The sequence below is a fragment of the Ambystoma mexicanum genome (genome assembly GCF_040938575.1).
Source record: "Ambystoma mexicanum isolate Mex_15411 chromosome 12 unlocalized genomic scaffold, UKY_AmexF1_1 Mex_chr12_unloc.2, whole genome shotgun sequence".
In the NCBI taxonomy this organism is placed as follows: domain Eukaryota; kingdom Metazoa; phylum Chordata; class Amphibia; order Caudata; family Ambystomatidae; genus Ambystoma; species Ambystoma mexicanum.
Window position 1 is genome coordinate 11,227,187 of NW_027182323.1, and position 140,631 is coordinate 11,367,817.

The following is a 140,631-nucleotide window of genomic DNA, read 5'->3' on the forward strand; positions in this document are numbered from 1 at the left end:
GAGCACAGGAAGGACTCACATTTCTTTTGCCTTGTTTGGCATTTTTCATGTGCTGGTATAATTTATTTATTAAACATCAATATAGTACCTTCATCCAAGGCGTTGCACGTATTACAAAAAGTACAAAAATAAGGTAAACCACAACCAAGGCATGAAACGAGAGACGTCTAATGCTTTCTTTAGCCCTTCATGTCTTTTTCAGCCTTGCTCTGCCATGTGATGTTCTGCTAAATGTGGATTCCAGATTTTGTGCGGTCCTCACCCACCTGGACCATGGACTTTGACTGCTCTCTGCACTACATGCTCAAATTCTACTTTTCATACAAAACAGGCACACTAGCAAAGCCGCCCATGCATGTCATTTGAACACCCCTCCCAACCAATATCAAACATCAGAACACTGCACCTCTGCAACCAACTTACATACCACAACCCATGGCAGAACATCCCTTGGCACCACAGGCATATAAAGCACCCCTTCATGCAAAAACACCTTCATGCTTTTGGCACAGAACACCTGGCAACCGATCCACACATAGAGTGCAGGATACTTCCAGTGTGCATGCGTCAACACAAAAGCAAAGCCATCTTGCATTTCCCTCTTCTCCTCACTAATGTAACCCATCCCTCTCTCTAAGATCCTGCGGAGCCCCTGGAGACCATGCAAATGGCGCTGGATCGGGTATAAAACCCAGTAACATACCATAACCTTGATTTATGGGATCTGGGTCATCTGCCCCCGCAGTAAAACTGCTCGGGCCCCCGTTTTGTCTGTTCATTGACAACGGGGGCCCAGCCCATTTTTGTCCACCTCCTCCATTGTTAAGTATGCAGGGGACACCCCCGCAATCCCTGAGGCTACAGATACCTAACATGGGGAGCAGGGGACACCTCCAAACCCTGCTCCTCATGTTCCGGTATTTTGGCACCCAAATTGTTGGAAAAAATTCGAACTAATGGTAGTGACCGAATTGGGTCAACTCTACCATGCGATCAATATTTTCGGAACAATTTGGGTAATACCTCTTTAAGTGCATTGTGGGATTTATAGTGAACTAGCAGTGACATACGCTCACCTTCCCACCCCAGCACGAAAGGCTTAAATATGTATTCCTCCATTCGTATCCGTAGGGGAACGCGATTGTTTATACCATTTACCTAAACTGGCTTATTTTCTTGCCTTATACGTTGATCAATAGCTGATCTTCCTTTCAAATGCAGCAGTTTAATTGTTTTGCACTTTAGTTCAGGTTTTTTTCTTTCCATTGAAAATATTGTTTCGACTACCCACGAATTTCTAAGTTTATTATTCCTGCATTTGTTGCCAGTTACAAACCCAGAGTTGTCTATATTTGTCCTGTTTTTGTTATAGGGTTCAGTGTTATACTATACAGTCTGCAGGTGGCGCTACTGAGTCCTTGAAAACAGCTTCTTTTATATTAGTCCTCCTATTTAGTCCAACCCATGCAAACCCAATCTCTTTATTATACGCTAATTAGGAATAGGTTAGCGCCAACAGCGTAGATAAGAGAATGGCGAGTTGTGCATGGCTACCAGAAGCGCTGCTAGTAAGGGTCCCTGCCCTCCTGCCCCTGCAAGTGGGACGTTGAGTGATTGTGTTAGTGAGATACCTGTATTCCCGTACAATATCCATGTTTTCTCTTCTAAATAATAAAATCTCAATCATGAAAGGAGTGATTCTGGATTTTCCAGATTTGCTCATGAAATTTCACTGATTGGACGCTTGGCTATGCTTTTCTGCAAAAAGGTGAAATCTTAAACTAGAATTACAGTAGATAACAAAAATATGCTACTGCATGTACTTCTCCTTCTTGAACAGAGTATATTGAGGGACTGGAAAGTACTGCTCACGTGGTTCCATGGTGTAATGGTTAGCACTCTGGACTCTGAATCCAGCGATCCGAGTTCAAATCTCGGTGGGACCTAGTTTTTTTTGAAAAAAAACATTTGACATAAAAATGTTATGTCGACTTAATGTTAACAGGACGTGTCTTGCTATTTTTACTTGCAAATGGTGGCAGAAGTGACTTGTGTGTTTGGAGACGGTACACATGGTACTTTCATAGTCTTTATTTAAACAGAGAAGGCGTTCCCAGGTTTCTGCAACAGAACTTCAATTTCTCTGCCTTTCATCTCTTAGTGTTCTCTCTGAGCAGCAGGTCAGCAAAGTATTCGGGAAACAGTTGCATAGCATCTAACATTCTGTGCTCATTAATCTTGCTTACTGTCCTAAATCTACGTCCTTGCTTACTGTCCTAAATGTAAGTTGATGACTCTCCCATGACCGCAGAATCCCTTTTTTCGGTGCATGTTTTATCGCCTGGAACTGACAGGGGACCCTCTATCTAATACCTCTTTTTTTTTAGATGTACTCTCTTTGTACCCCTAAAACAGTTCAATCACATTGAGCTGGTTATGTATCAAACTCCCACATAACCTATTTCCTCCTCTTATTTAATGTGAACCAGCAGACCTTGAGACTCGCCACTTCAAGGACTATATGTCTTCTCAGTCTTTCTTTCATATCCATGTATGTTGTTGTTGCTTTTACATGTTTTTCAGATTGACACCAATGGAATGTTATTACACGTTTAATTCACTGAAAAGGAAAACGGACAACTGGTTCAAGAAGTAAGAACCATTTGCTGAGTTTTCCCGCTCGTTACCGCGTGTGTCTTGGTTTTGCACGTGATGTGCATGAAAACATATGTGCCTATATAGTATGGTTATAAAATGTAATATGTTGTTTTGGCAGCATCTCTAGAAACCATCTTAACATAAATCATGTTTCCCTTATATCTCCCATCTGCATTTCTCTTTGAAAGTCTTGATTTATTTTTCACTTTCCGGCAAATCATTACTAAAACACGGAATCTGTATGTTCCTGCAATGGACATAGATCCCTGCCAGCTGCCTTGCCTGTGCCCAGGACGAGAAAAGGTGCTTTGCTTCCCCTCACAATGGGTGGATGCTGCCGCTGTCCTTGAACTGATCAATAAGCTCAAATCCACTGGCTCAGCTGTGGCCCTGGAACAGCTTTTCCTTCAATGCCTTTAAGAGGCTCATCTGATCAACCCCATCTTTTCCGCTGGTTTGTCCCCCATATGAACACGGCAGGCGTTACCTTCATGCTTATAAAGAAACCAACACTGGACCCCGCCATACTGGCCTCTTATAGACTTATCTCCAGCCTTCTTGTAATATCTAACATGGTTCTATGTGAAAATGTCTGCAGGTAAATGTAGTCAGCAAAAAGTCATTTTAATAAAGTTAGTCATTCAATAAAAACTATGCCAGGTCTGAAAATGTTGCCAGTAAATAAGGTCACCAAAACACCTATTTTTAAATACACAAAAGCACAAGGCTGCAACCCTAAATATGAACTCCATTCCTAAACCGTCCCCTAACTCGAATTACACCACTTATCCTACCCTAAATTCTCACAGAACAGGAACCCTTCAGCACACGAATGCACTTTATTTGCATATTAGCGAATGCAAAATAAAGAGCAAATCAACAGTGAACCTGTCTCCAATACAATCACCAGGTCGCCACAAATTACACAGCCCTAGCCCTGACCCAAACCCTTCCTGTAATACTAACCTTACCTTAATTGCAACTCTAACACTTACCCTAATGATTACTTTACCCTAACCACTAGGTTTAACCTAACTGCTATCCTACGCCAACACCACCAGCCCTTTCCATCCTCTGTATCCATTTCTTTAACACTTCCCCAAACCAATACCCAAACCCTTCAGCTGACACAGAATCTCGTCTAACCACTAACCAAACCTGAACATATTTACTCTAACCCTAACCCCTATCCTTCCCCTAACCCTAAACCAGGCAATAACAAGCCCACTAAATACTCTTTTACCTAACAATTACTGTAGCAACACTACCAATTTTGGCTACTTTTCAGCTGCGTTTTTGACTACTTTTTGCTTGGCATCGTTTTCACTGCAGAGGTATTTTCACCACGACATTTTCACAGACTATTTTTGATGGCTATATTTTGTCGGGATACCTGTAACATGATGTGCTGGTTCTGTTGGAGCGCTTGGTGGCAGAAAATATGGCTGACCACCACATCCTGCTTTATTATGACATGACATGCAATTTGCAAATTGGAAGTATGTCAGGATGATGCAAAGTAGGAGTATACTGATGCTGTGAAAAGTCGGCATTTAGAGCTATTTTTAACTGGGCATGAATTGCTTTTTGTAGAGCCAGTTCAACATCCAGATGCATACTGGTCGCTGCACTGATGCCTTGAAAGCATTTCCGGAAACCTTAGTGAAGACACAATTACCACATTTGCTAAGGTAACATTACCAGCTTGAACACTCGTGCACATGTTGTTATTACACCGGTGGTAAAACAAGCAGCATGTTGTCATTGTGCTGGGGCTACAATGAGCAAAACTGTTGTAATGACAAGGTTTATGCTAAGCACCAGCGTAATGACAAAAGATGTGTTGGAATTAGGGCGCTACAAAACCCTTCATGTGCATCTCTTAGCGCCAGGCCTAACGCCGCAATGTTTGTGTTCGTGTTTTGGGTGCTTCCAACGGTGCGGATGTTAACGTTTCAGCACTGCAAACATGCAGCCATATTGTGTAATTTCACTGTCACTACAACCAGACAAATACCTTCCCTGCTCCTGCACTAGAGCAGTGCAAATTGGATGAATCTCCCCCAATGCGTGCCAGCACACACAACCCTCTTCCGACCTGAAGCCATACAATGGGCTGACAGTATTTCCTAAGCATTTGCACACGAATGGTGTTGAGGAGCATCTCATGGTCTTCTCTGTAGCCGGCTTTAGTTTCCAAAATATGACATCTGGATTTCCAGATGCGTACATCATCAACTTTTCCTATAAAAGCAAAGATAATTTAAATGTACAAAACGTCCCCGACCACGAAGGGACTCGAACCCTCAATCTTCTGATTCGAAGTCAGACGCCTTATCCATTAGGCCACGCGGTCCACTGGTTGCAACATCTGTATACTTATATAAATAGCGTCCTCCATCACATTGCATATGCTATCTTGTCTGTCTATGAGGTTAGACCAGAGTCAATCCCCTCATTCTTTATGGAAGTGATATGTTGAACACATATTAAGATGAAGACCCATTTAAATATACAGCCCAGATCTAAAGTACAGGAACCAGTCTCTCACGCGTTTTACTTCTTTCTCTCTGTCTCGCTTCATCCCCGCCTGTCCCCAAATATTGTTCTCTCCTTTTCCGCCTGTATTCTCTCTATCCGTGGACTTCTGAGGCTGTGTCTTAATCGATGCAGCTCTCATGTTCATCTAATTAACTAAATAGATGAAGATGTGTCCTGGTCACCTGCATCACCACAAGCCACAGCGCCTTCCTTATGCACACTTATAAAAAAAAAAAGCAACACCAAAAACAACATACAGCCGCTTCCTAGATCCACAAGCTTATGAAAATGTGGGGGGTTGTGAGCTGGCAGAAGCAGCTTTAACGGAGTGACCATGCTAGGTCACAAGGGTCTGAGAGGAAGAGGAGGAGTAAGGGGAGAAAACATTAGTCAATAGACGGAGTTGAATGCAGACCCTTTAGGCCCAAATGCAACAACTGGCGACAAGCCATAAGTCCCACGCCGCGAGAGACGTCCACTGCACTCTGCAGTTCCTACGCGACTGCAGTCCGCAGTTCCACTTGACACTGACTGCAGTGGCGTCCCATGCCGGCATCCAGACTCCGAGGTCAGGATGGTCTGCGTTCCAACATTACTGTTCCGCTGTGATCCGCAACTCCGCTTGCCACCAGCACTGTGTGGCGTCCCGTGCCCTCATCCAGAGACCTAGGTCAGGAAGTCCACGTACACTATGAGGATGTACTCTGCTCAGCTGTTTCCTTTGACGCAACAGGCCCGGCTGCATTGCCATACCTGTATCCGCCACAGAGGGGTAAGAAAAGATGAGAACATTAAAGGATAAAGGCAACCGGTAAACAGAAGGTGTGGACCAGGAGGTATTTGCATCACCGGGAGGCCTGGAACAGCAGCAAGATGGACGAGCAGCCAGCTGAGCAGCAAGCAAGGCAGAGTTCAAGCGCAAGGGCCACTTTCCTTTGAAAACCCCCACCATTCCCATTGCAGCTCCAATTCGACAAAGGTCCCCGGTGGGCAGAATGGGTGCAAGATTTCACCGATTTCATAGGTGCTGCAGGGTAAGAAAAGTCTCTGGCCATATCTGGCATGATCACAAATGTGTTGGGCAATGAGATGAACGGTAAAATAAAGACCATACCGTAAGAAGAAAGAACACCGTATGACACCCGTGTGGGGGCACTGAACAAGAAATTAATCATCCAGCCCAACAGCGACTACAGAAATTAATACACTGCCGTTTGCGAGCTTTGCTGATGATGAGTCTACTAGGCTGAGGGTGATAGAAGGGTGTACATCGTCTACATTCTGGAAGCAGTTGCTGAAGCAGCCGCTGACCATTGACACAGTCATTGAGCTGGCCAGAGTGCATGAGAGGGTAGATCTGCAGACCACAGCCATTGAAACACAGAAAAAGAAGACAGAGAAAGATGAAACGGTGGCTGCTCTCATGACACCAAGAGGGCCGGTCAACCGGTTCATGGGAGGACCAGTTACCTCGAGGGGGCCTACTCGATATCCATACCAACAAACAGGCAGTCAGCTAGACCACAACGGATATGTTTCAGATGCGGATTCGCATTTCCGCACACCGGAACATGCCCAGCAATTTGTGAGGCATGCTCCAAATGTGGAAGAGAAGGACACTTTCACACCGTGTGCCAAGAAGGCAGACCTTTTCTGACAGCAAGGCCACCACAGACAACCATGTGGAGACCATCAATGAGGGCTTCCCAACAAACAACATGGAGGATACCACGGCCATACTCGCAGATGCCACAAAGAGTGATCAGAGCGATGGAACCGGTTCTGAAATTTGAGGTGGCGACATACAAAGAAATACCACACTAGTACGTGGATTATGCTGATCCATACGAGAATGAATTTAAAAGCCACTGAGATAATGTGGAAATGCTACAGGAGTTTTATATAGACTACACAGACGAATATTTTAATCTAATGCAAGGGGACCAGGAAGCCGAGGAAGGCCCAAGGGTGATGATTGACATGGGGCCTGCTACACATTGCTTCCTCATGGACATTGGAGCAACAGTGAGCATCATGGGAGAACACAAATTTCTCAAAATGGGTGCTAGGAAGATACTGCAAAAGAGAAAGATCCAGGCTCAATAGCCATCCGTGTGGGTTGCACACCTCAGTAACTACACATCCATTCGTCAATTTCAACTGACACTCGCACAACGAGGACGCTCGGCCAACGCCACGATACACGTGATAAGAAGCCCTATAGATGGGTGGTCCCTGCTCAGTTACAAAACGGTGAAATCAATAGGACTCATGTATATAAACTGCCAAGATACAGAAGTGGTAAGGTGCGGTATGGGGCCCCGACAGCTAACGCACAGTGTGGCAAGATTATCACACAGACCCATTTCTAAAGAACAAGTGCGATAAACAAATACCGACCCTCTTCAAGGGACTGGGAAAATAGAAATGGAGCGTCAACTAGCTCCACATCGATGAAAAGGTGCGCCCAGTACCCCAACAGCCCCGGAGGGTTTGGTTTCATTTGCAACAGGCAGTGTCTCAGGAGGTTCAACAGCTGTAGCAAAATGAAATCATTAAGAAGGCGGTAGGGCCCACACCATGGATTTCACCCCTAGTGGTGGTTCCCAAGGAAGGAAGGCGCATCAGGATATGCTTCGACATGAGCGTAGCCAACACAGCCATCCAAGGAGAACGCCGCCGCAGACCAAAAATAGAGATATGATCGTGCAGCTTAACAGAGCCACAACAGTTTACAAGCTTGATCTATCTCAAGGATATCACCAGCTGGGACTGCATCCCTCATCCCATGTGATCATCACATATGCGACACATAGTGGCCTTTTTAGATATATATGCCTTAATTTCGGCATCTCTTCGGCAGCAGAGATGTTTCAGGAAGCCATCAGGTAAGTACTGTTATCGATAAAGTCCGATTTTAATTACAGCGATGACATTTTGGTATACAAAACCTCACAGAATGAACACGATCAGGCACTTATGGTATGTGAAGCATTGCAAACGCCAGGCCTCACTCTAAATTTTGACAAATGCAACATAAAGAAAAAGAAGCTGCGATTCTATGGACACGCCTTTTCAGACGAGGGAACGAAGCCAGGCCCAGACAAGGTACGCACCATAACTGACCTAGTGGCACCCACAACGGTATCAGAGGTGAGGTCGACCCGTGGGTCCTTTTCAAGGCTATGTAGTATGGTCCAAAGCCCCCTATGGGGTCCTTAGTGGTATACTGCGATTGGTCCTGTGATTACAGCTGGGCTCTTGAGGGGCCCTAATTATTCGTTGTGCGCGGCGTTATTGCGTCCTGCTCTGTGTCGGCTGCCCTCATTTGGGACATAAGAGTCCACAATGTACCTATACAATAAGAAAACTTTTTCCAAAAAAGTCAACACAATAAGACAAAATAAAACAAAAACCTTTTGCACCGAGCCCAAAACATGAGAAAACTGCGTAGAAAATCTATTTCTTTTTTCAAAAACAAATGCGAGGTATCCTGGGGGGCAGGATGACAGTTTTGAAAGCTGGTTGCGATTGGGGTCATTTACCCTTGGGCTGTCGATCCTCCCCCTCCTCTGAGCCTAGGAGGCTTAATAGCTATTAGGCATTACTTTGGCCCATTAGATGCATCTTTCATCCCAATTCAGAGGATATTTAGTTTAACAAATAGATGCTAGTCCTTAGAGTTGTGAACCATCTAAAGGCTGGGCTGAGCAATAAAGTGTTTGTCTACGTCATAGGGATATATTGATTGTGTGTGGGCAGGCTTGTGTCCTCTGCCAGTGTATGTTTCCTTCTGTTGTAACATTAATGAGTGTTTGCTGGTAGATGGTCTGCTCTACAAGATGAGAACGTTTACAAGATCTTGCTGAAGGCCCCCTTTCCAATTGGTGCCCCAGACTAAATGTCAGTTTAGTGCTGCCTTATGCCTGCAACCTCCTCAATGTGCGAGTGCTTAAGCAATCCCAAGCAAAGGGCTGGGGCCACCCCTGCTCGCATCCATATGGGTGCACTTCACAGCACTTACAACTCTTTGAGAAGAAGTGCTGGATCATTTATCAAAATGCAGCACTTTATAAAGGATGGCAACCAAAACAACAATCTCTTGGCTAAGAAGCAAGTGTCCAGTCCTTTGGGCCACCTGGGCTGGTTAAGATTCCTTTCATATACTTTCTATGCTACTCTTCCATCACAGCCACCCCTCCTCTGATTGCCCGAGAAAGGCAAGCGTTGCTATGACAAAGTGTCAGAAGAGGCCACTGAGCACAGCCCCTGAGCAAGTTAGGCTGAGAGCTAAATTGGCTCACAGCCTGCCAACCAACTTAGTCAGGAAAGTGAAATGTTTGCCCAGGGCATTCATATTTCACGCCGAACTTTAATTGAACCCGAGGTTTGTGTCTCCCATAACCCATAGCACTTCTTTTATGGCAATGCGTGGAGTGTCTCCCTTACTCCTTCCCTTCATCTCCCAATTCCAAGATCCCTGTTGCACATGGGATACAATGTATCTATTTGAGAGGGAGAGCAAAAGAGAGGGAGAGACACGGTTTGACAGTAGCAAAGTGAGAAAGTGAAATGGAAGCTCTCTGCAGACGCCAGTGGTAGGAGCACAGGAAGGACTCACATTTCTTTTGCCTTGTTTGGCATTTTTCATGTGCTGGTATAATTTATTTATTAAACATCAATATAGTACCTTCATCCAAGGCGTTGCACGTATTACAAAAAGTACAAAAATAAGGTAAACCACAACCAAGGCATGAAACGAGAGACGTCTAATGCTTTCTTTAGCCCTTCATGTCTTTTTCAGCCTTGCTCTGCCATGTGATGTTCTGCTAAATGTGGATTCCAGATTTTGTGCGGTCCTCACCCACCTGGACCATGGACTTTGACTGCTCTCTGCACTACATGCTCAAATTCTACTTTTCATACAAAACAGGCACACCAGCAAAGCCGCCCATGCATGTCATTTGAACACCCCTCCCAACCAATATCAAACATCAGAACACTGCACCTCTGCAACCAACTTACATACCACAACCCATGGCAGAACATCCCTTGGCACCACAGGCATATAAAGCACCCCTTCATGCAAAAACACCTTCATGCTTTTGGCACAGAACACCTGGCAACCGATCCACACATAGAGTGCAGGATACTTCCAGTGTGCATGCGTCAACACAAAAGCAAAGCCATCTTGCATTTCCCTCTTCTCCTCACTAATGTAACCCATCCCTCTCTCTAAGATCCTGCGGAGCCCCTGGAGACCATGCAAATGGCGCTGGATCGGGTATAAAACCCAGTAACATACCATAACCTTGATTTATGGGATCTGGGTCATCTGCCCCCGCAGTAAAACTGCTCGGGCCCCCGTTTTGTCTGTTCATTGACAACGGGGGCCCAGCCCATTTTTGTCCACCTCCTCCATTGTTAAGTATGCAGGGGACACCCCCGCAATCCCTGAGGCTACAGATACCTAACATGGGGAGCAGGGGACACCTCCAAACCCTGCTCCTCATGTTCCGGTATTTTGGCACCCAAATTGTTGGAAAAAATTCGAACTAATGGTAGTGACCGAATTGGGTCAACTCTACCATGCGATCAATATTTTCGGAACAATTTGGGTAATACCTCTTTAAGTGCATTGTGGGATTTATAGTGAACTAGCAGTGACATACGCTCACCTTCCCACCCCAGCACGAAAGGCTTAAATATGTATTCCTCCATTCGTATCCGTAGGGGAACGCGATTGTTTATACCATTTACCTAAACTGGCTTATTTTCTTGCCTTATACGTTGATCAATAGCTGATCTTCCTTTCAAATGCAGCAGTTTAATTGTTTTGCACTTTAGTTCAGGTTTTTTTCTTTCCATTGAAAATATTGTTTCGACTACCCACGAATTTCTAAGTTTATTATTCCTGCATTTGTTGCCAGTTACAAACCCAGAGTTGTCTATATTTGTCCTGTTTTTGTTATAGGGTTCAGTGTTATACTATACAGTCTGCAGGTGGCGCTACTGAGTCCTTGAAAACAGCTTCTTTTATATTAGTCCTCCTATTTAGTCCAACCCATGCAAACCCAATCTCTTTATTATACGCTAATTAGGAATAGGTTAGCGCCAACAGCGTAGATAAGAGAATGGCGAGTTGTGCATGGCTACCAGAAGCGCTGCTAGTAAGGGTCCCTGCCCTCCTGCCCCTGCAAGTGGGACGTTGAGTGATTGTCTTAGTGAGATACCTGTATTCCCGTACAATATCCATGTTTTCTCTTCTAAATAATAAAATCTCAATCATGAAAGGAGTCATTCTGGATTTTCCAGATTTGCTCATGAAATTTCACTGATTGGACGCTTGGCTATGCTTTTCTGCAAAAAGGTGAAATCTTAAACTAGAATTACAGTAGATAACAAAAATATGCTACTGCATGTACTTCTCCTTCTTGAACAGAGTATATTGAGGGACTGGAAAGTACTGCTCACGTGGTTCCATGGTGTAATGGTTAGCACTCTGGACTCTGAATCCAGCGATCCGAGTTCAAATCTCGGTGGGACCTAGTTTTTTTTGAAAAAAAACATTTGACATAAAAATGTTATGTCGACTTAATGTTAACAGGACGTGTCTTGCTATTTTTACTTGCAAATGGTGGCAGAAGTGACTTGTGTGTTTGGAGACGGTACACATGGTACTTTCATAGTCTTTATTTAAACAGAGAAGGCGTTCCCAGGTTTCTGCAACAGAACTTCAATTTCTCTGCCTTTCATCTCTTAGTGTTCTCTCTGAGCAGCAGGTCAGCAAAGTATTCGGGAAACAGTTGCATAGCATCTAACATTCTGTGCTCATTAATCTTGCTTACTGTCCTAAATCTACGTCCTTGCTTACTGTCCTAAATGTAAGTTGATGACTCTCCCATGACCGCAGAATCCCTTTTTTCGGTGCATGTTTTATCGCCTGGAACTGACAGGGGACCCTCTATCTAATACCTCTTTTTTTTTAGATGTACTCTCTTTGTACCCCTAAAACAGTTCAATCACATTGAGCTGGTTATGTATCAAACTCCCACATAACCTATTTCCTCCTCTTATTTAATGTGAACCAGCAGACCTTGAGACTCGCCACTTCAAGGACTATATGTCTTCTCAGTCTTTCTTTCATATCCATGTATGTTGTTGTTGCTTTTACATGTTTTTCAGATTGACACCAATGGAATGTTATTACACGTTTAATTCACTGAAAAGGAAAACGGACAACTGGTTCAAGAAGTAAGAACCATTTGCTGAGTTTTCCCGCTCGTTACCGCGTGTGTCTTGGTTTTGCACGTGATGTGCATGAAAACATATGTGCCTATATAGTATGGTTATAAAATGTAATATGTTGTTTTGGCAGCATCTCTAGAAACCATCTTAACATAAATCATGTTTCCCTTATATCTCCCATCTGCATTTCTCTTTGAAAGTCTTGATTTATTTTTCACTTTCCGGCAAATCATTACTAAAACACGGAATCTGTATGTTCCTGCAATGGACATAGATCCCTGCCAGCTGCCTTGCCTGTGCCCAGGACGAGAAAAGGTGCTTTGCTTCCCCTCACAATGGGTGGATGCTGCCGCTGTCCTTGAACTGATCAATAAGCTCAAATCCACTGGCTCAGCTGTGGCCCTGGAACAGCTTTTCCTTCAATGCCTTTAAGAGGCTCATCTGATCAACCCCATCTTTTCCGCTGGTTTGTCCCCCATATGAACACGGCAGGCGTTACCTTCATGCTTATAAAGAAACCAACACTGGACCCCGCCATACTGGCCTCTTATAGACTTATCTCCAGCCTTCTTGTAATATCTAACATGGTTCTATGTGAAAATGTCTGCAGGTAAATGTAGTCAGCAAAAAGTCATTTTAATAAAGTTAGTCATTCAATAAAAACTATGCCAGGTCTGAAAATGTTGCCAGTAAATAAGGTCACCAAAACACCTATTTTTAAATACACAAAAGCACAAGGCTGCAACCCTAAATATGAACTCCATTCCTAAACCGTCCCCTAACTCGAATTACACCACTTATCCTACCCTAAATTCTCACAGAACAGGAACCCTTCAGCACACGAATGCACTTTATTTGCATATTAGCGAATGCAAAATAAAGAGCAAATCAACAGTGAACCTGTCTCCAATACAATCACCAGGTCGCCACAAATTACACAGCCCTAGCCCTGACCCAAACCCTTCCTGTAATACTAACCTTACCTTAATTGCAACTCTAACACTTACCCTAATGATTACTTTACCCTAACCACTAGGTTTAACCTAACTGCTATCCTACGCCAACACCACCAGCCCTTTCCATCCTCTGTATCCATTTCTTTAACACTTCCCCAAACCAATACCCAAACCCTTCAGCTGACACAGAATCTCGTCTAACCACTAACCAAACCTGAACATATTTACTCTAACCCTAACCCCTATCCTTCCCCTAACCCTAAACCAGGCAATAACAAGCCCACTAAATACTCTTTTACCTAACAATTACTGTAGCAACACTACCAATTTTGGCTACTTTTCAGCTGCGTTTTTGACTACTTTTTGCTTGGCATCGTTTTCACTGCAGAGGTATTTTCACCACGACATTTTCACAGACTATTTTTGATGGTTATATTTTGTCGGGATACCTGTAACATGATGTGCTGGTTCTGTTGGAGCGCTTGGTGGCAGAAAATATGGCTGACCACCACATCCTGCTTTATTATGACATGACATGCAATTTGCAAATTGGAAGTATGTCAGGATGATGCAAAGTAGGAGTATACTGATGCTGTGAAAAGTCGGCATTTAGAGCTATTTTTAACTGGGCATGAATTGCTTTTTGTAGAGCCAGTTCAACATCCAGATGCATACTGGTCGCTGCACTGATGCCTTGAAAGCATTTCCGGAAACCTTAGTGAAGACACAATTACCACATTTGCTAAGGTAACATTACCAGCTTGAACACTCGTGCACATGTTGTTATTACACCGGTGGTAAAACAAGCAGCATGTTGTCATTGTGCTGGGGCTACAATGAGCAAAACTGTTGTAATGACAAGGTTTATGCTAAGCACCAGCGTAATGACAAAAGATGTGTTGGAATTAGGGCGCTACAAAACCCTTCATGTGCATCTCTTAGCGCCAGGCCTAACGCCGCAATGTTTGTGTTCGTGTTTTGGGTGCTTCCAACGGTGCGGATGTTAACGTTTCAGCACTGCAAACATGCAGCCATATTGTGTAATTTCACTGTCACTACAACCAGACAAATACCTTCCCTGCTCCTGCACTAGAGCAGTGCAAATTGGATGAATCTCCCCCAATGCGTGCCAGCACACACAACCCTCTTCCGACCTGAAGCCATACAATGGGCTGACAGTATTTCCTAAGCATTTGCACACGAATGGTGTTGAGGAGCATCTCATGGTCTTCTCTGTAGCCGGCTTTAGTTTCCAAAATATGACATCTGGATTTCCAGATGCGTACATCATCAACTTTTCCTATAAAAGCAAAGATAATTTAAATGTACAAAACGTCCCCGACCACGAAGGGACTCGAACCCTCAATCTTCTGATTCGAAGTCAGACGCCTTATCCATTAGGCCACGCGGTCCACTGGTTGCAACATCTGTATACTTATATAAATAGCGTCCTCCATCACATTGCATATGCTATCTTGTCTGTCTATGAGGTTAGACCAGAGTCAATCCCCTCATTCTTTATGGAAGTGATATGTTGAACACATATTAAGATGAAGACCCATTTAAATATACAGCCCAGATCTAAAGTACAGGAACCAGTCTCTCACGCGTTTTACTTCTTTCTCTCTGTCTCGCTTCATCCCCGCCTGTCCCCAAATATTGTTCTCTCCTTTTCCGCCTGTATTCTCTCTATCCGTGGACTTCTGAGGCTGTGTCTTAATCGATGCAGCTCTCATGTTCATCTAATTAACTAAATAGATGAAGATGTGTCCTGGTCACCTGCATCACCACAAGCCACAGCGCCTTCCTTATGCACACTTATAAAAAAAAAAAGCAACACCAAAAACAACATACAGCCGCTTCCTAGATCCACAAGCTTATGAAAATGTGGGGGGTTGTGAGCTGGCAGAAGCAGCTTTAACGGAGTGACCATGCTAGGTCACAAGGGTCTGAGAGGAAGAGGAGGAGTAAGGGGAGAAAACATTAGTCAATAGACGGAGTTGAATGCAGACCCTTTAGGCCCAAATGCAACAACTGGCGACAAGCCATAAGTCCCACGCCGCGAGAGACGTCCACTGCACTCTGCAGTTCCTACGCGACTGCAGTCCGCAGTTCCACTTGACACTGACTGCAGTGGCGTCCCATGCCGGCATCCAGACTCCGAGGTCAGGATGGTCTGCGTTCCAACATTACTGTTCCGCTGTGATCCGCAACTCCGCTTGCCACCAGCACTGTGTGGCGTCCCGTGCCCTCATCCAGAGACCTAGGTCAGGAAGTCCACGTACACTATGAGGATGTACTCTGCTCAGCTGTTTCCTTTGACGCAACAGGCCCGGCTGCATTGCCATACCTGTATCCGCCACAGAGGGGTAAGAAAAGATGAGAACATTAAAGGATAAAGGCAACCGGTAAACAGAAGGTGTGGACCAGGAGGTATTTGCATCACCGGGAGGCCTGGAACAGCAGCAAGATGGACGAGCAGCCAGCTGAGCAGCAAGCAAGGCAGAGTTCAAGCGCAAGGGCCACTTTCCTTTGAAAACCCCCACCATTCCCATTGCAGCTCCAATTCGACAAAGGTCCCCGGTGGGCAGAATGGGTGCAAGATTTCACCGATTTCATAGGTGCTGCAGGGTAAGAAAAGTCTCTGGCCATATCTGGCATGATCACAAATGTGTTGGGCAATGAGATGAACGGTAAAATAAAGACCATACCGTAAGAAGAAAGAACACCGTATGACACCCGTGTGGGGGCACTGAACAAGAAATTAATCATCCAGCCCAACAGCGACTACAGAAATTAATACACTGCCGTTTGCGAGCTTTGCTGATGATGAGTCTACTAGGCTGAGGGTGATAGAAGGGTGTACATCGTCTACATTCTGGAAGCAGTTGCTGAAGCAGCCGCTGACCATTGACACAGTCATTGAGCTGGCCAGAGTGCATGAGAGGGTAGATCTGCAGACCACAGCCATTGAAACACAGAAAAAGAAGACAGAGAAAGATGAAACGGTGGCTGCTCTCATGACACCAAGAGGGCCGGTCAACCGGTTCATGGGAGGACCAGTTACCTCGAGGGGGCCTACTCGATATCCATACCAACAAACAGGCAGTCAGCTAGACCACAACGGATATGTTTCAGATGCGGATTCGCATTTCCGCACACCGGAACATGCCCAGCAATTTGTGAGGCATGCTCCAAATGTGGAAGAGAAGGACACTTTCACACCGTGTGCCAAGAAGGCAGACCTTTTCTGACAGCAAGGCCACCACAGACAACCATGTGGAGACCATCAATGAGGGCTTCCCAACAAACAACATGGAGGATACCACGGCCATACTCGCAGATGCCACAAAGAGTGATCAGAGCGATGGAACCGGTTCTGAAATTTGAGGTGGCGACATACAAAGAAATACCACACTAGTACGTGGATTATGCTGATCCATACGAGAATGAATTTAAAAGCCACTGAGATAATGTGGAAATGCTACAGGAGTTTTATATAGACTACACAGACGAATATTTTAATCTAATGCAAGGGGACCAGGAAGCCGAGGAAGGCCCAAGGGTGATGATTGACATGGGGCCTGCTACACATTGCTTCCTCATGGACATTGGAGCAACAGTGAGCATCATGGGAGAACACAAATTTCTCAAAATGGGTGCTAGGAAGATACTGCAAAAGAGAAAGATCCAGGCTCAATAGCCATCCGTGTGGGTTGCACACCTCAGTAACTACACATCCATTCGTCAATTTCAACTGACACTCGCACAACGAGGACGCTCGGCCAACGCCACGATACACGTGATAAGAAGCCCTATAGATGGGTGGTCCCTGCTCAGTTACAAAACGGTGAAATCAATAGGACTCATGTATATAAACTGCCAAGATACAGAAGTGGTAAGGTGCGGTATGGGGCCCCGACAGCTAACGCACAGTGTGGCAAGATTATCACACAGACCCATTTCTAAAGAACAAGTGCGATAAACAAATACCGACCCTCTTCAAGGGACTGGGAAAATAGAAATGGAGCGTCAACTAGCTCCACATCGATGAAAAGGTGCGCCCAGTACCCCAACAGCCCCGGAGGGTTTGGTTTCATTTGCAACAGGCAGTGTCTCAGGAGGTTCAACAGCTGTAGCAAAATGAAATCATTAAGAAGGCGGTAGGGCCCACACCATGGATTTCACCCCTAGTGGTGGTTCCCAAGGAAGGAAGGCGCATCAGGATATGCTTCGACATGAGCGTAGCCAACACAGCCATCCAAGGAGAACGCCGCCGCAGACCAAAAATAGAGATATGATCGTGCAGCTTAACAGAGCCACAACAGTTTACAAGCTTGATCTATCTCAAGGATATCACCAGCTGGGACTGCATCCCTCATCCCATGTGATCATCACATATGCGACACATAGTGGCCTTTTTAGATATATATGCCTTAATTTCGGCATCTCTTCGGCAGCAGAGATGTTTCAGGAAGCCATCAGGTAAGTACTGTTATCGATAAAGTCCGATTTTAATTACAGCGATGACATTTTGGTATACAAAACCTGACAGAATGAACACGATCAGGCACTTATGGTATGTGAAGCATTGCAAACGCCAGGCCTCACTCTAAATTTTGACAAATGCAACATAAAGAAAAAGAAGCTGCGATTCTATGGACACGCCTTTTCAGACGAGGGAACGAAGCCAGGCCCAGACAAGGTACGCACCATAACTGACCTAGTGGCACCCACAACGGTATCAGAGGTGAGGTCGACCCGTGGGTCCTTTTCAAGGCTATGTAGTATGGTCCAAAGCCCCCTATGGGGTCCTTAGTGGTATACTGCGATTGGTCCTGTGATTACAGCTGGGCTCTTGAGGGGCCCTAATTATTCGTTGTGCGCGGCGTTATTGCGTCCTGCTCTGTGTCGGCTGCCCTCATTTGGGACATAAGAGTCCACAATGTACCTATACAATAAGAAAACTTTTTCCAAAAAAGTCAACACAATAAGACAAAATAAAACAAAAACCTTTTGCACCGAGCCCAAAACATGAGAAAACTGCGTAGAAAATCTATTTCTTTTTTCAAAAACAAATGCGAGGTATCCTGGGGGGCAGGATGACAGTTTTGAAAGCTGGTTGCGATTGGGGTCATTTACCCTTGGGCTGTCGATCCTCCCCCTCCTCTGAGCCTAGGAGGCTTAATAGCTATTAGGCATTACTTTGGCCCATTAGATGCATCTTTCATCCCAATTCAGAGGATATTTAGTTTAACAAATAGATGCTAGTCCTTAGAGTTGTGAACCATCTAAAGGCTGGGCTGAGCAATAAAGTGTTTGTCTACGTCATAGGGATATATTGATTGTGTGTGGGCAGGCTTGTGTCCTCTGCCAGTGTATGTTTCCTTCTGTTGTAACATTAATGAGTGTTTGCTGGTAGATGGTCTGCTCTACAAGATGAGAACGTTTACAAGATCTTGCTGAAGGCCCCCTTTCCAATTGGTGCCCCAGACTAAATGTCAGTTTAGTGCTGCCTTATGCCTGCAACCTCCTCAATGTGCGAGTGCTTAAGCAATCCCAAGCAAAGGGCTGGGGCCACCCCTGCTCGCATCCATATGGGTGCACTTCACAGCACTTACAACTCTTTGAGAAGAAGTGCTGGATCATTTATCAAAATGCAGCACTTTATAAAGGATGGCAACCAAAACAACAATCTCTTGGCTAAGAAGCAAGTGTCCAGTCCTTTGGGCCACCTGGGCTGGTTAAGATTCCTTTCATATACTTTCTATGCTACTCTTCCATCACAGCCACCCCTCCTCTGTTTGCCCGAGAAAGGCAAGCGTTGCTATGACAAAGTGTCAGAAGAGGCCACTGAGCACAGCCCCTGAGCAAGTTAGGCTGAGAGCTAAATTGGCTCACAGCCTGCCAACCAACTTAGTCAGGAAAGTGAAATGTTTGCCCAGGGCATTCATATTTCACGCCGAACTTTAATTGAACCCGAGGTTTGTGTCTCCCATAACCCATAGCACTTCTTTTATGGCAATGCGTGGAGTGTCTCCCTTACTCCTTCCCTTCATCTCCCAATTCCAAGATCCCTGTTGCACATGGGATACAATGTATCTATTTGAGAGGGAGAGCAAAAGAGAGGGAGAGACACGGTTTGACAGTAGCAAAGTGAGAAAGTGAAATGGAAGCTCTCTGCAGACGCCAGTGGTAGGAGCACAGGAAGGACTCACATTTCTTTTGCCTTGTTTGGCATTTTTCATGTGCTGGTATAATTTATTTATTAAACATCAATATAGTACCTTCATCCAAGGCGTTGCACGTATTACAAAAAGTACAAAAATAAGGTAAACCACAACCAAGGCATGAAACGAGAGACGTCTAATGCTTTCTTTAGCCCTTCATGTCTTTTTCAGCCTTGCTCTGCCATGTGATGTTCTGCTAAATGTGGATTCCAGATTTTGTGCGGTCCTCACCCACCTGGACCATGGACTTTGACTGCTCTCTGCACTACATGCTCAAATTCTACTTTTCATACAAAACAGGCACACCAGCAAAGCCGCCCATGCATGTCATTTGAACACCCCTCCCAACCAATATCAAACATCAGAACACTGCACCTCTGCAACCAACTTACATACCACAACCCATGGCAGAACATCCCTTGGCACCACAGGCATATAAAGCACCCCTTCATGCAAAAACACCTTCATGCTTTTGGCACAGAACACCTGGCAACCGATCCACACATAGAGTGCAGGATACTTCCAGTGTGCATGCGTCAACACAAAAGCAAAGCCATCTTGCATTTCCCTCTTCTCCTCACTAATGTAACCCATCCCTCTCTCTAAGATCCTGCGGAGCCCCTGGAGACCATGCAAATGGCGCTGGATCGGGTATAAAACCCAGTAACATACCATAACCTTGATTTATGGGATCTGGGTCATCTGCCCCCGCAGTAAAACTGCTCGGGCCCCCGTTTTGTCTGTTCATTGACAACGGGGGCCCAGCCCATTTTTGTCCACCTCCTCCATTGTTAAGTATGCAGGGGACACCCCCGCAATCCCTGAGGCTACAGATACCTAACATGGGGAGCAGGGGACACCTCCAAACCCTGCTCCTCATGTTCCGGTATTTTGGCACCCAAATTGTTGGAAAAAATTCGAACTAATGGTAGTGACCGAATTGGGTCAACTCTACCATGCGATCAATATTTTCGGAACAATTTGGGTAATACCTCTTTAAGTGCATTGTGGGATTTATAGTGAACTAGCAGTGACATACGCTCACCTTCCCACCCCAGCACGAAAGGCTTAAATATGTATTCCTCCATTCGTATCCGTAGGGGAACGCGATTGTTTATACCATTTACCTAAACTGGCTTATTTTCTTGCCTTATACGTTGATCAATAGCTGATCTTCCTTTCAAATGCAGCAGTTTAATTGTTTTGCACTTTAGTTCAGGTTTTTTTCTTTCCATTGAAAATATTGTTTCGACTACCCACGAATTTCTAAGTTTATTATTCCTGCATTTGTTGCCAGTTACAAACCCAGAGTTGTCTATATTTGTCCTGTTTTTGTTATAGGGTTCAGTGTTATACTATACAGTCTGCAGGTGGCGCTACTGAGTCCTTGAAAACAGCTTCTTTTATATTAGTCCTCCTATTTAGTCCAACCCATGCAAACCCAATCTCTTTATTATACGCTAATTAGGAATAGGTTAGCGCCAACAGCGTAGATAAGAGAATGGCGAGTTGTGCATGGCTACCAGAAGCGCTGCTAGTAAGGGTCCCTGCCCTCCTGCCCCTGCAAGTGGGACGTTGAGTGATTGTGTTAGTGAGATACCTGTATTCCCGTACAATATCCATGTTTTCTCTTCTAAATAATAAAATCTCAATCATGAAAGGAGTCATTCTGGATTTTCCAGATTTGCTCATGAAATTTCACTGATTGGACGCTTGGCTATGCTTTTCTGCAAAAAGGTGAAATCTTAAACTAGAATTACAGTAGATAACAAAAATATGCTACTGCATGTACTTCTCCTTCTTGAACAGAGTATATTGAGGGACTGGAAAGTACTGCTCACGTGGTTCCATGGTGTAATGGTTAGCACTCTGGACTCTGAATCCAGCGATCCGAGTTCAAATCTCGGTGGGACCTAGTTTTTTTTGAAAAAAAACATTTGACATAAAAATGTTATGTCGACTTAATGTTAACAGGACGTGTCTTGCTATTTTTACTTGCAAATGGTGGCAGAAGTGACTTGTGTGTTTGGAGACGGTACACATGGTACTTTCATAGTCTTTATTTAAACAGAGAAGGCGTTCCCAGGTTTCTGCAACAGAACTTCAATTTCTCTGCCTTTCATCTCTTAGTGTTCTCTCTGAGCAGCAGGTCAGCAAAGTATTCGGGAAACAGTTGCATAGCATCTAACATTCTGTGCTCATTAATCTTGCTTACTGTCCTAAATCTACGTCCTTGCTTACTGTCCTAAATGTAAGTTGATGACTCTCCCATGACCGCAGAATCCCTTTTTTCGGTGCATGTTTTATCGCCTGGAACTGACAGGGGACCCTCTATCTAATACCTCTTTTTTTTTAGATGTACTCTCTTTGTACCCCTAAAACAGTTCAATCACATTGAGCTGGTTATGTATCAAACTCCCACATAACCTATTTCCTCCTCTTATTTAATGTGAACCAGCAGACCTTGAGACTCGCCACTTCAAGGACTATATGTCTTCTCAGTCTTTCTTTCATATCCATGTATGTTGTTGTTGCTTTTACATGTTTTTCAGATTGACACCAATGGAATGTTATTACACGTTTAATTCACTGAAAAGGAAAACGGACAACTGGTTCAAGAAGTAAGAACCATTTGCTGAGTTTTCCCGCTCGTTACCGCGTGTGTCTTGGTTTTGCACGTGATGTGCATGAAAACATATGTGCCTATATAGTATGGTTATAAAATGTAATATGTTGTTTTGGCAGCATCTCTAGAAACCATCTTAACATAAATCATGTTTCCCTTATATCTCCCATCTGCATTTCTCTTTGAAAGTCTTGATTTATTTTTCACTTTCCGGCAAATCATTACTAAAACACGGAATCTGTATGTTCCTGCAATGGACATAGATCCCTGCCAGCTGCCTTGCCTGTGCCCAGGACGAGAAAAGGTGCTTTGCTTCCCCTCACAATGGGTGGATGCTGCCGCTGTCCTTGAACTGATCAATAAGCTCAAATCCACTGGCTCAGCTGTGGCCCTGGAACAGCTTTTCCTTCAATGCCTTTAAGAGGCTCATCTGATCAACCCCATCTTTTCCGCTGGTTTGTCCCCCATATGAACACGGCAGGCGTTACCTTCATGCTTATAAAGAAACCAACACTGGACCCCGCCATACTGGCCTCTTATAGACTTATCTCCAGCCTTCTTGTAATATCTAACATGGTTCTATGTGAAAATGTCTGCAGGTAAATGTAGTCAGCAAAAAGTCATTTTAATAAAGTTAGTCATTCAATAAAAACTATGCCAGGTCTGAAAATGTTGCCAGTAAATAAGGTCACCAAAACACCTATTTTTAAATACACAAAAGCACAAGGCTGCAACCCTAAATATGAACTCCATTCCTAAACCGTCCCCTAACTCGAATTACACCACTTATCCTACCCTAAATTCTCACAGAACAGGAACCCTTCAGCACACGAATGCACTTTATTTGCATATTAGCGAATGCAAAATAAAGAGCAAATCAACAGTGAACCTGTCTCCAATACAATCACCAGGTCGCCACAAATTACACAGCCCTAGCCCTGACCCAAACCCTTCCTGTAATACTAACCTTACCTTAATTGCAACTCTAACACTTACCCTAATGATTACTTTACCCTAACCACTAGGTTTAACCTAACTGCTATCCTACGCCAACACCACCAGCCCTTTCCATCCTCTGTATCCATTTCCTTAACACTTCCCCAAACCAATACCCAAACCCTTCAGCTGACACAGAATCTCGTCTAACCACTAACCAAACCTGAACATATTTACTCTAACCCTAACCCCTATCCTTCCCCTAACCCTAAACCAGGCAATAACAAGCCCACTAAATACTCTTTTACCTAACAATTACTGTAGCAACACTACCAATTTTGGCTACTTTTCAGCTGCGTTTTTGACTACTTTTTGCTTGGCATCGTTTTCACTGCAGAGGTATTTTCACCACGACATTTTCACAGACTATTTTTGATGGCTATATTTTGTCGGGATACCTGTAACATGATGTGCTGGTTCTGTTGGAGCGCTTGGTGGCAGAAAATATGGCTGACCACCACATCCTGCTTTATTATGACATGACATGCAATTTGCAAATTGGAAGTATGTCAGGATGATGCAAAGTAGGAGTATACTGATGCTGTGAAAAGTCGGCATTTAGAGCTATTTTTAACTGGGCATGAATTGCTTTTTGTAGAGCCAGTTCAACATCCAGATGCATACTGGTCGCTGCACTGATGCCTTGAAAGCATTTCCGGAAACCTTAGTGAAGACACAATTACCACATTTGCTAAGGTAACATTACCAGCTTGAACACTCGTGCACATGTTGTTATTACACCGGTGGTAAAACAAGCAGCATGTTGTCATTGTGCTGGGGCTACAATGAGCAAAACTGTTGTAATGACAAGGTTTATGCTAAGCACCAGCGTAATGACAAAAGATGTGTTGGAATTAGGGCGCTACAAAACCCTTCATGTGCATCTCTTAGCTCCAGGCCTAACGCCGCAATGTTTGTGTTCGTGTTTTGGGTGCTTCCAACGGTGCGGATGTTAACGTTTCAGCACTGCAAACATGCAGCCATATTGTGTAATTTCACTGTCACTACAACCAGACAAATACCTTCCCTGCTCCTGCACTAGAGCAGTGCAAATTGGATGAATCTCCCCCAATGCGTGCCAGCACACACAACCCTCTTCCGACCTGAAGCCATACAATGGGCTGACAGTATTTCCTAAGCATTTGCACACGAATGGTGTTGAGGAGCATCTCATGGTCTTCTCTGTAGCCGGCTTTAGTTTCCAAAATATGACATCTGGATTTCCAGATGCGGACATCATCAACTTTTCCTATAAAAGCAAAGATAATTTAAATGTACAAAACGTCCCCGACCACGAAGGGACTCGAACCCTCAATCTTCTGATTCGAAGTCAGACGCCTTATCCATTAGGCCACGCGGTCCACTGGTTGCAACATCTGTATACTTATATAAATAGCGTCCTCCATCACATTGCATGTGCTATCTTGTCTGTCTATGAGGTTAGACCAGAGTCAATCCCCTCATTCTTTATGGAAGTGATATGTTGAACACATATTAAGATGAAGACCCATTTAAATATACAGCCCAGATCTAAAGTACAGGAACCAGTCTCTCACGCGTTTTACTTCTTTCTCTCTGTCTCGCTTCATCCCCGCCTGTCCCCAAATATTGTTCTCTCCTTTTCCGCCTGTATTCTCTCTATCCGTGGACTTCTGAGGCTGTGTCTTAATCGATGCAGCTCTCATGTTCATCTAATTAACTAAATAGATGAAAATGTGTCCTGGTCACCTGCATCACCACAAGCCACAGCGCCTTCCTTATGCACACTTATAAAAAAAAAAAGCAACACCAAAAACAACATACAGCCGCTTCCTAGATCCACAAGCTTATGAAAATGTGGGGGGTTGTGAGCTGGCAGAAGCAGCTTTAACGGAGTGACCATGCTAGGTCACAAGGGCCTGAGAGGAAGAGGAGGAGTAAGGGGAGAAAACATTAGTCAATAGACGGAGTTGAATGCAGACCCTTTAGGCCCAAATGCAACAACTGGCGACAAGCCATAAGTCCCACGCCGCGAGAGACGTCCACTGCACTCTGCAGTTCCTACGCGACTGCAGTCCGCAGTTCCACTTGACACTGACTGCAGTGGCGTCCCATGCCGGCATCCAGACTCCGAGGTCAGGATGGTCTGCGTTCCAACATTACTGTTCCGCTGTGATCCGCAACTCCGCTTGCCACCAGCACTGTGTGGCGTCCCGTGCCCTCATCCAGAGACCTAGGTCAGGAAGTCCACGTACACTCTGAGGATGTACTCTGCTCAGCTGTTTCCTTTGACGCAACAGGCCCGGCTGCATTGCCATACCTGTATCCGCCACAGAGGGGTAAGAAAAGATGAGAACATTAAAGGATAAAGGCAACCGGTAAACAGAAGGTGTGGACCAGGAGGTATTTGCATCACCGGGAGGCCTGGAACAGCAGCAAGATGGACGAGCAGCCAGCTGAGCAGCAAGCAAGGCAGAGTTCAAGCGCAAGGGCCACTTTCCTTTGAAAACCCCCACCATTCCCATTGCAGCTCCAATTCGACAAAGGTCCCCGGTGGGCAGAATGGGTGCAAGATTTCACCGATTTCATAGGTGCTGCGGGGTAAGAAAAGTCTCTGGCCATATCTGGCATGATCACAAATGTGTTGGGCAATGAGATGAACGGTAAAATAAAGACCATACCGTAAGAAGAAAGAACACCGTATGACACCCGTGTGGGGGCACTGAACAAGAAATTAATCATCCAGCCCAACAGCGACTACAGAAATTAATACACTGCCGTTTGCGAGCTTTGCTGATGATGAGTCTACTAGGCTGAGGGTGATAGAAGGGTGTACATCGTCTACATTCTGGAAGCAGTTGCTGAAGCAGCCGCTGACCATTGACACAGTCATTGAGCTGGCCAGAGTGCATGAGAGGGTAGATCTGCAGACCACAGCCATTGAAACACAGAAAAAGAAGACAGAGAAAGATGAAACGGTGGCTGCTCTCATGACACCAAGAGGGCCGGTCAACCGGTTCATGGGAGGACCAGTTACCTCGAGGGGGCCTACTCGATATCCATACCAACAAACAGGCAGTCAGCTATACCACAACGGATATGTTTCAGATGCGGATTCGCATTTCCGCACACCGGAACATGCCCAGCAATTTGTGAGGCATGCTCCAAATGTGGAAGAGAAGGACACTTTCACACCGTGTGCCAAGAAGGCAGACCTTTTCTGACAGCAAGGCCACCACAGACAACCATGTGGAGACCATCAATGAGGGCTTCCCAACAAACAACATGGAGGATACCACGGCCATACTCGCAGATGCCACAAAGAGTGATCAGAGCGATGGAACCGGTTCTGAAATTTGAGGTGGCGACATACAAAGAAATACCACACTAGTACGTGGATTATGCTGATCCATACGAGAATGAATTTAAAAGCCACTGAGATAATGTGGAAATGCTACAGGAGTTTTATATAGACTACACAGACGAATATTTTAATCTAATGCAAGGGGACCAGGAAGCCGAGGAAGGCCCAAGGGTGATGATTGACATGGGGCCTGCTACACATTGCTTCCTCATGGACATTGGAGCAACAGTGAGCATCATGGGAGAACACAAATTTCTCAAAATGGGTGCTAGGAAGATACTGCAAAAGAGAAAGATCCAGGCTCAATAGCCATCCGTGTGGGTTGCACACCTCAGTAACTACACATCCATTCGTCAATTTCAACTGACACTCGCACAACGAGGACGCTCGGCCAACGCCACGATACACGTGATAAGAAGCCCTATAGATGGGTGGTCCCTGCTCAGTTACAAAACGGTGAAATCAATAGGACTCATGTATATAAACTGCCAAGATACAGAAGTGGTAAGGTGCGGTATGGGGCCCCGACAGCTAACGCACAGTGTGGCAAGATTATCACACAGACCCATTTCTAAAGAACAAGTGCGATAAACAAATACCGACCCTCTTCAAGGGACTGGGAAAATAGAAATGGAGCGTCAACTAGCTCCACATCGATGAAAAGGTGCGCCCAGTACCCCAACAGCCCCGGAGGGTTTGGTTTCATTTGCAACAGGCAGTGTCTCAGGAGGTTCAACAGCTGTAGCAAAATGAAATCATTAAGAAGGCGGTAGGGCCCACACCATGGATTTCACCCCTAGTGGTGGTTCCCAAGGAAGGAAGGCGCATCAGGATATGCTTCGACATGAGCGTAGCCAACACAGCCATCCAAGGAGAACGCCGCCGCAGACCAAAAATAGAGATATGATCGTGCAGCTTAACAGAGCCACAACAGTTTACAAGCTTGATCTATCTCAAGGATATCACCAGCTGGGACTGCATCCCTCATCCCATGTGATCATCACATATGCGACACATAGTGGCCTTTTTAGATATATATGCCTTAATTTCGGCATCTCTTCGGCAGCAGAGATGTTTCAGGAAGCCATCAGGTAAGTACTGTTATCGATAAAGACCGATTTTAATTACAGCGATGACATTTTGGTATACAAAACCTGACAGAATGAACACGATCAGGCACTTATGGTATGTGAAGCATTGCAAACGCCAGGCCTCACTCTAAATTTTGACAAATGCAACATAAAGAAAAAGAAGCTGCGATTCTATGGACACGCCTTTTCAGACGAGGGAACGAAGCCAGGCCCAGACAAGGTACGCACCATAACTGACCTAGTGGCACCCACAACGGTATCAGAGGTGAGGTCGACCCGTGGGTCCTTTTCAAGGCTATGTAGTATGGTCCAAAGCCCCCTATGGGGTCCTTAGTGGTATACTGCGATTGGTCCTGTGATTACAGCTGGGCTCTTGAGGGGCCCTAATTATTCGTTGTGCGCGGCGTTATTGCGTCCTGCTCTGTGTCGGCTGCCCTCATTTGGGACATAAGAGTCCACAATGTACCTATACAATAAGAAAACTTTTTCCAAAAAAGTCAACACAATAAGACAAAATAAAACAAAAACCTTTTGCACCGAGCCCAAAACATGAGAAAACTGCGTAGAAAATCTATTTCTTTTTTCAAAAACAAATGCGAGGTATCCTGGGGGGCAGGATGACAGTTTTGAAAGCTGGTTGCGATTGGGGTCATTTACCCTTGGGCTGTCGATCCTCCCCCTCCTCTGAGCCTAGGAGGCTTAATAGCTATTAGGCATTACTTTGGCCCATTAGATGCATCTTTCATCCCAATTCAGAGGATATTTAGTTTAACAAATAGATGCTAGTCCTTAGAGTTGTGAACCATCTAAAGGCTGGGCTGAGCAATAAAGTGTTTGTCTACGTCATAGGGATATATTGATTGTGTGTGGGCAGGCTTGTGTCCTCTGCCAGTGTATGTTTCCTTCTGTTGTAACATTAATGAGTGTTTGCTGGTAGATGGTCTGCTCTACAAGATGAGAACGTTTACAAGATCTTGCTGAAGGCCCCCTTTCCAATTGGTGCCCCAGACTAAATGTCAGTTTAGTGCTGCCTTATGCCTGCAACCTCCTCAATGTGCGAGTGCTTAAGCAATCCCAAGCAAAGGGCTGGGGCCACCCCTGCTCGCATCCATATGGGTGCACTTCACAGCACTTACAACTCTTTGAGAAGAAGTGCTGGATCATTTATCAAAATGCTGCACTTTATAAAGGATGGCAACCAAAACAACAATCTCTTGGCTAAGAAGCAAGTGTCCAGTCCTTTGGGCCACCTGGGCTGGTTAAGATTCCTTTCATATACTTTCTATGCTACTCTTCCATCACAGCCACCCCTCCTCTGATTGCCCGAGAAAGGCAAGCGTTGCTATGACAAAGTGTCAGAAGAGGCCACTGAGCACAGCCCCTGAGCAAGTTAGGCTGAGAGCTAAATTGGCTCACAGCCTGCCAACCAACTTAGTCAGGAAAGTGAAATGTTTGCCCAGGGCATTCATATTTCACGCCGAACTTTAATTGAACCCGAGGTTTGTGTCTCCCATAACCCATAGCACTTCTTTTATGGCAATGCGTGGAGTGTCTCCCTTACTCCTTCCCTTCATCTCCCAATTCCAAGATCCCTGTTGCACATGGGATACAATGTATCTATTTGAGAGGGAGAGCAAAAGAGAGGGAGAGACACGGTTTGACAGTAGCAAAGTGAGAAAGTGAAATGGAAGCTCTCTGCAGACGCCAGTGGTAGGAGCACAGGAAGGACTCACATTTCTTTTGCCTTGTTTGGCATTTTTCATGTGCTGGTATAATTTATTTATTAAACATCAATATAGTACCTTCATCCAAGGCGTTGCACGTATTACAAAAAGTACAAAAATAAGGTAAACCACAACCAAGGCATGAAACGAGAGACGTCTAATGCTTTCTTTAGCCCTTCATGTCTTTTTCAGCCTTGCTCTGCCATGTGATGTTCTGCTAAATGTGGATTCCAGATTTTGTGCGGTCCTCACCCACCTGGACCATGGACTTTGACTGCTCTCTGCACTACATGCTCAAATTCTACTTTTCATACAAAACAGGCACACCAGCAAAGCCGCCCATGCATGTCATTTGAACACCCCTCCCAACCAATATCAAACATCAGAACACTGCACCTCTGCAACCAACTTACATACCACAACCCATGGCAGAACATCCCTTGGCACCACAGGCATATAAAGCACCCCTTCATGCAAAAACACCTTCATGCTTTTGGCACAGAACACCTGGCAACCGATCCACACATAGAGTGCAGGATACTTCCAGTGTGCATGCGTCAACACAAAAGCAAAGCCATCTTGCATTTCCCTCTTCTCCTCACTAATGTAACCCATCCCTCTCTCTAAGATCCTGCGGAGCCCCTGGAGACCATGCAAATGGCGCTGGATCGGGTATAAAACCCAGTAACATACCATAACCTTGATTTATGGGATCTGGGTCATCTGCCCCCGCAGTAAAACTGCTCGGGCCCCCGTTTTGTCTGTTCATTGACAACGGGGGCCCAGCCCATTTTTGTCCACCTCCTCCATTGTTAAGTATGCAGGGGACACCCCCGCAATCCCTGAGGCTACAGATACCTAACATGGGGAGCAGGGGACACCTCCAAACCCTGCTCCTCATGTTCCGGTATTTTGGCACCCAAATTGTTGGAAAAAATTCGAACTAATGGTAGTGACCGAATTGGGTCAACTCTACCATGCGATCAATATTTTCGGAACAATTTGGGTAATACCTCTTTAAGTGCATTGTGGGATTTATAGTGAACTAGCAGTGACATACGCTCACCTTCCCACCCCAGCACGAAAGGCTTAAATATGTATTCCTCCATTCGTATCCGTAGGGGAACGCGATTGTTTATACCATTTACCTAAACTGGCTTATTTTCTTGCCTTATACGTTGATCAATAGCTGATCTTCCTTTCAAATGCAGCAGTTTAATTGTTTTGCACTTTAGTTCAGGTTTTTTTCTTTCCATTGAAAATATTGTTTCGACTACCCACGAATTTCTAAGTTTATTATTCCTGCATTTGTTGCCAGTTACAAACCCAGAGTTGTCTATATTTGTCCTGTTTTTGTTATAGGGTTCAGTGTTATACTATACAGTCTGCAGGTGGCGCTACTGAGTCCTTGAAAACAGCTTCTTTTATATTAGTCCTCCTATTTAGTCCAACCCATGCAAACCCAATCTCTTTATTATACGCTAATTAGGAATAGGTTAGCGCCAACAGCGTAGATAAGAGAATGGCGAGTTGTGCATGGCTACCAGAAGCGCTGCTAGTAAGGGTCCCTGCCCTCCTGCCCCTGCAAGTGGGACGTTGAGTGATTGTGTTAGTGAGATACCTGTATTCCCGTACAATATCCATGTTTTCTCTTCTAAATAATAAAATCTCAATCATGAAAGGAGTCATTCTGGATTTTCCAGATTTGCTCATGAAATTTCACTGATTGGACGCTTGGCTATGCTTTTCTGCAAAAAGGTGAAATCTTAAACTAGAATTACAGTAGATAACAAAAATATGCTACTGCATGTACTTCTCCTTCTTGAACAGAGTATATTGAGGGACTGGAAAGTACTGCTCACGTGGTTCCATGGTGTAATGGTTAGCACTCTGGACTCTGAATCCAGCGATCCGAGTTCAAATCTCGGTGGGACCTAGTTTTTTTTGAAAAAAAACATTTGACATAAAAATGTTATGTCGACTTAATGTTAACAGGACGTGTCTTGCTATTTTTACTTGCAAATGGTGGCAGAAGTGACTTGTGTGTTTGGAGACGGTACACATGGTACTTTCATAGTCTTTATTTAAACAGAGAAGGCGTTCCCAGGTTTCTGCAACAGAACTTCAATTTCTCTGCCTTTCATCTCTTAGTGTTCTCTCTGAGCAGCAGGTCAGCAAAGTATTCGGGAAACAGTTGCATAGCATCTAACATTCTGTGCTCATTAATCTTGCTTACTGTCCTAAATCTACGTCCTTGCTTACTGTCCTAAATGTAAGTTGATGACTCTCCCATGACCGCAGAATCCCTTTTTTCGGTGCATGTTTTATCGCCTGGAACTGACAGGGGACCCTCTATCTAATACCTCTTTTTTTTTAGATGTACTCTCTTTGTACCCCTAAAACAGTTCAATCACATTGAGCTGGTTATGTATCAAACTCCCACATAACCTATTTCCTCCTCTTATTTAATGTGAACCAGCAGACCTTGAGACTCGCCACTTCAAGGACTATATGTCTTCTCAGTCTTTCTTTCATATCCATGTATGTTGTTGTTGCTTTTACATGTTTTTCAGATTGACACCAATGGAATGTTATTACACGTTTAATTCACTGAAAAGGAAAACGGACAACTGGTTCAAGAAGTAAGAACCATTTGCTGAGTTTTCCCGCTCGTTACCGCGTGTGTCTTGGTTTTGCACGTGATGTGCATGAAAACATATGTGCCTATATAGTATGGTTATAAAATGTAATATGTTGTTTTGGCAGCATCTCTAGAAACCATCTTAACATAAATCATGTTTCCCTTATATCTCCCATCTGCATTTCTCTTTGAAAGTCTTGATTTATTTTTCACTTTCCGGCAAATCATTACTAAAACACGGAATCTGTATGTTCCTGCAATGGACATAGATCCCTGCCAGCTGCCTTGCCTGTGCCCAGGACGAGAAAAGGTGCTTTGCTTCCCCTCACAATGGGTGGATGCTGCCGCTGTCCTTGAACTGATCAATAAGCTCAAATCCACTGGCTCAGCTGTGGCCCTGGAACAGCTTTTCCTTCAATGCCTTTAAGAGGCTCATCTGATCAACCCCATCTTTTCCGCTGGTTTGTCCCCCATATGAACACGGCAGGCGTTACCTTCATGCTTATAAAGAAACCAACACTGGACCCCGCCATACTGGCCTCTTATAGACTTATCTCCAGCCTTCTTGTAATATCTAACATGGTTCTATGTGAAAATGTCTGCAGGTAAATGTAGTCAGCAAAAAGTCATTTTAATAAAGTTAGTCATTCAATAAAAACTATGCCAGGTCTGAAAATGTTGCCAGTAAATAAGGTCACCAAAACACCTATTTTTAAATACACAAAAGCACAAGGCTGCAACCCTAAATATGAACTCCATTCCTAAACCGTCCCCTAACTCGAATTACACCACTTATCCTACCCTAAATTCTCACAGAACAGGAACCCTTCAGCACACGAATGCACTTTATTTGCATATTAGCGAATGCAAAATAAAGAGCAAATCAACAGTGAACCTGTCTCCAATACAATCACCAGGTCGCCACAAATTACACAGCCCTAGCCCTGACCCAAACCCTTCCTGTAATACTAACCTTACCTTAATTGCAACTCTAACACTTACCCTAATGATTACTTTACCCTAACCACTAGGTTTAACCTAACTGCTATCCTACGCCAACACCACCAGCCCTTTCCATCCTCTGTATCCATTTCTTTAACACTTCCCCAAACCAATACCCAAACCCTTCAGCTGACACAGAATCTCGTCTAACCACTAACCAAACCTGAACATATTTACTCTAACCCTAACCCCTATCCTTCCCCTAACCCTAAACCAGGCAATAACAAGCCCACTAAATACTCTTTTACCTAACAATTACTGTAGCAACACTACCAATTTTGGCTACTTTTCAGCTGCGTTTTTGACTACTTTTTGCTTGGCATCGTTTTCACTGCAGAGGTATTTTCACCACGACATTTTCACAGACTATTTTTGATGGCTATATTTTGTCGGGATACCTGTAACATGATGTGCTGGTTCTGTTGGAGCGCTTGGTGGCAGAAAATATGGCTGACCACCACATCCTGCTTTATTATGACATGACATGCAATTTGCAAATTGGAAGTATGTCAGGATGATGCAAAGTAGGAGTATACTGATGCTGTGAAAAGTCGGCATTTAGAGCTATTTTTAACTGGGCATGAATTGCTTTTTGTAGAGCCAGTTCAACATCCAGATGCATACTGGTCGCTGCACTGATGCCTTGAAAGCATTTCCGGAAACCTTAGTGAAGACACAATTACCACATTTGCTAAGGTAACATTACCAGCTTGAACACTCGTGCACATGTTGTTATTACACCGGTGGTAAAACAAGCAGCATGTTGTCATTGTGCTGGGGCTACAATGAGCAAAACTGTTGTAATGACAAGGTTTATGCTAAGCACCAGCGTAATGACAAAAGATGTGTTGGAATTAGGGCGCTACAAAACCCTTCATGTGCATCTCTTAGCGCCAGGCCTAACGCCGCAATGTTTGTGTTCGTGTTTTGGGTGCTTCCAACGGTGCGGATGTTAACGTTTCAGCACTGCAAACATGCAGCCATATTGTGTAATTTCACTGTCACTACAACCAGACAAATACCTTCCCTGCTCCTGCACTAGAGCAGTGCAAATTGGATGAATCTCCCCCAATGCGTGCCAGCACACACAACCCTCTTCCGACCTGAAGCCATACAATGGGCTGACAGTATTTCCTAAGCATTTGCACACGAATGGTGTTGAGGAGCATCTCATGGTCTTCTCTGTAGCCGGCTTTAGTTTCCAAAATATGACATCTGGATTTCCAGATGCGTACATCATCAACTTTTCCTATAAAAGCAAAGATAATTTAAATGTACAAAACGTCCCCGACCACGAAGGGACTCAAACCCTCAATCTTCTGATTCGAAGTCAGACGCCTTATCCATTAGGCCACGCGGTCCACTGGTTGCAACATCTGTATACTTATATAAATAGCGTCCTCCATCACATTGCATATGCTATCTTGTCTGTCTATGAGGTTAGACCAGAGTCAATCCCCTCATTCTTTATGGAAGTGATATGTTGAACACATATTAAGATGAAGACCCATTTACATATACAGCCCAGATCTAAAGTACAGGAACCAGTCTCTCACGCGTTTTACTTCTTTCTCTCTGTCTCGCTTCATCCCCGCCTGTCCCCAAATATTGTTCTCTCCTTTTCCGCCTGTATTCTCTCTATCCGTGGACTTCTGAGGCTGTGTCTTAATCGATGCAGCTCTCATGTTCATCTAATTAACTAAATAGATGAAGATGTGTCCTGGTCACCTGCATCACCACAAGCCACAGCGCCTTCCTTATGCACACTTATAAAAAAAAAAAGCAACACCAAAAACAACATACAGCCGCTTCCTAGATCCACAAGCTTATGAAAATGTGGGGGGTTGTGAGCTGGCAGAAGCAGCTTTAACGGAGTGACCATGCTAGGTCACAAGGGTCTGAGAGGAAGAGGAGGAGTAAGGGGAGAAAACATTAGTCAATAGACGGAGTTGAATGCAGACCCTTTAGGCCCAAATGCAACAACTGGCGACAAGCCATAAGTCCCACGCCGCGAGAGACGTCCACTGCACTCTGCAGTTCCTACGCGACTGCAGTCCGCAGTTCCACTTGACACTGACTGCAGTGGCGTCCCATGCCGGCATCCAGACTCCGAGGTCAGGATGGTCTGCGTTCCAACATTACTGTTCCGCTGTGATCCGCAACTCCGCTTGCCACCAGCACTGTGTGGCGTCCCGTGCCCTCATCCAGAGACCTAGGTCAGGAAGTCCACGTACACTATGAGGATGTACTCTGCTCAGCTGTTTCCTTTGACGCAACAGGCCCGGCTGCATTGCCATACCTGTATCCGCCACAGAGGGGTAAGAAAAGATGAGAACATTAAAGGATAAAGGCAACCGGTAAACAGAAGGTGTGGACCAGGAGGTATTTGCATCACCGGGAGGCCTGGAACAGCAGCAAGATGGACGAGCAGCCAGCTGAGCAGCAAGCAAGGCAGAGTTCAAGCGCAAGGGCCACTTTCCTTTGAAAACCCCCACCATTCCCATTGCAGCTCCAATTCGACAAAGGTCCCCGGTGGGCAGAATGGGTGCAAGATTTCACCGATTTCATAGGTGCTGCAGGGTAAGAAAAGTCTCTGGCCATATCTGGCATGATCACAAATGTGTTGGGCAATGAGATGAACGGTAAAATAAAGACCATACCGTAAGAAGAAAGAACACCGTATGACACCCGTGTGGGGGCACTGAACAAGAAATTAATCATCCAGCCCAACAGCGACTACAGAAATTAATACACTGCCGTTTGCGAGCTTTGCTGATGATGAGTCTACTAGGCTGAGGGTGATAGAAGGGTGTACATCGTCTACATTCTGGAAGCAGTTGCTGAAGCAGCCGCTGACCATTGACACAGTCATTGAGCTGGCCAGAGTGCATGAGAGGGTAGATCTGCAGACCACAGCCATTGAAACACAGAAAAAGAAGACAGAGAAAGATGAAACGGTGGCTGCTCTCATGACACCAAGAGGGCCGGTCAACCGGTTCATGGGAGGACCAGTTACCTCGAGGGGGCCTACTCGATATCCATACCAACAAACAGGCAGTCAGCTAGACCACAACGGATATGTTTCAGATGCGGATTCGCATTTCCGCACACCGGAACATGCCCAGCAATTTGTGAGGCATGCTCCAAATGTGGAAGAGAAGGACACTTTCACACCGTGTGCCAAGAAGGCAGACCTTTTCTGACAGCAAGGCCACCACAGACAACCATGTGGAGACCATCAATGAGGGCTTCCCAACAAACAACATGGAGGATACCACGGCCATACTCGCAGATGCCACAAAGAGTGATCAGAGCGATGGAACCGGTTCTGAAATTTGAGGTGGCGACATACAAAGAAATACCACACTAGTACGTGGATTATGCTGATCCATACGAGAATGAATTTAAAAGCCACTGAGATAATGTGGAAATGCTACAGGAGTTTTATATAGACTACACAGACGAATATTTTAATCTAATGCAAGGGGACCAGGAAGCCGAGGAAGGCCCAAGGGTGATGATTGACATGGGGCCTGCTACACATTGCTTCCTCATGGACATTGGAGCAACAGTGAGCATCATGGGAGAACACAAATTTCTCAAAATGGGTGCTAGGAAGATACTGCAAAAGAGAAAGATCCAGGCTCAATAGCCATCCGTGTGGGTTGCACACCTCAGTAACTACACATCCATTCGTCAATTTCAACTGACACTCGCACAACGAGGACGCTCGGCCAACGCCACGATACACGTGATAAGAAGCCCTATAGATGGGTGGTCCCTGCTCAGTTACAAAACGGTGAAATCAATAGGACTCATGTATATAAACTGCCAAGATACAGAAGTGGTAAGGTGCGGTATGGGGCCCCGACAGCTAACGCACAGTGTGGCAAGATTATCACACAGACCCATTTCTAAAGAACAAGTGCGATAAACAAATACCGACCCTCTTCAAGGGACTGGGAAAATAGAAATGGAGCGTCAACTAGCTCCACATCGATGAAAAGGTGCGCCCAGTACCCCAACAGCCCCGGAGGGTTTGGTTTCATTTGCAACAGGCAGTGTCTCAGGAGGTTCAACAGCTGTAGCAAAATGAAATCATTAAGAAGGCGGTAGGGCCCACACCATGGATTTCACCCCTAGTGGTGGTTCCCAAGGAAGGAAGCGCATCAGGATATGCTTCGACATGAGCGTAGCCAACACAGCCATCCAAGGAGAACGCCGCCGCAGACCAAAAATAGAGATATGATCGTGCAGCTTAACAGAGCCACAACAGTTTACAAGCTTGATCTATCTCAAGGATATCACCAGCTGGGACTGCATCCCTCATCCCATGTGATCATCACATATGCGACACATAGTGGCCTTTTTAGATATATATGCCTTAATTTCGGCATCTCTTCGGCAGCAGAGATGTTTCAGGAAGCCATCAGGTAAGTACTGTTATCGATAAAGACCGATTTTAATTACAGCAATGACATTTTGGTATACAAAACCTCACAGAATGAACACGATCAGGCACTTATGGTATGTGAAGCATTGCAAACGCCAGGCCTCACTCTAAATTTTGACAAATGCAACATAAAGAAAAAGAAGCTGCGATTCTATGGACACGCCTTTTCAGACGAGGGAACGAAGCCAGGCCCAGACAAGGTACGCACCATAACTGACCTAGTGGCACCCACAACGGTATCAGAGGTGAGGTCGACCCGTGGGTCCTTTTCAAGGCTATGTAGTATGGTCCAAAGCCCCCTATGGGGTCCTTAGTGGTATACTGCGATTGGTCCTGTGATTACAGCTGGGCTCTTGAGGGGCCCTAATTATTCGTTGTGCGCGGCGTTATTGCGTCCTGCTCTGTGTCGGCTGCCCTCATTTGGGACATAAGAGTCCACAATGTACCTATACAATAAGAAAACTTTTTCCAAAAAAGTCAACACAATAAGACAAAATAAAACAAAAACCTTTTGCACCGAGCCCAAAACATGAGAAAACTGCGTAGAAAATCTATTTCTTTTTTCAAAAACAAATGCGAGGTATCCTGGGGGGCAGGATGACAGTTTTGAAAGCTGGTTGCGATTGGGGTCATTTACCCTTGGGCTGTCGATCCTCCCCCTCCTCTGAGCCTAGGAGGCTTAATAGCTATTAGGCATTACTTTGGCCCATTAGATGCATCTTTCATCCCAATTCAGAGGATATTTAGTTTAACAAATAGATGCTAGTCCTTAGAGTTGTGAACCATCTAAAGGCTGGGCTGAGCAATAAAGTGTTTGTCTACGTCATAGGGATATATTGATTGTGTGTGGGCAGGCTTGTGTCCTCTGCCAGTGTATGTTTCCTTCTGTTGTAACATTAATGAGTGTTTGCTGGTAGATGGTCTGCTCTACAAGATGAGAACGTTTACAAGATCTTGCTGAAGGCCCCCTTTCCAATTGGTGCCCCAGACTAAATGTCAGTTTAGTGCTGCCTTATGCCTGCAACCTCCTCAATGTGCGAGTGCTTAAGCAATCCCAAGCAAAGGGCTGGGGCCACCCCTGCTCGCATCCATATGGGTGCACTTCACAGCACTTACAACTCTTTGAGAAGAAGTGCTGGATCATTTATCAAAATGCAGCACTTTATAAAGGATGGCAACCAAAACAACAATCTCTTGGCTAAGAAGCAAGTGTCCAGTCCTTTGGGCCACCTGGGCTGGTTAAGATTCCTTTCATATACTTTCTATGCTACTCTTCCATCACAGCCACCCCTCCTCTGATTGCCCGAGAAAGGCAAGCGTTGCTATGACAAAGTGTCAGAAGAGGCCACTGAGCACAGCCCCTGAGCAAGTTAGGCTGAGAGCTAAATTGGCTTACAGCCTGCCAACCAACTTAGTCAGGAAAGTGAAATGTTTGCCCAGGGCATTCATATTTCACGCCGAACTTTAATTGAACCCGAGGTTTGTGTCTCCCATAACCCATAGCACTTCTTTTATGGCAATGCGTGGAGTGTCTCCCTTACTCCTTCCCTTCATCTCCCAATTCCAAGATCCCTGTTGCACATGGGATACAATGTATCTATTTGAGAGGGAGAGCAAAAGAGAGGGAGAGACACGGTTTGACAGTAGCAAAGTGAGAAAGTGAAATGGAAGCTCTCTGCAGACGCCAGTGGTAGGAGCACAGGAAGGACTCACATTTCTTTTGCCTTGTTTGGCATTTTTCATGTGCGGTATAATTTATTTATTAAACATCAATATAGTACCTTCATCCAAGGCGTTGCACGTATTACAAAAAGTACAAAAATAAGGTAAACCACAACCAAGGCATGAAACGAGAGACGTCTAATGCTTTCTTTAGCCCTTCATGTCTTTTTCAGCCTTGCTCTGCCATGTGATGTTCTGCTAAATGTGGATTCCAGATTTTGTGCGGTCCTCACCCACCTGGACCATGGACTTTGACTGCTCTCTGCACTACATGCTCAAATTCTACTTTTCATACAAAACAGGCACACCAGCAAAGCCGCCCATGCATGTCATTTGAACACCCCTCCCAACCAATATCAAACATCAGAACACTGCACCTCTGCAACCAACTTACATACCACAACCCATGGCAGAACATCCCTTGGCACCACAGGCATATAAAGCACCCCTTCATGCAAAAACACCTTCATGCTTTTGGCACAGAACACCTGGCAACCGATCCACACATAGAGTGCAGGATACTTCCAGTGTGCATGCGTCAACACAAAAGCAAAGCCATCTTGCATTTCCCTCTTCTCCTCACTAATGTAACCCATCCCTCTCTCTAAGATCCTGCGGAGCCCCTGGAGACCATGCAAATGGCGCTGGATCGGGTATAAAACCCAGTAACATACCATAACCTTGATTTATGGGATCTGGGTCATCTGCCCCCGCAGTAAAACTGCTCGGGCCCCCGTTTTGTCTGTTCATTGACAACGGGGGCCCAGCCCATTTTTGTCCACCTCCTCCATTGTTAAGTATGCAGGGGACACCCCCGCAATCCCTGAGGCTACAGATACCTAACATGGGGCGCAGGGGACACCTCCAAACCCTGCTCCTCATGTTCCGGTATTTTGGCACCCAAATTGTTGGAAAAAATTCGAACTAATGGTAGTGACCGAATTGGGTCAACTCTACCATGCGATCAATATTTTCGGAACAATTTGGGTAATACCTCTTTAAGTGCATTGTGGGATTTATAGTGAACTAGCAGTGACATACGCTCACCTTCCCACCCCAGCACGAAAGGCTTAAATATGTATTCCTCCATTCGTATCCGTAGGGGAACGCGATTGTTTATACCATTTACCTAAACTGGCTTATTTTCTTGCCTTATACGTTGATCAATAGCTGATCTTCCTTTCAAATGCAGCAGTTTAATTGTTTTGCACTTTAGTTCAGGTTTTTTTCTTTCCATTGAAAATATTGTTTCGACTACCCACGAATTTCTAAGTTTATTATTCCTGCATTTGTTGCCAGTTACAAACCCAGAGTTGTCTATATTTGTCCTGTTTTTGTTATAGGGTTCAGTGTTATACTATACAGTCTGCAGGTGGCGCTACTGAGTCCTTGAAAACAGCTTCTTTTATATTAGTCCTCCTATTTAGTCCAACCCATGCAAACCCAATCTCTTTATTATACGCTAATTAGGAATAGGTTAGCGCCAACAGCGTAGATAAGAGAATGGCGAGTTGTGCATGGCTACCAGAAGCGCTGCTAGTAAGGGTCCCTGCCCTCCTGCCCCTGCAAGTGGGACGTTGAGTGATTGTGTTAGTGAGATACCTGTATTCCCGTACAATATCCATGTTTTCTCTTCTAAATAATAAAATCTCAATCATGAAAGGAGTCATTCTGGATTTTCCAGATTTGCTCATGAAATTTCACTGATTGGACGCTTGGCTATGCTTTTCTGCAAAAAGGTGAAATCTTAAACTAGAATTACAGTAGATAACAAAAATATGCTACTGCATGTACTTCTCCTTCTTGAACAGAGTATATTGAGGGACTGGAAAGTACTGCTCACGTGGTTCCATGGTGTAATGGTTAGCACTCTGGACTCTGAATCCAGCGATCCGAGTTCAAATCTCGGTGGGACCTAGTTTTTTTTGAAAAAAAACATTTGACATAAAAATGTTATGTCGACTTAATGTTAACAGGACGTGTCTTGCTATTTTTACTTGCAAATGGTGGCAGAAGTGACTTGTGTGTTTGGAGACGGTACACATGGTACTTTCATAGTCTTTATTTAAACAGAGAAGGCGTTCCCAGGTTTCTGCAACAGAACTTCAATTTCTCTGCCTTTCATCTCTTAGTGTTCTCTCTGAGCAGCAGGTCAGCAAAGTATTCGGGAAACAGTTGCATAGCATCTAACATTCTGTGCTCATTAATCTTGCTTACTGTCCTAAATCTACGTCCTTGCTTACTGTCCTAAATGTAAGTTGATGACTCTCCCATGACCGCAGAATCCCTTTTTTCGGTGCATGTTTTATCGCCTGGAACTGACAGGGGACCCTCTATCTAATACCTCTTTTTTTTTAGATGTACTCTCTTTGTACCCCTAAAACAGTTCAATCACATTGAGCTGGTTATGTATCAAACTCCCACATAACCTATTTCCTCCTCTTATTTAATGTGAACCAGCAGACCTTGAGACTCGCCACTTCAAGGACTATATGTCTTCTCAGTCTTTCTTTCATATCCATGTATGTTGTTGTTGCTTTTACATGTTTTTCAGATTGACACCAATGGAATGTTATTACACGTTTAATTCACTGAAAAGGAAAACGGACAACTGGTTCAAGAAGTAAGAACCATTTGCTGAGTTTTCCCGCTCGTTACCGCGTGTGTCTTGGTTTTGCACGTGATGTGCATGAAAACATATGTGCCTATATAGTATGGTTATAAAATGTAATATGTTGTTTTGGCAGCATCTCTAGAAACCATCTTAACATAAATCATGTTTCCCTTATATCTCCCATCTGCATTTCTCTTTGAAAGTCTTGATTTATTTTTCACTTTCCGGCAAATCATTACTAAAACACGGAATCTGTATGTTCCTGCAATGGACATAGATCCCTGCCAGCTGCCTTGCCTGTGCCCAGGACGAGAAAAGGTGCTTTGCTTCCCCTCACAATGGGTGGATGCTGCCGCTGTCCTTGAACTGATCAATAAGCTCAAATCCACTGGCTCAGCTGTGGCCCTGGAACAGCTTTTCCTTCAATGCCTTTAAGAGGCTCATCTGATCAACCCCATCTTTTCCGCTGGTTTGTCCCCCATATGAACACGGCAGGCGTTACCTTCATGCTTATAAAGAAACCAACACTGGACCCCGCCATACTGGCCTCTTATAGACTTATCTCCAGCCTTCTTGTAATATCTAACATGGTTCTATGTGAAAATGTCTGCAGGTAAATGTAGTCAGCAAAAAGTCATTTTAATAAAGTTAGTCATTCAATAAAAACTATGCCAGGTCTGAAAATGTTGCCAGTAAATAAGGTCACCAAAACACCTATTTTTAAATACACAAAAGCACAAGGCTGCAACCCTAAATATGAACTCCATTCCTAAACCGTCCCCTAACTCGAATTACACCACTTATCCTACCCTAAATTCTCACAGAACAGGAACCCTTCAGCACACGAATGCACTTTATTTGCATATTAGCGAATGCAAAATAAAGAGCAAATCAACAGTGAACCTGTCTCCAATACAATCACCAGGTCGCCACAAATTACACAGCCCTAGCCCTGACCCAAACCCTTCCTGTAATACTAACCTTACCTTAATTGCAACTCTAACACTTACCCTAATGATTACTTTACCCTAACCACTAGGTTTAACCTAACTGCTATCCTACGCCAACACCACCAGCCCTTTCCATCCTCTGTATCCATTTCTTTAACACTTCCCCAAACCAATACCCAAACCCTTCAGCTGACACAGAATCTCGTCTAACCACTAACCAAACCTGAACATATTTACTCTAACCCTAACCCCTATCCTTCCCCTAACCCTAAACCAGGCAATAACAAGCCCACTAAATACTCTTTTACCTAACAATTACTGTAGCAACACTACCAATTTTGGCTACTTTTCAGCTGCGTTTTTGACTACTTTTTGCTTGGCATCGTTTTCACTGCAGAGGTATTTTCACCACGACATTTTCACAGACTATTTTTGATGGCTATATTTTGTCGGGATACCTGTAACATGATGTGCTGGTTCTGTTGGAGCGCTTGGTGGCAGAAAATATGGCTGACCACCACATCCTGCTTTATTATGACATGACATGCAATTTGCAAATTGGAAGTATGTCAGGATGATGCAAAGTAGGAGTATACTGATGCTGTGAAAAGTCGGCATTTAGAGCTATTTTTAACTGGGCATGAATTGCTTTTTGTAGAGCCAGTTCAACATCCAGATGCATACTGGTCGCTGCACTGATGCCTTGAAAGCATTTCCGGAAACCTTAGTGAAGACACAATTACCACATTTGCTAAGGTAACATTACCAGCTTGAACACTCGTGCACATGTTGTTATTACACCGGTGGTAAAACAAGCAGCATGTTGTCATTGTGCTGGGGCTACAATGAGCAAAACTGTTGTAATGACAAGGTTTATGCTAAGCACCAGCGTAATGACAAAAGATGTGTTGGAATTAGGGCGCTACAAAACCCTTCATGTGCATCTCTTAGCGCCAGGCCTAACGCCGCAATGTTTGTGTTCGTGTTTTGGGTGCTTCCAACGGTGCGGATGTTAACGTTTCAGCACTGCAAACATGCAGCCATATTGTGTAATTTCACTGTCACTACAACCAGACAAATACCTTCCCTGCTCCTGCACTAGAGCAGTGCAAATTGGATGAATCTCCCCCAATGCGTGCCAGCACACACAACCCTCTTCCGACCTGAAGCCATACAATGGGCTGACAGTATTTCCTAAGCATTTGCACACGAATGGTGTTGAGGAGCATCTCATGGTCTTCTCTGTAGCCGGCTTTAGTTTCCAAAATATGACATCTGGATTTCCAGATGCGTACATCATCAACTTTTCCTATAAAAGCAAAGATAATTTAAATGTACAAAACGTCCCCGACCACGAAGGGACTCGAACCCTCAATCTTCTGATTCGAAGTCAGACGCCTTATCCATTAGGCCATGCGGTCCACTGGTTGCAACATCTGTATACTTATATAAATAGCGTCCTCCATCACATTGCACATGCTATCTTGTCTGTCTATGAGGTTAGACCAGAGTCAATCCCCTCATTCTTTATGGAAGTGATATGTTGAACACATATTAAGATGAAGACCCATTTAAATATACAGCCCAGATCTAAAGTACAGGAACCAGTCTCTCACGCGTTTTACTTCTTTCTCTCTGTCTCGCTTCATCCCCGCCTGTCCCCAAATATTGTTCTCTCCTTTTCCGCCTGTATTCTCTCTATCCGTGGACTTCTGAGGCTGTGTCTTAATCGATGCAGCTCTCATGTTCATCTAATTAACTAAATAGATGAAGATGTGTCCTGGTCACCTGCATCACCACAAGCCACAGCGCCTTCCTTATGCACACTTATAAAAAAAAAAAGCAACACCAAAAACAACATACAGCCGCTTCCTAGATCCACAAGCTTATGAAAATGTGGGGGGTTGTGAGCTGGCAGAAGCAGCTTTAACGGAGTGACCATGCTAGGTCACAAGGGTCTGAGAGGAAGAGGAGGAGTAAGGGGAGAAAACATTAGTCAATAGACGGAGTTGAATGCAGACCCTTTAGGCCCAAATGCAACAACTGGCGACAAGCCATAAGTCCCACGCCGCGAGAGACGTCCACTGCACTCTGCAGTTCCTACGCGACTGCAGTCCGCAGTTCCACTTGACACTGACTGCAGTGGCGTCCCATGCCGGCATCCAGACTCCGAGGTCAGGATGGTCTGCGTTCCAACATTACTGTTCCGCTGTGATCCGCAACTCCGCTTGCCACCAGCACTGTGTGGCGTCCCGTGCCCTCATCCAGAGACCTAGGTCAGGAAGTCCACGTACACTATGAGGATGTACTCTGCTCAGCTGTTTCCTTTGACGCAACAGGCCCGGCTGCATTGCCATACCTGTATCCGCCACAGAGGGGTAAGAAAAGATGAGAACATTAAAGGATAAAGGCAACCGGTAAACAGAAGGTGTGGACCAGGAGATATTTGCATCACCGGGAGGCCTGGAACAGCAGCAAGATGGACGAGCAGCCAGCTGAGCAGCAAGCAAGGCAGAGTTCAAGCGCAAGGGCCACTTTCCTTTGAAAACCCCCACCATTCCCATTGCAGCTCCAATTCGACAAAGGTCCCCGGTGGGCAGAATGGGTGCAAGATTTCACCGATTTCATAGGTGCTGCAGGGTAAGAAAAGTCTCTGGCCATATCTGGCATGATCACAAATGTGTTGGGCAATGAGATGAACGGTAAAATAAAGACCATACCGTAAGAAGAAAGAACACCGTATGACACCCGTGTGGGGGCACTGAACAAGAAATTAATCATCCAGCCCAACAGCGACTACAGAAATTAATACACTGCCGTTTGCGAGCTTTGCTGATGATGAGTCTACTAGGCTGAGGGTGATAGAAGGGTGTACATCGTCTACATTCTGGAAGCAGTTGCTGAAGCAGCCGCTGACCATTGACACAGTCATTGAGCTGGCCAGAGTGCATGAGAGGGTAGATCTGCAGACCACAGCCATTGAAACACAGAAAAAGAAGACAGAGAAAGATGAAACGGTGGCTGCTCTCATGACACCAAGAGGGCCGGTCAACCGGTTCATGGGAGGACCAGTTACCTCGAGGGGGCCTACTCGATATCCATACCAACAAACAGGCAGTCAGCTAGACCACAACGGATATGTTTCAGATGCGGATTCGCATTTCCGCACACCGGAACATGCCCAGCAATTTGTGAGGCATGCTCCAAATGTGGAAGAGAAGGACACTTTCACACCGTGTGCCAAGAAGGCAGACCTTTTCTGACAGCAAGGCCACCACAGACAACCATGTGGAGACCATCAATGAGGGCTTCCCAACAAACAACATGGAGGATACCACGGCCATACTCGCAGATGCCACAAAGAGTGATCAGAGCGATGGAACCGGTTCTGAAATTTGAGGTGGCGACATACAAAGAAATACCACACTAGTACGTGGATTATGCTGATCCATACGAGAATGAATTTAAAAGCCACTGAGATAATGTGGAAATGCTACAGGAGTTTTATATAGACTACACAGACGAATATTTTAATCTAATGCAAGGGGACCAGGAAGCCGAGGAAGGCCCAAGGGTGATGATTGACATGGGGCCTGCTACACATTGCTTCCTCATGGACATTGGAGCAACAGTGAGCATCATGGGAGAACACAAATTTCTCAAAATGGGTGCTAGGAAGATACTGCAAAAGAGAAAGATCCAGGCTCAATAGCCATCCGTGTGGGTTGCACACCTCAGTAACTACACATCCATTCGTCAATTTCAACTGACACTCGCACAACGAGGACGCTCGGCCAACGCCACGATACACGTGATAAGAAGCCCTATAGATGGGTGGTCCCTGCTCAGTTACAAAACGGTGAAATCAATAGGACTCATGTATATAAACTGCCAAGATACAGAAGTGGTAAGGTGCGGTATGGGGCCCCGACAGCTAACGCACAGTGTGGCAAGATTATCACACAGACCCATTTCTAAAGAACAAGTGCGATAAACAAATACCGACCCTCTTCAAGGGACTGGGAAAATAGAAATGGAGCGTCAACTAGCTCCACATCGATGAAAAGGTGCGCCCAGTACCCCAACAGCCCCGGAGGGTTTGGTTTCATTTGCAACAGGCAGTGTCTCAGGAGGTTCAACAGCTGTAGCAAAATGAAATCATTAAGAAGGCGGTAGGGCCCACACCATGGATTTCACCCCTAGTGGTGGTTCCCAAGGAAGGAAGGCGCATCAGGATATGCTTCGACATGAGCGTAGCCAACACAGCCATCCAAGGAGAACGCCGCCGCAGACCAAAAATAGAGATATGATCGTGCAGCTTAACAGAGCCACAACAGTTTACAAGCTTGATCTATCTCAAGGATATCACCAGCTGGGACTGCATCCCTCATCCCATGTGATCATCACATATGCGACACATAGTGGCCTTTTTAGATATATATGCCTTAATTTCGGCATCTCTTCGGCAGCAGAGATGTTTCAGGAAGCCATCAGGTAAGTACTGTTATCGATAAAGACCGATTTTAATTACAGCGATGACATTTTGGTATACAAAACCTCACAGAATGAACACGATCAGGCACTTATGGTATGTGAAGCATTGCAAACGCCAGGCCTCACTCTAAATTTTGACAAATGCAACATAAAGAAAAAGAAGCTGCGATTCTATGGACACGCCTTTTCAGACGAGGGAACGAAGCCAGGCCCAGACAAGGTACGCACCATAACTGACCTAGTGGCACCCACAACGGTATCAGAGGTGAGGTCGACCCGTGGGTCCTTTTCAAGGCTATGTAGTATGGTCCAAAGCCCCCTATGGGGTCCTTAGTGGTATACTGCGATTGGTCCTGTGATTACAGCTGGGCTCTTGAGGGGCCCTAATTATTCGTTGTGCGCGGCGTTATTGCGTCCTGCTCTGTGTCGGCTGCCCTCATTTGGGACATAAGAGTCCACAATGTACCTATACAATAAGAAAACTTTTTCCAAAAAAGTCAACACAATAAGACAAAATAAAACAAAAACCTTTTGCACCGAGCCCAAAACATGAGAAAACTGCGTAGAAAATCTATTTCTTTTTTCAAAAACAAATGCGAGGTATCCTGGGGGGCAGGATGACAGTTTTGAAAGCTGGTTGCGATTGGGGTCATTTACCCTTGGGCTGTCGATCCTCCCCCTCCTCTGAGCCTAGGAGGCTTAATAGCTATTAGGCATTACTTTGGCCCATTAGATGCATCTTTCATCCCAATTCAGAGGATATTTAGTTTAACAAATAGATGCTAGTCCTTAGAGTTGTGAACCATCTAAAGGCTGGGCTGAGCAATAAAGTGTTTGTCTACGTCATAGGGATATATTGATTGTGTGTGGGCAGGCTTGTGTCCTCTGCCAGTGTATGTTTCCTTCTGTTGTAACATTAATGAGTGTTTGCTGGTAGATGGTCTGCTCTACAAGATGAGAACGTTTACAAGATCTTGCTGAAGGCCCCCTTTCCAATTGGTGCCCCAGACTAAATGTCAGTTTAGTGCTGCCTTATGCCTGCAACCTCCTCAATGTGCGAGTGCTTAAGCAATCCCAAGCAAAGGGCTGGGGCCACCCCTGCTCGCATCCATATGGGTGCACTTCACAGCACTTACAACTCTTTGAGAAGAAGTGCTGGATCATTTATCAAAATGCAGCACTTTATAAAGGATGGCAACCAAAACAACAATCTCTTGGCTAAGAAGCAAGTGTCCAGTCCTTTGGGCCACCTGGGCTGGTTAAGATTCCTTTCATATACTTTCTATGCTACTCTTCCATCACAGCCACCCCTCCTCTGATTGCCCGAGAAAGGCAAGCGTTGCTATGACAAAGTGTCAGAAGAGGCCACTGAGCACAGCCCCTGAGCAAGTTAGGCTGAGAGCTAAATTGGCTCACAGCCTGCCAACCAACTTAGTCAGGAAAGTGAAATGTTTGCCCAGGGCATTCATATTTCACGCCGAACTTTAATTGAACCCGAGGTTTGTGTCTCCCATAACCCATAGCACTTCTTTTATGGCAATGCGTGGAGTGTCTCCCTTACTCCTTCCCTTCATCTCCCAATTCCAAGATCCCTGTTGCACATGGGATACAATGTATCTATTTGAGAGGGAGAGCAAAAGAGAGGGAGAGACACGGTTTGACAGTAGCAAAGTGAGAAAGTGAAATGGAAGCTCTCTGCAGACGCCAGTGGTAGGAGCACAGGAAGGACTCACATTTCTTTTGCCTTGTTTGGCATTTTTCATGTGCTGGTATAATTTATTTATTAAACATCAATATAGTACCTTCATCCAAGGCGTTGCACGTATTACAAAAAGTACAAAAATAAGGTAAACCACAACCAAGGCATGAAACGAGAGACGTCTAATGCTTTCTTTAGCCCTTCATGTCTTTTTCAGCCTTGCTCTGCCATGTGATGTTCTGCTAAATGTGGATTCCAGATTTTGTGCGGTCCTCACCCACCTGGACCATGGACTTTGACTGCTCTCTGCACTACATGCTCAAATTCTACTTTTCATACAAAACAGGCACACCAGCAAAGCCGCCCATGCATGTCATTTGAACACCCCTCCCAACCAATATCAAACATCAGAACACTGCACCTCTGCAACCAACTTACATACCACAACCCATGGCAGAACATCCCTTGGCACCACAGGCATATAAAGCACCCCTTCATGCAAAAACACCTTCATGCTTTTGGCACAGAACACCTGGCAACCGATCCACACATAGAGTGCAGGATACTTCCAGTGTGCATGCGTCAACACAAAAGCAAAGCCATCTTGCATTTCCCTCTTCTCCTCACTAATGTAACCCATCCCTCTCTCTAAGATCCTGCGGAGCCCCTGGAGACCATGCAAATGGCGCTGGATCGGGTATAAAACCCAGTAACATACCATAACCTTGATTTATGGGATCTGGGTCATCTGCCCCCGCAGTAAAACTGCTCGGGCCCCCGTTTTGTCTGTTCATTGACAACGGGGGCCCAGCCCATTTTTGTCCACCTCCTCCATTGTTAAGTATGCAGGGGACACCCCCGCAATCCCTGAGGCTACAGATACCTAACATGGGGAGCAGGGGACACCTCCAAACCCTGCTCCTCATGTTCCGGTATTTTGGCACCCAAATTGTTGGAAAAAATTCGAACTAATGGTAGTGACCGAATTGGGTCAACTCTACCATGCGATCAATATTTTCGGAACAATTTGGGTAATACCTCTTTAAGTGCATTGTGGGATTTATAGTGAACTAGCAGTGACATACGCTCACCTTCCCACCCCAGCACGAAAGGCTTAAATATGTATTCCTCCATTCGTATCCGTAGGGGAACGCGATTGTTTATACCATTTACCTAAACTGGCTTATTTTCTTGCCTTATACGTTGATCAATAGCTGATCTTCCTTTCAAATGCAGCAGTTTAATTGTTTTGCACTTTAGTTCAGGTTTTTTTCTTTCCATTGAAAATATTGTTTCGACTACCCACGAATTTCTAAGTTTATTATTCCTGCATTTGTTGCCAGTTACAAACCCAGAGTTGTCTATATTTGTCCTGTTTTTGTTATAGGGTTCAGTGTTATACTATACAGTCTGCAGGTGGCGCTACTGAGTCCTTGAAAACAGCTTCTTTTATATTAGTCCTCCTATTTAGTCCAACCCATGCAAACCCAATCTCTTTATTATACGCTAATTAGGAATAGGTTAGCGCCAACAGCGTAGATAAGAGAATGACGAGTTGTGCATGGCTACCAGAAGCGCTGCTAGTAAGGGTCCCTGCCCTCCTGCCCCTGCAAGTGGGACGTTGAGTGATTGTGTTAGTGAGATACCTGTATTCCCGTACAATATCCATGTTTTCTCTTCTAAATAATAAAATCTCAATCATGAAAGGAGTCATTCTGGATTTTCCAGATTTGCTCATGAAATTTCACTGATTGGACGCTTGGCTATGCTTTTCTGCAAAAAGGTGAAATCTTAAACTAGAATTACAGTAGATAACAAAAATATGCTACTGCATGTACTTCTCCTTCTTGAACAGAGTATATTGAGGGACTGGAAAGTACTGCTCACGTGGTTCCATGGTGTAATGGTTAGCACTCTGGACTCTGAATCCAGCGATCCGAGTTCAAATCTCGGTGGGACCTAGTTTTTTTTGAAAAAAAACATTTGACATAAAAATGTTATGTCGACTTAATGTTAACAGGACGTGTCTTGCTATTTTTACTTGCAAATGGTGGCAGAAGTGACTTGTGTGTTTGGAGACGGTACACATGGTACTTTCATAGTCTTTATTTAAACAGAGAAGGCGTTCCCAGGTTTCTGCAACAGAACTTCAATTTCTCTGCCTTTCATCTCTTAGTGTTCTCTCTGAGCAGCAGGTCAGCAAAGTATTCGGGAAACAGTTGCATAGCATCTAACATTCTGTGCTCATTAATCTTGCTTACTGTCCTAAATCTACGTCCTTGCTTACTGTCCTAAATGTAAGTTGATGACTCTCCCATGACCGCAGAATCCCTTTTTTCGGTGCATGTTTTATCGCCTGGAACTGACAGGGGACCCTCTATCTAATACCTCTTTTTTTTTAGATGTACTCTCTTTGTACCCCTAAAACAGTTCAATCACATTGAGCTGGTTATGTATCAAACTCCCACATAACCTATTTCCTCCTCTTATTTAATGTGAACCAGCAGACCTTGAGACTCGCCACTTCAAGGACTATATGTCTTCTCAGTCTTTCTTTCATATCCATGTATGTTGTTGTTGCTTTTACATGTTTTTCAGATTGACACCAATGGAATGTTATTACACGTTTAATTCACTGAAAAGGAAAACGGACAACTGGTTCAAGAAGTAAGAACCATTTGCTGAGTTTTCCCGCTCGTTACCGCGTGTGTCTTGGTTTTGCACGTGATGTGCATGAAAACATATGTGCCTATATAGTATGGTTATAAAATGTAATATGTTGTTTTGGCAGCATCTCTAGAAACCATCTTAACATAAATCATGTTTCCCTTATATCTCCCATCTGCATTTCTCTTTGAAAGTCTTGATTTATTTTTCACTTTCCGGCAAATCATTACTAAAACACGGAATCTGTATGTTCCTGCAATGGACATAGATCCCTGCCAGCTGCCTTGCCTGTGCCCAGGACGAGAAAAGGTGCTTTGCTTCCCCTCACAATGGGTGGATGCTGCCGCTGTCCTTGAACTGATCAATAAGCTCAAATCCACTGGCTCAGCTGTGGCCCTGGAACAGCTTTTCCTTCAATGCCTTTAAGAGGCTCATCTGATCAACCCCATCTTTTCCGCTGGTTTGTCCCCCATATGAACACGGCAGGCGTTACCTTCATGCTTATAAAGAAACCAACACTGGACCCCGCCATACTGGCCTCTTATAGACTTATCTCCAGCCTTCTTGTAATATCTAACATGGTTCTATGTGAAAATGTCTGCAGGTAAATGTAGTCAGCAAAAAGTCATTTTAATAAAGTTAGTCATTCAATAAAAACTATGCCAGGTCTGAAAATGTTGCCAGTAAATAAGGTCACCAAAACACCTATTTTTAAATACACAAAAGCACAAGGCTGCAACCCTAAATATGAACTCCATTCCTAAACCGTCCCCTAACTCGAATTACACCACTTATCCTACCCTAAATTCTCACAGAACAGGAACCCTTCAGCACACGAATGCACTTTATTTGCATATTAGCGAATGCAAAATAAAGAGCAAATCAACAGTGAACCTGTCTCCAATACAATCACCAGGTCGCCACAAATTACACAGCACTAGCCCTGACCCGAACCCTTCCTGTAATACTAACCTTACCTTAATTGCAACTCTAACACTTACCCTAATGATTACTTTACCCTAACCACTAGGTTTAACCTAACTGCTATCCTACGCCAACACCACCAGCCCTTTCCATCCTCTGTATCCATTTCTTTAACACTTCCCCAAACCAATACCCAAACCCTTCAGCTGACACAGAATCTCGTCTAACCACTAACCAAACCTGAACATATTTACTCTAACCCTAACCCCTATCCTTCCCCTAACCCGAAACCAGGCAATAACAAGCCCACTAAATACTCTTTTACCTAACAATTACTGTAGCAACACTACCAATTTTGGCTACTTTTCAGCTGCGTTTTTGACTACTTTTTGCTTGGCATCGTTTTCACTGCAGAGGTATTTTCACCACGACATTTTCACAGACTATTTTTGATGGCTATATTTTGTCGGGATACCTGTAACATGATGTGCTGGTTCTGTTGGAGCGCTTGGTGGCAGAAAATATGGCTGACCACCACATCCTGCTTTATTATGACATGACATGCAATTTGCAAATTGGAAGTATGTCAGGATGATGCAAAGTAGGAGTATACTGATGCTGTGAAAAGTCGGCATTTAGAGCTATTTTTAACTGGGCATGAATTGCTTTTTGTAGAGCCAGTTCAACATCCAGATGCATACTGGTCGCTGCACTGATGCCTTGAAAGCATTTCCGGAAACCTTAGTGAAGACACAATTACCACATTTGCTAAGGTAACATTACCAGCTTGAACACTCGTGCACATGTTGTTATTACACCGGTGGTAAAACAAGCAGCATGTTGTCATTGTGCTGGGGCTACAATGAGCAAAACTGTTGTAATGACAAGGTTTATGCTAAGCACCAGCGTAATGACAAAAGATGTGTTGGAATTAGGGCGCTACAAAACCCTTCATGTGCATCTCTTAGCGCCAGGCCTAACGCCGCAATGTTTGTGTTCGTGTTTTGGGTGCTTCCAACGGTGCGGATGTTAACGTTTCAGCACTGCAAACATGCAGCCATATTGTGTAATTTCACTGTCACTACAACCAGACAAATACCTTCCCTGCTCCTGCACTAGAGCAGTGCAAATTGGATGAATCTCCCCCAATGCGTGCCAGCACACACAACCCTCTTCCGACCTGAAGCCATACAATGGGCTGACAGTATTTCCTAAGCATTTGCACACGAATGGTGTTGAGGAGCATCTCATGGTCTTCTCTGTAGCCGGCTTTAGTTTCCAAAATATGACATCTGGATTTCCAGATGCGTACATCATCAACTTTTCCTATAAAAGCAAAGATAATTTAAATGTACAAAACGTCCCCGACCACGAAGGGACTCGAACCCTCAATCTTCTGATTCGAAGTCAGACGCCTTATCCATTAGGCCACGCGGTCCACTGGTTGCAACATCTGTATACTTATATAAATAGCGTCCTCCATCACATTGCATATGCTATCTTGTCTGTCTATGAGGTTAGACCAGAGTCAATCCCCTCATTCTTTATGGAAGTGATATGTTGAACACATATTAAGATGAAGACCCATTTAAATATACAGCCCAGATCTAAAGTACAGGAACCAGTCTCTCACGCGTTTTACTTCTTTCTCTCTGTCTCGCTTCATCCCCGCCTGTCCCCAAATATTGTTCTCTCCTTTTCCGCCTGTATTCTCTCTATCCGTGGACTTCTGAGGCTGTGTCTTAATCGATGCAGCTCTCATGTTCATCTAATTAACTAAATAGATGAAAATGTGTCCTGGTCACCTGCATCACCACAAGCCACAGCGCCTTCCTTATGCACACTTATAAAAAAAAAAAGCAACACCAAAAACAACATACAGCCGCTTCCTAGATCCACAAGCTTATGAAAATGTGGGGGGTTGTGAGCTGGCAGAAGCAGCTTTAACGGAGTGACCATGCTAGGTCACAAGGGCCTGAGAGGAAGAGGAGGAGTAAGGGGAGAAAACATTAGTCAATAGACGGAGTTGAATGCAGACCCTTTAGGCCCAAATGCAACAACTGGCGACAAGCCATAAGTCCCACGCCGCGAGAGACGTCCACTGCACTCTGCAGTTCCTACGCGACTGCAGTCCGCAGTTCCACTTGACACTGACTGCAGTGGCGTCCCATGCCGGCATCCAGACTCCGAGGTCAGGATGGTCTGCGTTCCAACATTACTGTTCCGCTGTGATCCGCAACTCTGCTTGCCACCAGCACTGTGTGGCGTCCCGTGCCCTCATCCAGAGACCTAGGTCAGGAAGTCCACGTACACTCTGAGGATGTACTCTGCTCAGCTGTTTCCTTTGACGCAACAGGCCCGGCTGCATTGCCATACCTGTATCCGCCACAGAGGGGTAAGAAAAGATGAGAACATTAAAGGATAAAGGCAACCGGTAAACAGAAGGTGTGGACCAGGAGGTATTTGCATCACCGGGAGGCCTGGAACAGCAGCAAGATGGACGAGCAGCCAGCTGAGCAGCAAGCAAGGCAGAGTTCAAGCGCAAGGGCCACTTTCCTTTGAAAACCCCCACCATTCCCATTGCAGCTCCAATTCGACAAAGGTCCCCGGTGGGCAGAATGGGTGCAAGATTTCACCGATTTCATAGGTGCTGCGGGGTAAGAAAAGTCTCTGGCCATATCTGGCATGATCACAAATGTGTTGGGCAATGAGATGAACGGTAAAATAAAGACCATACCGTAAGAAGAAAGAACACCGTATGACACCCGTGTGGGGGCACTGAACAAGAAATTAATCATCCAGCCCAACAGCGACTACAGAAATTAATACACTGCCGTTTGCGAGCTTTGCTGATGATGAGTCTACTAGGCTGAGGGTGATAGAAGGGTGTACATCGTCTACATTCTGGAAGCAGTTGCTGAAGCAGCCGCTGACCATTGACACAGTCATTGAGCTGGCCAGAGTGCATGAGAGGGTAGATCTGCAGACCACAGCCATTGAAACACAGAAAAAGAAGACAGAGAAAGATGAAACGGTGGCTGCTCTCATGACACCAAGAGGGCCGGTCAACCGGTTCATGGGAGGACCAGTTACCTCGAGGGGGCCTACTCGATATCCATACCAACAAACAGGCAGTCAGCTATACCACAACGGATATGTTTCAGATGCGGATTCGCATTTCCGCACACCGGAACATGCCCAGCAATTTGTGAGGCATGCTCCAAATGTGGAAGAGAAGGACACTTTCACACCGTGTGCCAAGAAGGCAGACCTTTTCTGACAGCAAGGCCACCACAGACAACCATGTGGAGACCATCAATGAGGGCTTCCCAACAAACAACATGGAGGATACCACGGCCATACTCGCAGATGCCACAAAGAGTGATCAGAGCGATGGAACCGGTTCTGAAATTTGAGGTGGCGACATACAAAGAAATACCACACTAGTACGTGGATTATGCTGATCCATACGAGAATGAATTTAAAAGCCACTGAGATAATGTGGAAATGCTACAGGAGTTTTATATAGACTACACAGACGAATATTTTAATCTAATGTAAGGGGACCAGGAAGCCGAGGAAGGCCCAAGGGTGATGATTGACATGGGGCCTGCTACACATTGCTTCCTCATGGACATTGGAGCAACAGTGAGCATCATGGGAGAACACAAATTTCTCAAAATGGGTGCTAGGAAGATACTGCAAAAGAGAAAGATCCAGGCTCAATAGCCATCCGTGTGGGTTGCACACCTCAGTAACTACACATCCATTCGTCAATTTCAACTGACACTCGCACAACGAGGACGCTCGGCCAACGCCACGATACACGTGATAAGAAGCCCTATAGATGGGTGGTCCCTGCTCAGTTACAAAACGGTGAAATCAATAGGACTCATGTATATAAACTGCCAAGATACAGAAGTGGTAAGGTGCGGTATGGGGCCCCGACAGCTAACGCACAGTGTGGCAAGATTATCACACAGACCCATTTCTAAAGAACAAGTGCGATAAACAAATACCGACCCTCTTCAAGGGACTGGGAAAATAGAAATGGAGCGTCAACTAGCTCCACATCGATGAAAAGGTGCGCCCAGTACCCCAACAGCCCCGGAGGGTTTGGTTTCATTTGCAACAGGCAGTGTCTCAGGAGGTTCAACAGCTGTAGCAAAATGAAATCATTAAGAAGGCGGTAGGGCCCACACCATGGATTTCACCCCTAGTGGTGGTTCCCAAGGAAGGAAGGCGCATCAGGATATGCTTCGACATGAGCGTAGCCAACACAGCCATCCAAGGAGAACGCCGCCGCAGACCAAAAATAGAGATATGATCGTGCAGCTTAACAGAGCCACAACAGTTTACAAGCTTGATCTATCTCAAGGATATCACCAGCTGGGACTGCATCCCTCATCCCATGTGATCATCACATATGCGACACATAGTGGCCTTTTTAGATATATATGCCTTAATTTCGGCATCTCTTCGGCAGCAGAGATGTTTCAGGAAGCCATCAGGTAAGTACTGTTATCGATAAAGACCGATTTTAATTACAGCGATGACATTTTGGTATACAAAACCTCACAGAATGAACACGATCAGGCACTTATGGTATGTGAAGCATTGCAAACGCCAGGCCTCACTCTAAATTTTGACAAATGCAACATAAAGAAAAAGAAGCTGCGATTCTATGGACACGCCTTTTCAGACGAGGGAACGAAGCCAGGCCCAGACAAGGTACGCACCATAACTGACCTAGTGGCACCCACAACGGTATCAGAGGTGAGGTCGACCCGTGGGTCCTTTTCAAGGCTATGTAGTATGGTCCAAAGCCCCCTATGGGGTCCTTAGTGGTATACTGCGATTGGTCCTGTGATTACAGCTGGGCTCTTGAGGGGCCCTAATTATTCGTTGTGCGCGGCGTTATTGCGTCCTGCTCTGTGTCGGCTGCCCTCATTTGGGACATAAGAGTCCACAATGTACCTATACAATAAGAAAACTTTTTCCAAAAAAGTCAACACAATAAGACAAAATAAAACAAAAACCTTTTGCACCGAGCCCAAAACATGAGAAAACTGCGTAGAAAATCTATTTCTTTTTTCAAAAACAAATGCGAGGTATCCTGGGGGGCAGGATGACAGTTTTGAAAGCTGGTTGCGATTGGGGTCATTTACCCTTGGGCTGTCGATCCTCCCCCTCCTCTGAGCCTAGGAGGCTTAATAGCTATTAGGCATTACTTTGGCCCATTAGATGCATCTTTCATCCCAATTCAGAGGATATTTAGTTTAACAAATAGATGCTAGTCCTTAGAGTTGTGAACCATCTAAAGGCTGGGCTGAGCAATAAAGTGTTTGTCTACGTCATAGGGATATATTGATTGTGTGTGGGCAGGCTTGTGTCCTCTGCCAGTGTATGTTTCCTTCTGTTGTAACATTAATGAGTGTTTGCTGGTAGATGGTCTGCTCTACAAGATGAGAACGTTTACAAGATCTTGCTGAAGGCCCCCTTTCCAATTGGTGCCCCAGACTAAATGTCAGTTTAGTGCTGCCTTATGCCTGCAACCTCCTCAATGTGCGAGTGCTTAAGCAATCCCAAGCAAAGGGCTGGGGCCACCCCTGCTCGCATCCATATGGGTGCACTTCACAGCACTTACAACTCTTTGAGAAGAAGTGCTGGATCATTTATCAAAATGCAGCACTTTATAAAGGATGGCAACCAAAACAACAATCTCTTGGCTAAGAAGCAAGTGTCCAGTCCTTTGGGCCACCTGGGCTGGTTAAGATTCCTTTCATATACTTTCTATGCTACTCTTCCATCACAGCCACCCCTCCTCTGATTGCCTGAGAAAGGCAAGCGTTGCTATGACAAAGTGTCAGAAGAGGCCACTGAGCACAGCCCCTGAGCAAGTTAGGCTGAGAGCTAAATTGGCTCACAGCCTGCCAACCAACTTAGTCAGGAAAGTGAAATGTTTGCCCAGGGCATTCATATTTCACGCCGAACTTTAATTGAACCCGAGGTTTGTGTCTCCCATAACCCATAGCACTTCTTTTATGGCAATGCGTGGAGTGTCTCCCTTACTCCTTCCCTTCATCTCCCAATTCCAAGATCCCTGTTGCACATGGGATACAATGTATCTATTTGAGAGGGAGAGCAAAAGAGAGGGAGAGACACGGTTTGACAGTAGCAAAGTGAGAAAGTGAAATGGAAGCTCTCTGCAGACGCCAGTGGTAGGAGCACAGGAAGGACTCACATTTCTTTTGCCTTGTTTGGCATTTTTCATGTGCTGGTATAATTTATTTATTAAACATCAATATAGTACCTTCATCCAAGGCGTTGCACGTATTACAAAAAGTACAAAAATAAGGTAAACCACAACCAAGGCATGAAACGAGAGACGTCTAATGCTTTCTTTAACCCTTCATGTCTTTTTCAGCCTTGCTCTGCCATGTGATGTTCTGCTAAATGTGGATTCCAGATTTTGTGCGGTCCTCACCCACCTGGACCATGGACTTTGACTGCTCTCTGCACTACATGCTCAAATTCTACTTTTCATACAAAACAGGCACACCAGCAAAGCCGCCCATGCATGTCATTTGAACACCCCTCCCAACCAATATCAAACATCAGAACACTGCACCTCTGCAACCAATTTACATACCACAACCCATGGCAGAACATCCCTTGGCACCACAGGCATATAAAGCACCCCTTCATGCAAAAACACCTTCATGCTTTTGGCACAGAACACCTGGCAACCGATCCACACATAGAGTGCAGGATACTTCCAGTGTGCATGCGTCAACACAAAAGCAAAGCCATCTTGCATTTCCCTCTTCTCCTCACTAATGTAACCCATCCCTCTCTCTAAGATCCTGCGGAGCCCCTGGAGACCATGCAAATGGCGCTGGATCGGGTATAAAACCCAGTAACATACCATAACCTTGATTTATGGGATCTGGGTCATCTGCCCCCGCAGTAAAACTGCTCGGGCCCCCGTTTTGTCTGTTCATTGACAACGGGGGCCCAGCCCATTTTTGTCCACCTCCTCCATTGTTAAGTATGCAGGGGACACCCCCGCAATCCCTGAGGCTACAGATACCTAACATGGGGAGCAGGGGACACCTCCAAACCCTGCTCCTCATGTTCCGGTATTTTGGCACCCAAATTGTTGGAAAAAATTCGAACTAATGGTAGTGACCGAATTGGGTCAACTCTACCATGCGATCAATATTTTCGGAACAATTTGGGTAATACCTTTTTAAGTGCATTGTGGGATTTATAGTGAACTAGCAGTGACATACGCTCACCTTCCCACCCCAGCACGAAAGGCTTAAATATGTATTCCTCCATTCGTATCCGTAGGGGAACGCGATTGTTTATACCATTTACCTAAACTGGCTTATTTTCTTGCCTTATACGTTGATCAATAGCTGATCTTCCTTTCAAATGCAGCAGTTTAATTGTTTTGCACTTTAGTTCAGGTTTTTTTCTTTCCATTGAAAATATTGTTTCGACTACCCACGAATTTCTAAGTTTATTATTCCTGCATTTGTTGCCAGTTACAAACCCAGAGTTGTCTATATTTGTCCTGTTTTTGTTATAGGGTTCAGTGTTATACTATACAGTCTGCAGGTGGCGCTACTGAGTCCTTGAAAACAGCTTCTTCGAAGGGATTGTGTCCTCCGACGTATTCCTTATCTTAGATAGAAATCCTTCAGCTTTGCTGGCCTCGGAAAATTTTTTCGCCAGAGGGCGCTGCGCGTCGATGATCGCCGAGTCGATGACCCTCGACGGCCTCCGTGCCGACGTCGACGTCATCCTGCCTATAAAGGCCGCGCGCAGCGTCCGTTGTTCAGTTCCGTTTTTCCGCGCTTCGTTGTGCCTCGGAACACCGTTGCTCAGTTCTCGTCAAGATAACGTATATAATAACTACTATTTACCTCGATATCGATGGCATCCTCCTCCGACCCGACGACCCCTCGGTCCGGTTTCAAAAAGTGCCGAGACTGCGGGAAGAAAATGTCGTTGACGGACCCTCACAGGGTCTGTTTGTGGTGTCTGGGAATCACGCACCAGAGTTCGGAGTGTGAGGAATGCCTTTCCATGACGGCGAAAGCCTTGAAGGAGCGTAGGGGGAAGCTCGAGAGAGGTAGGTCAACTTTAACTTCCTCGAAAGCTTCTTCGGTAGAGTCGAGACGTTCGTCTCCTCACCATAAAAAACACTCTCGATCTAGATCACGAAGTGGCTCCCACCACTCGTCGACATCGAGACACTCGAAGAAGAGACGTAGGAGATCCCCTTCGTCATCTTCGTCGAGTTCTCCTGAGAGAGTTCATTGCCCCACAAAACGCAGCTCGCAAGCTGAGTGGGAGGAATTCAGGAAAAAGATGCTAAGCGTCTTCGAGAAAGCGGCCTCGTCCCCCTCGAAGACAGCTGAGGGTGATACCCCGGGTAAAAAACCCAAAAAATCTAAACGCCGCGAGTCGCAGTACCCGGCGGAAAAGTCAACCCGAAAGCGCCTCGAGCCATCGGGAGATAAAGCATCATCGACGCCATCGTCGAAAACTCCTTCGAAACAGAGGTCGGCGCCATCGACGCCGTTGTCGAAGGATTCATCGGCGCATCAGTCGATCGAGTCGACGCCGACGTCGACGCCGATATCGACGCCGGTGAAGGAAAGAACCACGGCTACTCCACAGCCAACGGTTAGACAAAAGACCTCCGACTCGACGCCGAGAACGTCGACGTCGTTCTCGAGCAGGACTCCGATCCTTTCGAGTTCTTCGAGGCCTAGTACACATTTCTCGACGCTTTTCACGGCGCCTTCGAGTACTTTCACGTCGGTGTCGACGACATCGACGTTTTCAAGGCCTGTGATGATGGCTCCTTCTGCATTGGAAATGGGGTTTATACCATTCCAAAAACCAATGTATCCCCCTTTAACCTCGATTTTTGAGGAAAGGGAGGATTCAGACCAAGATATTGATTTACAGAGGACCACATCACCAGAGCCAGAGACTTTCGCCTCTGAGGAAGGAAGATTAAAAAATCTTCAGGATGCACTTCAGGAAGCTAGTGGCTTGGACACTTCTCCTGAAGCAGAATTTATCAAACCAGACCCAGGAGAACATGCGGAGACTCCATATAGAGCTCTGATGTCTAGAATCATAGAATTTATGGGTTGGTCTGCACCTTCTCCTGCCTTTCAGCAGGATGACCTCACTGACATACTGGACAAGGGCCCACAGGAGGATCCTGTGGTTCCATTTCACTCTGCTCTACAGAGAAGGATTTTGACAAACTGGGAAACGCCAGAAATTATCCCGGCAGTAAATAAAAAACTGTCAACAAAATACAGGGTGGCTAGTTCTGACCCTGAATATTTGTCAAAACACCCTACTCCTGAGAGCTTGGTTGTACAGGCTGCAACCTCATCAGGCAGCACATCTGCATACCCCACTGCTCCGCAGGATAGGGATGACAAAAAGTATGATGCCATGGCTAAGAAGGTTTTTTCTGCCTGTAGCATGGCGTTAAAGTCTATTAACGCGACCTGTACGCTCGCTAGGTTCAGCCACACCCTTTGGGAGTGCGCTTCATCAGCGGCTGACTGCCTCCAAGAAGGAGAGGAAAGGGACGCATTTTTAAACATCATCAGGGATGGTAAAGATGCGATGTGCGAGACCCTACAAACTGGCCTAGATTCTGCTGACAGTATCAGCAGGGCCATGGCGGCAAGTACCACAATCCGCAGGCATGCGTGGTTGAGGAAGTCTGGTTTTGCCTCTGACGTGCAGACCAGGCTTTTGAATATGCCCTTTGACGGTTCTACCCTCTTTGGAAAGAAGGCGGATGACAGTTTGGAGAAACTGCAAACGTCCAAGGCAGCAGCCAAGTCATTGGGAGCTGCTATCCGTCAGAATACCTTTCGTCCTTCGGGATCATCGTGGAGAGGACGGTCCTTTCGTTACTATTCCTCATATGGAAGGGGCAGGGGACGACCGGCTCAAAGAGGCCAAGGAAGATTTACCCGTGGTGGACGGGGTAGGGGAAAGAAAGCCGCACCCGCAGGAGCAGGAGCCACTTTACCTTCGGCAACTGCATCAGCCGCTTCAAAACCACTCTGAGGTCTCCCCTCACAGAACACCAGTAGGGGGCAGGTTAACTCACCATCTGACGGAATGGCAGGCTATTACGTCAGATGCTTGGGCTCTGGAGACAGTGGCCCAAGGTTACTGCCTGCCCTTCCTACATATCCCTCAGAGTCATCCACCGGGGAACAACCCTTTGAAGCTTCCAGATCCGCTCCTCTTGCAGGAGGTTTTAGACCTGCTAGAGAAAGGTGCCATAGAACTGGTACCTGTAGCGGAAAGGAACAAGGGTTGGTACTCCCCCTACTTCATAATACCGAAGAAGGACGGAGGACTGAGACCCATCTTAGACTTACGGGAATTGAACAAATTCCTCCGAAAGGACAAGTTCAAGATGGTGACTCTCTCTCAGATCCTTCAGGCCCTCCAGCTTCAGGACTGGTTGGTATCTCTAGACCTCCAGGACGCTTATTTCCATGTGCCGATCCATCCCAGGCACAGGAGATACCTGAGGTTCGCAATTGGCAGCTCTCATTATCAATTTCGAGTTCTGCCATTTGGGCTAACCTCCGCCCCGAGGGTCTTTACCAAGCTAATGTCGGTTGTGGCTGCAAGTCTAAGGAGGGAAGGGATTCATGTCTACCCTTACCTAGACGATTGGTTGATCAGAGCTGTATCTTCGGAACAGGCTCAGAGACAACTAGATTATGTTTGCCACTTCCTTCACAAGCTGGGCTTCTCCCTCAATTTAAAGAAGTCACAGATGATACCATCACAGAGACTCCAATTCATTGGAGCAGTCCTGGACACTTCCCTGGGAAAAGCCTTGCCACCAGAGGTGAGGGCTCGAGATATTCTGCAGATGGTCATCAGATTTCAGAATGCCCAATATCTCCCAGCCTACGACTTTCTGAGGTTGCTAGGCCTCATGGCATCCTGCATATTCCTCGTGCCGGAGGCTCGCCTGAGAATGAGATCCCTCCAGTGGGCACTGAGAACTCAGTGGTCACAGTTCTCAGGAAGGATGACAGATCTCCTTCGGATCCCGGTCAAAGTAGCCCGAGACCTTCAGTGGTGGGCCTGTCGGGAGAACATCCTGAAAGGAGAAATGTTTTGGCAACCATGGCCGGAGATAACAGTAGTCACGGATGCCTCACTCACGGGGTGGGGAGCTCACGCCAACGACTTGACCATCAGCGGTCGTTGGTCTCCATCGGAGTCCAGACTACATATCAACCTGTTGGAGCTGAGAGCCATCAGACTAGCGCTGAAGGCTTTTCTGCCGTCTGTACGGGGAAGAAACGTCCTAATAATGACGGACAATACAGTGGCCATGCACTACCTCAACAAAAGAGGAGGCGTAGGCTCACTACCACTGTGCAGAGAGGCGATGCAGCTCTGGTTTTGGGCAATTCAGGAAGGAATCTCTCTATCGGCAATTCACCTAGCCGGAGAGAAGAACTTGACAGCGGACGCTCTGAGCAGGCAGAGCACAGTCTCTCACGAGTGGGAGATAGCTCAGGAAGTCCTTCAAGAGATCTTCGCCCTTTGGGGAACCCCTCAAGTGGATCTGTTCGCCACCAGTATCAACAGGAAGTGCGACAGATTTTGCTCAAGGGAATTTCCCCCGAGAGGAGCTCTAGGAGATGCGTTCGTAGTGGACTGGGAGTTCCCACTTCTGTACGCGTTCCCTCCGGTCCCTGTCATTCCTCAAATGATCAGGAGGTTGAGAAGGTTTCGGAAGACCATGATCCTAATTGCCCCGGATTGGGCCAGGAGAACGTGGTACCCGGACCTTCTAGACATGTCCATCTGCCCTCCAATTCGACTGCCATACAGAGAGGATCTTCTCTCGCAGAAGGAAGGTCAGGTTCTCCATCCAGCCATCAAGACCCTCAACCTTCACGCTTGGTGTCTGAAAGGTTGAGGTACAAGGATTGGGACCTTCCGGATGATGTTATGGAGGTGTTGCTTTCGGCCAGAAGGCCGGCAACTAAAACTCTATACCGCTGCCGTTGGAACAAATTTTGCAGCTGGTGCAGAGAAAAGAATATTGAACCCTTTTCTTGTGGTACACCTATGGTGTTGTCATTCTTACTTTACCTGGCTAATTCAGGCCTACAGGTTGGCACAATTAAGGGCTATCTCGCAGCGCTATCAATCTTTAAGCGCACTGCAGAGGAGCCTTCATACTTCAAAATTCCATTGGTAATACAATACCTAAAAGGATTAACTAATGTTTATCCCCCGAAACCTTTTCAAGTTCCCTTATGGGATTTAAACCTAATTTTAAACTTCCTAAAGGGTGCCCCTTTTGAACCACTACACTCTTGTTCATTGAAGCTTCTCACCCTCAAAACTGTTTTGCTAATAGCATTGACATCTGCTAGAAGGGTTAGCGAGTTGCAAGCCTTATCGTGTAAACCTCCACATACAATCTTTTACAAGGACAAAGTTGTTCTTCAGGTGAAGCCTAACTTCCTCCCGAAGGTAGTCTCGGAGTTTCACATCCCTCAGAAGATTATATTACCTTCTTTCTACCCTCCTCCTCATCCGGGGAAGGAGGAAGAGAGACTGCACAGGCTGGACCCTAAGCGAGCCTTGAGCTTCTATATCAGCAGATTGGCTAAGATCAGACAAGCAGACCAACTCTTTGTAGGTTATGCAGGACATAAGTTGGGCCTTCCAATAACAAAACAAACCATCTCCAGATGGATTATTTTAGCCATTCTGGAGTGCTACAAATTGGCAGGAAAGGAGCCTCCTCAAAATCTAAGGGCTCATTCTACCAGGGGTATCGCAACATCCTCAGCCCTTCAAAGAGGGGTGCCAATTCGAGATATATGTGCGGCTGCCACATGGTCGTCCGCACATACATTTACCAAATTCTATAGCCTGGATTCCTCCTCTAGTCAAGAAACTAGATTCGGCAAGGCTGTGTTACACTCTGTCCATTCTGGAAGGGTAACATAACTTTTATTACTCCCGCCTCCAGTCACAATACCACTGCTATGGGAGTCTATCTAAGATAAGGAATACGTCGGAGGACACAATCCCTTCGAAGAACTAGTTACTCTTACCTTGTAACGTTCTTTCGATGGGATGTTCCTCCGACGTATTCCTTATCGACCCTCCCATCCATCCCCGCAGTATGACTTCCTGTGGGTTTGCAGCCTATGCTCCTTCAAGGTGATTAGTCTAATCCAAAAACATTACTGGGGACTACAAAACGGAACTGAGCAACGGACGCTGCGCGCGGCCTTTATAGGCAGGATGACGTCGACGTCGGCACGGAGGCCGTCGAGGGTCATCGACTCGGCGATCATCGACGCGCAGCGCCCTCTGGCGAAAAAATTTTCCGAGGCCAGCAAAGCTGAAGGATTTCTATCTAAGATAAGGAATACGTCGGAGGAACATCCCATCGAAAGAACGTTACAAGGTAAGAGTAACTAGTTCTTTTATATTAGTCCTCCTATTTAGTCCAACCCATGCAAACCCAATCTCTTTATTATACGCTAATTAGGAATAGGTTAGCGCCAACAGCGTAGATAAGAGAATGGCGAGTTGTGCATGGCTACCAGAAGCGCTGCTAGTAAGGGTCCCTGCCCTCCTGCCCCTGCAAGTGGGACGTTGAGTGATTGTGTTAGTGAGATACCTGTATTCATGTACAATATCCATGTTTTCTCTTCTAAATAATAAAATCTCAATCATGAAAGGAGTCATTCTGGATTTTCCAGATTTGCTCATGAAATTTCACTGATTGGACGCTTGGCTATGCTTTTCTGCAAAAAGGTGAAATCTTAAACTAGAATTACAGTAGATAACAAAAATATGCTACTGCATGTACTTCTCCTTCTTGAACAGAGTATATTGAGGGACTGGAAAGTACTGTTCACGTGGTTCCATGGTGTAATGGTTAGCACTCTGGACTCTGAATCCAGCGATCCGAGTTCAAATCTCGGTGGGACCTAGTTTTTTTGAAAAAAAACATTTAACATAAAAATGTTATGTCGATTTAATGTTAACAGGACGTGTCTTGCTATTTTTACTTGCAAATGGTGGCAGAAGTGACTTGTGTGTTTGGAGACGGTACACATGGTACTTTCATAGTCTTTATTTAAACAGAGAAGGCGTTCCCAGGTTTCTGCAACAGAACTTCAATTTCTCTGCCTTTCATCTCTTAGTGTTCTCTCTGAGCAGCAGGTCAGCAAAGTATTCGGGAAACAGTTGCATAGCATCTAACATTCTGTGCTCATTAATCTTGCTTACTGTCCTAAATCTACGTCCTTGCTTACTGTCCTAAATGTAAGTTGATGACTCTCCCATGACCGCAGAATCCCTTTTTTCGGTGCATGTTTTATCGCCTGGAACTGACAGGGGACCCTCTATCTAATACCTCTTTTTTTTTAGATGTACTCTCTTTGTACCCCTAAAACAGTTCAATCACATTGAGCTGGTTATGTATCAAACTCCCACATAACCTATTTCCTCCTCTTATTTAATGTGAACCAGCAGACCTTGAGACTCGCCACTTCAAGGACTATATGTCTTCTCAGTCTTTCTTTCATATCCATGTATGTTGTTGTTGCTTTTACATGTTTTTCAGATTGACACCAATGGAATGTTATTACACGTTTAATTCACTGAAAAGGAAAACGGACAACTGGTTCAAGAAGTAAGAACCATTTGCTGAGTTTTCCCGCTCGTTACTGCGTGTGTCTTGGTTTTGCACGTGATGTGCATGAAAACATATGTGCCTATATAGTATGGTTATAAAATGTAATATGTTGTTTTGGCAGCATCTCTAGAAACCATCTTAACATAAATCATGTTTCCCTTATATCTCCCATCTGCATTTCTCTTTGAAAGTCTTGATTTATTTTTCACTTTCCGGCAAATCATTACTAAAACAAGGAATCTGTATGTTCTTGCAATGGACATAGATCCCTGCCAGCTGCCTTGCCTGTGCCCAGGACGAGAAAAGGTGCTTTGCTTCCCCTCACAATGGGTGGATGCTGCCGCTGTCCTTGAACTGATCAATAAGCTCAAATCCACTGGCTCAGCTGTGGCCCTGGAACAGCTTTTCCTTCAATGCCTTTAAGAGGCTCATCTGATCAACCCCATCTTTTCCGCTGGTTTGTCCCCCATATGAACACGGCAGGCGTTACCTTCATGCTTATAAAGAAACCAACACTGGACCCCGCCATACTGGCCTCTTATAGACTTATCTCCAGCCTTCTTGTAATATCTAACATGGTTCTATGTGAAAATGTCTGCAGGTAAATGTAGTCAGCAAAAAGTCATTTTAATAAAGTTAGTCATTCAATAAAAACTATGCCAGGTCTGAAAATGTTGCCAGTAAATAAGGTCACCAAAACACCTATTTTTAAATACACAAAAGCACAAGGCTGCAACCCTAAATATGAACTCCATTCCTAAACCGTCCCCTAACTCGAATTACACCACTTATCCTACCCTAAATTCTCACAGAACAGGAACCCTTCAGCACACGAATGCACTTTATTTGCATATTAGCGAATGCAAAATAAAGAGCAAATCAACAGTGAACCTGTCTCCAATACAATCACCAGGTCGCCACAAATTACACAGCCCTAGCCCTGACCCAAACCCTTCCTGTAATACTAACCTTACCTTAATTGCAACTCTAACACTTACCCTAATGATTACTTTACCCTAACCACTAGGTTTAACCTAACTGCTATCCTACGCCAACACCACCAGCCCTTTCCATCCTCTGTATCCATTTCTTTAACACTTCCCCAAACCAATACCCAAACCCTTCAGCTGACACAGAATCTCGTCTAACCACTAACCAAACCTGAACATATTTACTCTAACCCTAACCCCTATCCTTCCCCTAACCCTAAACCAGGCAATAACAAGCCCACTAAATACTCTTTTACCTAACAATTACTGTAGCAACACTACCAATTTTGGCTACTTTTCAGCTGCGTTTTTGACTACTTTTTGCTTGGCATCGTTTTCACTGCAGAGGTATTTTCACCACGACATTTTCACAGACTATTTTTGATGGCTATATTTTGTCGGGATACCTGTAACATGATGTGCTGGTTCTGTTGGAGCGCTTGGTGGCAGAAAATATGGCTGACCACCACATCCTGCTTTATTATGACATGACATGCAATTTGCAAATTGGAAGTATGTCAGGATGATGCAAAGTAGGAGTATACTGATGCTGTGAAAAGTCGGCATTTAGAGCTATTTTTAACTGGGCATGAATTGCTTTTTGTAGAGCCAGTTCAACATCCAGATGCATACTGGTCGCTGCACTGATGCCTTGAAAGCATTTCCGGAAACCTTAGTGAAGACACAATTACCACATTTGCTAAGGTAACATTACCAGCTTGAACACTCGTGCACATGTTGTTATTACACCGGTGGTAAAACAAGCAGCATGTTGTCATTGTGCTGGGGCTACAATGAGCAAAACTGTTGTAATGACAAGGTTTATGCTAAGCACCAGCGTAATGACAAAAGATGTGTTGGAATTAGGGCGCTACAAAACCCTTCATGTGCATCTCTTAGCGCCAGGCCTAACGCCGCAATGTTTGTGTTCGTGTTTTGGGTGCTTCCAACGGTGCGGATGTTAACGTTTCAGCACTGCAAACATGCAGCCATATTGTGTAATTTCACTGTCACTACAACCAGACAAATACCTTCCCTGCTCCTGCACTAGAGCAGTGCAAATTGGATGAATCTCCCCCAATGCGTGCCAGCACACACAACCCTCTTCCGACCTGAAGCCATACAATGGGCTGACAGTATTTCCTAAGCATTTGCACACGAATGGTGTTGAGGAGCATCTCATGGTCTTCTCTGTAGCCGGCTTTAGTTTCCAAAATATGACATCTGGATTTCCAGATGCGTACATCATCAACTTTTCCTATAAAAGCAAAGATAATTTAAATGTACAAAACGTCCCCGACCACGAAGGGACTCGAACCCTCAATCTTCTGATTCGAAGTCAGACGCCTTATCCATTAGGCCATGCGGTCCACTGGTTGCAACATCTGTATACTTATATAAATAGCGTCCTCCATCACATTGCATATGCTATCTTGTCTGTCTATGAGGTTAGACCAGAGTCAATCCCCTCATTCTTTATGGAAGTGATATGTTGAACACATATTAAGATGAAGACCCATTTAAATATACAGCCCAGATCTAAAGTACAGGAACCAGTCTCTCACGCGTTTTACTTCTTTCTCTCTGTCTCGCTTCATCCCCGCCTGTCCCCAAATATTGTTCTCTCCTTTTCCGCCTGTATTCTCTCTATCCGTGGACTTCTGAGGCTGTGTCTTAATCGATGCAGCTCTCATGTTCATCTAATTAACTAAATAGATGAAGATGTGTCCTGGTCACCTGCATCACCACAAGCCACAGCGCCTTCCTTATGCACACTTATAAAAAAAAAAAGCAACACCAAAAACAACATACAGCCGCTTCCTAGATCCACAAGCTTATGAAAATGTGGGGGGTTGTGAGCTGGCAGAAGCAGCTTTAACGGAGTGACCATGCTAGGTCACAAGGGTCTGAGAGGAAGAGGAGGAGTAAGGGGAGAAAACATTAGTCAATAGACGGAGTTGAATGCAGACCCTTTAGGCCCAAATGCAACAACTGGCGACAAGCCATAAGTCCCACGCCGCGAGAGACGTCCACTGCACTCTGCAGTTCCTACGCGACTGCAGTCCGCAGTTCCACTTGACACTGACTGCAGTGGCGTCCCATGCCGGCATCCAGACTCCGAGGTCAGGATGGTCTGCGTTCCAACATTACTGTTCCGCTGTGATCCGCAACTCCGCTTGCCACCAGCACTGTGTGGCGTCCCGTGCCCTCATCCAGAGACCTAGGTCAGGAAGTCCACGTACACTATGAGGATGTACTCTGCTCAGCTGTTTCCTTTGACGCAACAGGCCCGGCTGCATTGCCATACCTGTATCCGCCACAGAGGGGTAAGAAAAGATGAGAACATTAAAGGATAAAGGCAACCGGTAAACAGAAGGTGTGGACCAGGAGATATTTGCATCACCGGGAGGCCTGGAACAGCAGCAAGATGGACGAGCAGCCAGCTGAGCAGCAAGCAAGGCAGAGTTCAAGCGCAAGGGCCACTTTCCTTTGAAAACCCCCACCATTCCCATTGCAGCTCCAATTCGACAAAGGTCCCCGGTGGGCAGAATGGGTGCAAGATTTCACCGATTTCATAGGTGCTGCAGGGTAAGAAAAGTCTCTGGCCATATCTGGCATGATCACAAATGTGTTGGGCAATGAGATGAACGGTAAAATAAAGACCATACCGTAAGAAGAAAGAACACCGTATGACACCCGTGTGGGGGCACTGAACAAGAAATTAATCATCCAGCCCAACAGCGACTACAGAAATTAATACACTGCCGTTTGCGAGCTTTGCTGATGATGAGTCTACTAGGCTGAGGGTGATAGAAGGGTGTACATCGTCTACATTCTGGAAGCAGTTGCTGAAGCAGCCGCTGACCATTGACACAGTCATTGAGCTGGCCAGAGTGCATGAGAGGGTAGATCTGCAGACCACAGCCATTGAAACACAGAAAAAGAAGACAGAGAAAGATGAAACGGTGGCTGCTCTCATGACACCAAGAGGGCCGGTCAACCGGTTCATGGGAGGACCAGTTACCTCGAGGGGGCCTACTCGATATCCATACCAACAAACAGGCAGTCAGCTAGACCACAACGGATATGTTTCAGATGCGGATTCGCATTTCCGCACACCGGAACATGCCCAGCAATTTGTGAGGCATGCTCCAAATGTGGAAGAGAAGGACACTTTCACACCGTGTGCCAAGAAGGCAGACCTTTTCTGACAGCAAGGCCACCACAGACAACCATGTGGAGACCATCAATGAGGGCTTCCCAACAAACAACATGGAGGATACCACGGCCATACTCGCAGATGCCACAAAGAGTGATCAGAGCGATGGAACCGGTTCTGAAATTTGAGGTGGCGACATACAAAGAAATACCACACTAGTACGTGGATTATGCTGATCCATACGAGAATGAATTTAAAAGCCACTGAGATAATGTGGAAATGCTACAGGAGTTTTATATAGACTACACAGACGAATATTTTAATCTAATGCAAGGGGACCAGGAAGCCGAGGAAGGCCCAAGGGTGATGATTGACATGGGGCCTGCTACACATTGCTTCCTCATGGACATTGGAGCAACAGTGAGCATCATGGGAGAACACAAATTTCTCAAAATGGGTGCTAGGAAGATACTGCAAAAGAGAAAGATCCAGGCTCAATAGCCATCCGTGTGGGTTGCACACCTCAGTAACTACACATCCATTCGTCAATTTCAACTGACACTCGCACAACGAGGACGCTCGGCCAACGCCACGATACACGTGATAAGAAGCCCTATAGATGGGTGGTCCCTGCTCAGTTACAAAACGGTGAAATCAATAGGACTCATGTATATAAACTGCCAAGATACAGAAGTGGTAAGGTGCGGTATGGGGCCCCGACAGCTAACGCACAGTGTGGCAAGATTATCACACAGACCCATTTCTAAAGAACAAGTGCGATAAACAAATACCGACCCTCTTCAAGGGACTGGGAAAATAGAAATGGAGCGTCAACTAGCTCCACATCGATGAAAAGGTGCGCCCAGTACCCCAACAGCCCCGGAGGGTTTGGTTTCATTTGCAACAGGCAGTGTCTCAGGAGGTTCAACAGCTGTAGCAAAATGAAATCATTAAGAAGGCGGTAGGGCCCACACCATGGATTTCACCCCTAGTGGTGGTTCCCAAGGAAGGAAGGCGCATCAGGATATGCTTCGACATGAGCGTAGCCAACACAGCCATCCAAGGAGAACGCCGCCGCAGACCAAAAATAGAGATATGATCGTGCAGCTTAACAGAGCCACAACAGTTTACAAGCTTGATCTATCTCAAGGATATCACCAGCTGGGACTGCATCCCTCATCCCATGTGATCATCACATATGCGACACATAGTGGCCTTTTTAGATATATATGCCTTAATTTCGGCATCTCTTCGGCAGCAGAGATGTTTCAGGAAGCCATCAGGTAAGTACTGTTATCGATAAAGACCGATTTTAATTACAGCGATGACATTTTGGTATACAAAACCTCACAGAATGAACACGATCAGGCACTTATGGTATGTGAAGCATTGCAAACGCCAGGCCTCACTCTAAATTTTGACAAATGCAACATAAAGAAAAAGAAGCTGCGATTCTATGGACACGCCTTTTCAGACGAGGGAACGAAGCCAGGCCCAGACAAGGTACGCACCATAACTGACCTAGTGGCACCCACAACGGTATCAGAGGTGAGGTCGACCCGTGGGTCCTTTTCAAGGCTATGTAGTATGGTCCAAAGCCCCCTATGGGGTCCTTAGTGGTATACTGCGATTGGTCCTGTGATTACAGCTGGGCTCTTGAGGGGCCCTAATTATTCGTTGTGCGCGGCGTTATTGCGTCCTGCTCTGTGTCGGCTGCCCTCATTTGGGACATAAGAGTCCACAATGTACCTATACAATAAGAAAACTTTTTCCAAAAAAGTCAACACAATAAGACAAAATAAAACAAAAACCTTTTGCACCGAGCCCAAAACATGAGAAAACTGCGTAGAAAATCTATTTCTTTTTTCAAAAACAAATGCGAGGTATCCTGGGGGGCAGGATGACAGTTTTGAAAGCTGGTTGCGATTGGGGTCATTTACCCTTGGGCTGTCGATCCTCCCCCTCCTCTGAGCCTAGGAGGCTTAATAGCTATTAGGCATTACTTTGGCCCATTAGATGCATCTTTCATCCCAATTCAGAGGATATTTAGTTTAACAAATAGATGCTAGTCCTTAGAGTTGTGAACCATCTAAAGGCTGGGCTGAGCAATAAAGTGTTTGTCTACGTCATAGGGATATATTGATTGTGTGTGGGCAGGCTTGTGTCCTCTGCCAGTGTATGTTTCCTTCTGTTGTAACATTAATGAGTGTTTGCTGGTAGATGGTCTGCTCTACAAGATGAGAACGTTTACAAGATCTTGCTGAAGGCCCCCTTTCCAATTGGTGCCCCAGACTAAATGTCAGTTTAGTGCTGCCTTATGCCTGCAACCTCCTCAATGTGCGAGTGCTTAAGCAATCCCAAGCAAAGGGCTGGGGCCACCCCTGCTCGCATCCATATGGGTGCACTTCACAGCACTTACAACTCTTTGAGAAGAAGTGCTGGATCATTTATCAAAATGCAGCACTTTATAAAGGATGGCAACCAAAACAACAATCTCTTGGCTAAGAAGCAAGTGTCCAGTCCTTTGGGCCACCTGGGCTGGTTAAGATTCCTTTCATATACTTTCTATGCTACTCTTCCATCACAGCCACCCCTCCTCTGATTGCCCGAGAAAGGCAAGCGTTGCTATGACAAAGTGTCAGAAGAGGCCACTGAGCACAGCCCCTGAGCAAGTTAGGCTGAGAGCTAAATTGGCTCACAGCCTGCCAACCAACTTAGTCAGGAAAGTGAAATGTTTGCCCAGGGCATTCATATTTCACGCCGAACTTTAATTGAACCCGAGGTTTGTGTCTCCCATAACCCATAGCACTTCTTTTATGGCAATGCGTGGAGTGTCTCCCTTACTCCTTCCCTTCATCTCCCAATTCCAAGATCCCTGTTGCACATGGGATACAATGTATCTATTTGAGAGGGAGAGCAAAAGAGAGGGAGAGACACGGTTTGACAGTAGCAAAGTGAGAAAGTGAAATGGAAGCTCTCTGCAGACGCCAGTGGTAGGAGCACAGGAAGGACTCACATTTCTTTTGCCTTGTTTGGCATTTTTCATGTGCTGGTATAATTTATTTATTAAACATCAATATAGTACCTTCATCCAAGGCGTTGCACGTATTACAAAAAGTACAAAAATAAGGTAAACCACAACCAAGGCATGAAACGAGAGACGTCTAATGCTTTCTTTAGCCCTTCATGTCTTTTTCAGCCTTGCTCTGCCATGTGATGTTCTGCTAAATGTGGATTCCAGATTTTGTGCGGTCCTCACCCACCTGGACCATGGACTTTGACTGCTCTCTGCACTACATGCTCAAATTCTACTTTTCATACAAAACAGGCACACCAGCAAAGCCGCCCATGCATGTCATTTGAACACCCCTCCCAACCAATATCAAACATCAGAACACTGCACCTCTGCAACCAACTTACATACCACAACCCATGGCAGAACATCCCTTGGCACCACAGGCATATAAAGCACCCCTTCATGCAAAAACACCTTCATGCTTTTGGCACAGAACACCTGGCAACCGATCCACACATAGAGTGCAGGATACTTCCAGTGTGCATGCGTCAACACAAAAGCAAAGCCATCTTGCATTTCCCTCTTCTCCTCACTAATGTAACCCATCCCTCTCTCTAAGATCCTGCGGAGCCCCTGGAGACCATGCAAATGGCGCTGGATCGGGTATAAAACCCAGTAACATACCATAACCTTGATTTATGGGATCTGGGTCATCTGCCCCCGCAGTAAAACTGCTCGGGCCCCCGTTTTGTCTGTTCATTGACAACGGGGGCCCAGCCCATTTTTGTCCACCTCCTCCATTGTTAAGTATGCAGGGGACACCCCCGCAATCCCTGAGGCTACAGATACCTAACATGGGGAGCAGGGGACACCTCCAAACCCTGCTCCTCATGTTCCGGTATTTTGGCACCCAAATTGTTGGAAAAAATTCGAACTAATGGTAGTGACCGAATTGGGTCAACTCTACCATGCGATCAATATTTTCGGAACAATTTGGGTAATACCTCTTTAAGTGCATTGTGGGATTTATAGTGAACTAGCAGTGACATACGCTCACCTTCCCACCCCAGCACGAAAGGCTTAAATATGTATTCCTCCATTCGTATCCGTAGGGGAACGCGATTGTTTATACCATTTACCTAAACTGGCTTATTTTCTTGCCTTATACGTTGATCAATAGCTGATCTTCATTTCAAATGCAGCAGTTTAATTGTTTTGCACTTTAGTTCAGGTTTTTTTCTTTCCATTGAAAATATTGTTTCGACTACCCACGAATTTCTAAGTTTATTATTCCTGCATTTGTTGCCAGTTACAAACCCAGAGTTGTCTATATTTGTCCTGTTTTTGTTATAGGGTTCAGTGTTATACTATACAGTCTGCAGGTGGCGCTACTGAGTCCTTGAAAACAGCTTCTTTTATATTAGTCCTCCTATTTAGTCCAACCCATGCAAACCCAATCTCTTTATTATACGCTAATTAGGAATAGGTTAGCGCCAACAGCGTAGATAAGAGAATGGCGAGTTGTGCATGGCTACCAGAAGCGCTGCTAGTAAGGGTCCCTGCCCTCCTGCCCCTGCAAGTGGGACGTTGAGTGATTGTGTTAGTGAGATACCTGTATTCATGTACAATATCCATGTTTTCTCTTCTAAATAATAAAATCTCAATCATGAAAGGAGTCATTCTGGATTTTCCAGATTTGCTCATGAAATTTCACTGATTGGACGCTTGGCTATGCTTTTCTGCAAAAAGGTGAAATCTTAAACTAGAATTACAGTAGATAACAAAAATATGCTACTGCATGTACTTCTCCTTCTTGAACAGAGTATATTGAGGGACTGGAAAGTACTGTTCACGTGGTTCCATGGTGTAATGGTTAGCACTCTGGACTCTGAATCCAGCGATCCGAGTTCAAATCTCGGTGGGACCTAGTTTTTTTGAAAAAAAACATTTAACATAAAAATGTTATGTCGATTTAATGTTAACAGGACGTGTCTTGCTATTTTTACTTGCAAATGGTGGCAGAAGTGACTTGTGTGTTTGGAGACGGTACACATGGTACTTTCATAGTCTTTATTTAAACAGAGAAGGCGTTCCCAGGTTTCTGCAACAGAACTTCAATTTCTCTGCCTTTCATCTCTTAGTGTTCTCTCTGAGCAGCAGGTCAGCAAAGTATTCGGGAAACAGTTGCATAGCATCTAACATTCTGTGCTCATTAATCTTGCTTACTGTCCTAAATCTACGTCCTTGCTTACTGTCCTAAATGTAAGTTGATGACTCTCCCATGACCGCAGAATCCCTTTTTTCGGTGCATGTTTTATCGCCTGGAACTGACAGGGGACCCTCTATCTAATACCTCTTTTTTTTTAGATGTACTCTCTTTGTACCCCTAAAACAGTTCAATCACATTGAGCTGGTTATGTATCAAACTCCCACATAACCTATTTCCTCCTCTTATTTAATGTGAACCAGCAGACCTTGAGACTCGCCACTTCAAGGACTATATGTCTTCTCAGTCTTTCTTTCATATCCATGTATGTTGTTGTTGCTTTTACATGTTTTTCAGATTGACACCAATGGAATGTTATTACACGTTTAATTCACTGAAAAGGAAAACGGACAACTGGTTCAAGAAGTAAGAACCATTTGCTGAGTTTTCCCGCTCGTTACTGCGTGTGTCTTGGTTTTGCACGTGATGTGCATGAAAACATATGTGCCTATATAGTATGGTTATAAAATGTAATATGTTGTTTTGGCAGCATCTCTAGAAACCATCTTAACATAAATCATGTTTCCCTTATATCTCCCATCTGCATTTCTCTTTGAAAGTCTTGATTTATTTTTCACTTTCCGGCAAATCATTACTAAAACAAGGAATCTGTATGTTCTTGCAATGGACATAGATCCCTGCCAGCTGCCTTGCCTGTGCCCAGGACGAGAAAAGGTGCTTTGCTTCCCCTCACAATGGGTGGATGCTGCCGCTGTCCTTGAACTGATCAATAAGCTCAAATCCACTGGCTCAGCTGTGGCCCTGGAACAGCTTTTCCTTCAATGCCTTTAAGAGGCTCATCTGATCAACCCCATCTTTTCCGCTGGTTTGTCCCCCATATGAACACGGCAGGCGTTACCTTCATGCTTATAAAGAAACCAACACTGGACCCCGCCATACTGGCCTCTTATAGACTTATCTCCAGCCTTCTTGTAATATCTAACATGGTTCTATGTGAAAATGTCTGCAGGTAAATGTAGTCAGCAAAAAGTCATTTTAATAAAGTTAGTCATTCAATAAAAACTATGCCAGGTCTGAAAATGTTGCCAGTAAATAAGGTCACCAAAACACCTATTTTTAAATACACAAAAGCACAAGGCTGCAACCCTAAATATGAACTCCATTCCTAAACCGTCCCCTAACTCGAATTACACCACTTATCCTACCCTAAATTCTCACAGAACAGGAACCCTTCAGCACACGAATGCACTTTATTTGCATATTAGCGAATGCAAAATAAAGAGCAAATCAACAGTGAACCTGTCTCCAATACAATCACCAGGTCGCCACAAATTACACAGCCCTAGCCCTGACCCAAACCCTTCCTGTAATACTAACCTTACCTTAATTGCAACTCTAACACTTACCCTAATGATTACTTTACCCTAACCACTAGGTTTAACCTAACTGCTATCCTACGCCAACACCACCAGCCCTTTCCATCCTCTGTATCCATTTCTTTAACACTTCCCCAAACCAATACCCAAACCCTTCAGCTGACACAGAATCTCGTCTAACCACTAACCAAACCTGAACATATTTACTCTAACCCTAACCCCTATCCTTCCCCTAACCCTAAACCAGGCAATAACAAGCCCACTAAATACTCTTTTACCTAACAATTACTGTAGCAACACTATCAATTTTGGCTACTTTTCAGCTGCGTTTTTGACTACTTTTTGCTTGGCATCGTTTTCACTGCAGAGGTATTTTCACCACGACATTTTCACAGACTATTTTTGATGGCTATATTTTGTCGGGATACCTGTAACATGATGTGCTGGTTCTGTTGGAGCGCTTGGTGGCAGAAAATATGGCTGACCACCACATCCTGCTTTATTATGACATGACATGCAATTTGCAAATTGGAAGTATGTCAGGATGATGCAAAGTAGGAGTATACTGATGCTGTGAAAAGTCGGCATTTAGAGCTATTTTTAACTGGGCATGAATTGCTTTTTGTAGAGCCAGTTCAACATCCAGATGCATACTGGTCGCTGCACTGATGCCTTGAAAGCATTTCCGGAAACCTTAGTGAAGACACAATTACCACATTTGCTAAGGTAACATTACCAGCTTGAACACTCGTGCACATGTTGTTATTACACCGGTGGTAAAACAAGCAGCATGTTGTCATTGTGCTGGGGCTACAATGAGCAAAACTGTTGTAATGACAAGGTTTATGCTAAGCACCAGCGTAATGACAAAAGATGTGTTGGAATTAGGGCGCTACAAAACCCTTCATGTGCATCTCTTAGCGCCAGGCCTAACGCCGCAATGTTTGTGTTCGTGTTTTGGGTGCTTCCAACGGTGCGGATGTTAACGTTTCAGCACTGCAAACATGCAGCCATATTGTGTAATTTCACTGTCACTACAACCAGACAAATACCTTCCCTGCTCCTGCACTAGAGCAGTGCAAATTGGATGAATCTCCCCCAATGCGTGCCAGCACACACAACCCTCTTCCGACCTGAAGCCATACAATGGGCTGACAGTATTTCCTAAGCATTTGCACACGAATGGTGTTGAGGAGCATCTCATGGTCTTCTCTGTAGCCGGCTTTAGTTTCCAAAATATGACATCTGGATTTCCAGATGCGTACATCATCAACTTTTCCTATAAAAGCAAAGATAATTTAAATGTACAAAACGTCCCCGACCACGAAGGGACTCGAACCCTCAATCTTCTGATTCGAAGTCAGACGCCTTATCCATTAGGCCATGCGGTCCACTGGTTGCAACATCTGTATACTTATATAAATAGCGTCCTCCATCACATTGCATATGCTATCTTGTCTGTCTATGAGGTTAGACCAGAGTCAATCCCCTCATTCTTTATGGAAGTGATATGTTGAACACATATTAAGATGAAGACCCATTTAAATATACAGCCCAGATCTAAAGTACAGGAACCAGTCTCTCACGCGTTTTACTTCTTTCTCTCTGTCTCGCTTCATCCCCGCCTGTCCCCAAATATTGTTCTCTCCTTTTCCGCCTGTATTCTCTCTATCCGTGGACTTCTGAGGCTGTGTCTTAATCGATGCAGCTCTCATGTTCATCTAATTAACTAAATAGATGAAGATGTGTCCTGGTCACCTGCATCACCACAAGCCACAGCGCCTTCCTTATGCACACTTATAAAAAAAAAAAGCAACACCAAAAACAACATACAGCCGCTTCCTAGATCCACAAGCTTATGAAAATGTGGGGGGTTGTGAGCTGGCAGAAGCAGCTTTAACGGAGTGACCATGCTAGGTCACAAGGGTCTGAGAGGAAGAGGAGGAGTAAGGGGAGAAAACATTAGTCAATAGACGGAGTTGAATGCAGACCCTTTAGGCCCAAATGCAACAACTGGCGACAAGCCATAAGTCCCACGCCGCGAGAGACGTCCACTGCACTCTGCAGTTCCTACGCGACTGCAGTCCGCAGTTCCACTTGACACTGACTGCAGTGGCGTCCCATGCCGGCATCCAGACTCCGAGGTCAGGATGGTCTGCGTTCCAACATTACTGTTCCGCTGTGATCCGCAACTCCGCTTGCCACCAGCACTGTGTGGCGTCCCGTGCCCTCATCCAGAGACCTAGGTCAGGAAGTCCACGTACACTATGAGGATGTACTCTGCTCAGCTGTTTCCTTTGACGCAACAGGCCCGGCTGCATTGCCATACCTGTATCCGCCACAGAGGGGTAAGAAAAGATGAGAACATTAAAGGATAAAGGCAACCGGTAAACAGAAGGTGTGGACCAGGAGATATTTGCATCACCGGGAGGCCTGGAACAGCAGCAAGATGGACGAGCAGCCAGCTGAGCAGCAAGCAAGGCAGAGTTCAAGCGCAAGGGCCACTTTCCTTTGAAAACCCCCACCATTCCCATTGCAGCTCCAATTCGACAAAGGTCCCCGGTGGGCAGAATGGGTGCAAGATTTCACCGATTTCATAGGTGCTGCAGGGTAAGAAAAGTCTCTGGCCATATCTGGCATGATCACAAATGTGTTGGGCAATGAGATGAACGGTAAAATAAAGACCATACCGTAAGAAGAAAGAACACCGTATGACACCCGTGTGGGGGCACTGAACAAGAAATTAATCATCCAGCCCAACAGCGACTACAGAAATTAATACACTGCCGTTTGCGAGCTTTGCTGATGATGAGTCTACTAGGCTGAGGGTGATAGAAGGGTGTACATCGTCTACATTCTGGAAGCAGTTGCTGAAGCAGCCGCTGACCATTGACACAGTCATTGAGCTGGCCAGAGTGCATGAGAGGGTAGATCTGCAGACCACAGCCATTGAAACACAGAAAAAGAAGACAGAGAAAGATGAAACGGTGGCTGCTCTCATGACACCAAGAGGGCCGGTCAACCGGTTCATGGGAGGACCAGTTACCTCGAGGGGGCCTACTCGATATCCATACCAACAAACAGGCAGTCAGCTAGACCACAACGGATATGTTTCAGATGCGGATTCGCATTTCCGCACACCGGAACATGCCCAGCAATTTGTGAGGCATGCTCCAAATGTGGAAGAGAAGGACACTTTCACACCGTGTGCCAAGAAGGCAGACCTTTTCTGACAGCAAGGCCACCACAGACAACCATGTGGAGACCATCAATGAGGGCTTCCCAACAAACAACATGGAGGATACCACGGCCATACTCGCAGATGCCACAAAGAGTGATCAGAGCGATGGAACCGGTTCTGAAATTTGAGGTGGCGACATACAAAGAAATACCACACTAGTACGTGGATTATGCTGATCCATACGAGAATGAATTTAAAAGCCACTGAGATAATGTGGAAATGCTACAGGAGTTTTATATAGACTACACAGACGAATATTTTAATCTAATGCAAGGGGACCAGGAAGCCGAGGAAGGCCCAAGGGTGATGATTGACATGGGGCCTGCTACACATTGCTTCCTCATGGACATTGGAGCAACAGTGAGCATCATGGGAGAACACAAATTTCTCAAAATGGGTGCTAGGAAGATACTGCAAAAGAGAAAGATCCAGGCTCAATAGCCATCCGTGTGGGTTGCACACCTCAGTAACTACACATCCATTCGTCAATTTCAACTGACACTCGCACAACGAGGACGCTCGGCCAACGCCACGATACACGTGATAAGAAGCCCTATAGATGGGTGGTCCCTGCTCAGTTACAAAACGGTGAAATCAATAGGACTCATGTATATAAACTGCCAAGATACAGAAGTGGTAAGGTGCGGTATGGGGCCCCGACAGCTAACGCACAGTGTGGCAAGATTATCACACAGACCCATTTCTAAAGAACAAGTGCGATAAACAAATACCGACCCTCTTCAAGGGACTGGGAAAATAGAAATGGAGCGTCAACTAGCTCCACATCGATGAAAAGGTGCGCCCAGTACCCCAACAGCCCCGGAGGGTTTGGTTTCATTTGCAACAGGCAGTGTCTCAGGAGGTTCAACAGCTGTAGCAAAATGAAATCATTAAGAAGGCGGTAGGGCCCACACCATGGATTTCACCCCTAGTGGTGGTTCCCAAGGAAGGAAGGCGCATCAGGATATGCTTCGACATGAGCGTAGCCAACACAGCCATCCAAGGAGAACGCCGCCGCAGACCAAAAATAGAGATATGATCGTGCAGCTTAACAGAGCCACAACAGTTTACAAGCTTGATCTATCTCAAGGATATCACCAGCTGGGACTGCATCCCTCATCCCATGTGATCATCACATATGCGACACATAGTGGCCTTTTTAGATATATATGCCTTAATTTCGGCATCTCTTCGGCAGCAGAGATGTTTCAGGAAGCCATCAGGTAAGTACTGTTATCGATAAAGACCGATTTTAATTACAGCGATGACATTTTGGTATACAAAACCTCACAGAATGAACACGATCAGGCACTTATGGTATGTGAAGCATTGCAAACGCCAGGCCTCACTCTAAATTTTGACAAATGCAACATAAAGAAAAAGAAGCTGCGATTCTATGGACACGCCTTTTCAGACGAGGGAACGAAGCCAGGCCCAGACAAGGTACGCACCATAACTGACCTAGTGGCACCCACAACGGTATCAGAGGTGAGGTCGACCCGTGGGTCCTTTTCAAGGCTATGTAGTATGGTCCAAAGCCCCCTATGGGGTCCTTAGTGGTATACTGCGATTGGTCCTGTGATTACAGCTGGGCTCTTGAGGGGCCCTAATTATTCGTTGTGCGCGGCGTTATTGCGTCCTGCTCTGTGTCGGCTGCCCTCATTTGGGACATAAGAGTCCACAATGTACCTATACAATAAGAAAACTTTTTCCAAAAAAGTCAACACAATAAGACAAAATAAAACAAAAACCTTTTGCACCGAGCCCAAAACATGAGAAAACTGCGTAGAAAATCTATTTCTTTTTTCAAAAACAAATGCGAGGTATCCTGGGGGGCAGGATGACAGTTTTGAAAGCTGGTTGCGATTGGGGTCATTTACCCTTGGGCTGTCGATCCTCCCCCTCCTCTGAGCCTAGGAGGCTTAATAGCTATTAGGCATTACTTTGGCCCATTAGATGCATCTTTCATCCCAATTCAGAGGATATTTAGTTTAACAAATAGATGCTAGTCCTTAGAGTTGTGAACCATCTAAAGGCTGGGCTGAGCAATAAAGTGTTTGTCTACGTCATAGGGATATATTGATTGTGTGTGGGCAGGCTTGTGTCCTCTGCCAGTGTATGTTTCCTTCTGTTGTAACATTAATGAGTGTTTGCTGGTAGATGGTCTGCTCTACAAGATGAGAACGTTTACAAGATCTTGCTGAAGGCCCCCTTTCCAATTGGTGCCCCAGACTAAATGTCAGTTTAGTGCTGCCTTATGCCTGCAACCTCCTCAATGTGCGAGTGCTTAAGCAATCCCAAGCAAAGGGCTGGGGCCACCCCTGCTCGCATCCATATGGGTGCACTTCACAGCACTTACAACTCTTTGAGAAGAAGTGCTGGATCATTTATCAAAATGCAGCACTTTATAAAGGATGGCAACCAAAACAACAATCTCTTGGCTAAGAAGCAAGTGTCCAGTCCTTTGGGCCACCTGGGCTGGTTAAGATTCCTTTCATATACTTTCTATGCTACTCTTCCATCACAGCCACCCCTCCTCTGATTGCCCGAGAAAGGCAAGCGTTGCTATGACAAAGTGTCAGAAGAGGCCACTGAGCACAGCCCCTGAGCAAGTTAGGCTGAGAGCTAAATTGGCTCACAGCCTGCCAACCAACTTAGTCAGGAAAGTGAAATGTTTGCCCAGGGCATTCATATTTCACGCCGAACTTTAATTGAACCCGAGGTTTGTGTCTCCCATAACCCATAGCACTTCTTTTATGGCAATGCGTGGAGTGTCTCCCTTACTCCTTCCCTTCATCTCCCAATTCCAAGATCCCTGTTGCACATGGGATACAATGTATCTATTTGAGAGGGAGAGCAAAAGAGAGGGAGAGACACGGTTTGACAGTAGCAAAGTGAGAAAGTGAAATGGAAGCTCTCTGCAGACGCCAGTGGTAGGAGCACAGGAAGGACTCACATTTCTTTTGCCTTGTTTGGCATTTTTCATGTGCTGGTATAATTTATTTATTAAACATCAATATAGTACCTTCATCCAAGGCGTTGCACGTATTACAAAAAGTACAAAAATAAGGTAAACCACAACCAAGGCATGAAACGAGAGACGTCTAATGCTTTCTTTAGCCCTTCATGTCTTTTTCAGCCTTGCTCTGCCATGTGATGTTCTGCTAAATGTGGATTCCAGATTTTGTGCGGTCCTCACCCACCTGGACCATGGACTTTGACTGCTCTCTGCACTACATGCTCAAATTCTACTTTTCATACAAAACAGGCACACCAGCAAAGCCGCCCATGCATGTCATTTGAACACCCCTCCCAACCAATATCAAACATCAGAACACTGCACCTCTGCAACCAACTTACATACCACAACCCATGGCAGAACATCCCTTGGCACCACAGGCATATAAAGCACCCCTTCATGCAAAAACACCTTCATGCTTTTGGCACAGAACACCTGGCAACCGATCCACACATAGAGTGCAGGATACTTCCAGTGTGCATGCGTCAACACAAAAGCAAAGCCATCTTGCATTTCCCTCTTCTCCTCACTAATGTAACCCATCCCTCTCTCTAAGATCCTGCGGAGCCCCTGGAGACCATGCAAATGGCGCTGGATCGGGTATAAAACCCAGTAACATACCATAACCTTGATTTATGGGATCTGGGTCATCTGCCCCCGCAGTAAAACTGCTCGGGCCCCCGTTTTGTCTGTTCATTGACAACGGGGGCCCAGCCCATTTTTGTCCACCTCCTCCATTGTTAAGTATGCAGGGGACACCCCCGCAATCCCTGAGGCTACAGATACCTAACATGGGGAGCAGGGGACACCTCCAAACCCTGCTCCTCATGTTCCGGTATTTTGGCACCCAAATTGTTGGAAAAAATTCGAACTAATGGTAGTGACCGAATTGGGTCAACTCTACCATGCGATCAATATTTTCGGAACAATTTGGGTAATACCTCTTTAAGTGCATTGTGGGATTTATAGTGAACTAGCAGTGACATACGCTCACCTTCCCACCCCAGCACGAAAGGCTTAAATATGTATTCCTCCATTCGTATCCGTAGGGGAACGCGATTGTTTATACCATTTACCTAAACTGGCTTATTTTCTTGCCTTATACGTTGATCAATAGCTGATCTTCCTTTCAAATGCAGCAGTTTAATTGTTTTGCACTTTAGTTCAGGTTTTTTTCTTTCCATTGAAAATATTGTTTCGACTACCCACGAATTTCTAAGTTTATTATTCCTGCATTTGTTGCCAGTTACAAACCCAGAGTTGTCTATATTTGTCCTGTTTTTGTTATAGGGTTCAGTGTTATACTATACAGTCTGCAGGTGGCGCTACTGAGTCCTTGAAAACAGCTTCTTTTATATTAGTCCTCCTATTTAGTCCAACCCATGCAAACCCAATCTCTTTATTATACGCTAATTAGGAATAGGTTAGCGCCAACAGCGTAGATAAGAGAATGACGAGTTGTGCATGGCTACCAGAAGCGCTGCTAGTAAGGGTCCCTGCCCTCCTGCCCCTGCAAGTGGGACGTTGAGTGATTGTGTTAGTGAGATACCTGTATTCCCGTACAATATCCATGTTTTCTCTTCTAAATAATAAAATCTCAATCATGAAAGGAGTCATTCTGGATTTTCCAGATTTGCTCATGAAATTTCACTGATTGGACGCTTGGCTATGCTTTTCTGCAAAAAGGTGAAATCTTAAACTAGAATTACAGTAGATAACAAAAATATGCTACTGCATGTACTTCTCCTTCTTGAACAGAGTATATTGAGGGACTGGAAAGTACTGCTCACGTGGTTCCATGGTGTAATGGTTAGCACTCTGGACTCTGAATCCAGCGATCCGAGTTCAAATCTCGGTGGGACCTAGTTTTTTTTGAAAAAAAACATTTGACATAAAAATGTTATGTCGACTTAATGTTAACAGGACGTGTCTTGCTATTTTTACTTGCAAATGGTGGCAGAAGTGACTTGTGTGTTTGGAGACGGTACACATGGTACTTTCATAGTCTTTATTTAAACAGAGAAGGCGTTCCCAGGTTTCTGCAACAGAACTTCAATTTCTCTGCCTTTCATCTCTTAGTGTTCTCTCTGAGCAGCAGGTCAGCAAAGTATTCGGGAAACAGTTGCATAGCATCTAACATTCTGTGCTCATTAATCTTGCTTACTGTCCTAAATCTACGTCCTTGCTTACTGTCCTAAATGTAAGTTGATGACTCTCCCATGACCGCAGAATCCCTTTTTTCGGTGCATGTTTTATCGCCTGGAACTGACAGGGGACCCTCTATCTAATACCTCTTTTTTTTTAGATGTACTCTCTTTGTACCCCTAAAACAGTTCAATCACATTGAGCTGGTTATGTATCAAACTCCCACATAACCTATTTCCTCCTCTTATTTAATGTGAACCAGCAGACCTTGAGACTCGCCACTTCAAGGACTATATGTCTTCTCAGTCTTTCTTTCATATCCATGTATGTTGTTGTTGCTTTTACATGTTTTTCAGATTGACACCAATGGAATGTTATTACACGTTTAATTCACTGAAAAGGAAAACGGACAACTGGTTCAAGAAGTAAGAACCATTTGCTGAGTTTTCCTGCTCGTTACCGCGTGTGTCTTGGTTTTGCACGTGATGTGCATGAAAACATATGTGCCTATATAGTATGGTTATAAAATGTAATATGTTGTTTTGGCAGCATCTCTAGAAACCATCTTAACATAAATCATGTTTCCCTTATATCTCCCATCTGCATTTCTCTTTGAAAGTCTTGATTTATTTTTCACTTTCCGGCAAATCATTACTAAAACACGGAATCTGTATGTTCCTGCAATGGACATAGATCCCTGCCAGCTGCCTTGCCTGTGCCCAGGACGAGAAAAGGTGCTTTGCTTCCCCTCACAATGGGTGGATGCTGCCGCTGTCCTTGAACTGATCAATAAGCTCAAATCCACTGGCTCAGCTGTGGCCCTGGAACAGCTTTTCCTTCAATGCCTTTAAGAGGCTCATCTGATCAACCCCATCTTTTCCGCTGGTTTGTCCCCCATATGAACACGGCAGGCGTTACCTTCATGCTTATAAAGAAACCAACACTGGACCCCGCCATACTGGCCTCTTATAGACTTATCTCCAGCCTTCTTGTAATATCTAACATGGTTCTATGTGAAAATGTCTGCAGGTAAATGTAGTCAGCAAAAAGTCATTTTAATAAAGTTAGTCATTCAATAAAAACTATGCCAGGTCTGAAAATGTTGCCAGTAAATAAGGTCACCAAAACACCTATTTTTAAATACACAAAAGCACAAGGCTGCAACCCTAAATATGAACTCCATTCCTAAACCGTCCCCTAACTCGAATTACACCACTTATCCTACCCTAAATTCTCACAGAACAGGAACCCTTCAGCACACGAATGCACTTTATTTGCATATTAGCGAATGCAAAATAAAGAGCAAATCAACAGTGAACCTGTCTCCAATACAATCACCAGGTCGCCACAAATTACACAGCACTAGCCCTGACCCGAACCCTTCCTGTAATACTAACCTTACCTTAATTGCAACTCTAACACTTACCCTAATGATTACTTTACCCTAACCACTAGGTTTAACCTAACTGCTATCCTACGCCAACACCACCAGCCCTTTCCATCCTCTGTATCCATTTCTTTAACACTTCCCCAAACCAATACCCAAACCCTTCAGCTGACACAGAATCTCGTCTAACCACTAACCAAACCTGAACATATTTACTCTAACCCTAACCCCTATCCTTCCCCTAACCCTAAACCAGGCAATAACAAGCCCACTAAATACTCTTTTACCTAACAATTACTGTAGCAACACTACCAATTTTGGCTACTTTTCAGCTGCGTTTTTGACTACTTTTTGCTTGGCATCGTTTTCACTGCAGAGGTATTTTCACCACGACATTTTCACAGACTATTTTTGATGGCTATATTTTGTCGGGATACCTGTAACATGATGTGCTGGTTCTGTTGGAGCGCTTGGTGGCAGAAAATATGGCTGACCACCACATCCTGCTTTATTATGACATGACATGCAATTTGCAAATTGGAAGTATGTCAGGATGATGCAAAGTAGGAGTATACTGATGCTGTGAAAAGTCGGCATTTAGAGCTATTTTTAACTGGGCATGAATTGCTTTTTGTAGAGCCAGTTCAACATCCAGATGCATACTGGTCGCTGCACTGATGCCTTGAAAGCATTTCCGGAAACCTTAGTGAAGACACAATTACCACATTTGCTAAGGTAACATTACCAGCTTGAACACTCGTGCACATGTTGTTATTACACCGGTGGTAAAACAAGCAGCATGTTGTCATTGTGCTGGGGCTACAATGAGCAAAACTGTTGTAATGACAAGGTTTATGCTAAGCACCAGCGTAATGACAAAAGATGTGTTGGAATTAGGGCGCTACAAAACCCTTCATGTGCATCTCTTAGCGCCAGGCCTAACGCCGCAATGTTTGTGTTCGTGTTTTGGGTGCTTCCAACGGTGCGGATGTTAACGTTTCAGCACTGCAAACATGCAGCCATATTGTGTAATTTCACTGTCACTACAACCAGACAAATACCTTCCCTGCTCCTGCACTAGAGCAGTGCAAATTGGATGAATCTCCCCCAATGCGTGCCAGCACACACAACCCTCTTCCGACCTGAAGCCATACAATGGGCTGACAGTATTTCCTAAGCATTTGCACACGAATGGTGTTGAGGAGCATCTCATGGTCTTCTCTGTAGCCGGCTTTAGTTTCCAAAATATGACATCTGGATTTCCAGATGCGTACATCATCAACTTTTCCTATAAAAGCAAAGATAATTTAAATGTACAAAACGTCCCCGACCACGAAGGGACTCGAACCCTCAATCTTCTGATTCGAAGTCAGACGCCTTATCCATTAGGCCACGCGGTCCACTGGTTGCAACATCTGTATACTTATATAAATAGCGTCCTCCATCACATTGCATATGCTATCTTGTCTGTCTATGAGGTTAGACCAGAGTCAATCCCCTCATTCTTTATGGAAGTGATATGTTGAACACATATTAAGATGAAGACCCATTTAAATATACAGCCCAGATCTAAAGTACAGGAACCAGTCTCTCACGCGTTTTACTTCTTTCTCTCTGTCTCGCTTCATCCCCGCCTGTCCCCAAATATTGTTCTCTCCTTTTCCGCCTGTATTCTCTCTATCCGTGGACTTCTGAGGCTGTGTCTTAATCGATGCAGCTCTCATGTTCATCTAATTAACTAAATAGATGAAAATGTGTCCTGGTCACCTGCATCACCACAAGCCACAGCGCCTTCCTTATGCACACTTATAAAAAAAAAAAGCAACACCAAAAACAACATACAGCCGCTTCCTAGATCCACAAGCTTATGAAAATGTGGGGGGTTGTGAGCTGGCAGAAGCAGCTTTAACGGAGTGACCATGCTAGGTCACAAGGGCCTGAGAGGAAGAGGAGGAGTAAGGGGAGAAAACATTAGTCAATAGACGGAGTTGAATGCAGACCCTTTAGGCCCAAATGCAACAACTGGCGACAAGCCATAAGTCCCACGCCGCGAGAGACGTCCACTGCACTCTGCAGTTCCTACGCGACTGCAGTCCGCAGTTCCACTTGACACTGACTGCAGTGGCGTCCCATGCCGGCATCCAGACTCCGAGGTCAGGATGGTCTGCGTTCCAACATTACTGTTCCGCTGTGATCCGCAACTCTGCTTGCCACCAGCACTGTGTGGCGTCCCGTGCCCTCATCCAGAGACCTAGGTCAGGAAGTCCACGTACACTCTGAGGATGTACTCTGCTCAGCTGTTTCCTTTGACGCAACAGGCCCGGCTGCATTGCCATACCTGTATCCGCCACAGAGGGGTAAGAAAAGATGAGAACATTAAAGGATAAAGGCAACCGGTAAACAGAAGGTGTGGACCAGGAGGTATTTGCATCACCGGGAGGCCTGGAACAGCAGCAAGATGGACGAGCAGCCAGCTGAGCAGCAAGCAAGGCAGAGTTCAAGCGCAAGGGCCACTTTCCTTTGAAAACCCCCACCATTCCCATTGCAGCTCCAATTCGACAAAGGTCCCCGGTGGGCAGAATGGGTGCAAGATTTCACCGATTTCATAGGTGCTGCGGGGTAAGAAAAGTCTCTGGCCATATCTGGCATGATCACAAATGTGTTGGGCAATGAGATGAACGGTAAAATAAAGACCATACCGTAAGAAGAAAGAACACCGTATGACACCCGTGTGGGGGCACTGAACAAGAAATTAATCATCCAGCCCAACAGCGACTACAGAAATTAATACACTGCCGTTTGCGAGCTTTGCTGATGATGAGTCTACTAGGCTGAGGGTGATAGAAGGGTGTACATCGTCTACATTCTGGAAGCAGTTGCTGAAGCAGCCGCTGACCATTGACACAGTCATTGAGCTGGCCAGAGTGCATGAGAGGGTAGATCTGCAGACCACAGCCATTGAAACACAGAAAAAGAAGACAGAGAAAGATGAAACGGTGGCTGCTCTCATGACACCAAGAGGGCCGGTCAACCGGTTCATGGGAGGACCAGTTACCTCGAGGGGGCCTACTCGATATCCATACCAACAAACAGGCAGTCAGCTATACCACAACGGATATGTTTCAGATGCGGATTCGCATTTCCGCACACCGGAACATGCCCAGCAATTTGTGAGGCATGCTCCAAATGTGGAAGAGAAGGACACTTTCACACCGTGTGCCAAGAAGGCAGACCTTTTCTGACAGCAAGGCCACCACAGACAACCATGTGGAGACCATCAATGAGGGCTTCCCAACAAACAACATGGAGGATACCACGGCCATACTCGCAGATGCCACAAAGAGTGATCAGAGCGATGGAACCGGTTCTGAAATTTGAGGTGGCGACATACAAAGAAATACCACACTAGTACGTGGATTATGCTGATCCATACGAGAATGAATTTAAAAGCCACTGAGATAATGTGGAAATGCTACAGGAGTTTTATATAGACTACACAGACGAATATTTTAATCTAATGTAAGGGGACCAGGAAGCCGAGGAAGGCCCAAGGGTGATGATTGACATGGGGCCTGCTACACATTGCTTCCTCATGGACATTGGAGCAACAGTGAGCATCATGGGAGAACACAAATTTCTCAAAATGGGTGCTAGGAAGATACTGCAAAAGAGAAAGATCCAGGCTCAATAGCCATCCGTGTGGGTTGCACACCTCAGTAACTACACATCCATTCGTCAATTTCAACTGACACTCGCACAACGAGGACGCTCGGCCAACGCCACGATACACGTGATAAGAAGCCCTATAGATGGGTGGTCCCTGCTCAGTTACAAAACGGTGAAATCAATAGGACTCATGTATATAAACTGCCAAGATACAGAAGTGGTAAGGTGCGGTATGGGGCCCCGACAGCTAACGCACAGTGTGGCAAGATTATCACACAGACCCATTTCTAAAGAACAAGTGCGATAAACAAATACCGACCCTCTTCAAGGGACTGGGAAAATAGAAATGGAGCGTCAACTAGCTCCACATCGATGAAAAGGTGCGCCCAGTACCCCAACAGCCCCGGAGGGTTTGGTTTCATTTGCAACAGGCAGTGTCTCAGGAGGTTCAACAGCTGTAGCAAAATGAAATCATTAAGAAGGCGGTAGGGCCCACACCATGGATTTCACCCCTAGTGGTGGTTCCCAAGGAAGGAAGGCGCATCAGGATATGCTTCGACATGAGCGTAGCCAACACAGCCATCCAAGGAGAACGCCGCCGCAGACCAAAAATAGAGATATGATCGTGCAGCTTAACAGAGCCACAACAGTTTACAAGCTTGATCTATCTCAAGGATATCACCAGCTGGGACTGCATCCCTCATCCCATGTGATCATCACATATGCGACACATAGTGGCCTTTTTAGATATATATGCCTTAATTTCGGCATCTCTTCGGCAGCAGAGATGTTTCAGGAAGCCATCAGGTAAGTACTGTTATCGATAAAGACCGATTTTAATTACAGCGATGACATTTTGGTATACAAAACCTCACAGAATGAACACGATCAGGCACTTATGGTATGTGAAGCATTGCAAACGCCAGGCCTCACTCTAAATTTTGACAAATGCAACATAAAGAAAAAGAAGCTGCGATTCTATGGACACGCCTTTTCAGACGAGGGAACGAAGCCAGGCCCAGACAAGGTACGCACCATAACTGACCTAGTGGCACCCACAACGGTATCAGAGGTGAGGTCGACCCGTGGGTCCTTTTCAAGGCTATGTAGTATGGTCCAAAGCCCCCTATGGGGTCCTTAGTGGTATACTGCGATTGGTCCTGTGATTACAGCTGGGCTCTTGAGGGGCCCTAATTATTCGTTGTGCGCGGCGTTATTGCGTCCTGCTCTGTGTCGGCTGCCCTCATTTGGGACATAAGAGTCCACAATGTACCTATACAATAAGAAGACTTTTTCCAAAAAAGTCAACACAATAAGACAAAATAAAACAAAAACCTTTTGCACCGAGCCCAAAACATGAGAAAACTGCGTAGAAAATCTATTTCTTTTTTCAAAAACAAATGCGAGGTATCCTGGGGGGCAGGATGACAGTTTTGAAAGCTGGTTGCGATTGGGGTCATTTACCCTTGGGCTGTCGATCCTCCCCCTCCTCTGAGCCTAGGAGGCTTAATAGCTATTAGGCATTACTTTGGCCCATTAGATGCATCTTTCATCCCAATTCAGAGGATATTTAGTTTAACAAATAGATGCTAGTCCTTAGAGTTGTGAACCATCTAAAGGCTGGGCTGAGCAATAAAGTGTTTGTCTACGTCATAGGGATATATTGATTGTGTGTGGGCAGGCTTGTGTCCTCTGCCAGTGTATGTTTCCTTCTGTTGTAACATTAATGAGTGTTTGCTGGTAGATGGTCTGCTCTACAAGATGAGAACGTTTACAAGATCTTGCTGAAGGCCCCCTTTCCAATTGGTGCCCCAGACTAAATGTCAGTTTAGTGCTGCCTTATGCCTGCAACCTCCTCAATGTGCGAGTGCTTAAGCAATCCCAAGCAAAGGGCTGGGGCCACCCCTGCTCGCATCCATATGGGTGCACTTCACAGCACTTACAACTCTTTGAGAAGAAGTGCTGGATCATTTATCAAAATGCAGCACTTTATAAAGGATGGCAACCAAAACAACAATCTCTTGGCTAAGAAGCAAGTGTCCAGTCCTTTGGGCCACCTGGGCTGGTTAAGATTCCTTTCATATACTTTCTATGCTACTCTTCCATCACAGCCACCCCTCCTCTGATTGCCTGAGAAAGGCAAGCGTTGCTATGACAAAGTGTCAGAAGAGGCCACTGAGCACAGCCCCTGAGCAAGTTAGGCTGAGAGCTAAATTGGCTCACAGCCTGCCAACCAACTTAGTCAGGAAAGTGAAATGTTTGCCCAGGGCATTCATATTTCACGCCGAACTTTAATTGAACCCGAGGTTTGTGTCTCCCATAACCCATAGCACTTCTTTTATGGCAATGCGTGGAGTGTCTCCCTTACTCCTTCCCTTCATCTCCCAATTCCAAGATCCCTGTTGCACATGGGATACAATGTATCTATTTGAGAGGGAGAGCAAAAGAGAGGGAGAGACACGGTTTGACAGTAGCAAAGTGAGAAAGTGAAATGGAAGCTCTCTGCAGACGCCAGTGGTAGGAGCACAGGAAGGACTCACATTTCTTTTGCCTTGTTTGGCATTTTTCATGTGCTGGTATAATTTATTTATTAAACATCAATATAGTACCTTCATCCAAGGCGTTGCACGTATTACAAAAAGTACAAAAATAAGGTAAACCACAACCAAGGCATGAAACGAGAGACGTCTAATGCTTTCTTTAACCCTTCATGTCTTTTTCAGCCTTGCTCTGCCATGTGATGTTCTGCTAAATGTGGATTCCAGATTTTGTGCGGTCCTCACCCACCTGGACCATGGACTTTGACTGCTCTCTGCACTACATGCTCAAATTCTACTTTTCATACAAAACAGGCACACCAGCAAAGCCGCCCATGCATGTCATTTGAACACCCCTCCCAACCAATATCAAACATCAGAACACTGCACCTCTGCAACCAATTTACATACCACAACCCATGGCAGAACATCCCTTGGCACCACAGGCATATAAAGCACCCCTTCATGCAAAAACACCTTCATGCTTTTGGCACAGAACACCTGGCAACCGATCCACACATAGAGTGCAGGATACTTCCAGTGTGCATGCGTCAACACAAAAGCAAAGCCATCTTGCATTTCCCTCTTCTCCTCACTAATGTAACCCATCCCTCTCTCTAAGATCCTGCGGAGCCCCTGGAGACCATGCAAATGGCGCTGGATCGGGTATAAAACCCAGTAACATACCATAACCTTGATTTATGGGATCTGGGTCATCTGCCCCCGCAGTAAAACTGCTCGGGCCCCCGTTTTGTCTGTTCATTGACAACGGGGGCCCAGCCCATTTTTGTCCACCTCCTCCATTGTTAAGTATGCAGGGGACACCCCCGCAATCCCTGAGGCTACAGATACCTAACATGGGGAGCAGGGGACACCTCCAAACCCTGCTCCTCATGTTCCGGTATTTTGGCACCCAAATTGTTGGAAAAAATTCGAACTAATGGTAGTGACCGAATTGGGTCAACTCTACCATGCGATCAATATTTTCGGAACAATTTGGGTAATACCTTTTTAAGTGCATTGTGGGATTTATAGTGAACTAGCAGTGACATACGCTCACCTTCCCACCCCAGCACGAAAGGCTTAAATATGTATTCCTCCATTCGTATCCGTAGGGGAACGCGATTGTTTATACCATTTACCTAAACTGGCTTATTTTCTTGCCTTATACGTTGATCAATAGCTGATCTTCCTTTCAAATGCAGCAGTTTAATTGTTTTGCACTTTAGTTCAGGTTTTTTTCTTTCCATTGAAAATATTGTTTCGACTACCCACGAATTTCTAAGTTTATTATTCCTGCATTTGTTGCCAGTTACAAACCCAGAGTTGTCTATATTTGTCCTGTTTTTGTTATAGGGTTCAGTGTTATACTATACAGTCTGCAGGTGGCGCTACTGAGTCCTTGAAAACAGCTTCTTTTATATTAGTCCTCCTATTTAGTCCAACCCATGCAAACCCAATCTCTTTATTATACGCTAATTAGGAATAGGTTAGCGCCAACAGCGTAGATAAGAGAATGGCGAGTTGTGCATGGCTACCAGAAGCGCTGCTAGTAAGGGTCCCTGCCCTCCTGCCCCTGCAAGTGGGACGTTGAGTGATTGTGTTAGTGAGATACCTGTATTCATGTACAATATCCATGTTTTCTCTTCTAAATAATAAAATCTCAATCATGAAAGGAGTCATTCTGGATTTTCCAGATTTGCTCATGAAATTTCACTGATTGGACGCTTGGCTATGCTTTTCTGCAAAAAGGTGAAATCTTAAACTAGAATTACAGTAGATAACAAAAATATGCTACTGCATGTACTTCTCCTTCTTGAACAGAGTATATTGAGGGACTGGAAAGTACTGTTCACGTGGTTCCATGGTGTAATGGTTAGCACTCTGGACTCTGAATCCAGCGATCCGAGTTCAAATCTCGGTGGGACCTAGTTTTTTTGAAAAAAAACATTTAACATAAAAATGTTATGTCGATTTAATGTTAACAGGACGTGTCTTGCTATTTTTACTTGCAAATGGTGGCAGAAGTGACTTGTGTGTTTGGAGACGGTACACATGGTACTTTCATAGTCTTTATTTAAACAGAGAAGGCGTTCCCAGGTTTCTGCAACAGAACTTCAATTTCTCTGCCTTTCATCTCTTAGTGTTCTCTCTGAGCAGCAGGTCAGCAAAGTATTCGGGAAACAGTTGCATAGCATCTAACATTCTGTGCTCATTAATCTTGCTTACTGTCCTAAATCTACGTCCTTGCTTACTGTCCTAAATGTAAGTTGATGACTCTCCCATGACCGCAGAATCCCTTTTTTCGGTGCATGTTTTATCGCCTGGAACTGACAGGGGACCCTCTATCTAATACCTCTTTTTTTTTAGATGTACTCTCTTTGTACCCCTAAAACAGTTCAATCACATTGAGCTGGTTATGTATCAAACTCCCACATAACCTATTTCCTCCTCTTATTTAATGTGAACCAGCAGACCTTGAGACTCGCCACTTCAAGGACTATATGTCTTCTCAGTCTTTCTTTCATATCCATGTATGTTGTTGTTGCTTTTACATGTTTTTCAGATTGACACCAATGGAATGTTATTACACGTTTAATTCACTGAAAAGGAAAACGGACAACTGGTTCAAGAAGTAAGAACCATTTGCTGAGTTTTCCCGCTCGTTACTGCGTGTGTCTTGGTTTTGCACGTGATGTGCATGAAAACATATGTGCCTATATAGTATGGTTATAAAATGTAATATGTTGTTTTGGCAGCATCTCTAGAAACCATCTTAACATAAATCATGTTTCCCTTATATCTCCCATCTGCATTTCTCTTTGAAAGTCTTGATTTATTTTTCACTTTCCGGCAAATCATTACTAAAACAAGGAATCTGTATGTTCTTGCAATGGACATAGATCCCTGCCAGCTGCCTTGCCTGTGCCCAGGACGAGAAAAGGTGCTTTGCTTCCCCTCACAATGGGTGGATGCTGCCGCTGTCCTTGAACTGATCAATAAGCTCAAATCCACTGGCTCAGCTGTGGCCCTGGAACAGCTTTTCCTTCAATGCCTTTAAGAGGCTCATCTGATCAACCCCATCTTTTCCGCTGGTTTGTCCCCCATATGAACACGGCAGGCGTTACCTTCATGCTTATAAAGAAACCAACACTGGACCCCGCCATACTGGCCTCTTATAGACTTATCTCCAGCCTTCTTGTAATATCTAACATGGTTCTATGTGAAAATGTCTGCAGGTAAATGTAGTCAGCAAAAAGTCATTTTAATAAAGTTAGTCATTCAATAAAAACTATGCCAGGTCTGAAAATGTTGCCAGTAAATAAGGTCACCAAAACACCTATTTTTAAATACACAAAAGCACAAGGCTGCAACCCTAAATATGAACTCCATTCCTAAACCGTCCCCTAACTCGAATTACACCACTTATCCTACCCTAAATTCTCACAGAACAGGAACCCTTCAGCACACGAATGCACTTTATTTGCATATTAGCGAATGCAAAATAAAGAGCAAATCAACAGTGAACCTGTCTCCAATACAATCACCAGGTCGCCACAAATTACACAGCCCTAGCCCTGACCCAAACCCTTCCTGTAATACTAACCTTACCTTAATTGCAACTCTAACACTTACCCTAATGATTACTTTACCCTAACCACTAGGTTTAACCTAACTGCTATCCTACGCCAACACCACCAGCCCTTTCCATCCTCTGTATCCATTTCTTTAACACTTCCCCAAACCAATACCCAAACCCTTCAGCTGACACAGAATCTCGTCTAACCACTAACCAAACCTGAACATATTTACTCTAACCCTAACCCCTATCCTTCCCCTAACCCTAAACCAGGCAATAACAAGCCCACTAAATACTCTTTTACCTAACAATTACTGTAGCAACACTACCAATTTTGGCTACTTTTCAGCTGCGTTTTTGACTACTTTTTGCTTGGCATCGTTTTCACTGCAGAGGTATTTTCACCACGACATTTTCACAGACTATTTTTGATGGCTATATTTTGTCGGGATACCTGTAACATGATGTGCTGGTTCTGTTGGAGCGCTTGGTGGCAGAAAATATGGCTGACCACCACATCCTGCTTTATTATGACATGACATGCAATTTGCAAATTGGAAGTATGTCAGGATGATGCAAAGTAGGAGTATACTGATGCTGTGAAAAGTCGGCATTTAGAGCTATTTTTAACTGGGCATGAATTGCTTTTTGTAGAGCCAGTTCAACATCCAGATGCATACTGGTCGCTGCACTGATGCCTTGAAAGCATTTCCGGAAACCTTAGTGAAGACACAATTACCACATTTGCTAAGGTAACATTACCAGCTTGAACACTCGTGCACATGTTGTTATTACACCGGTGGTAAAACAAGCAGCATGTTGTCATTGTGCTGGGGCTACAATGAGCAAAACTGTTGTAATGACAAGGTTTATGCTAAGCACCAGCGTAATGACAAAAGATGTGTTGGAATTAGGGCGCTACAAAACCCTTCATGTGCATCTCTTAGCGCCAGGCCTAACGCCGCAATGTTTGTGTTCGTGTTTTGGGTGCTTCCAACGGTGCGGATGTTAACGTTTCAGCACTGCAAACATGCAGCCATATTGTGTAATTTCACTGTCACTACAACCAGACAAATACCTTCCCTGCTCCTGCACTAGAGCAGTGCAAATTGGATGAATCTCCCCCAATGCGTGCCAGCACACACAACCCTCTTCCGACCTGAAGCCATACAATGGGCTGACAGTATTTCCTAAGCATTTGCACACGAATGGTGTTGAGGAGCATCTCATGGTCTTCTCTGTAGCCGGCTTTAGTTTCCAAAATATGACATCTGGATTTCCAGATGCGTACATCATCAACTTTTCCTATAAAAGCAAAGATAATTTAAATGTACAAAACGTCCCCGACCACGAAGGGACTCGAACCCTCAATCTTCTGATTCGAAGTCAGACGCCTTATCCATTAGGCCATGCGGTCCACTGGTTGCAACATCTGTATACTTATATAAATAGCGTCCTCCATCACATTGCATATGCTATCTTGTCTGTCTATGAGGTTAGACCAGAGTCAATCCCCTCATTCTTTATGGAAGTGATATGTTGAACACATATTAAGATGAAGACCCATTTAAATATACAGCCCAGATCTAAAGTACAGGAACCAGTCTCTCACGCGTTTTACTTCTTTCTCTCTGTCTCGCTTCATCCCCGCCTGTCCCCAAATATTGTTCTCTCCTTTTCCGCCTGTATTCTCTCTATCCGTGGACTTCTGAGGCTGTGTCTTAATCGATGCAGCTCTCATGTTCATCTAATTAACTAAATAGATGAAGATGTGTCCTGGTCACCTGCATCACCACAAGCCACAGCGCCTTCCTTATGCACACTTATAAAAAAAAAAAGCAACACCAAAAACAACATACAGCCGCTTCCTAGATCCACAAGCTTATGAAAATGTGGGGGGTTGTGAGCTGGCAGAAGCAGCTTTAACGGAGTGACCATGCTAGGTCACAAGGGTCTGAGAGGAAGAGGAGGAGTAAGGGGAGAAAACATTAGTCAATAGACGGAGTTGAATGCAGACCCTTTAGGCCCAAATGCAACAACTGGCGACAAGCCATAAGTCCCACGCCGCGAGAGACGTCCACTGCACTCTGCAGTTCCTACGCGACTGCAGTCCGCAGTTCCACTTGACACTGACTGCAGTGGCGTCCCATGCCGGCATCCAGACTCCGAGGTCAGGATGGTCTGCGTTCCAACATTACTGTTCCGCTGTGATCCGCAACTCCGCTTGCCACCAGCACTGTGTGGCGTCCCGTGCCCTCATCCAGAGACCTAGGTCAGGAAGTCCACGTACACTATGAGGATGTACTCTGCTCAGCTGTTTCCTTTGACGCAACAGGCCCGGCTGCATTGCCATACCTGTATCCGCCACAGAGGGGTAAGAAAAGATGAGAACATTAAAGGATAAAGGCAACCGGTAAACAGAAGGTGTGGACCAGGAGATATTTGCATCACCGGGAGGCCTGGAACAGCAGCAAGATGGACGAGCAGCCAGCTGAGCAGCAAGCAAGGCAGAGTTCAAGCGCAAGGGCCACTTTCCTTTGAAAACCCCCACCATTCCCATTGCAGCTCCAATTCGACAAAGGTCCCCGGTGGGCAGAATGGGTGCAAGATTTCACCGATTTCATAGGTGCTGCAGGGTAAGAAAAGTCTCTGGCCATATCTGGCATGATCACAAATGTGTTGGGCAATGAGATGAACGGTAAAATAAAGACCATACCGTAAGAAGAAAGAACACCGTATGACACCCGTGTGGGGGCACTGAACAAGAAATTAATCATCCAGCCCAACAGCGACTACAGAAATTAATACACTGCCGTTTGCGAGCTTTGCTGATGATGAGTCTACTAGGCTGAGGGTGATAGAAGGGTGTACATCGTCTACATTCTGGAAGCAGTTGCTGAAGCAGCCGCTGACCATTGACACAGTCATTGAGCTGGCCAGAGTGCATGAGAGGGTAGATCTGCAGACCACAGCCATTGAAACACAGAAAAAGAAGACAGAGAAAGATGAAACGGTGGCTGCTCTCATGACACCAAGAGGGCCGGTCAACCGGTTCATGGGAGGACCAGTTACCTCGAGGGGGCCTACTCGATATCCATACCAACAAACAGGCAGTCAGCTAGACCACAACGGATATGTTTCAGATGCGGATTCGCATTTCCGCACACCGGAACATGCCCAGCAATTTGTGAGGCATGCTCCAAATGTGGAAGAGAAGGACACTTTCACACCGTGTGCCAAGAAGGCAGACCTTTTCTGACAGCAAGGCCACCACAGACAACCATGTGGAGACCATCAATGAGGGCTTCCCAACAAACAACATGGAGGATACCACGGCCATACTCGCAGATGCCACAAAGAGTGATCAGAGCGATGGAACCGGTTCTGAAATTTGAGGTGGCGACATACAAAGAAATACCACACTAGTACGTGGATTATGCTGATCCATACGAGAATGAATTTAAAAGCCACTGAGATAATGTGGAAATGCTACAGGAGTTTTATATAGACTACACAGACGAATATTTTAATCTAATGCAAGGGGACCAGGAAGCCGAGGAAGGCCCAAGGGTGATGATTGACATGGGGCCTGCTACACATTGCTTCCTCATGGACATTGGAGCAACAGTGAGCATCATGGGAGAACACAAATTTCTCAAAATGGGTGCTAGGAAGATACTGCAAAAGAGAAAGATCCAGGCTCAATAGCCATCCGTGTGGGTTGCACACCTCAGTAACTACACATCCATTCGTCAATTTCAACTGACACTCGCACAACGAGGACGCTCGGCCAACGCCACGATACACGTGATAAGAAGCCCTATAGATGGGTGGTCCCTGCTCAGTTACAAAACGGTGAAATCAATAGGACTCATGTATATAAACTGCCAAGATACAGAAGTGGTAAGGTGCGGTATGGGGCCCCGACAGCTAACGCACAGTGTGGCAAGATTATCACACAGACCCATTTCTAAAGAACAAGTGCGATAAACAAATACCGACCCTCTTCAAGGGACTGGGAAAATAGAAATGGAGCGTCAACTAGCTCCACATCGATGAAAAGGTGCGCCCAGTACCCCAACAGCCCCGGAGGGTTTGGTTTCATTTGCAACAGGCAGTGTCTCAGGAGGTTCAACAGCTGTAGCAAAATGAAATCATTAAGAAGGCGGTAGGGCCCACACCATGGATTTCACCCCTAGTGGTGGTTCCCAAGGAAGGAAGGCGCATCAGGATATGCTTCGACATGAGCGTAGCCAACACAGCCATCCAAGGAGAACGCCGCCGCAGACCAAAAATAGAGATATGATCGTGCAGCTTAACAGAGCCACAACAGTTTACAAGCTTGATCTATCTCAAGGATATCACCAGCTGGGACTGCATCCCTCATCCCATGTGATCATCACATATGCGACACATAGTGGCCTTTTTAGATATATATGCCTTAATTTCGGCATCTCTTCGGCAGCAGAGATGTTTCAGGAAGCCATCAGGTAAGTACTGTTATCGATAAAGACCGATTTTAATTACAGCGATGACATTTTGGTATACAAAACCTCACAGAATGAACACGATCAGGCACTTATGGTATGTGAAGCATTGCAAACGCCAGGCCTCACTCTAAATTTTGACAAATGCAACATAAAGAAAAAGAAGCTGCGATTCTATGGACACGCCTTTTCAGACGAGGGAACGAAGCCAGGCCCAGACAAGGTACGCACCATAACTGACCTAGTGGCACCCACAACGGTATCAGAGGTGAGGTCGACCCGTGGGTCCTTTTCAAGGCTATGTAGTATGGTCCAAAGCCCCCTATGGGGTCCTTAGTGGTATACTGCGATTGGTCCTGTGATTACAGCTGGGCTCTTGAGGGGCCCTAATTATTCGTTGTGCGCGGCGTTATTGCGTCCTGCTCTGTGTCGGCTGCCCTCATTTGGGACATAAGAGTCCACAATGTACCTATACAATAAGAAAACTTTTTCCAAAAAAGTCAACACAATAAGACAAAATAAAACAAAAACCTTTTGCACCGAGCCCAAAACATGAGAAAACTGCGTAGAAAATCTATTTCTTTTTTCAAAAACAAATGCGAGGTATCCTGGGGGGCAGGATGACAGTTTTGAAAGCTGGTTGCGATTGGGGTCATTTACCCTTGGGCTGTCGATCCTCCCCCTCCTCTGAGCCTAGGAGGCTTAATAGCTATTAGGCATTACTTTGGCCCATTAGATGCATCTTTCATCCCAATTCAGAGGATATTTAGTTTAACAAATAGATGCTAGTCCTTAGAGTTGTGAACCATCTAAAGGCTGGGCTGAGCAATAAAGTGTTTGTCTACGTCATAGGGATATATTGATTGTGTGTGGGCAGGCTTGTGTCCTCTGCCAGTGTATGTTTCCTTCTGTTGTAACATTAATGAGTGTTTGCTGGTAGATGGTCTGCTCTACAAGATGAGAACGTTTACAAGATCTTGCTGAAGGCCCCCTTTCCAATTGGTGCCCCAGACTAAATGTCAGTTTAGTGCTGCCTTATGCCTGCAACCTCCTCAATGTGCGAGTGCTTAAGCAATCCCAAGCAAAGGGCTGGGGCCACCCCTGCTCGCATCCATATGGGTGCACTTCACAGCACTTACAACTCTTTGAGAAGAAGTGCTGGATCATTTATCAAAATGCAGCACTTTATAAAGGATGGCAACCAAAACAACAATCTCTTGGCTAAGAAGCAAGTGTCCAGTCCTTTGGGCCACCTGGGCTGGTTAAGATTCCTTTCATATACTTTCTATGCTACTCTTCCATCACAGCCACCCCTCCTCTGATTGCCCGAGAAAGGCAAGCGTTGCTATGACAAAGTGTCAGAAGAGGCCACTGAGCACAGCCCCTGAGCAAGTTAGGCTGAGAGCTAAATTGGCTCACAGCCTGCCAACCAACTTAGTCAGGAAAGTGAAATGTTTGCCCAGGGCATTCATATTTCACGCCGAACTTTAATTGAACCCGAGGTTTGTGTCTCCCATAACCCATAGCACTTCTTTTATGGCAATGCGTGGAGTGTCTCCCTTACTCCTTCCCTTCATCTCCCAATTCCAAGATCCCTGTTGCACATGGGATACAATGTATCTATTTGAGAGGGAGAGCAAAAGAGAGGGAGAGACACGGTTTGACAGTAGCAAAGTGAGAAAGTGAAATGGAAGCTCTCTGCAGACGCCAGTGGTAGGAGCACAGGAAGGACTCACATTTCTTTTGCCTTGTTTGGCATTTTTCATGTGCTGGTATAATTTATTTATTAAACATCAATATAGTACCTTCATCCAAGGCGTTGCACGTATTACAAAAAGTACAAAAATAAGGTAAACCACAACCAAGGCATGAAACGAGAGACGTCTAATGCTTTCTTTAGCCCTTCATGTCTTTTTCAGCCTTGCTCTGCCATGTGATGTTCTGCTAAATGTGGATTCCAGATTTTGTGCGGTCCTCACCCACCTGGACCATGGACTTTGACTGCTCTCTGCACTACATGCTCAAATTCTACTTTTCATACAAAACAGGCACACCAGCAAAGCCGCCCATGCATGTCATTTGAACACCCCTCCCAACCAATATCAAACATCAGAACACTGCACCTCTGCAACCAACTTACATACCACAACCCATGGCAGAACATCCCTTGGCACCACAGGCATATAAAGCACCCCTTCATGCAAAAACACCTTCATGCTTTTGGCACAGAACACCTGGCAACCGATCCACACATAGAGTGCAGGATACTTCCAGTGTGCATGCGTCAACACAAAAGCAAAGCCATCTTGCATTTCCCTCTTCTCCTCACTAATGTAACCCATCCCTCTCTCTAAGATCCTGCGGAGCCCCTGGAGACCATGCAAATGGCGCTGGATCGGGTATAAAACCCAGTAACATACCATAACCTTGATTTATGGGATCTGGGTCATCTGCCCCCGCAGTAAAACTGCTCGGGCCCCCGTTTTGTCTGTTCATTGACAACGGGGGCCCAGCCCATTTTTGTCCACCTCCTCCATTGTTAAGTATGCAGGGGACACCCCCGCAATCCCTGAGGCTACAGATACCTAACATGGGGAGCAGGGGACACCTCCAAACCCTGCTCCTCATGTTCCGGTATTTTGGCACCCAAATTGTTGGAAAAAATTCGAACTAATGGTAGTGACCGAATTGGGTCAACTCTACCATGCGATCAATATTTTCGGAACAATTTGGGTAATACCTCTTTAAGTGCATTGTGGGATTTATAGTGAACTAGCAGTGACATACGCTCACCTTCCCACCCCAGCACGAAAGGCTTAAATATGTATTCCTCCATTCGTATCCGTAGGGGAACGCGATTGTTTATACCATTTACCTAAACTGGCTTATTTTCTTGCCTTATACGTTGATCAATAGCTGATCTTCCTTTCAAATGCAGCAGTTTAATTGTTTTGCACTTTAGTTCAGGTTTTTTTCTTTCCATTGAAAATATTGTTTCGACTACCCACGAATTTCTAAGTTTATTATTCCTGCATTTGTTGCCAGTTACAAACCCAGAGTTGTCTATATTTGTCCTGTTTTTGTTATAGGGTTCAGTGTTATACTATACAGTCTGCAGGTGGCGCTACTGAGTCCTTGAAAACAGCTTCTTTTATATTAGTCCTCCTATTTAGTCCAACCCATGCAAACCCAATCTCTTTATTATACGCTAATTAGGAATAGGTTAGCGCCAACAGCGTAGATAAGAGAATGACGAGTTGTGCATGGCTACCAGAAGCGCTGCTAGTAAGGGTCCCTGCCCTCCTGCCCCTGCAAGTGGGACGTTGAGTGATTGTGTTAGTGAGATACCTGTATTCCCGTACAATATCCATGTTTTCTCTTCTAAATAATAAAATCTCAATCATGAAAGGAGTCATTCTGGATTTTCCAGATTTGCTCATGAAATTTCACTGATTGGACGCTTGGCTATGCTTTTCTGCAAAAAGGTGAAATCTTAAACTAGAATTACAGTAGATAACAAAAATATGCTACTGCATGTACTTCTCCTTCTTGAACAGAGTATATTGAGGGACTGGAAAGTACTGCTCACGTGGTTCCATGGTGTAATGGTTAGCACTCTGGACTCTGAATCCAGCGATCCGAGTTCAAATCTCGGTGGGACCTAGTTTTTTTTGAAAAAAAACATTTGACATAAAAATGTTATGTCGACTTAATGTTAACAGGACGTGTCTTGCTATTTTTACTTGCAAATGGTGGCAGAAGTGACTTGTGTGTTTGGAGACGGTACACATGGTACTTTCATAGTCTTTATTTAAACAGAGAAGGCGTTCCCAGGTTTCTGCAACAGAACTTCAATTTCTCTGCCTTTCATCTCTTAGTGTTCTCTCTGAGCAGCAGGTCAGCAAAGTATTCGGGAAACAGTTGCATAGCATCTAACATTCTGTGCTCATTAATCTTGCTTACTGTCCTAAATCTACGTCCTTGCTTACTGTCCTAAATGTAAGTTGATGACTCTCCCATGACCGCAGAATCCCTTTTTTCGGTGCATGTTTTATCGCCTGGAACTGACAGGGGACCCTCTATCTAATACCTCTTTTTTTTTAGATGTACTCTCTTTGTACCCCTAAAACAGTTCAATCACATTGAGCTGGTTATGTATCAAACTCCCACATAACCTATTTCCTCCTCTTATTTAATGTGAACCAGCAGACCTTGAGACTCGCCACTTCAAGGACTATATGTCTTCTCAGTCTTTCTTTCATATCCATGTATGTTGTTGTTGCTTTTACATGTTTTTCAGATTGACACCAATGGAATGTTATTACACGTTTAATTCACTGAAAAGGAAAACGGACAACTGGTTCAAGAAGTAAGAACCATTTGCTGAGTTTTCCCGCTCGTTACCGCGTGTGTCTTGGTTTTGCACGTGATGTGCATGAAAACATATGTGCCTATATAGTATGGTTATAAAATGTAATATGTTGTTTTGGCAGCATCTCTAGAAACCATCTTAACATAAATCATGTTTCCCTTATATCTCCCATCTGCATTTCTCTTTGAAAGTCTTGATTTATTTTTCACTTTCCGGCAAATCATTACTAAAACACGGAATCTGTATGTTCCTGCAATGGACATAGATCCCTGCCAGCTGCCTTGCCTGTGCCCAGGACGAGAAAAGGTGCTTTGCTTCCCCTCACAATGGGTGGATGCTGCCGCTGTCCTTGAACTGATCAATAAGCTCAAATCCACTGGCTCAGCTGTGGCCCTGGAACAGCTTTTCCTTCAATGCCTTTAAGAGGCTCATCTGATCAACCCCATCTTTTCCGCTGGTTTGTCCCCCATATGAACACGGCAGGCGTTACCTTCATGCTTATAAAGAAACCAACACTGGACCCCGCCATACTGGCCTCTTATAGACTTATCTCCAGCCTTCTTGTAATATCTAACATGGTTCTATGTGAAAATGTCTGCAGGTAAATGTAGTCAGCAAAAAGTCATTTTAATAAAGTTAGTCATTCAATAAAAACTATGCCAGGTCTGAAAATGTTGCCAGTAAATAAGGTCACCAAAACACCTATTTTTAAATACACAAAAGCACAAGGCTGCAACCCTAAATATGAACTCCATTCCTAAACCGTCCCCTAACTCGAATTACACCACTTATCCTACCCTAAATTCTCACAGAACAGGAACCCTTCAGCACACGAATGCACTTTATTTGCATATTAGCGAATGCAAAATAAAGAGCAAATCAACAGTGAACCTGTCTCCAATACAATCACCAGGTCGCCACAAATTACACAGCACTAGCCCTGACCCGAACCCTTCCTGTAATACTAACCTTACCTTAATTGCAACTCTAACACTTACCCTAATGATTACTTTACCCTAACCACTAGGTTTAACCTAACTGCTATCCTACGCCAACACCACCAGCCCTTTCCATCCTCTGTATCCATTTCTTTAACACTTCCCCAAACCAATACCCAAACCCTTCAGCTGACACAGAATCTCGTCTAACCACTAACCAAACCTGAACATATTTACTCTAACCCTAACCCCTATCCTTCCCCTAACCCTAAACCAGGCAATAACAAGCCCACTAAATACTCTTTTACCTAACAATTACTGTAGCAACACTACCAATTTTGGCTACTTTTCAGCTGCGTTTTTGACTACTTTTTGCTTGGCATCGTTTTCACTGCAGAGGTATTTTCACCACGACATTTTCACAGACTATTTTTGATGGCTATATTTTGTCGGGATACCTGTAACATGATGTGCTGGTTCTGTTGGAGCGCTTGGTGGCAGAAAATATGGCTGACCACCACATCCTGCTTTATTATGACATGACATGCAATTTGCAAATTGGAAGTATGTCAGGATGATGCAAAGTAGGAGTATACTGATGCTGTGAAAAGTCGGCATTTAGAGCTATTTTTAACTGGGCATGAATTGCTTTTTGTAGAGCCAGTTCAACATCCAGATGCATACTGGTCGCTGCACTGATGCCTTGAAAGCATTTCCGGAAACCTTAGTGAAGACACAATTACCACATTTGCTAAGGTAACATTACCAGCTTGAACACTCGTGCACATGTTGTTATTACACCGGTGGTAAAACAAGCAGCATGTTGTCATTGTGCTGGGGCTACAATGAGCAAAACTGTTGTAATGACAAGGTTTATGCTAAGCACCAGCGTAATGACAAAAGATGTGTTGGAATTAGGGCGCTACAAAACCCTTCATGTGCATCTCTTAGCGCCAGGCCTAACGCCGCAATGTTTGTGTTCGTGTTTTGGGTGCTTCCAACGGTGCGGATGTTAACGTTTCAGCACTGCAAACATGCAGCCATATTGTGTAATTTCACTGTCACTACAACCAGACAAATACTTTCCCTGCTCCTGCACTAGAGCAGTGCAAATTGGATGAATCTCCCCCAATGCGTGCCAGCACACACAACCCTCTTCCGACCTGAAGCCATACAATGGGCTGACAGTATTTCCTAAGCATTTGCACACGAATGGTGTTGAGGAGCATCTCATGGTCTTCTCTGTAGCCGGCTTTAGTTTCCAAAATATGACATCTGGATTTCCAGATGCGTACATCATCAACTTTTCCTATAAAAGCAAAGATAATTTAAATGTACAAAACGTCCCCGACCACGAAGGGACTCGAACCCTCAATCTTCTGATTCGAAGTCAGACGCCTTATCCATTAGGCCATGCGGTCCACTGGTTGCAACATCTGTATACTTATATAAATAGCGTCCTCCATCACATTGCATATGCTATCTTGTCTGTCTATGAGGTTAGACCAGAGTCAATCCCCTCATTCTTTATGGAAGTGATATGTTGAACACATATTAAGATGAAGACCCATTTAAATATACAGCCCAGATCTAAAGTACAGGAACCAGTCTCTCACGCGTTTTACTTCTTTCTCTCTGTCTCGCTTCATCCCCGCCTGTCCCCAAATATTGTTCTCTCCTTTTCCGCCTGTATTCTCTCTATCCGTGGACTTCTGAGGCTGTGTCTTAATCGATGCAGCTCTCATGTTCATCTAATTAACTAAATAGATGAAAATGTGTCCTGGTCACCTGCATCACCACAAGCCACAGCGCCTTCCTTATGCACACTTATAAAAAAAAAAAGCAACACCAAAAACAACATACAGCCGCTTCCTAGATCCACAAGCTTATGAAAATGTGGGGGGTTGTGAGCTGGCAGAAGCAGCTTTAACGGAGTGACCATGCTAGGTCACAAGGGCCTGAGAGGAAGAGGAGGAGTAAGGGGAGAAAACATTAGTCAATAGACGGAGTTGAATGCAGACCCTTTAGGCCCAAATGCAACAACTGGCGACAAGCCATAAGTCCCACGCCGCGAGAGACGTCCACTGCACTCTGCAGTTCCTACGCGACTGCAGTCCGCAGTTCCACTTGACACTGACTGCAGTGGCGTCCCATGCCGGCATCCAGACTCCGAGGTCAGGATGGTCTGCGTTCCAACATTACTGTTCCGCTGTGATCCGCAACTCTGCTTGCCACCAGCACTGTGTGGCGTCCCGTGCCCTCATCCAGAGACCTAGGTCAGGAAGTCCACGTACACTCTGAGGATGTACTCTGCTCAGCTGTTTCCTTTGACGCAACAGGCCCGGCTGCATTGCCATACCTGTATCCGCCACAGAGGGGTAAGAAAAGATGAGAACATTAAAGGATAAAGGCAACCGGTAAACAGAAGGTGTGGACCAGGAGGTATTTGCATCACCGGGAGGCCTGGAACAGCAGCAAGATGGACGAGCAGCCAGCTGAGCAGCAAGCAAGGCAGAGTTCAAGCGCAAGGGCCACTTTCCTTTGAAAACCCCCACCATTCCCATTGCAGCTCCAATTCGACAAAGGTCCCCGGTGGGCAGAATGGGTGCAAGATTTCACCGATTTCATAGGTGCTGCGGGGTAAGAAAAGTCTCTGGCCATATCTGGCATGATCACAAATGTGTTGGGCAATGAGATGAACGGTAAAATAAAGACCATACCGTAAGAAGAAAGAACACCGTATGACACCCGTGTGGGGGCACTGAACAAGAAATTAATCATCCAGCCCAACAGCGACTACAGAAATTAATACACTGCCGTTTGCGAGCTTTGCTGATGATGAGTCTACTAGGCTGAGGGTGATAGAAGGGTGTACATCGTCTACATTCTGGAAGCAGTTGCTGAAGCAGCCGCTGACCATTGACACAGTCATTGAGCTGGCCAGAGTGCATGAGAGGGTAGATCTGCAGACCACAGCCATTGAAACACAGAAAAAGAAGACAGAGAAAGATGAAACGGTGGCTGCTCTCATGACACCAAGAGGGCCGGTCAACCGGTTCATGGGAGGACCAGTTACCTCGAGGGGGCCTACTCGATATCCATACCAACAAACAGGCAGTCAGCTATACCACAACGGATATGTTTCAGATGCGGATTCGCATTTCCGCACACCGGAACATGCCCAGCAATTTGTGAGGCATGCTCCAAATGTGGAAGAGAAGGACACTTTCACACCGTGTGCCAAGAAGGCAGACCTTTTCTGACAGCAAGGCCACCACAGACAACCATGTGGAGACCATCAATGAGGGCTTCCCAACAAACAACATGGAGGATACCACGGCCATACTCGCAGATGCCACAAAGAGTGATCAGAGCGATGGAACCGGTTCTGAAATTTGAGGTGGCGACATACAAAGAAATACCACACTAGTACGTGGATTATGCTGATCCATACGAGAATGAATTTAAAAGCCACTGAGATAATGTGGAAATGCTACAGGAGTTTTATATAGACTACACAGACGAATATTTTAATCTAATGTAAGGGGACCAGGAAGCCGAGGAAGGCCCAAGGGTGATGATTGACATGGGGCCTGCTACACATTGCTTCCTCATGGACATTGGAGCAACAGTGAGCATCATGGGAGAACACAAATTTCTCAAAATGGGTGCTAGGAAGATACTGCAAAAGAGAAAGATCCAGGCTCAATAGCCATCCGTGTGGGTTGCACACCTCAGTAACTACACATCCATTCGTCAATTTCAACTGACACTCGCACAACGAGGACGCTCGGCCAACGCCACGATACACGTGATAAGAAGCCCTATAGATGGGTGGTCCCTGCTCAGTTACAAAACGGTGAAATCAATAGGACTCATGTATATAAACTGCCAAGATACAGAAGTGGTAAGGTGCGGTATGGGGCCCCGACAGCTAACGCACAGTGTGGCAAGATTATCACACAGACCCATTTCTAAAGAACAAGTGCGATAAACAAATACCGACCCTCTTCAAGGGACTGGGAAAATAGAAATGGAGCGTCAACTAGCTCCACATCGATGAAAAGGTGCGCCCAGTACCCCAACAGCCCCGGAGGGTTTGGTTTCATTTGCAACAGGCAGTGTCTCAGGAGGTTCAACAGCTGTAGCAAAATGAAATCATTAAGAAGGCGGTAGGGCCCACACCATGGATTTCACCCCTAGTGGTGGTTCCCAAGGAAGGAAGGCGCATCAGGATATGCTTCGACATGAGCGTAGCCAACACAGCCATCCAAGGAGAACGCCGCCGCAGACCAAAAATAGAGATATGATCGTGCAGCTTAACAGAGCCACAACAGTTTACAAGCTTGATCTATCTCAAGGATATCACCAGCTGGGACTGCATCCCTCATCCCATGTGATCATCACATATGCGACACATAGTGGCCTTTTTAGATATATATGCCTTAATTTCGGCATCTCTTCGGCAGCAGAGATGTTTCAGGAAGCCATCAGGTAAGTACTGTTATCGATAAAGACCGATTTTAATTACAGCGATGACATTTTGGTATACAAAACCTCACAGAATGAACACGATCAGGCACTTATGGTATGTGAAGCATTGCAAACGCCAGGCCTCACTCTAAATTTTGACAAATGCAACATAAAGAAAAAGAAGCTGCGATTCTATGGACACGCCTTTTCAGACGAGGGAACGAAGCCAGGCCCAGACAAGGTACGCACCATAACTGACCTAGTGGCACCCACAACGGTATCAGAGGTGAGGTCGACCCGTGGGTCCTTTTCAAGGCTATGTAGTATGGTCCAAAGCCCCCTATGGGGTCCTTAGTGGTATACTGCGATTGGTCCTGTGATTACAGCTGGGCTCTTGAGGGGCCCTAATTATTCGTTGTGCGCGGCGTTATTGCGTCCTGCTCTGTGTCGGCTGCCCTCATTTGGGACATAAGAGTCCACAATGTACCTATACAATAAGAAGACTTTTTCCAAAAAAGTCAACACAATAAGACAAAATAAAACAAAAACCTTTTGCACCGAGCCCAAAACATGAGAAAACTGCGTAGAAAATCTATTTCTTTTTTCAAAAACAAATGCGAGGTATCCTGGGGGGCAGGATGACAGTTTTGAAAGCTGGTTGCGATTGGGGTCATTTACCCTTGGGCTGTCGATCCTCCCCCTCCTCTGAGCCTAGGAGGCTTAATAGCTATTAGGCATTACTTTGGCCCATTAGATGCATCTTTCATCCCAATTCAGAGGATATTTAGTTTAACAAATAGATGCTAGTCCTTAGAGTTGTGAACCATCTAAAGGCTGGGCTGAGCAATAAAGTGTTTGTCTACGTCATAGGGATATATTGATTGTGTGTGGGCAGGCTTGTGTCCTCTGCCAGTGTATGTTTCCTTCTGTTGTAACATTAATGAGTGTTTGCTGGTAGATGGTCTGCTCTACAAGATGAGAACGTTTACAAGATCTTGCTGAAGGCCCCCTTTCCAATTGGTGCCCCAGACTAAATGTCAGTTTAGTGCTGCCTTATGCCTGCAACCTCCTCAATGTGCGAGTGCTTAAGCAATCCCAAGCAAAGGGCTGGGGCCACCCCTGCTCGCATCCATATGGGTGCACTTCACAGCACTTACAACTCTTTGAGAAGAAGTGCTGGATCATTTATCAAAATGCAGCACTTTATAAAGGATGGCAACCAAAACAACAATCTCTTGGCTAAGAAGCAAGTGTCCAGTCCTTTGGGCCACCTGGGCTGGTTAAGATTCCTTTCATATACTTTCTATGCTACTCTTCCATCACAGCCACCCCTCCTCTGATTGCCTGAGAAAGGCAAGCGTTGCTATGACAAAGTGTCAGAAGAGGCCACTGAGCACAGCCCCTGAGCAAGTTAGGCTGAGAGCTAAATTGGCTCACAGCCTGCCAACCAACTTAGTCAGGAAAGTGAAATGTTTGCCCAGGGCATTCATATTTCACGCCGAACTTTAATTGAACCCGAGGTTTGTGTCTCCCATAACCCATAGCACTTCTTTTATGGCAATGCGTGGAGTGTCTCCCTTACTCCTTCCCTTCATCTCCCAATTCCAAGATCCCTGTTGCACATGGGATACAATGTATCTATTTGAGAGGGAGAGCAAAAGAGAGGGAGAGACACGGTTTGACAGTAGCAAAGTGAGAAAGTGAAATGGAAGCTCTCTGCAGACGCCAGTGGTAGGAGCACAGGAAGGACTCACATTTCTTTTGCCTTGTTTGGCATTTTTCATGTGCTGGTATAATTTATTTATTAAACATCAATATAGTACCTTCATCCAAGGCGTTGCACGTATTACAAAAAGTACAAAAATAAGGTAAACCACAACCAAGGCATGAAACGAGAGACGTCTAATGCTTTCTTTAACCCTTCATGTCTTTTTCAGCCTTGCTCTGCCATGTGATGTTCTGCTAAATGTGGATTCCAGATTTTGTGCGGTCCTCACCCACCTGGACCATGGACTTTGACTGCTCTCTGCACTACATGCTCAAATTCTACTTTTCATACAAAACAGGCACACCAGCAAAGCCGCCCATGCATGTCATTTGAACACCCCTCCCAACCAATATCAAACATCAGAACACTGCACCTCTGCAACCAATTTACATACCACAACCCATGGCAGAACATCCCTTGGCACCACAGGCATATAAAGCACCCCTTCATGCAAAAACACCTTCATGCTTTTGGCACAGAACACCTGGCAACCGATCCACACATAGAGTGCAGGATACTTCCAGTGTGCATGCGTCAACACAAAAGCAAAGCCATCTTGCATTTCCCTCTTCTCCTCACTAATGTAACCCATCCCTCTCTCTAAGATCCTGCGGAGCCCCTGGAGACCATGCAAATGGCGCTGGATCGGGTATAAAACCCAGTAACATACCATAACCTTGATTTATGGGATCTGGGTCATCTGCCCCCGCAGTAAAACTGCTCGGGCCCCCGTTTTGTCTGTTCATTGACAACGGGGGCCCAGCCCATTTTTGTCCACCTCCTCCATTGTTAAGTATGCAGGGGACACCCCCGCAATCCCTGAGGCTACAGATACCTAACATGGGGAGCAGGGGACACCTCCAAACCCTGCTCCTCATGTTCCGGTATTTTGGCACCCAAATTGTTGGAAAAAATTCGAACTAATGGTAGTGACCGAATTGGGTCAACTCTACCATGCGATCAATATTTTCGGAACAATTTGGGTAATACCTCTTTAAGTGCATTGTGGGATTTATAGTGAACTAGCAGTGACATACGCTCACCTTCCCACCCCAGCACGAAAGGCTTAAATATGTATTCCTCCATTCGTATCCGTAGGGGAACGCGATTGTTTATACCATTTACCTAAACTGGCTTATTTTCTTGCCTTATACGTTGATCAATAGCTGATCTTCCTTTCAAATGCAGCAGTTTAATTGTTTTGCACTTTAGTTCAGGTTTTTTTCTTTCCATTGAAAATATTGTTTCGACTACCCACGAATTTCTAAGTTTATTATTCCTGCATTTGTTGCCAGTTACAAACCCAGAGTTGTCTATATTTGTCCTGTTTTTGTTATAGGGTTCAGTGTTATACTATACAGTCTGCAGGTGGCGCTACTGAGTCCTTGAAAACAGCTTCTTTTATATTAGTCCTCCTATTTAGTCCAACCCATGCAAACCCAATCTCTTTATTATACGCTAATTAGGAATAGGTTAGCGCCAACAGCGTAGATAAGAGAATGGCGAGTTGTGCATGGCTACCAGAAGCGCTGCTAGTAAGGGTCCCTGCCCTCCTGCCCCTGCAAGTGGGACGTTGAGTGATTGTGTTAGTGAGATACCTGTATTCATGTACAATATCCATGTTTTCTCTTCTAAATAATAAAATCTCAATCATGAAAGGAGTCATTCTGGATTTTCCAGATTTGCTCATGAAATTTCACTGATTGGACGCTTGGCTATGCTTTTCTGCAAAAAGGTGAAATCTTAAACTAGAATTACAGTAGATAACAAAAATATGCTACTGCATGTACTTCTCCTTCTTGAACAGAGTATATTGAGGGACTGGAAAGTACTGTTCACGTGGTTCCATGGTGTAATGGTTAGCACTCTGGACTCTGAATCCAGCGATCCGAGTTCAAATCTCGGTGGGACCTAGTTTTTTTGAAAAAAAACATTTAACATAAAAATGTTATGTCGATTTAATGTTAACAGGACGTGTCTTGCTATTTTTACTTGCAAATGGTGGCAGAAGTGACTTGTGTGTTTGGAGACGGTACACATGGTACTTTCATAGTCTTTATTTAAACAGAGAAGGCGTTCCCAGGTTTCTGCAACAGAACTTCAATTTCTCTGCCTTTCATCTCTTAGTGTTCTCTCTGAGCAGCAGGTCAGCAAAGTATTCGGGAAACAGTTGCATAGCATCTAACATTCTGTGCTCATTAATCTTGCTTACTGTCCTAAATCTACGTCCTTGCTTACTGTCCTAAATGTAAGTTGATGACTCTCCCATGACCGCAGAATCCCTTTTTTCGGTGCATGTTTTATCGCCTGGAACTGACAGGGGACCCTCTATCTAATACCTCTTTTTTTTTAGATGTACTCTCTTTGTACCCCTAAAACAGTTCAATCACATTGAGCTGGTTATGTATCAAACTCCCACATAACCTATTTCCTCCTCTTATTTAATGTGAACCAGCAGACCTTGAGACTCGCCACTTCAAGGACTATATGTCTTCTCAGTCTTTCTTTCATATCCATGTATGTTGTTGTTGCTTTTACATGTTTTTCAGATTGACACCAATGGAATGTTATTACACGTTTAATTCACTGAAAAGGAAAACGGACAACTGGTTCAAGAAGTAAGAACCATTTGCTGAGTTTTCCCGCTCGTTACTGCGTGTGTCTTGGTTTTGCACGTGATGTGCATGAAAACATATGTGCCTATATAGTATGGTTATAAAATGTAATATGTTGTTTTGGCAGCATCTCTAGAAACCATCTTAACATAAATCATGTTTCCCTTATATCTCCCATCTGCATTTCTCTTTGAAAGTCTTGATTTATTTTTCACTTTCCGGCAAATCATTACTAAAACAAGGAATCTGTATGTTCTTGCAATGGACATAGATCCCTGCCAGCTGCCTTGCCTGTGCCCAGGACGAGAAAAGGTGCTTTGCTTCCCCTCACAATGGGTGGATGCTGCCGCTGTCCTTGAACTGATCAATAAGCTCAAATCCACTGGCTCAGCTGTGGCCCTGGAACAGCTTTTCCTTCAATGCCTTTAAGAGGCTCATCTGATCAACCCCATCTTTTCCGCTGGTTTGTCCCCCATATGAACACGGCAGGCGTTACCTTCATGCTTATAAAGAAACCAACACTGGACCCCGCCATACTGGCCTCTTATAGACTTATCTCCAGCCTTCTTGTAATATCTAACATGGTTCTATGTGAAAATGTCTGCAGGTAAATGTAGTCAGCAAAAAGTCATTTTAATAAAGTTAGTCATTCAATAAAAACTATGCCAGGTCTGAAAATGTTGCCAGTAAATAAGGTCACCAAAACACCTATTTTTAAATACACAAAAGCACAAGGCTGCAACCCTAAATATGAACTCCATTCCTAAACCGTCCCCTAACTCGAATTACACCACTTATCCTACCCTAAATTCTCACAGAACAGGAACCCTTCAGCACACGAATGCACTTTATTTGCATATTAGCGAATGCAAAATAAAGAGCAAATCAACAGTGAACCTGTCTCCAATACAATCACCAGGTCGCCACAAATTACACAGCCCTAGCCCTGACCCAAACCCTTCCTGTAATACTAACCTCACCTTAATTGCAACTCTAACACTTACCCTAATGATTACTTTACCCTAACCACTAGGTTTAACCTAACTGCTATCCTACGCCAACACCACCAGCCCTTTCCATCCTCTGTATCCATTTCTTTAACACTTCCCCAAACCAATACCCAAACCCTTCAGCTGACACAGAATCTCGTCTAACCACTAACCAAACCTGAACATATTTACTCTAACCCTAACCCCTATCCTTCCCCTAACCCTAAACCAGGCAATAACAAGCCCACTAAATACTCTTTTACCTAACAATTACTGTAGCAACACTACCAATTTTGGCTACTTTTCAGCTGCGTTTTTGACTACTTTTTGCTTGGCATCGTTTTCACTGCAGAGGTATTTTCACCACGACATTTTCACAGACTATTTTTGATGGCTATATTTTGTCGGGATACCTGTAACATGATGTGCTGGTTCTGTTGGAGCGCTTGGTGGCAGAAAATATGGCTGACCACCACATCCTGCTTTATTATGACATGACATGCAATTTGCAAATTGGAAGTATGTCAGGATGATGCAAAGTAGGAGTATACTGATGCTGTGAAAAGTCGGCATTTAGAGCTATTTTTAACTGGGCATGAATTGCTTTTTGTAGAGCCAGTTCAACATCCAGATGCATACTGGTCGCTGCACTGATGCCTTGAAAGCATTTCCGGAAACCTTAGTGAAGACACAATTACCACATTTGCTAAGGTAACATTACCAGCTTGAACACTCGTGCACATGTTGTTATTACACCGGTGGTAAAACAAGCAGCATGTTGTCATTGTGCTGGGGCTACAATGAGCAAAACTGTTGTAATGACAAGGTTTATGCTAAGCACCAGCGTAATGACAAAAGATGTGTTGGAATTAGGGCGCTACAAAACCCTTCATGTGCATCTCTTAGCGCCAGGCCTAACGCCGCAATGTTTGTGTTCGTGTTTTGGGTGCTTCCAATGGTGCGGATGTTAACGTTTCAGCACTGCAAACATGCAGCCATATTGTGTAATTTCACTGTCACTACAACCAGACAAATACCTTCCCTGCTCCTGCACTAGAGCAGTGCAAATTGGATGAATCTCCCCCAATGCGTGCCAGCACACACAACCCTCTTCCGACCTGAAGCCATACAATGGGCTGACAGTATTTCCTAAGCATTTGCACACGAATGGTGTTGAGGAGCATCTCATGGTCTTCTCTGTAGCCGGCTTTAGTTTCCAAAATATGACATCTGGATTTCCAGATGCGGACATCATCAACTTTTCCTATAAAAGCAAAGATAATTTAAATGTACAAAACGTCCCCGACCACGAAGGGACTCTAACCCTCAATCTTCTGATTCGAAGTCAGACGCCTTATCCATTAGGCCACGCGGTCCACTGGTTGCAACATCTGTATACTTATATAAATAGCGTCCTCCATCACATTGCATATGCTATCTTGTCTGTCTATGAGGTTAGACCAGAGTCAATCCCCTCATTCTTTATGGAAGTGATATGTTGAACACATATTAAGATGAAGACCCATTTAAATATACAGCCCAGATCTAAAGTACAGGAACCAGTCTCTCACGCGTTTTACTTCTTTCTCTCTGTCTCGCTTCATCCCCGCCTGTCCCCAAATATTGTTCTCTCCTTTTCCGCCTGTATTCTCTCTATCCGTGGACTTCTGAGGCTGTGTCTTAATCGATGCAGCTCTCATGTTCATCTAATTAACTAAATAGATGAAGATGTGTCCTGGTCACCTGCATCACCACAAGCCACAGCGCCTTCCTTATGCACACTTATAAAAAAAAAAAGCAACACCAAAAACAACATACAGCCGCTTCCTAGATCCACAAGCTTATGAAAATGTGGGGGGTTGTGAGCTGGCAGAAGCAGCTTTAACGGAGTGACCATGCTAGGTCACAAGGGCCTGAGAGGAAGAGGAGGAGTAAGGGGAGAAAACATTAGTCAATAGACGGAGTTGAATGCAGACCCTTTAGGCCCAAATGCAACAACTGGCGAAAACCAATAAGTCCCACGCCGCGAGAGACGTCCACTGCACTCTGCAGTTCCTACGCGACTGCAGTCCGCAGTTCCACTTGACACTGACTGCAGTGGCGTCCCATGCCGGCATCCAGACTCCGAGGTCAGGATGGTCTGCGTTCCAACATTACTGTTCCGCTGTGATCCGCAACTCCGCTTGCCACCAGCACTGTGTGGCGTCCCGTGCCCTCATCCAGAGACCTAGGTCAGGAAGTCCACGTACACTCTGAGGATGTACTCTGCTCAGCTGTTTCCTTTGACGCAACAGGCCCGGCTGCATTGCCATACCTGTATCCGCCACAGAGGGGTAAGAAAAGATGAGAACATTAAAGGATAAAGGCAACCGGTAAACAGAAGGTGTGGACCAGGAGGTATTTGCATCACCGGGAGGCCTGGAACAGCAGCAAGATGGACGAGCAGCCAGCTGAGCAGCAAGCAAGGCAGAGTTCAAGCGCAAGGGCCACTTTCCTTTGAAAACCCCCACCATTCCCATTGCAGCTCCAATTCGACAAAGGTCCCCGGTGGGCAGAATGGGTGCAAGATTTCACCGATTTCATAGGTGCTGCAGGGTAAGAAAAGTCTCTGGCCATATCTGGCATGATCACAAATGTGTTGGGCAATGAGATGAACGGTAAAATAAAGACCATACCGTAAGAAGAAAGAACACCGTATGACACCCGTGTGGGGGCACTGAACAAGAAATTAATCATCCAGCCCAACAGCGACTACAGAAATTAATACACTGCCGTTTGCGAGCTTTGCTGATGATGAGTCTACTAGGCTGAGGGTGATAGAAGGGTGTACATCGTCTACATTCTGGAAGCAGTTGCTGAAGCAGCCGCTGACCATTGACACAGTCATTGAGCTGGCCAGAGTGCATGAGAGGGTAGATCTGCAGACCACAGCCATTGAAACACAGAAAAAGAAGACAGAGAAAGATGAAACGGTGGCTGCTCTCATGACACCAAGAGGGCCGGTCAACCGGTTCATGGGAGGACCAGTTACCTCGAGGGGGCCTACTCGATATCCATACCAACAAACAGGCAGTCAGCTAGACCACAACGGATATGTTTCAGATGCGGATTCGCATTTCCGCACACCGGAACATGCCCAGCAATTTGTGAGGCATGCTCCAAATGTGGAAGAGAAGGACACTTTCACACCGTGTGCCAAGAAGGCAGACCTTTTCTGACAGCAAGGCCACCACAGACAACCATGTGGAGACCATCAATGAGGGCTTCCCAACAAACAACATGGAGGATACCACGGCCATACTCGCAGATGCCACAAAGAGTGATCAGAGCGATGGAACCGGTTCTGAAATTTGAGGTGGCGACATACAAAGAAATACCACACTAGTACGTGGATTATGCTGATCCATACGAGAATGAATTTAAAAGCCACTGAGATAATGTGGAAATGCTACAGGAGTTTTATATAGACTACACAGACGAATATTTTAATCTAATGCAAGGGGACCAGGAAGCCGAGGAAGGCCCAAGGGTGATGATTGACATGGGGCCTGCTACACATTGCTTCCTCATGGACATTGGAGCAACAGTGAGCATCATGGGAGAACACAAATTTCTCAAAATGGGTGCTAGGAAGATACTGCAAAAGAGAAAGATCCAGGCTCAATAGCCATCCGTGTGGGTTGCACACCTCAGTAACTACACATCCATTCGTCAATTTCAACTGACACTCGCACAACGAGGACGCTCGGCCAACGCCACGATACACGTGATAAGAAGCCCTATAGATGGGTGGTCCCTGCTCAGTTACAAAACGGTGAAATCAATAGGACTCATGTATATAAACTGCCAAGATACAGAAGTGGTAAGGTGCGGTATGGGGCCCCGACAGCTAACGCACAGTGTGGCAAGATTATCACACAGACCCATTTCTAAAGAACAAGTGCGATAAACAAATACCGACCCTCTTCAAGGGACTGGGAAAATAGAAATGGAGCGTCAACTAGCTCCACATCGATGAAAAGGTGCGCCCAGTACCCCAACAGCCCCGGAGGGTTTGGTTTCATTTGCAACAGGCAGTGTCTCAGGAGGTTCAACAGCTGTAGCAAAATGAAATCATTAAGAAGGCGGTAGGGCCCACACCATGGATTTCACCCCTAGTGGTGGTTCCCAAGGAAGGAAGGCGCATCAGGATATGCTTCGACATGAGCGTAGCCAACACAGCCATCCAAGGAGAACGCCGCCGCAGACCAAAAATAGAGATATGATCGTGCAGCTTAACAGAGCCACAACAGTTTACAAGCTTGATCTATCTCAAGGATATCACCAGCTGGGACTGCATCCCTCATCCCATGTGATCATCACATATGCGACACATAGTGGCCTTTTTAGATATATATGCCTTAATTTCGGCATCTCTTCGGCAGCAGAGATGTTTCAGGAAGCCATCAGGTAAGTACTGTTATCGATAAAGACCGATTTTAATTACAGCGATGACATTTTGGTATACAAAACCTCACAGAATGAACACGATCAGGCACTTATGGTATGTGAAGCATTGCAAACGCCAGGCCTCACTCTAAATTTTGACAAATGCAACATAAAGAAAAAGAAGCTGCGATTCTATGGACACGCCTTTTCAGACGAGGGAACGAAGCCAGGCCCAGACAAGGTACGCACCATAACTGACCTAGTGGCACCCACAACGGTATCAGAGGTGAGGTCGACCCGTGGGTCCTTTTCAAGGCTATGTAGTATGGTCCAAAGCCCCCTATGGGGTCCTTAGTGGTATACTGCGATTGGTCCTGTGATTACAGCTGGGCTCTTGAGGGGCCCTAATTATTCGTTGTGCGCGGCGTTATTGCGTCCTGCTCTGTGTCGGCTGCCCTCATTTGGGACATAAGAGTCCACAATGTACCTATACAATAAGAAAACTTTTTCCAAAAAAGTCAACACAATAAGACAAAATAAAACAAAAACCTTTTGCACCGAGCCCAAAACATGAGAAAACTGCGTAGAAAATCTATTTCTTTTTTCAAAAACAAATGCGAGGTATCCTGGGGGGCAGGATGACAGTTTTGAAAGCTGGTTGCGATTGGGGTCATTTACCCTTGGGCTGTCGATCCTCCCCCTCCTCTGAGCCTAGGAGGCTTAATAGCTATTAGGCATTACTTTGGCCCATTAGATGCATCTTTCATCCCAATTCAGAGGATATTTAGTTTAACAAATAGATGCTAGTCCTTAGAGTTGTGAACCATCTAAAGGCTGGGCTGAGCAATAAAGTGTTTGTCTACGTCATAGGGATATATTGATTGTGTGTGGGCAGGCTTGTGTCCTCTGCCAGTGTATGTTTCCTTCTGTTGTAACATTAATGAGTGTTTGCTGGTAGATGGTCTGCTCTACAAGATGAGAACGTTTACAAGATCTTGCTGAAGGCCCCCTTTCCAATTGGTGCCCCAGACTAAATGTCAGTTTAGTGCTGCCTTATGCCTGCAACCTCCTCAATGTGCGAGTGCTTAAGCAATCCCAAGCAAAGGGCTGGGGCCACCCCTGCTCGCATCCATATGGGTGCACTTCACAGCACTTACAACTCTTTGAGAAGAAGTGCTGGATCATTTATCAAAATGCAGCACTTTATAAAGGATGGCAACCAAAACAACAATCTCTTGGCTAAGAAGCAAGTGTCCAGTCCTTTGGGCCACCTGGGCTGGTTAAGATTCCTTTCATATACTTTCTATGCTACTCTTCCATCACAGCCACCCCTCCTCTGATTGCCCGAGAAAGGCAAGCGTTGCTATGACAAAGTGTCAGAAGAGGCCACTGAGCACAGCCCCTGAGCAAGTTAGGCTGAGAGCTAAATTGGCTCACAGCCTGCCAACCAACTTAGTCAGGAAAGTGAAATGTTTGCCCAGGGCATTCATATTTCACGCCGAACTTTAATTGAACCCGAGGTTTGTGTCTCCCATAACCCATAGCACTTCTTTTATGGCAATGCGTGGAGTGTCTCCCTTACACCTTCCCTTCATCTCCCAATTCCAAGATCCCTGTTGCACATGGGATACAATGTATCTATTTGAGAGGGAGAGCAAAAGAGAGGGAGAGACACGGTTTGACAGTAGCAAAGTGAGAAAGTGAAATGGAAGCTCTCTGCAGACGCCAGTGGTAGGAGCACAGGAAGGACTCACATTTCTTTTGCCTTGTTTGGCATTTTTCATGTGCTGGTATAATTTATTTATTAAACATCAATATAGTACCTTCATCCAAGGCGTTGCACGTATTACAAAAAGTACAAAAATAAGGTAAACCACAACCAAGGCATGAAACGAGAGACGTCTAATGCTTTCTTTAGCCCTTCATGTCTTTTTCAGCCTTGCTCTGCCATGTGATGTTCTGCTAAATGTGGATTCCAGATTTTGTGCGGTCCTCACCCACCTGGACCATGGACTTTGACTGCTCTCTGCACTACATGCTCAAATTCTACTTTTCATACAAAACAGGCACACCAGCAAAGCCGCCCATGCATGTCATTTGAACACCCCTCCCAACCAATATCAAACATCAGAACACTGCACCTCTGCAACCAACTTACATACCACAACCCATGGCAGAACATCCCTTGGCACCACAGGCATATAAAGCACCCCTTCATGCAAAAACACCTTCATGCTTTTGGCACAGAACACCTGGCAACCGATCCACACATAGAGTGCAGGATACTTCCAGTGTGCATGCGTCAACACAAAAGCAAAGCCATCTTGCATTTCCCTCTTCTCCTCACTAATGTAACCCATCCCTCTCTCTAAGATCCTGCGGAGCCCCTGGAGACCATGCAAATGGCGCTGGATCGGGTATAAAACCCAGTAACATACCATAACCTTGATTTATGGGATCTGGGTCATCTGCCCCCGCAGTAAAACTGCTCGGGCCCCCGTTTTGTCTGTTCATTGACAACGGGGGCCCAGCCCATTTTTGTCCACCTCCTCCATTGTTAAGTATGCAGGGGACACCCCCGCAATCCCTGAGGCTACAGATACCTAACATGGGGAGCAGGGGACACCTCCAAACCCTGCTCCTCATGTTCCGGTATTTTGGCACCCAAATTGTTGGAAAAAATTCGAACTAATGGTAGTGACCGAATTGGGTCAACTCTACCATGCGATCAATATTTTCGGAACAATTTGGGTAATACCTCTTTAAGTGCATTGTGGGATTTATAGTGAACTAGCAGTGACATACGCTCACCTTCCCACCCCAGCACGAAAGGCTTAAATATGTATTCCTCCATTCGTATCCGTAGGGGAACGCGATTGTTTATACCATTTACCTAAACTGGCTTATTTTCTTGCCTTATACGTTGATCAATAGCTGATCTTCCTTTCAAATGCAGCAGTTTAATTGTTTTGCACTTTAGTTCAGGTTTTTTTCTTTCCATTGAAAATATTGTTTCGACTACCCACGAATTTCTAAGTTTATTATTCCTGCATTTGTTGCCAGTTACAAACCCAGAGTTGTCTATATTTGTCCTGTTTTTGTTATAGGGTTCAGTGTTATACTATACAGTCTGCAGGTGGCGCTACTGAGTCCTTGAAAACAGCTTCTTTTATATTAGTCCTCCTATTTAGTCCAACCCATGCAAACCCAATCTCTTTATTATACGCTAATTAGGAATAGGTTAGCGCCAACAGCGTAGATAAGAGAATGGCGAGTTGTGCATGGCTACCAGAAGCGCTGCTAGTAAGGGTCCCTGCCCTCCTGCCCCTGCAAGTGGGACGTTGAGTGATTGTGTTAGTGAGATACCTGTATTCCCGTACAATATCCATGTTTTCTCTTCTAAATAATAAAATCTCAATCATGAAAGGAGTCATTCTGGATTTTCCAGATTTGCTCATGAAATTTCACTGATTGGACGCTTGGCTATGCTTTTCTGCAAAAAGGTGAAATCTTAAACTAGAATTACAGTAGATAACAAAAATATGCTACTGCATGTACTTCTCCTTCTTGAACAGAGTATATTGAGGGACTGGAAAGTACTGCTCACGTGGTTCCATGGTGTAATGGTTAGCACTCTGGACTCTGAATCCAGCGATCCGAGTTCAAATCTCGGTGGGACCTAGTTTTTTTTGAAAAAAAACATTTGACATAAAAATGTTATGTCGACTTAATGTTAACAGGACGTGTCTTGCTATTTTTACTTGCAAATGGTGGCAGAAGTGACTTGTGTGTTTGGAGACGGTACACATGGTACTTTCATAGTCTTTATTTAAACAGAGAAGGCGTTCCCAGGTTTCTGCAACAGAACTTCAATTTCTCTGCCTTTCATCTCTTAGTGTTCTCTCTGAGCAGCAGGTCAGCAAAGTATTCGGGAAACAGTTGCATAGCATCTAACATTCTGTGCTCATTAATCTTGCTTACTGTCCTAAATCTACGTCCTTGCTTACTGTCCTAAATGTAAGTTGATGACTCTCCCATGACCGCAGAATCCCTTTTTTCGGTGCATGTTTTATCGCCTGGAACTGACAGGGGACCCTCTATCTAATACCTCTTTTTTTTTAGATGTACTCTCTTTGTACCCCTAAAACAGTTCAATCACATTGAGCTGGTTATGTATCAAACTCCCACATAACCTATTTCCTCCTCTTATTTAATGTGAACCAGCAGACCTTGAGACTCGCCACTTCAAGGACTATATGTCTTCTCAGTCTTTCTTTCATATCCATGTATGTTGTTGTTGCTTTTACATGTTTTTCAGATTGACACCAATGGAATGTTATTACACGTTTAATTCACTGAAAAGGAAAACGGACAACTGGTTCAAGAAGTAAGAACCATTTGCTGAGTTTTCCCGCTCGTTACCGCGTGTGTCTTGGTTTTGCACGTGATGTGCATGAAAACATATGTGCCTATATAGTATGGTTATAAAATGTAATATGTTGTTTTGGCAGCATCTCTAGAAACCATCTTAACATAAATCATGTTTCCCTTATATCTCCCATCTGCATTTCTCTTTGAAAGTCTTGATTTATTTTTCACTTTCCGGCAAATCATTACTAAAACACGGAATCTGTATGTTCCTGCAATGGACATAGATCCCTGCCAGCTGCCTTGCCTGTGCCCAGGACGAGAAAAGGTGCTTTGCTTCCCCTCACAATGGGTGGATGCTGCCGCTGTCCTTGAACTGATCAATAAGCTCAAATCCACTGGCTCAGCTGTGGCCCTGGAACAGCTTTTCCTTCAATGCCTTTAAGAGGCTCATCTGATCAACCCCATCTTTTCCGCTGGTTTGTCCCCCATATGAACACGGCAGGCGTTACCTTCATGCTTATAAAGAAACCAACACTGGACCCCGCCATACTGGCCTCTTATAGACTTATCTCCAGCCTTCTTGTAATATCTAACATGGTTCTATGTGAAAATGTCTGCAGGTAAATGTAGTCAGCAAAAAGTCATTTTAATAAAGTTAGTCATTCAATAAAAACTATGCCAGGTCTGAAAATGTTGCCAGTAAATAAGGTCACCAAAACACCTATTTTTAAATACACAAAAGCACAAGGCTGCAACCCTAAATATGAACTCCATTCCTAAACCGTCCCCTAACTCGAATTACACCACTTATCCTACCCTAAATTCTCACAGAACAGGAACCCTTCAGCACACGAATGCACTTTATTTGCATATTAGCGAATGCAAAATAAAGAGCAAATCAACAGTGAACCTGTCTCCAATACAATCACCAGGTCGCCACAAATTACACAGCCCTAGCCCTGACCCAAACCCTTCCTGTAATACTAACCTTACCTTAATTGCAACTCTAACACTTACCCTAATGATTACTTTACCCTAACCACTAGGTTTAACCTAACTGCTATCCTACGCCAACACCACCAGCCCTTTCCATCCTCTGTATCCATTTCTTTAACACTTCCCCAAACCAATACCCAAACCCTTCAGCTGACACAGAATCTCGTCTAACCACTAACCAAACCTGAACATATTTACTCTAACCCTAACCCCTATCCTTCCCCTAACCCTAAACCAGGCAATAACAAGCCCACTAAATACTCTTTTACCTAACAATTACTGTAGCAACACTACCAATTTTGGCTACTTTTCAGCTGCGTTTTTGACTACTTTTTGCTTGGCATCGTTTTCACTGCAGAGGTATTTTCACCACGACATTTTCACAGACTATTTTTGATGGTTATATTTTGTCGGGATACCTGTAACATGATGTGCTGGTTCTGTTGGAGCGCTTGGTGGCAGAAAATATGGCTGACCACCACATCCTGCTTTATTATGACATGACATGCAATTTGCAAATTGGAAGTATGTCAGGATGATGCAAAGTAGGAGTATACTGATGCTGTGAAAAGTCGGCATTTAGAGCTATTTTTAACTGGGCATGAATTGCTTTTTGTAGAGCCAGTTCAACATCCAGATGCATACTGGTCGCTGCACTGATGCCTTGAAAGCATTTCCGGAAACCTTAGTGAAGACACAATTACCACATTTGCTAAGGTAACATTACCAGCTTGAACACTCGTGCACATGTTGTTATTACACCGGTGGTAAAACAAGCAGCATGTTGTCATTGTGCTGGGGCTACAATGAGCAAAACTGTTGTAATGACAAGGTTTATGCTAAGCACCAGCGTAATGACAAAAGATGTGTTGGAATTAGGGCGCTACAAAACCCTTCATGTGCATCTCTTAGCGCCAGGCCTAACGCCGCAATGTTTGTGTTCGTGTTTTGGGTGCTTCCAACGGTGCGGATGTTAACGTTTCAGCACTGCAAACATGCAGCCATATTGTGTAATTTCACTGTCACTACAACCAGACAAATACCTTCCCTGCTCCTGCACTAGAGCAGTGCAAATTGGATGAATCTCCCCCAATGCGTGCCAGCACACACAACCCTCTTCCGACCTGAAGCCATACAATGGGCTGACAGTATTTCCTAAGCATTTGCACACGAATGGTGTTGAGGAGCATCTCATGGTCTTCTCTGTAGCCGGCTTTAGTTTCCAAAATATGACATCTGGATTTCCAGATGCGTACATCATCAACTTTTCCTATAAAAGCAAAGATAATTTAAATGTACAAAACGTCCCCGACCACGAAGGGACTCGAACCCTCAATCTTCTGATTCGAAGTCAGACGCCTTATCCATTAGGCCACGCGGTCCACTGGTTGCAACATCTGTATACTTATATAAATAGCGTCCTCCGTCACATTGCATATGCTATCTTGTCTGTCTATGAGGTTAGACCAGAGTCAATCCCCTCATTCTTTATGGAAGTGATATGTTGAACACATATTAAGATGAAGACCCATTTAAATATACAGCCCAGATCTAAAGTACAGGAACCAGTCTCTCACGCGTTTTACTTCTTTCTCTCTGTCTCGCTTCATCCCCGCCTGTCCCCAAATATTGTTCTCTCCTTTTCCGCCTGTATTCTCTCTATCCGTGGACTTCTGAGGCTGTGTCTTAATCGATGCAGCTCTCATGTTCATCTAATTAACTAAATAGATGAAGATGTGTCCTGGTCACCTGCATCACCACAAGCCACAGCGCCTTCCTTATGCACACTTATAAAAAAAAAAAGCAACACCAAAAACAACATACAGCCGCTTCCTAGATCCACAAGCTTATGAAAATGTGGGGGGTTGTGAGCTGGCAGAAGCAGCTTTAACGGAGTGACCATGCTAGGTCACAAGGGTCTGAGAGGAAGAGGAGGAGTAAGGGGAGAAAACATTAGTCAATAGACGGAGTTGAATGCAGACCCTTTAGGCCCAAATGCAACAACTGGCGACAAGCCATAAGTCCCACGCCGCGAGAGACGTCCACTGCACTCTGCAGTTCCTACGCGACTGCAGTCCGCAGTTCCACTTGACACTGACTGCAGTGGCGTCCCATGCCGGCATCCAGACTCCGAGGTCAGGATGGTCTGCGTTCCAACATTACTGTTCCGCTGTGATCCGCAACTCCGCTTGCCACCAGCACTGTGTGGCGTCCCGTGCCCTCATCCAGAGACCTAGGTCAGGAAGTCCACGTACACTATGAGGATGTACTCTGCTCAGCTGTTTCCTTTGACGCAACAGGCCCGGCTGCATTGCCATACCTGTATCCGCCACAGAGGGGTAAGAAAAGATGAGAACATTAAAGGATAAAGGCAACCGGTAAACAGAAGGTGTGGACCAGGAGGTATTTGCATCACCGGGAGGCCTGGAACAGCAGCAAGATGGACGAGCAGCCAGCTGAGCAGCAAGCAAGGCAGAGTTCAAGCGCAAGGGCCACTTTCCTTTGAAAACCCCCACCATTCCCATTGCAGCTCCAATTCGACAAAGGTCCCCGGTGGGCAGAATGGGTGCAAGATTTCACCGATTTCATAGGTGCTGCAGGGTAAGAAAAGTCTCTGGCCATATCTGGCATGATCACAAATGTGTTGGGCAATGAGATGAACGGTAAAATAAAGACCATACCGTAAGAAGAAAGAACACCGTATGACACCCGTGTGGGGGCACTGAACAAGAAATTAATCATCCAGCCCAACAGCGACTACAGAAATTAATACACTGCCGTTTGCGAGCTTTGCTGATGATGAGTCTACTAGGCTGAGGGTGATAGAAGGGTGTACATCGTCTACATTCTGGAAGCAGTTGCTGAAGCAGCCGCTGACCATTGACACAGTCATTGAGCTGGCCAGAGTGCATGAGAGGGTAGATCTGCAGACCACAGCCATTGAAACACAGAAAAAGAAGACAGAGAAAGATGAAACGGTGGCTGCTCTCATGACACCAAGAGGGCCGGTCAACCGGTTCATGGGAGGACCAGTTACCTCGAGGGGGCCTACTCGATATCCATACCAACAAACAGGCAGTCAGCTAGACCACAACGGATATGTTTCAGATGCGGATTCGCATTTCCGCACACCGGAACATGCCCAGCAATTTGTGAGGCATGCTCCAAATGTGGAAGAGAAGGACACTTTCACACCGTGTGCCAAGAAGGCAGACCTTTTCTGACAGCAAGGCCACCACAGACAACCATGTGGAGACCATCAATGAGGGCTTCCCAACAAACAACATGGAGGATACCACGGCCATACTCGCAGATGCCACAAAGAGTGATCAGAGCGATGGAACCGGTTCTGAAATTTGAGGTGGCGACATACAAAGAAATACCACACTAGTACGTGGATTATGCTGATCCATACGAGAATGAATTTAAAAGCCACTGAGATAATGTGGAAATGCTACAGGAGTTTTATATAGACTACACAGACGAATATTTTAATCTAATGCAAGGGGACCAGGAAGCCGAGGAAGGCCCAAGGGTGATGATTGACATGGGGCCTGCTACACATTGCTTCCTCATGGACATTGGAGCAACAGTGAGCATCATGGGAGAACACAAATTTCTCAAAATGGGTGCTAGGAAGATACTGCAAAAGAGAAAGATCCAGGCTCAATAGCCATCCGTGTGGGTTGCACACCTCAGTAACTACACATCCATTCGTCAATTTCAACTGACACTCGCACAACGAGGACGCTCGGCCAACGCCACGATACACGTGATAAGAAGCCCTATAGATGGGTGGTCCCTGCTCAGTTACAAAACGGTGAAATCAATAGGACTCATGTATATAAACTGCCAAGATACAGAAGTGGTAAGGTGCGGTATGGGGCCCCGACAGCTAACGCACAGTGTGGCAAGATTATCACACAGACCCATTTCTAAAGAACAAGTGCGATAAACAAATACCGACCCTCTTCAAGGGACTGGGAAAATAGAAATGGAGCGTCAACTAGCTCCACATCGATGAAAAGGTGCGCCCAGTACCCCAACAGCCCCGGAGGGTTTGGTTTCATTTGCAACAGGCAGTGTCTCAGGAGGTTCAACAGCTGTAGCAAAATGAAATCATTAAGAAGGCGGTAGGGCCCACACCATGGATTTCACCCCTAGTGGTGGTTCCCAAGGAAGGAAGGCGCATCAGGATATGCTTCGACATGAGCGTAGCCAACACAGCCATCCAAGGAGAACGCCGCCGCAGACCAAAAATAGAGATATGATCGTGCAGCTTAACAGAGCCACAACAGTTTACAAGCTTGATCTATCTCAAGGATATCACCAGCTGGGACTGCATCCCTCATCCCATGTGATCATCACATATGCGACACATAGTGGCCTTTTTAGATATATATGCCTTAATTTCGGCATCTCTTCGGCAGCAGAGATGTTTCAGGAAGCCATCAGGTAAGTACTGTTATCGATAAAGTCCGATTTTAATTACAGCGATGACATTTTGGTATACAAAACCTCACAGAATGAACACGATCAGGCACTTATGGTATGTGAAGCATTGCAAACGCCAGGCCTCACTCTAAATTTTGACAAATGCAACATAAAGAAAAAGAAGCTGCGATTCTATGGACACGCCTTTTCAGACGAGGGAACGAAGCCAGGCCCAGACAAGGTACGCACCATAACTGACCTAGTGGCACCCACAACGGTATCAGAGGTGAGGTCGACCCGTGGGTCCTTTTCAAGGCTATGTAGTATGGTCCAAAGCCCCCTATGGGGTCCTTAGTGGTATACTGCGATTGGTCCTGTGATTACAGCTGGGCTCTTGAGGGGCCCTAATTATTCGTTGTGCGCGGCGTTATTGCGTCCTGCTCTGTGTCGGCTGCCCTCATTTGGGACATAAGAGTCCACAATGTACCTATACAATAAGAAAACTTTTTCCAAAAAAGTCAACACAATAAGACAAAATAAAACAAAAACCTTTTGCACCGAGCCCAAAACATGAGAAAACTGCGTAGAAAATCTATTTCTTTTTTCAAAAACAAATGCGAGGTATCCTGGGGGGCAGGATGACAGTTTTGAAAGCTGGTTGCGATTGGGGTCATTTACCCTTGGGCTGTCGATCCTCCCCCTCCTCTGAGCCTAGGAGGCTTAATAGCTATTAGGCATTACTTTGGCCCATTAGATGCATCTTTCATCCCAATTCAGAGGATATTTAGTTTAACAAATAGATGCTAGTCCTTCCGTTGTGAACCATCTAAAGGCTGGGCTGAGCAATAAAGTGTTTGTCTACGTCATAGGGATATATTGATTGTGTGTGGGCAGGCTTGTGTCCTCTGCCAGTGTATGTTTCCTTCTGTTGTAACATTAATGAGTGTTTGCTGGTAGATGGTCTGCTCTACAAGATGAGAACGTTTACAAGATCTTGCTGAAGGCCCCCTTTCCAATTGGTGCCCCAGACTAAATGTCAGTTTAGTGCTGCCTTATGCCTGCAACCTCCTCAATGTGCGAGTGCTTAAGCAATCCCAAGCAAAGGGCTGGGGCCACCCCTGCTCGCATCCATATGGGTGCACTTCACAGCACTTACAACTCTTTGAGAAGAAGTGCTGGATCATTTATCAAAATGCAGCACTTTATAAAGGATGGCAACCAAAACAACAATCTCTTGGCTAAGAAGCAAGTGTCCAGTCCTTTGGGCCACCTGGGCTGGTTAAGATTCCTTTCATATACTTTCTATGCTACTCTTCCATCACAGCCACCCCTCCTCTGATTGCCCGAGAAAGGCAAGCGTTGCTATGACAAAGTGTCAGAAGAGGCCACTGAGCACAGCCCCTGAGCAAGTTAGGCTGAGAGCTAAATTGGCTCACAGCCTGCCAACCAACTTAGTCAGGAAAGTGAAATGTTTGCCCAGGGCATTCATATTTCACGCCGAACTTTAATTGAACCCGAGGTTTGTGTCTCCCATAACCCATAGCACTTCTTTTATGGCAATGCGTGGAGTGTCTCCCTTACTCCTTCCCTTCATCTCCCAATTCCAAGATCCCTGTTGCACATGGGATACAATGTATCTATTTGAGAGGGAGAGCAAAAGAGAGGGAGAGACACGGTTTGACAGTAGCAAAGTGAGAAAGTGAAATGGAAGCTCTCTGCAGACGCCAGTGGTAGGAGCACAGGAAGGACTCACATTTCTTTTGCCTTGTTTGGCATTTTTCATGTGCTGGTATAATTTATTTATTAAACATCAATATAGTACCTTCATCCAAGGCGTTGCACGTATTACAAAAAGTACAAAAATAAGGTAAACCACAACCAAGGCATGAAACGAGAGACGTCTAATGCTTTCTTTAGCCCTTCATGTCTTTTTCAGCCTTGCTCTGCCATGTGATGTTCTGCTAAATGTGGATTCCAGATTTTGTGCGGTCCTCACCCACCTGGACCATGGACTTTGACTGCTCTCTGCACTACATGCTCAAATTCTACTTTTCATACAAAACAGGCACACCAGCAAAGCCGCCCATGCATGTCATTTGAACACCCCTCCCAACCAATATCAAACATCAGAACACTGCACCTCTGCAACCAACTTACATACCACAACCCATGGCAGAACATCCCTTGGCACCACAGGCATATAAAGCACCCCTTCATGCAAAAACACCTTCATGCTTTTGGCACAGAACACCTGGCAACCGATCCACACATAGAGTGCAGGATACTTCCAGTGTGCATGCGTCAACACAAAAGCAAAGCCATCTTGCATTTCCCTCTTCTCCTCACTAATGTAACCCATCCCTCTCTCTAAGATCCTGCGGAGCCCCTGGAGACCATGCAAATGGCGCTGGATCGGGTATAAAACCCAGTAACATACCATAACCTTGATTTATGGGATCTGGGTCATCTGCCCCCGCAGTAAAACTGCTCGGGCCCCCGTTTTGTCTGTTCATTGACAACGGGGGCCCAGCCCATTTTTGTCCACCTCCTCCATTGTTAAGTATGCAGGGGACACCCCCGCAATCCCTGAGGCTACAGATACCTAACATGGGGAGCAGGGGACACCTCCAAACCCTGCTCCTCATGTTCCGGTATTTTGGCACCCAAATTGTTGGAAAAAATTCGAACTAATGGTAGTGACCGAATTGGGTCAACTCTACCATGCGATCAATATTTTCGGAACAATTTGGGTAATACCTCTTTAAGTGCATTGTGGGATTTATAGTGAACTAGCAGTGACATACGCTCACCTTCCCACCCCAGCACGAAAGGCTTAAATATGTATTCCTCCATTCGTATCCGTAGGGGAACGCGATTGTTTATACCATTTACCTAAACTGGCTTATTTTCTTGCCTTATACGTTGATCAATAGCTGATCTTCCTTTCAAATGCAGCAGTTTAATTGTTTTGCACTTTAGTTCAGGTTTTTTTCTTTCCATTGAAAATATTGTTTCGACTACCCACGAATTTCTAAGTTTATTATTCCTGCATTTGTTGCCAGTTACAAACCCAGAGTTGTCTATATTTGTCCTGTTTTTGTTATAGGGTTCAGTGTTATACTATACAGTCTGCAGGTGGCGCTACTGAGTCCTTGAAAACAGCTTCTTTTATATTAGTCCTCCTATTTAGTCCAACCCATGCAAACCCAATCTCTTTATTATACGCTAATTAGGAATAGGTTAGCGCCAACAGCGTAGATAAGAGAATGGCGAGTTGTGCATGGCTACCAGAAGCGCTGCTAGTAAGGGTCCCTGCCCTCCTGCCCCTGCAAGTGGGACGTTGAGTGATTGTGTTAGTGAGATACCTGTATTCCCGTACAATATCCATGTTTTCTCTTTTAAATAATAAAATCTCAATCATGAAAGGAGTCATTCTGGATTTTCCAGATTTGCTCATGAAATTTCACCGATTGGACGCTTGGCTATGCTTTTCTGCTAAAAGGTGAAATCTTAAACTAGAATTACAGTAGATAACAAAAATATGCTACTGCAAGTACTTCTCCTTCTTGAACAGAGTATATTGAGGGACTGGAACGTACTGTTCACGTGGTTCCATGGTGTAATGGTTAGCACTCTGGACTCTGAATCCAGCGATCCGAGTTCAAATCTCGGTGGGACCTAGGTTTTTTTGAAAAAAAACATTTAACATAAAAATGTTATGTCGACTTAATGTTAACAGGACGTGTCTTGCTATTTTTACTTGCAAATGGTGGCAGAAGTGACTTGTGTGTTTGGAGACGGTACACATGGTACTTTCATAGTCTTTATTTAAACAGAGAAGGCGTTCCCAGGTTTCTGCAACAGAACTTCAATTTCTCTGCCTTTCATCTCTTAGTGTTCTCTCTGAGCAGCAGGTCAGCAAAGTATTCGGGAAACAGTTGCATAGCATCTAACATTCTGTGCTCATTAATCTTGCTTACTGTCCTAAATCTACGTCCTTGCTTACTGTCCTAAATGTAAGTTGATGACTCTCCCATGACCGCAGAATCCCTTTTTTAGGGGCATGTTTTATCGCCTGGAACTGACAGGGGACCCTCTATCTAATACCTCTTTTTTTTTAGATGTACTCTCTTTGTACCCCTAAAACAGTTCAATCACATTGAGCTGGTTATGTATCAAACTCCCACATAACCTATTTCCTCCTCTTATTTAATGTGAACCAGCAGACCTTGAGACTCGCCACTTCAAGGACTATATGTCTTCTCAGTCTTTCTTTCATATCCATGTATGTTGTTGTTGCTTTTACATGTTTTTCAGATTGACACCAATGGAATGTTATTACACGTTTAATTCACTGAAAAGGAAAACGGACAACTGGTTCAAGAAGTAAGAACCATTTGCTGAGTTTTCCCGCTCGTTACCGCGTGTGTCTTGGTTTTGCACGTGATGTGCATGAAAACATATGTGCCTATATAGTATGGTTATAAAATGTAATATGTTGTTTTGGCAGCATCTCTAGAAACCATCTTAACATAAATCATGTTTCCCTTATATCTCCCATCTGCATTTCTCTTTGAAAGTCTTGATTTATTTTTCACTTTCCGGCAAATCATTACTAAAACACGGAATCTGTATGTTCCTGCAATGGACATAGATCCCTGCCAGCTGCCTTGCCTGTGCCCAGGACGAGAAAAGGTGCTTTGCTTCCCCTCACAATGGGTGGATGCTGCCGCTGTCCTTGAACTGATCAATAAGCTCAAATCCACTGGCTCAGCTGTGGCCCTGGAACAGCTTTTCCTTCAATGCCTTTAAGAGGCTCATCTGATCAACCCCATCTTTTCCGCTGGTTTGTCCCCCATATGAACACGGCAGGCGTTACCTTCATGCTTATAAAGAAACCAACACTGGACCCCGCCATACTGGCCTCTTATAGACTTATCTCCAGCCTTCTTGTAATATCTAACATGGTTCTATGTGAAAATGTCTGCAGGTAAATGTAGTCAGCAAAAAGTCATTTTAATAAAGTTAGTCATTCAATAAAAACTATGCCAGGTCTGAAAATGTTGCCAGTAAATAAGGTCACCAAAACACCTATTTTTAAATACACAAAAGCACAAGGCTGCAACCCTAAATATGAACTCCATTCCTAAACCGTCCCCTAACTCGAATTACACCACTTATCCTACCCTAAATTCTCACAGAACAGGAACCCTTCAGCACACGAATGCACTTTATTTGCATATTAGCGAATGCAAAATAAAGAGCAAATCAACAGTGAACCTGTCTCCAATACAATCACCAGGTCGCCACAAATTACACAGCCCTAGCCCTGACCCAAACCCTTCCTGTAATACTAACCTTACCTTAATTGCAACTCTAACACTTACCCTAATGATTACTTTACCCTAACCACTAGGTTTAACCTAACTGCTATCCTACGCCAACACCACCAGCCCTTTCCATCCTCTGTATCCATTTCTTTAACACTTCCCCAAACCAATACCCAAACCCTTCAGCTGACACAGAATCTCGTCTAACCACTAACCAAACCTGAACATATTTACTCTAACCCTAACCCCTATCCTTCCCCTAACCCTAAACCAGGCAATAACAAGCCCACTAAATACTCTTTTACCTAACAATTACTGTAGCAACACTACCAATTTTGGCTACTTTTCAGCTGCGTTTTTGACTACTTTTTGCTTGGCATCGTTTTCACTGCAGAGGTATTTTCACCACGACATTTTCACAGACTATTTTTGATGGCTATATTTTGTCGGGATACCTGTAACATGATGTGCTGGTTCTGTTGGAGCGCTTGGTGGCAGAAAATATGGCTGACCACCACATCCTGCTTTATTATGACATGACATGCAATTTGCAAATTGGAAGTATGTCAGGATGATGCAAAGTAGGAGTATACTGATGCTGTGAAAAGTCGGCATTTAGAGCTATTTTTAACTGGGCATGAATTGCTTTTTGTAGAGCCAGTTCAACATCCAGATGCATACTGGTCGCTGCACTGATGCCTTGAAAGCATTTCCGGAAACCTTAGTGAAGACACAATTACCACATTTGCTAAGGTAACATTACCAGCTTGAACACTCGTGCACATGTTGTTATTACACCGGTGGTAAAACAAGCAGCATGTTGTCATTGTGCTGGGGCTACAATGAGCAAAACTGTTGTAATGACAAGGTTTATGCTAAGCACCAGCGTAATGACAAAAGATGTGTTGGAATTAGGGCGCTACAAAACCCTTCATGTGCATCTCTTAGCGCCAGGCCTAACGCCGCAATGTTTGTGTTCGTGTTTTGGGTGCTTCCAACGGTGCGGATGTTAACGTTTCAGCACTGCAAACATGCAGCCATATTGTGTAATTTCACTGTCACTACAACCAGACAAATACCTTCCCTGCTCCTGCACTAGAGCAGTGCAAATTGGATGAATCTCCCCCAATGCGTGCCAGCACACACAACCCTCTTCCGACCTGAAGCCATACAATGGGCTGACAGTATTTCCTAAGCATTTGCACACGAATGGTGTTGAGGAGCATCTCATGGTCTTCTCTGTAGCCGGCTTTAGTTTCCAAAATATGACATCTGGATTTCCAGATGCGTACATCATCAACTTTTCCTATAAAAGCAAAGATAATTTAAATGTACAAAACGTCCCCGACCACGAAGGGACTCGAACCCTCAATCTTCTGATTCGAAGTCAGACGCCTTATCCATTAGGCCACGCGGTCCACTGGTTGCAACATCTGTATACTTATATAAATAGCGTCCTCCATCACATTGCATATGCTATCTTGTCTGTCTATGAGGTTAGACCAGAGTCAATCCCCTCATTCTTTGTGGAAGTGATATGTTGAACACATATTAAGATGAAGACCCATTTAAATATACAGCCCAGATCTAAAGTACAGGAACCAGTCTCTCATGCGTTTTACTTCTTTCTCTCTGTCTCGCTTCATCCCCGCCTGTCCCCAAATATTGTTCTCTCCTTTTCCGCCTGTATTCTCTCTATCCGTGGACTTCTGAGGCTGTGTCTTAATCGATGCAGCTCTCATGTTCATCTAATTAACTAAATAGATGAAGATGTGTCCTGGTCACCTGCATCACCACAAGCCACAGCGCCTTCCTTATGCACACTTATAAAAAAAAAAAGCAACACCAAAAACAACATACAGCCGCTTCCTAGATCCACAAGCTTATGAAAATGTGGGGGGTTGTGAGCTGGCAGAAGCAGCTTTAACGGAGTGACCATGCTAGGTCACAAGGGTCTGAGAGGAAGAGGAGGAGTAAGGGGAGAAAACATTAGTCAATAGACGGAGTTGAATGCAGACCCTTTAGGCCCAAATGCAACAACTGGCGACAAGCCATAAGTCCCACGCCGCGAGAGACGTCCACTGCACTCTGCAGTTCCTACGCGACTGCAGTCCGCAGTTCCACTTGACACTGACTGCAGTGGCGTCCCATGCCGGCATCCAGACTCCGAGGTCAGGATGGTCTGCGTTCCAACATTACTGTTCCGCTGTGATCCGCAACTCCGCTTGCCACCAGCACTGTGTGGCGTCCCGTGCCCTCATCCAGAGACCTAGGTCAGGAAGTCCACGTACACTATGAGGATGTACTCTGCTCAGCTGTTTCCTTTGACGCAACAGGCCCGGCTGCATTGCCATACCTGTATCCGCCACAGAGGGGTAAGAAAAGATGAGAACATTAAAGGATAAAGGCAACCGGTAAACAGAAGGTGTGGACCAGGAGGTATTTGCATCACCGGGAGGCCTGGAACAGCAGCAAGATGGACGAGCAGCCAGCTGAGCAGCAAGCAAGGCAGAGTTCAAGCGCAAGGGCCACTTTCCTTTGAAAACCCCCACCATTCCCATTGCAGCTCCAATTCGACAAAGGTCCCCGGTGGGCAGAATGGGTGCAAGATTTCACCGATTTCATAGGTGCTGCAGGGTAAGAAAAGTCTCTGGCCATATCTGGCATGATCACAAATGTGTTGGGCAATGAGATGAACGGTAAAATAAAGACCATACCGTAAGAAGAAAGAACACCGTATGACACCCGTGTGGGGGCACTGAACAAGAAATTAATCATCCAGCCCAACAGCGACTACAGAAATTAATACACTGCCGTTTGCGAGCTTTGCTGATGATGAGTCTACTAGGCTGAGGGTGATAGAAGGGTGTACATCGTCTACATTCTGGAAGCAGTTGCTGAAGCAGCCGCTGACCATTGACACAGTCATTGAGCTGGCCAGAGTGCATGAGAGGGTAGATCTGCAGACCACAGCCATTGAAACACAGAAAAAGAAGACAGAGAAAGATGAAACGGTGGCTGCTCTCATGACACCAAGAGGGCCGGTCAACCGGTTCATGGGAGGACCAGTTACCTCGAGGGGGCCTACTCGATATCCATACCAACAAACAGGCAGTCAGCTAGACCACAACGGATATGTTTCAGATGCGGATTCGCATTTCCGCACACCGGAACATGCCCAGCAATTTGTGAGGCATGCTCCAAATGTGGAAGAGAAGGACACTTTCACACCGTGTGCCAAGAAGGCAGACCTTTTCTGACAGCAAGGCCACCACAGACAACCATGTGGAGACCATCAATGAGGGCTTCCCAACAAACAACATGGAGGATACCACGGCCATACTCGCAGATGCCACAAAGAGTGATCAGAGCGATGGAACCGGTTCTGAAATTTGAGGTGGCGACATACAAAGAAATACCACACTAGTACGTGGATTATGCTGATCCATACGAGAATGAATTTAAAAGCCACTGAGATAATGTGGAAATGCTACAGGAGTTTTATATAGACTACACAGACGAATATTTTAATCTAATGCAAGGGGACCAGGAAGCCGAGGAAGGCCCAAGGGTGATGATTGACATGGGGCCTGCTACACATTGCTTCCTCATGGACATTGGAGCAACAGTGAGCATCATGGGAGAACACAAATTTCTCAAAATGGGTGCTAGGAAGATACTGCAAAAGAGAAAGATCCAGGCTCAATAGCCATCCGTGTGGGTTGCACACCTCAGTAACTACAC

General features: G+C 45.1%; 28 non-coding genes across 28 annotated transcripts; 14 read left to right on the plus strand and 14 right to left on the minus strand.

The window, feature by feature from the left end:
• Positions 1-1,874: 1,874 nt before the first annotated feature.
• On the plus strand, positions 1,875-1,946 carry TRNAQ-CUG (transfer RNA glutamine (anticodon CUG)). Its single transcript has one exon. It is a non-coding gene; the product is annotated as a tRNA-Gln (tRNA).
• A 2,995-nt stretch (positions 1,947-4,941) lies between these two features.
• TRNAR-UCG (transfer RNA arginine (anticodon UCG)) lies at positions 4,942-5,014 on the minus strand. The gene has a single exon. It is a non-coding gene; the product is annotated as a tRNA-Arg (tRNA).
• Positions 5,015-11,675: 6,661 nt separating this feature from the next.
• Positions 11,676-11,747, plus strand: TRNAQ-CUG (transfer RNA glutamine (anticodon CUG)). Its single transcript has one exon. It is a non-coding gene; the product is annotated as a tRNA-Gln (tRNA).
• A 2,995-nt stretch (positions 11,748-14,742) lies between these two features.
• Positions 14,743-14,815, minus strand: TRNAR-UCG (transfer RNA arginine (anticodon UCG)). Its single transcript has one exon. It is a non-coding gene; the product is annotated as a tRNA-Arg (tRNA).
• Positions 14,816-21,476: 6,661 nt separating this feature from the next.
• Positions 21,477-21,548, plus strand: TRNAQ-CUG (transfer RNA glutamine (anticodon CUG)). Its single transcript has one exon. It is a non-coding gene; the product is annotated as a tRNA-Gln (tRNA).
• Positions 21,549-24,543: 2,995 nt separating this feature from the next.
• Positions 24,544-24,616, minus strand: TRNAR-UCG (transfer RNA arginine (anticodon UCG)). The gene has a single exon. It is a non-coding gene; the product is annotated as a tRNA-Arg (tRNA).
• A 6,661-nt stretch (positions 24,617-31,277) lies between these two features.
• On the plus strand, positions 31,278-31,349 carry TRNAQ-CUG (transfer RNA glutamine (anticodon CUG)). Its single transcript has one exon. It is a non-coding gene; the product is annotated as a tRNA-Gln (tRNA).
• A 2,995-nt stretch (positions 31,350-34,344) lies between these two features.
• On the minus strand, positions 34,345-34,417 carry TRNAR-UCG (transfer RNA arginine (anticodon UCG)). The gene has a single exon. It is a non-coding gene; the product is annotated as a tRNA-Arg (tRNA).
• Positions 34,418-41,076: 6,659 nt separating this feature from the next.
• On the plus strand, positions 41,077-41,148 carry TRNAQ-CUG (transfer RNA glutamine (anticodon CUG)). The gene has a single exon. It is a non-coding gene; the product is annotated as a tRNA-Gln (tRNA).
• A 2,995-nt stretch (positions 41,149-44,143) lies between these two features.
• On the minus strand, positions 44,144-44,216 carry TRNAR-UCG (transfer RNA arginine (anticodon UCG)). The gene has a single exon. It is a non-coding gene; the product is annotated as a tRNA-Arg (tRNA).
• A 6,661-nt stretch (positions 44,217-50,877) lies between these two features.
• Positions 50,878-50,949, plus strand: TRNAQ-CUG (transfer RNA glutamine (anticodon CUG)). The gene has a single exon. It is a non-coding gene; the product is annotated as a tRNA-Gln (tRNA).
• A 2,995-nt stretch (positions 50,950-53,944) lies between these two features.
• TRNAR-UCG (transfer RNA arginine (anticodon UCG)) lies at positions 53,945-54,017 on the minus strand. The gene has a single exon. It is a non-coding gene; the product is annotated as a tRNA-Arg (tRNA).
• Positions 54,018-66,563: 12,546 nt separating this feature from the next.
• Positions 66,564-66,635, plus strand: TRNAQ-CUG (transfer RNA glutamine (anticodon CUG)). The gene has a single exon. It is a non-coding gene; the product is annotated as a tRNA-Gln (tRNA).
• A 2,994-nt stretch (positions 66,636-69,629) lies between these two features.
• Positions 69,630-69,702, minus strand: TRNAR-UCG (transfer RNA arginine (anticodon UCG)). The gene has a single exon. It is a non-coding gene; the product is annotated as a tRNA-Arg (tRNA).
• A 6,661-nt stretch (positions 69,703-76,363) lies between these two features.
• TRNAQ-CUG (transfer RNA glutamine (anticodon CUG)) lies at positions 76,364-76,435 on the plus strand. The gene has a single exon. It is a non-coding gene; the product is annotated as a tRNA-Gln (tRNA).
• Positions 76,436-79,429: 2,994 nt separating this feature from the next.
• On the minus strand, positions 79,430-79,502 carry TRNAR-UCG (transfer RNA arginine (anticodon UCG)). The gene has a single exon. It is a non-coding gene; the product is annotated as a tRNA-Arg (tRNA).
• Positions 79,503-86,163: 6,661 nt separating this feature from the next.
• On the plus strand, positions 86,164-86,235 carry TRNAQ-CUG (transfer RNA glutamine (anticodon CUG)). Its single transcript has one exon. It is a non-coding gene; the product is annotated as a tRNA-Gln (tRNA).
• Positions 86,236-89,230: 2,995 nt separating this feature from the next.
• On the minus strand, positions 89,231-89,303 carry TRNAR-UCG (transfer RNA arginine (anticodon UCG)). The gene has a single exon. It is a non-coding gene; the product is annotated as a tRNA-Arg (tRNA).
• Positions 89,304-95,964: 6,661 nt separating this feature from the next.
• TRNAQ-CUG (transfer RNA glutamine (anticodon CUG)) lies at positions 95,965-96,036 on the plus strand. Its single transcript has one exon. It is a non-coding gene; the product is annotated as a tRNA-Gln (tRNA).
• Positions 96,037-99,030: 2,994 nt separating this feature from the next.
• On the minus strand, positions 99,031-99,103 carry TRNAR-UCG (transfer RNA arginine (anticodon UCG)). Its single transcript has one exon. It is a non-coding gene; the product is annotated as a tRNA-Arg (tRNA).
• A 6,661-nt stretch (positions 99,104-105,764) lies between these two features.
• TRNAQ-CUG (transfer RNA glutamine (anticodon CUG)) lies at positions 105,765-105,836 on the plus strand. The gene has a single exon. It is a non-coding gene; the product is annotated as a tRNA-Gln (tRNA).
• A 2,995-nt stretch (positions 105,837-108,831) lies between these two features.
• Positions 108,832-108,904, minus strand: TRNAR-UCG (transfer RNA arginine (anticodon UCG)). The gene has a single exon. It is a non-coding gene; the product is annotated as a tRNA-Arg (tRNA).
• Positions 108,905-115,565: 6,661 nt separating this feature from the next.
• Positions 115,566-115,637, plus strand: TRNAQ-CUG (transfer RNA glutamine (anticodon CUG)). Its single transcript has one exon. It is a non-coding gene; the product is annotated as a tRNA-Gln (tRNA).
• Positions 115,638-118,631: 2,994 nt separating this feature from the next.
• Positions 118,632-118,704, minus strand: TRNAR-UCG (transfer RNA arginine (anticodon UCG)). Its single transcript has one exon. It is a non-coding gene; the product is annotated as a tRNA-Arg (tRNA).
• A 6,661-nt stretch (positions 118,705-125,365) lies between these two features.
• Positions 125,366-125,437, plus strand: TRNAQ-CUG (transfer RNA glutamine (anticodon CUG)). Its single transcript has one exon. It is a non-coding gene; the product is annotated as a tRNA-Gln (tRNA).
• A 2,995-nt stretch (positions 125,438-128,432) lies between these two features.
• TRNAR-UCG (transfer RNA arginine (anticodon UCG)) lies at positions 128,433-128,505 on the minus strand. Its single transcript has one exon. It is a non-coding gene; the product is annotated as a tRNA-Arg (tRNA).
• Positions 128,506-135,165: 6,660 nt separating this feature from the next.
• TRNAQ-CUG (transfer RNA glutamine (anticodon CUG)) lies at positions 135,166-135,237 on the plus strand. The gene has a single exon. It is a non-coding gene; the product is annotated as a tRNA-Gln (tRNA).
• Positions 135,238-138,232: 2,995 nt separating this feature from the next.
• TRNAR-UCG (transfer RNA arginine (anticodon UCG)) lies at positions 138,233-138,305 on the minus strand. Its single transcript has one exon. It is a non-coding gene; the product is annotated as a tRNA-Arg (tRNA).
• Between the last annotated feature and the right edge of the window lie 2,326 nt (positions 138,306-140,631).